Source organism: Trachurus japonicus, chromosome 12 (assembly GCF_045865225.1).
Source record: "Trachurus japonicus isolate A0001 chromosome 12, Traja_1.0".
NCBI lineage: Eukaryota > Metazoa > Chordata > Actinopteri > Carangiformes > Carangidae > Trachurus > Trachurus japonicus.
The window spans coordinates 18,141,009-18,262,693 of NC_140918.1; the positions used below are offsets into that span (position 1 = coordinate 18,141,009).

General features: G+C 40.9%; 4 protein-coding genes and 1 long non-coding RNA gene across 6 annotated transcripts; 3 read left to right on the forward strand and 2 right to left on the reverse strand.

The window, feature by feature from the left end:
- The first annotated feature begins 10,287 nt into the window (after nucleotides 1-10,287).
- slc2a11l (solute carrier family 2 member 11, like) lies at nucleotides 10,288-17,177 on the forward strand. Its single transcript, XM_085792428.1, has 12 exons — nucleotides 10,288-10,408; nucleotides 10,666-10,764; nucleotides 10,914-11,074; nucleotides 11,200-11,324; nucleotides 11,524-11,653; nucleotides 14,328-14,476; nucleotides 14,549-14,736; nucleotides 15,300-15,410; nucleotides 15,626-15,727; nucleotides 15,818-15,893; nucleotides 16,541-16,668; nucleotides 16,776-17,177. The coding sequence occupies exons 1-12, from the start codon at nucleotides 10,385-10,387 to the stop codon at nucleotides 16,989-16,991; spliced, it is 1,509 nt and encodes a 502-aa protein (XP_085648554.1). The 5' UTR covers nucleotides 10,288-10,384; the 3' UTR covers nucleotides 16,992-17,177.
- Nucleotides 17,178-18,412: 1,235 nt separating this feature from the next.
- Nucleotides 18,413-25,327, forward strand: LOC146977431 (cytosolic purine 5'-nucleotidase-like). Its single transcript, XM_085794324.1, has 11 exons — nucleotides 18,413-18,634; nucleotides 19,856-19,929; nucleotides 20,076-20,193; nucleotides 20,549-20,644; nucleotides 21,289-21,380; nucleotides 21,548-21,605; nucleotides 21,732-21,825; nucleotides 21,953-22,006; nucleotides 22,085-22,168; nucleotides 24,997-25,189; nucleotides 25,272-25,327. The coding sequence occupies exons 1-11, from the start codon at nucleotides 18,564-18,566 to the stop codon at nucleotides 25,325-25,327; spliced, it is 990 nt and encodes a 329-aa protein (XP_085650450.1). The 5' UTR covers nucleotides 18,413-18,563.
- A 22,522-nt stretch (nucleotides 25,328-47,849) lies between these two features.
- On the reverse strand, nucleotides 47,850-72,386 carry sppl3 (signal peptide peptidase 3). The gene is made up of 11 exons (XM_085793686.1): nucleotides 71,757-72,386; nucleotides 59,377-59,454; nucleotides 57,093-57,184; nucleotides 56,765-56,884; nucleotides 56,456-56,534; nucleotides 55,440-55,552; nucleotides 54,131-54,237; nucleotides 52,720-52,883; nucleotides 51,574-51,764; nucleotides 50,714-50,823; nucleotides 47,850-49,570 (listed from the first exon to the last, which is right to left on the reverse strand). The coding sequence occupies exons 1-11, from the start codon at nucleotides 71,780-71,782 to the stop codon at nucleotides 49,499-49,501; spliced, it is 1,152 nt and encodes a 383-aa protein (XP_085649812.1). The 5' UTR covers nucleotides 71,783-72,386; the 3' UTR covers nucleotides 47,850-49,498.
- A 4,774-nt stretch (nucleotides 72,387-77,160) lies between these two features.
- On the reverse strand, nucleotides 77,161-117,474 carry LOC146977433 (uncharacterized). Its single transcript, XR_015037204.1, has 2 exons — nucleotides 117,345-117,474; nucleotides 77,161-77,972 (listed from the first exon to the last, which is right to left on the reverse strand). It is a non-coding gene; the product is annotated as an uncharacterized LOC146977433 (long non-coding RNA).
- gnaz (guanine nucleotide binding protein (G protein), alpha z polypeptide) lies at nucleotides 80,229-107,615 on the forward strand. 2 transcript variants are annotated; one of them, XR_015037282.1, is made up of 4 exons: nucleotides 80,229-80,584; nucleotides 94,464-95,806; nucleotides 105,466-107,147; nucleotides 107,182-107,615. XR_015037282.1 is itself a non-coding variant. In XM_085793687.1 (3 exons), exons 2-3 carry the CDS (start codon nucleotides 95,084-95,086, stop codon nucleotides 105,808-105,810), a joined length of 1,068 nt encoding a protein of 355 aa, XP_085649813.1. In that variant the 5' UTR covers nucleotides 80,229-80,584; nucleotides 94,464-95,083; the 3' UTR covers nucleotides 105,811-107,615. The 2 variants fall into 2 exon arrangements, 1 of the variants encoding a protein (XP_085649813.1); XM_085793687.1 differs by having other exon boundaries at nucleotides 105,466-107,615.
- Nucleotides 117,475-121,685: the final 4,211 nt, after the last annotated feature.

The window sequence follows — 121,685 nt, forward strand, 5'->3', positions numbered from 1 at the left end:
GGATACTTGAGGATAAGTTGTAAAAACTTGGAGGTGTTTCATGTCTCATTGACTCATCTAACCTCCTGGACTCATTTTGTCCCTCAGAAACATTAATTACGTATATTCAGACAGTCTTGCACCTGCTCCTCATGTATTGTAGCGTTGAAAGTTATCTATATCTTTGCACCAATGCCTCCGTGACAAATTCTTGTACATTATTAGAAAAAAGTTGAAGTCATTTGAAGACCACTGATTGCCTCTGAATTCCCATGGTGGGAGGTGAGAAATTGGTTTTGTTATGGTATTGTTAGGTTATGGGCAGAGGTTTCATTTTGCTTGAGCACCAGTGCTTCTTTTTAATAACTTCAAGGCCTCCGATGACTCTGACAGCACAGTTGAGACTGTGGATGAGAAGATCAAAGCAATGAATGAGTTCAAGGCCATAAATGGTGCTAGGTGGCTGCAAGACTGCGAATGATTGCAAATGAAGGGTTTATCCATCATCTTATCCATAATACTTCAGCAGTTTGTACTATATGCACTTGTCTATTGAGATCAATATTTTTTCACTGCTTCTTTGACAATTGTCCAAAGCAGCAGGTAAATCATCCTCTTAAAAGTTTGTTCTACTCCTTTTGAAATGAGTGCATATTCTGTACAGCTGCCAGGCAATCAATAGACCCTTAAATGAACACCAAGACTATTTAAACTGTATGTTTGAGCAACATGAGATTAATGATATGGAAGTTCAGCAGTTAAGTGTGCATACTGTTGAAGTATCTAGTGGTACGACCTGTAAGTTAGCTGGGGGTGTGTTTATTCTGATGATTCATGTGGCGTTGCATAATGTTTTGCATGTTCTGGGAATCTGGCCCCTTTGCCCCTTTGCCCCTATCACCAATCATACATACATGACTAATCATGGCCCAACTGCATTCACTCCTAATTATACAACTATGTTAAAACACTGTGGAGCACAGTGTAAAACACCAGCACACTAGTAACAATGTGTGATTATACATTAAACTAGAGCAGCACTCAGACAGCAAAAACCTCCGGCAAGGCCAGTGTGGAAAAACATAAACCAGGGTACAGAGGGAAAAAAAAATTCAATTTCATAGTAAATGACCTGGATCTTCACCAAAATTTAATGGGTTCTTACTTGGGCAATGCCCCATCTCTCCAAGTCCGGTGCAAATTGGTCCAAATTGTTTGTTTTCTGGAAGACATAACCTCCGGATATAATGAGACTGTTCATAAATCTGCTTTTCTCTTACAAGCTGGGAGGTTTCCCTTTCACACCTTCCTACAGAATCATTTCATACAAGCCAAATACTTGTTCAGTGCAGCTCATTTAGAAAGAAATGATGATTTGATCATACCTTGAACCATAACTAACCCTAACTCTAATAAGAAAGCGATTATTACATAGATTTAGACTTGAAATGACAAAATACCTGGTAAAAGAAACTCTTAACCCCTAAATACATTACCACATCAAAGTATAGCCTACAAAGTGTGTTTTTAACAAATAGCCTACAATCTACACACGCTTAAATGAATGGTGAACTTTTTGAAGTAAAAGCTTTCTCTCTTTTTATGTTGCACTCACAATCACACATACGTCATCATTGGTGCCATGGTAATGTGTGTGTAACATGAACACATGAAGGGATTTATTGTGGCTTTTCAAGTGATAAAAACACAAATGAATGGCAAATAAAAACAGCAACACCATAAAGGTTTTCACATAGAAAACCACTGCATAAATAAGACAGAGGTGATGAAAGTAAACTTGCGAAGATAACTGAAAATACACAATATTGTCAAACGCCGTCTAAAGGCTGGGTGTAATTGATCCATCCTTCCCTGCAAGTTTCACCAAAAATCCAATGTCACCTGTCTCCATTGTGCTGGAAATTAATTGAACATGATTTATTTAGCTGTGAGTCATATGGACAGTGGATACCTGACTTGAGTGAGAAACTTGCCCTCAAGCAGCATTCTGCACCTGTTTTCACTCCAATTCCTCCTCTAATGTCCCTGATACCTGAATCCAGAGGGCTTTTAGCCGCGTCACACCTGACAGAAGAGCCATTTGTGTTGAGCTGGAGATTTACTGGCAATCTGGTTTAAGTGCCACGCTCAAGGGCATGATGGCACGATACACAATGCGGGATTTTGATTCTCAGGTTTCAAGTTTATTTCCATGAGATATACGGCCGCCGCGCTGGTTCATTTGCAAATTTGTCGTTTCTAACACCAAGCACGGGCAGGAACACACACAACATAATTGGTCTGTTTGTCGTGTTACCTTATAGGCTACACAAGTGTGTTCTGGCCAGATGCCTGGCAGAAGATGAATGTAACACACAAAGTAAGAAGTGTGTTTTCCAACCGGTGTTGGAAGAGGATTGTCTGGTTACTTCACAAAAGCATGTTTGACATTTCCGAACGTTATTATTATTAACATCAATACTTGCAAAATTCTTTTATTAAACTTGTTTTGTCTTCTGCTTTACCTCTCTGCTTCCTGCCAGTGGAGATTAGAAAACATATCCCTCATGACTGGCACTTTGAGGACAACTTTGACAAGCTCCGCATGTTTTTATCCTTGAATATTGTGTGTGTGTACATTTGCGTGTGCGCTACACAAAGAATTACTTGAATACCTGAGACTTTGACATTTTAGATGACTACAATCATACGTACTGAAATATAGCATTGCTCAGGTAGCCTACTGTATAATGACTTTATGCTTTGAGCAGAGCTACATGATGATGGTTTAGCCTAAAGTCTGACACCAGCTGCATCTTTCACCTCCACTTGGATCTCTTTTTATTCCGTAACACATTAGCCTATCACATCATATTGCAGCTGGATGCAGTTTAGTGAAGTAAGAAGATTATGTCTCTAACATCTGTCAAGAGACAGATAAAAATCATAATGTTAAAATAAGCTTTCCCAGGCCTCTCGCGTACAGAAGCACATAAAGTTCAGAGCTTTACAGTGAGACAAAAAAGGTTAAGAGTTTATAGTTCTACAGAGGCCCAAAGGGTGATGTAACCATGCCAACATAGCTACTGAGACAATGCTAAAAACGCTAATATCGTCAGATTGTTGACCATCTTGACCGTCTTTATTTAGCATGTTGGCATGCTAACATCTGCTAATTAGCACAAAAAATACAAAGAGCTGAGGCAATAGTTGCAAATAGGGATGTCACGATTATAGATTTTCTTGGTACGATTATTGTCAGAGAAATAATCACGGTGTTACGATTATCATGATTATAATGCATTAATTCGTTTTACAACACTATGAATGTGTAAAATCAAATATAATCAAAATATAATTATATTACTCATTGTTTACACAAAATATTTCAAGTATCTATTAATATATGACCAATTATTAATCCCCCAGGGGAAGTGTTTGAAATAAATTGTCATCTATACCAAATGTTTACGTTTATTTTAATCGTTTTTTGTTTTGTTTTGTTTTTTTTTAAATACAAATGACAGGTTAACATTTCAATTCCTACCAATTCAATGTTACGTTAGTTAAATGGACCAGTATCTGAGCATTTACCTTTATTTTGGTGCACATTTGCCGATATGGTTCAGACATAATCTTTTTTTGGAAGTGACGGTACTTAGGAATCTTTACGATTAATTAATTGTGGCTCTTAATACCACGGTTAATTGTGAAAACAAGTAATTGTGACATCCCTAGTTGCAAATAGTTGGTCATAATCCAACATACTGGACAAAGTCATATGATCTAAAGGTGGAACTCGAAGAAAGTTCAAAAGAATTCCACCTTTAAAAAAAAACGCAAATGTCAAACTGATGGTGATGTAGGCCTAAAGGGGAAAAGTTAAATTTCAATCCTCTTGATAGTTGAGGGCTTTCTATCTGGATCAAAGTGATTGACTGAGTAACTGATCAACTTTTCAATCCTTAATGCCATGCCGCTAATGTTTAAGGAGGGTCGGATATAAACACTAAAGCCACGTGGGTGGAAGCATGAATGCTACTGTCATGATCCGAACTGTCCCACCGACAGCAATGAATAGTGTCACACACCAAAGCTATTCTGCAAATAATTTCTTTCATTTTTTCCCCAACAATATGCTTGTTTTTACTGACTAGATTAACTACGATACTATCAGAGACCAGCTATACTGTTTCTTAATCATCATTGAAATGTTAATTGACTATGAAATGAGATTCTTTTTCAGTTCAAGTTGATAAATACAAGTATGGAGTTAAATGACCATTATATTCCTTCAGGATTGTTTGACAGATGGTAAAAAAAAAAAAGCATCAGAAGCTTCCTCACTTTACACCTTCAGATTTAGGGGGTCTGTGTCTAACTGCTTCAGTGACTATCTGATATCGACTTCACACCATGCACGGTTGGACAGCAGCACACGGCCTCAAGGTCTCGTTTTTCATTCATTAGACAACTATTTCTTTCACTTTTCATGTTAACGACTGACTGCAACACTATCACCCTCCAGGGTGAGGATTGTTGTGTGTGGCTTGTGTCTTCCTCTCACCTCTGAATAACACAACACTAAGAGGTTAGCTGTTTCCCCTCGCCTCCAGTTTTAATACTAAACATAGCTAACATCCTGCTGGCTGTAGTTTCATGATTAGGTTAGAGACATGAGAGGGATGTTGATCCTGGCATCTAACCCTGTAATTTCCCCAAAATACTTAAGTATTCCTTAAGGACATAAATTTCTGGTGCTCTAGTTCCAGCAGATCTGTTTTTTAGTATATAACTCTCACTGCGAAGTTTAACTGCATTTAAATGTCTGAGCGGAGTGTATTAACTTTCTGAAAATATTCAGCAGAGTCAGAAGTTGTGGAAACATCGGCTGGTATAAGTCACGCTGCCCAGACTGCAGCTCACCCACACATAATGAGAATATAGTGAGTATGTGTCTGAACCTGAAAAGCTCCTTGTAAAGTGAACCTGTGAGCCATCCATTATTCATCGTGATCAAGCGTTACCATGACTCTCTGTCTACTTGGGAGGACCTTACAAGTTTGGCACGACTCCTTGAGTGTCTGTTTCTGCTGCCAAGTGTTTCTCTGATGGCCTGAAACAACGAGCCCAGGCTGAGAGATACAGTACATACAGCGTTTTTCAGGCACACGTGCTGAGAATACCAGCTGTGCTACTGCCACCTCATGGCAGATTTCACCGGTGACAGAGGGATCATGTTGTTGGCAGGCTTGATTGATAATGTGCTGCATAGAAAAGTGACAGCAAAAAAAAATATTTTTTTTTTGGGGGGGGGGGGGTGTTTTAAGCAAAACTTCATCATACTTTACTCTAAAGCTTTTCACAGAAAGACAAAACCAACAAAACAAGTCATTTCGCCAAATATTGAAACATCAAATACAGCCTGACTGACACATTTCTAAGACGATGTTGAATATGGATATATATATATAGTCTGCTGTGGATAGAAAGTTTCCAGACACCGTGCATAAGTCAAGACTTTATGAAAACTTGGATAAATGCCATTGTGATAATTGTGATGGAAAAAATGAATAATGGCATCCATGAAAATGATTAAGTGACATTTAGTATTTGTCTTTCCTGTCTCTTGGAAGAAAGTTTTGAAACAGTTTAGCTGGCTGACTTCATTAAAGGCACACTCCACTGATTAATGTTGCACTTCCATTAAGCTGCATGGCTCAGTCTTCAGGCTCTCCGCTCCATCATTGGAAAAACAGTGTATAAGTAAAATGTACTACCATTAACATTATTGTTGTTTTTATGTTATTTTGGAGCTTTGAGCAAAATAGTTGCTAATGTCAGAGTGATTGTAATAATGTTAAGATGCTGGTATTTATCGAGCATGTTTACTATGTTCACCAACTTTGTGTAGAGGATGAGCATGCCCACATGAGCCAGTTAGCAGTAAACATAAAGTAGGTCATAAAGTACTGTACTCGTTTATGATAGAGGGGGACGTTAATGTCTGAATCAAATGTTGTGGTAATCCATCCAATAAACAGATATCAATTTCACCGTTCACAAACAGTGATGTGGTGGTGAAACACGGATGGCCCAGCTCCTAAAGCTGCAGGGTGCAGTGTTGCTTGCTCCAATTCAACCCCCTTACCTCAGGTATCAGATGCTCATGTAATTCACAGAAAAGCCCACATGTTTGACATAATATTAATTCTTAGCGACCTTCCTGTTCAGTTTGCTAAAGTGTCTTTGCTCTTGTAAGTTACACAGCCTTTGAATTTTACGAGCTGAATGAGATCATCCTGTTCCTGAAGGGGGTTTCACTGTCAAGCCTTTGTTGTCCATTGTGTCCTCTGTGACAGACTGCATGTGTTTTTTCACCGGGCTGGAGCCTCCGTACCCTCCTCCATTCAGGAGGGTGTCGAGAAAGTTCACACTGCTGCACATAGCTCAGGTTCTCATGTAATATACACAAGCATGTTTCCCTATCAGAAAAGTGTTGGATGTACGACCTCGTCATGCATCCAAGTGTTTTCCGTTGTCTGCACGACGGAAAAACAGACTTCCTTGATTCCTCTGGCAGCAACACATTTCTTGAGCAGGTTCTTTCGGGTGTGCACAAGGAATCTGTTTTGCATCCTGACTTCAGCTCGTATTACGCTCTGTTTCTTTCCCTATTGTTTCACAACTCACATTGTCTGTGGTGTAAAAGGCTGTCACATTGTCTTTGAATCCCTCTTGGATTCCCTCCTACTCACTTTCCTCACCTTTGGGTGAAACCAACTACTTATACTTCTTAAATTACTTTATTTCTGCAGCTTGTGCTTATTCACAGTTTTTTGTTACTGACTGTCTACATTTCTGACTCATACCTACTTTTTGAATGTGTTGCTGTGGGTCTCCAATCACCCTGTTTCTCCCTCCTATGCTTGTCATCAAAGGCTACACTGCTCTCTTCAGTGACTGAGCTACCATCTACTAATGGTGATACTGGACCAAGTTCAGGCGTAGTAGCAACGGGGTTGTACAGTTTCTGAGTTCAACCTTTCATTAGAAGAGTAACGATGTGATATTTCTTCCAAAGTAACATAGATTTAAGGCAGTGGTCTTCAGTTCTCAGAGAGGCATCCTCACAGCAGACAGAGAGAGTGAGAGAGAGAGAGTTGTGTTGGGCAGGTGGCTGAAGCTGCACTCACTGTTTTACAGGAAAGCTTTAAATGGAAGCGAACACACATCTCTGTGTTTTTCTCACAGTGGGCGGTCTGATAAATAGACTCATAGCTGCTCAAAATAACCTCTATCCAACAATAAAGCTGGAGATGTTCAGCTGCTTTTCAGTCGAACAGCTGGTCTTCCTGTACGTTTGCTGTTGCTGATGAGATCCAGACCCTTATAAAAATGTGCAGTATAAGGAGTTTGAGAGCAGTGGTGTAATTCTGCCCTAGATTAGCAGATTTATTCTGCCTCATCTAGGGACTGTTTTTGCTTTTCTAAAGTAGGACAGTGTAACTTGCGAGGTTTGTTTATGTTGTTACAATTTTAAGGCTTTGGCTTTGTTCTTTTGTGATCCAAGTAGTTCAGGCTTTTTTCATTTCCTCTCCACATTCTCAGTGGCTATAAAAGCAGCCATCCTCCTCCACTGCCTCTGTCAGGTGTTGCATATCCGCCAGGTCCCATTTGCAATCAGTAACTATTGTCACTTTTCCCTCCTCAAACACAGAAGTGCATCTCTAACTGAGCGCCCTAATTTCCTCTCCCTTTTATCTGTTGTTTTTGGCTGTGATGAAACAGGATGACTCTTTTGAGCTTGTTCACCAGGATGTCTTCCATGTGTTTTGTCACATGCCTGGGGGAATTAAACTAACTGAGCACTTTTAGCACAGTTTACACAGCAAATACAAGTCAGATTAGTTTGATCAACCATGGGTCTCTGAAATAAAAGACAATACACAATGGAGCCGCCTCTGACTAATTATAAATCATGAAAATGAGCAGTTACAGTCCACAATCTATTGTAGTTCTGTAGTTAGAGAATGGAAAGCTTTTGAAATGAGTTATTCATGCTTTTTTTTTCATGTATTATCCCCAGTGATTTCAATTGTACATCAAAACTAGGGGATTATAGGATTATATATATTGTGTTTAATTTAATAATTCATAAATAAATTCATTTTCGTTTAATCTATTTTAATCTCTGGAATGACTTTTCACTCATACATCAAAGAAGTCAAACTGTCACTTAACAGTAGATGCGTATGACTTGTTTTTCAGTCAGTCGAGGTCAGCAGTGATTCTTCTGTGGATCACTCATGATTGCGCTTTGTGTTTGTGCAGTGTCAGCCGCTTTAGGGTAACTGTGTATACAGTGACACTGAAGATATGTAGAGAAAGAAAAGCCCACTATGCTTCTGTTTTCACGCTGTGTCAGCCATTTATGCTCGTGTAGAGCAGCTGTAAATAGAGCCTCTCTGGCAGCTGCAGAGACTTTCATCTCCTGCAGGAAACAGTCCTCCTGACAGCTTTTTTAGAAGTTTCGGTCCCTCTCAGTGGTCTGTCTGCTGTGTGCTGTCACTCGAAGCTGCCACTGCCTCCCCCTCCTCCTCCTCTTCCTCCTCCTCCTCCTCCTCCTCCTTCACCTCCAGGAGACGAAGCAGGACAGCCGTCACCAGCTCTTTCCTGGAGGTCAGCTGTTTGACATCTGGCAGGGGTGTCTGCCTGATCCAGAGTGATAGCGCAGGACGATTCTGTTTTTAGCTCAGTGCAGGTCTCATCAGAATCAGAGGTTTGCATGAACTTGGTACAAGCACAAAATCCACAAAATCCATCCCTAAAGTTTCCAGCTAACAGTGACGATGTCAGATGAGACTCTCTGTATCATTTTGCTCTAAACTGCTGGTCATCTTAGCTTAGCGCACAGACAGAAAAAAACACTGAGCCTGACTCTGTCCAAAGGTATTAAAGCAACCCAGCAGCTCATTGATTAACATAAGTGTATCCAATTTGTTTAAAGATTACCAAAACACTCCAGTCTTTATACTAAGCTGAGCTAATCAGATGCTAATGGTGGTTTCATATTTACTGGACAGACGTGACAGTGGTTTTTTTCTTCTCTAATAAAGCAAATGATCATACTGTATATGCACTGGAATAAAACAACTCTAACTATTCTTTAAAGTGTCGGCCCATCAACTCCTGCCTTCTCACGCTTATGATTTCCATGAAATGGAACACTTTACAATAAGGGTCCCTTAATTAACGTTAGTTAGTACATTATTAAGCATTAATGTATAAACTAATGTGTTAATTAATGCTGAGTAATGCATTCATGATGATAACTAATTACATTATCCAACTTTTATTATTACTTAATAATTTATTAACTAACTTTGAGTAGTAAAACATTAATTAACTGCTTACTAATAGGCTACATTAAAGCAGAAGTAAGCGGAATGTTTGTGTTAATATAAGTCTTAAATAGTTATATCTTCCGACGGCAATCACTTATATAGAGTGTTTGGTCCGAAACACGGGTCTGTCAGTCACTCTGCTCTGCTGTAAGCCGAGGAGAAAACTTTCCTTGTATCCTACAACCTTTATCCAATGAGGAGAGAGAACGGCATAAAGGGGCGGTCCTCTCTGTGTGTGCAGCCAAGGGATGCGCGTGAATGTGGTGACGTAGGGACAAGGGCGGGGACTGCTAACGCCATCGGCTGACAGAAAGTTAGCCAAAACGCCCGGATCGCTTACTTCTGCTTTAATTAATGTGTTTCCTAAGTAATACATAATAATAATTGTTAATATATCTGTGAACAGTTAATTAATGCTTAATAATGTACTAACTAACGTTGATCAAGGGACCCTTATTGTAAAGAGTTACCAAATTTCTGATTTTTATCCATGATTCAAATGTGTAAACCGGAGGGATCAGCTAACCCAGGAAAGGCTGTTAGATTTTAAAGGCGGGGCGAGGGGGAAGGTTTCTTTTTAAGTAACTTGTGTTGAATGTTTTTGTTCATGCCCACGCCTCCACAACACGGTCACCATTACATATTGAGACTTTTCCAGGACGTTTTTAAGCCATTATATAGGATGCTGGACAATGAGTAACCGTCCTTTATAGGCTGGTTTGTCCCAGATCTTTCATCATCATCATCATCGCTGGGCAAAATCCTTCTGCAAACAGAAACCAAATCCATAAAGCTCATCTACCTGCACAAACATCACACAGACACGCACATACACACACTTACCAAATACGGTGGTTGCTTTGTCATTCTGCATTACATTTAGCCTGAGTTGAAAGTTAATGATTTCAGTGCAGAGTTCAAATGTCCGCAGCAGTCAGTTTAAAGAGTGAACACTTTGTAAAGACTGCAGACATGAAAGCGACCAGACTCCAGCCACCATGACACAGCACTTAACACTCCTGGTAGGTAAAATATATACATATCTATATATTATGAATTGTGTTTACCTCTCATTTATTCACTGAGAAAAAATAATTCAGATAGGCCTACTGTAACTTAAATGCTCTGAGTGATTGCAGCATGAAGGATTTAACACAGATGTGGACAACAGTAACCTCTGGGACATCTTTAATGGAAAAGCAGAATTTGTAATATTACATTAAACATACAGTAAATGTACTTTTATCCGTTAAACCATAAACATGCTTCATTTCTGCAGCTCAGTTGCCCTGTCGTGATCGCTGCTATTTTTATCTGTGGCATTGGAGGCACATTTCAATATGGATACTGCATATCTGTGATGACTTCTCCCTCTGAGGTAAGTAGAACTACAAATGTAGTGATATACAAGTAGATATAGAGAAAAATGCACTGCACCTCTTTTTGAAAAGAAAACCTGATGAATGTCATTTAATGCTGCTTCAGCTACAATGAAAATGAGACTAACGGCACGTGTGATACTTGCAGTATATAAAGGAGTTGGTGAACAGAACATGTCTGCAGAGATACAATGTCTCCTTGGAGCACTGGCAGCTCTCTCTCATCTGGTCCTTCACTGTGTCCATTTTCTGCATCGGTGGGTTACTTGGATCGTTAATAGCGGGTCCATTGATCTCGAGATACGGCAGGTTTGTGGACATCAACAGAAAAGACAAACAAAATTCAATTTTTAGCTCTGTTTTTTTTTCTTCTATGTTTTTATTAATGGCTTTATAGGCACATGCACAAAAGTCTCTGTCTCCCTGTCCAACAGAAAGCGATGCCTCCTGTCAAACAATTTAGTGGCTATATGTGGAGCTGTGTTGATGCTCCTGAGCCAGAAAGCCATGTCTTTTGAGATGATCATGGTGGGACGAGCCATCTATGGCATCAATGCAGGTGAATCTACGGCGCGGGGAAGCGAGTAAATCTCTTTTTTCTCCATCACTCTTGGCTTCCAACTTAATCCTACAGACAGTCGATTTCTATTTGTACTTGTGACTATTATATTTCTAAGCTCTCTGGGTCATTTTTCACCCGGTTATTGATCGTTATTGACTCCTCTGAGAATGTATGATTCCCTTGTGTACGCCTCCAGGAATCAGTCTCTCAGCTCAGACGATGTACCTCGTTGAATGCGCCCCCAAGAGGCTGCGAGGGATGGTGGGTGTGACCATTGCTACGTTCATCTCCTCGGGGAAGTTGTGCGGTCAGCTTCTGGGGATCAGGTGAGGAGTCCAGCATCACATATACTGAGGTCAGGTGGTGGTCGGCTCATATGACAGCCAACATGTGGGCCAGAGCTGTAGCCTCAGGACCCATGGTGTTTAATATCTTCAGTGTCATAAATATCATAGCACCACATATTAAACAATATACAGTATGTGGTGCTATGATATTTATAGTTTTATAATATTGTGCATTTTCTTGGAATTCACTTGATGCATCTTAACCTCCCTCTTGTGTTTGTGTCACCAGTGACCTGTTTTCAGGTTTTAAATGCATAAAAGTACCACATAAATTTGTTTATAGTATCAAGGCTTTTTGACTTTGTCAGGAACCTCTATTTAAACCAAACTATTTTTTCACAAATTTCTAAAATGCTCTGGTTAAAACTGAAATCATAAGTGCAAAACCAACCTTTTCATGGATAAGGAAGCCTAACAACATAACCAAGAGATGAGAAACAAATGGAATGATAAATAATTGTTTTTAGTGTGTTTTACAGTTGATTTAAGACTCGGGTCAAAACTGACCCTAACACAAGAGATGGTAGCAGAAAGCAAACACAAGACGAAGGTTAAATAAAAGCAGTGGCTGTTTTGGGTGATCTAGTCAAATAAGTGTAAAAAATCAATGCATTGTGGACTGGTGTCCATGAAGAGGCTCTGCCTGGGGACTTCATTGGGGGTGATGATGGAGAAACCTGGATGGATGTGATTGGGAGGAGCAGCCTCTCTGATGGTGCAGAGAGTGTTATTGGACTGTGCATAGTCTAGTTTCCTACTGTGCAAAAGTCTTATTAATCCAGTATTTGATATAAAAAATCTGGGGCTTGACACATTTTGTAAATCATTATATCACTGCAAAATGTCAAGGAGAAAGAGAAAAGCAGACATTTTGAACACTTATGGCTCTGGAAAAAAAGGACATTTCTTATTTTTAGCCACCTTCACTTTTATCAGGACTGAAATACCAGTTTTTTTTTATTAGATGTCCATGATCCTGCTGATTTTGGTGATCACCTGACCTTTCCTGTGGAACCACCATGAGGTTGACGGGCACTTGTGTTTTTGTGAAATGCTTAGTGTTGAACTTTTGTCTCCCCCCTCTGGGAGTGAGAGCAACGACACAAACGTTGTAGAGAACAAATTAATTCCCACATCATTCATTATTCAGGTAGAGTAAGTATAATAATTACATAGCCTACTCCAATTATTTTACAAATGCCAACCTGCCTAGAAGCAGTAATGTAACATCCGTGTCTGACCTCAGTCTCTTCTTTTAGCACTCTCCAATAACAAACGACACTCTAACTGCAATCGATGTTTGTCCTTGCTGTTGAAATCTTTCCTCTAAACACCAAGACTCTTTGTTTTCTGGAGCATCAGAAACATTTCTCTTGTGTTTCCCACCAAGGCCTCACCATGCTCCATCTGTCTCTGTCTATGGTTACTCCTTACACAATGTGTGTACATTGTAAACATATAGACTCAGCACAAGCACCTGATAAACTGTATGTTGTTTTTTTCATAAAAGCAGAAGTAAGCGATCCGGTCGTTTTGGCTAACTTCTTGTCAGCCGATGGAGTTAGCAGTCCCCGCCCTCGTCCCTACGTCACCACATTCACGCGCATCCCTTGGCTGCACACACAGCCCTGCATGCCGTTCTCTCTCCTCATTGGATAAAGGTTGTAGGATACAAGGAAAGTTTTCTCCTCGGCTTACAGCAGAGCAGAGTGACTGACAGACCCGTGTTTCAGACCAAACACTCTATAGAAGTGATTGCTGTCGGAAGATAGAACTATTTAAGACTTATATTCAATTTGTTTATTTCGGGCATGTCAATTTAAATCATCATCATCACACTTCATCATCAAATAATACAATACATGGCCGAAAGGGAAAAGCGGGAGAAGCAAAAGCTTATCTAGTCCGATATTAAAGCAGATATCATCGGCACGGCCGTTTCGGCTAATGCTGTGTTCAAGGCAGGCTTTTGAAACCGTAAGTTACAGCTTCAAGTCACAACTACGACTTGGTAGCGTTCCAGGTAACCCGTAGCTCGTGTTTTTACCGTCCTGTTGTCTGTGAAAGTTCCCTATAACGGCCACTCGTAACTTCCGACCCGTGAACTCGTACCAGATCGAACTGGTATGACTTCACAGGAAGGAAAAACACAAAGTACGAGTTTCCTTGAACGCACCATGAGTTAGCAGCCCCCGCCCTTGTCAGGCATCAATTGGTCCTCGTGCTACGTCACCACATTCACGCGCATCCCTTGGCTGCACACACAGCCCTTCATGCCGTTCTCTCCCCTCATTGGATAACACTTGTATCCCACAAGGAAAATTTTCTCCTCGGGTTACAGCAGAGCAGAGTGACGGAGAGACTCGTGTTTAGGCTGAAATACTTCATGTAAGTGATTGCTGACGGAAAATAGGACTATTTAGGACTTATATTAACAAAAACATTCCACTGATATCTGCTTTAACACAAATATTCCGCTTACCTCTGCTTTAAGTGTGGGCTACACCATGCAACACATGCACACTTCAGATATGTACATATAGACGACAGAGCAAGCTCTTCAGCACTGACAAAACACTTGAGCAGAGTGTGCAATGTGTAACAATGAATCTCTCTCTTGTTGAATGATGTGAAGCTGATGTTGCTCTTGCAGTGAGTTGCTTGGCACAGAGGAGCGGTGGCCTTGGCTGCTCGGATTCAATGGTTTCACTGCGCTGCTTCAGCTCGTCTCCCTGCCCTTCCTGCCCGAGTCGCCCAAGTTCCTGTTGCTGGACAGAGGAGACCGTGAGGCCTGCGACAAAGGTGTGAGAAAGCTTTTTTATTTATTTTTAAACTTATTTGTGATCTTAACACTTTTTTATGCCCCCCTCTCAGCTTTAAAGCAGTTATGGGGCGACGGTGACCACAGCGCAGAGGTGGAGGAGATGATGAAGGAGAAAGCCGCCCTGCAGAACGTCCACAACCACTCGGTGACGGAGCTGTTTCGCAACCGAAGCGTCCGCTGGCAGCTGATCACCGTCGTGGTCTGCTTCACCACGCTGCAGCTCTGTGGCATCAACGCGGTCAGTTACAGGAAACGCACTGAACACTTCTCTCCCAAATGTTGTCGCCTGCACTTTGAGATACTGACATTTCACCTCTTTATCTTAAGGTAATGTAGTGTACAGAACTAATGATCAGCTTCAGACCTCTACTTCCCAAAAACAAGGACTATTGATTTTGTCTGACTTTGTTTTCGTGTGAACAACAGTGAGGCTGATGTGCTCGACACTGGTCAAAAACCACTGGTGCACCTAAAGGAAAATTAGTAAAAATGTAGAAAAAAAAACATTTAACCTGGATCTGGATTCACTCTTTTGCACCTGATCTTAACCTGAATTGTTCCTGCTCCTATGAGGTCCTATAGTTTGCATTTTCTTTTCTGTATTTTGTTCTTTTTTTTGTTTAGTTTTAGTGACATTTGATAACAGTCAAACAAAAATGTTGCAAATGTTTACCTAGAAATAGAAAATAAGTGACATATTTCTCCCCTGAACTTAATCCTGCACTTCATGTTCCACCTAGACTCAAGAACGTGAACGTCTAAGTGTTTGAAAATCTTTTATTGTGGGGCTTTACTCTCCAGGTGTACTTTTATTCTTTTGATGTGTTTCGTGCGGCAGGAATCCGAGAACAGCAGTTACGTTACGCTGCTTTAGGAACAGGGCTGTGTGAGTTGGCCACCTCTCTCGCTTGTGTAAGTCTCATTTCGCTGTTTTTTGGTGTAATATCCTTTAAACCCTCACACAAATGTGTTTTTTGTACTTGTTTTACCAATTTCAGATGGCTCTACGCTCTTATATTTGTCTCCCAACATTCTCCTTTTATGTGAATCATCTGTGATGCCTGTCCTAATGTGTAGCTAGAGCTTCCCCATGTGGTTTACTGGTGAAACTGTTTTCATGTCGGCAGTTCATGGTTATTGAGAACATGGGGAAAAAGGTCCTGCTGTTCAGAGGGTACATGGGAATGTCTGCCACGCTGGTTCTCCTCACCATCACCGTGTACCTGCAAGTGAGTCACCACCACGTCAGCCAACGACTGATAGCAACTCATATCACTCATGAATGCAACTCATCCAACAGGTCTTTGTGTCTTCCTCAGGTTCAGGTCTCCTGGATGCCGTACTGTAGCATGGTCCTTATTTTCATGTTCATATTCTTTTTTTCCAGTGGACCAGGTATGTTTATCACATCAATTTTATTTATAGTCTTTTATCCAGTCTTTTATCTTTTTTTTTTAAGTATATTTTTTGGCTTTTTCGCCTTTATTTCATATAGCACATAGTGAGATAGACAAGAAATGGGGAGGCAGAGAGAGGGGGAATGACATGCAGGAAAGGTCAGCCCGGCGCAGGATTCGAACCGGGGACGCCTGCGTCGAGGACTGCAGCCTCTACATGGGGCGGCCGCCTTAACCACTGCGCCACGCACCGCCCCAGTCTTTTATCTTTTATACAGTTCTTATCATGCACTTACACTGTGATTTTATTCTATAGCTTCACTTCTACATTTGTTCATGCTCTTACACCGCACACTAGGCTTTGTAGTGTAGTGTACTGTACTGCCTCATTTGTGTTTATTTTAATAATTAATAAATAAATAAATTAGATTAATAAAGTATCTATCTATCTATCTATCTATCTATCTATCTATCTATCTATCTATCTATCTATCTATCTATCTATCTATCTATCTATCTATCTATCTATCTATCTATCTATCTATCTATCTATCTATCTATCTATCTATCTATCTATCTAGGATTTCCACATTGAATCAACTCCATGGTGTCTAAATAAACCCCTGCAATGTTCTTGCCCCTCAGCTGGAGTTACAGCTCCTCTTCCAGGGGAAATCTTCACCCAGTCATTTAAAACAGCTGGATACACGGTCGCCTGCTCCATAAACTGGACAGGCCTCTTTGTGCTGGGGATGCTGTTCCCTATCATAGTGGTGAGCACCGTGTTTAATCTTACTGAGAAAACATAATCAGGAGAGACTGGACAGATGTTTTGTGGTTAAATGCATCGCTCTCTGCTGACTCACTGTCTCCTCTCCAGGAGAATCTGCATCACTTCTGCTTCCTCATCTTCCTGGTCTTCTGCCTCACCTGCGGGCTCTATGTGTGGTTCAACGTCCCCGAGACCAAGAGTCGCACGGCGCTGGAGATCGCTGCTGAGTTTAATAAGATTCACTGCAAATCTGGGGAATCCAAGGAAGAATCCAAAAAGTCAGCAAAACTTAGCGAAGTCAAAACATATGATACCAAATTCTGATTCCACCGAGCTCAAACAATGTGCCAAAGCTGGAAGAAGACATTCATTTCTGATTGAGAAGATGTGCTATATATATATAGACCCACACACAAAGACAAAGTGTGAGGTAAAACTAACCATTACAGATCATGTGTCGCTGCAGCTGTGTGCTGTGAGATTAAAATGTGACTCTGCTGTCTTTCATGACTTGTCTTGTTTTCCTGTCCTCTAGAAACCTCACAATGTGCGTTTGTGTATCCTTAAGTTATTGGGTGAACTCCTATTATTGAACTTTAACATGTCCGGGACATGTTAAAGTTCAATAATGTATCTACTTTTGGGACATGATGTCCCAAAAGTAGATATTAGCACCAGTGGGCAGACAAGGCTTTTTTGTATTATCTTGAAACAAGGTTTGGTCATGGAGGTTATCAGTGGGGGCTGCGTGTTTAACCTCTGGCTACACTGATAGGCATCAGAACGTATAGAGTGACCGGTTGCATAAACTTCAAGCTCCCTGCAGCACAAATCGCCTCAAGTGAGGAGTGGTCACATTTGCATTGTGTAGGTTTATCCACGAGTCATGTGTGTTTAGCAACTGGAAAGTTTGAGGTACTTGAATACTTCACATTTTCCACAGCTATATACTTCTACTCCTTATTCATACTTATTTCGAATATAAATATTGTATTTCTTACCTCACTATATGGAAGCTGAAATAATATTTGTATACACAAATCAGCTTAATCCTATACATTACAAAAAAATACAGAACAGTAATTATAATTTTATCAGTCATTATAATTAATAACAATAATTATAACTGTAAGAATGACTATAATATTAACATTGACAGTGTTTCTGCCTGCAATAATAATGAATGATGTAATAATTAATATGTAGGCTTGTAAAGAACAAGTATGCAAATTAAAGGCCCAGGAGAAAGAACTGACAGCACAGACTTTTATTATCATGTAAAAAAGAAGAACTCATTGTTTATTCTGGACAAAGTGAAACTTTTATGGCACCATAAACCTCCACAACACTGTGGAGGTTTTTCCACGAGCCAGCATGTGGGTGTCAAAGTTGTTTTTTCTTCGGGACATGTCGCTGATAACATGTTTATGGTTGAGCTTTTTTGGTGCAACTAAAAACCTCATGAATCCTTTAAAGATCTGAAAGCTCTCTGCTTTGGTGGACTGACAGGCGTCGGGGAGGAAACTCCTACCAATTACGCAGACGTGCGGCCGCGGCACATGTGTGCGCCCCTGATAACGCAATCTGCACGTTCAAAGCTAACGTGTTGGACGACTTTACACTGGACGAATGCGGAGGACGAGAGGCTGGATGCGCGTAGTCAGCAGCCATTGACATCACCAGGCGGTGAGAAGAAGACACGGGGAGGAGTTTGTGCCTGCGCTGCAAAACTGAAAACAACACAGCGGTCCACGCCTTTAAAGTTTGTGTAATAGGTGGTCATTTAAATGCCCCCCTTCCCCTCCTCCTCCTCCTCCTCCTCCTCTTCTTCCTCTTATGACTGACCGCACAACAGTTGCATGTGAACATAACTGACAGGAGCAGGACAGCTGTGCAATGGATGCAATGGACACTGACCCCAGCAGCTCCCCTGATGGGCCCAAGTCGCAGAGAGTCTTTGATCAGAAGTGAGTGCTTTTCTTTTCAAGGCTATTTCTCACACATACACTCTGCACCAAGCTAACAGCCTTTCAGCTCTACATAAAAGTAGAAATTTGTAGAGTTTCGCTCATGAAAAAGCTTATTTCTATAGTTTAAACATCTGCAGATATTATTTTCTGTGATGTTACAGTAGCAAATCCAGTCTGGGAGATGATCTATAATCTCCACCGGTCTCTGCTGTCTGACATCCCTCCCCTGCTACTATCGCTTAAAGGGTTTGCACCATATCACTAAATATTTTAACCAGTAGATATTGAAACCCGCAGCCAGCCCCCCCCCCCCCCCTCCCTCCACTCCAACTGCCCCAGCATCAGATTCACTCGCTCCTGGCCAGCTTTTATTTGCTGGCTTGATCTCAGGAGAGAGATCCTTGATGCTCTGCAGCAACAAGCTCACTAAACAAGAGCTCGCAGGTAAATTATTTACAGCAACTCTATATGGATGAAGTGTCAGGCGGTGTTGAAATGGGGCCATCCACACTGGATGGGCTGCAGATAGGCCTCCCTGCCTCTGTCAGGGTGTCACTGATAAAGAGCAGCATCTGGGAGCGGGTGACACAGGAAACCACGTACAGTTACACCAGTGAACACAACAGTTCTGTAACGGACACATCAAGGGTCAGGTTTTTTTTTAAAATTCTAATTGGGAATCATTTGAAACAGTGGTGGAGATAATTGAGGGCAATGATAACATCTCAAGTCTCCACCCAGCTGTGGAGACTGGTGGGGGAGGTAAAAGCCAAAACCAGGTCAAAGGGTTTGAGTTTTGATTGGATTTTTTAATTGGTGGAGGTTTTGGCTTTCTTCCAAGTGAGGTGTGGACAGAGTTTATTGATTAAAGAAATACGTTTCTGTGATTGAAAATAGCTAGGCATCTAGTAAGCCACAATGAGGACAGCAGTGATGTCACAGAAGCACAACGGCAACAAACAGGGTCTCTTCACCTTACATGACTTTTGCCCGGGATGAGCAGCACGGCCTCTGGGAACAATTAAAGCAAACAGGCTGATAAGCAAAGACCCTGAGCGTGTGCTGCTGTAACACACTGAGACCTTAAGAAACCTCATCCAGACCAAACCCACCACAGACACAGATTGTGCAATTAACCCAAAACATGTCGTGGCTTGAGGTCGTGGGGTCACGTGTCTGTGGACTTTATCTGAGTTTGTGTTGTGCTCTTGATCACAGGGTGTTTGTCAACCGGAGCCTGACGCTGGAAAACATCAAATGTTACGGCTTTGACATGGATTACACTCTGGCAGGTATGTAAAGGCCGTCAAACACAAAGGTCTGGCTGTCACTGTTGAATTCTTCATTCTGGATTCACGATTGTCTCTTAAACAGGTCACATAACATTTACTGACTTCATGCAAATTGGTGTTTTCTTTGTACACGTGTTAATTTGCAGCATACAAGTCCCCTGACTACGAGAGCCTGGGCTTTGAGATGATAAGAGACAGAATGGTATCTATCGGATACCCACACGAGCTCCTACGCTACACATACGACCCCAGCTTCCCCACACGGTTTGTCCTTAAATCTGCCTCTCTAACTCAAGACTCAGGATACAGTGGAGTCATCCATTTATCTAATTATGCTGTGGAAACACAAAATGAAACTCAAACCAAAGTTCCCTGGATCAAACAAGGCCCTTCTGTTTATTGCTTTTTAATAAAGTTTTCTTTGTCTCTTGTCTGGGGAACTCAGATTTGGGAAGGAATAAATGATAATACTGCACCGTTGATAGATATGAACACACCATAATTAAAAAAAGCCAGAAGTTGGTTAAATAATGAGCACAAAACAAATGTCTAATCCTGTAATGTCTTGATGACCTTTCTCTCCTTTTCCTTTCTGCTCCATTGTCATTTCCACCTTTAGTGGTTTAGTGATTGACACCACATACGGGAACCTCCTGAAGGTCGACTCAAATGGGAACATTTTAGTCTGCAGTCACGGCTTCCGCTTCCTCAAAGGGTAAAGTTCAAACTTTTAAGCACACACACTCTCTTGTTCTCCTACTTTGTAATGAACCTTTACAGCTGTGAACTCCAGTAAGGTCAGACAGACACAGCGAGGAAGACAGAGAGAGAGGACAAAAATTAAAGTTAGAACACATTGAACAGACAGAACTGATCATAAAAAGGTTTAAAGTAAAAAGAAATATCAGTAGAAATATTTTTGTCTGGAGACGTGACATTGAAGATTGAGCAAATTTAGAACTAGGCATTATTATATAGAACATATTATATAACATCTGTATTAAGCAGAATTTAGAAGTCATTGTACCAGACTTGTGTAAATTCCCACTAATGCAGCTTATATACATACACATACTTTTACAGCACTAAAATTCATTGTACATTTTTCCTCTGGTACATTTATGTTGCTTTTGCAGTAGATGTATTATATGTATGTAAATCTTAAAACCACTGACTGCAGTGAGATGAACAGCTGAGACGAGTTCTCGGAGTGTGGTTTTCACTTGTGTTTCTGCTTGTGTGTCTAATTTCTATGCTCACAATAACAAGCCTTGCTTTTATAGCCCTGGGATTTAAATTCATTTTCTTGTCACTGGTGTGCATGCAGTTGTTATACTGACTTGTGTTTGTGTTTTACAGAGAAGACATTCACAACTACTACCCCAACAAATTCATTCAAAGAGACGACACCGACCGCTTTTACATCCTGAACACACTCTTCAATCTGTCAGGTGGAAAATGTACCTTTTGTTTATATGTGTAAAATTACAATCACCATATATTACTAGTTTATTTTCCTTCGTAATTACACAAACAAATTGATCATTTTATAGAAAATTTAAAAAAGCTATAATGTATATGCTGCCATCCAATGGAAAATGTTTCTCTGGGTTTGCAGAGACTTATCTGTACGCCTGCCTTGTGGACTTCTTCACCAGATGCAAAAGATACACAAAGTGAGTTTTACTACCCCCGTGAGTCTGACTGCTCCTTTCTGCTTCTGTTTACCTCTCAGCTCTGAACTATTATAAATCAACAGAGGAACCAACTGTTAAACAAACTTTCAACCGTCTGTTTTCCAGGCTGCTAAAAGGTTACCAGCACGGAGACCTGTTCATGTCCTACAGAAGCATGTTTCAGGATGTTAGAGATGCAATGGACTATATTCATGATACGGTAAATTAACAACATTTATATTGACACTCACACACAGAGTTTTTTTATTAGAGGAAATGCTATACAGTATATAATGTGTGTCTGTACTTTGTCTGTGTACTAAATGTGATATGTTTTTGCTGTGTAGGGAGTCCTGAAAGAACGAACTATAAAGAATTTGGAGAAATATGTGATGCAAGATGTGAGTTCACTGTCCTCATTAAGAACCAATTAGATTTTATTTCTGACAAAAATGAACAGATGAATGTTTTCTTTACAGGAAAGGCTTCCTGTGCTTTTGACTCGAATTAAAGAGGTGGCCAAAGTCTTTCTTGCCACCAACAGTGACTACAGCTACACTGAGGTGAGCGTAGAAATGTGTCTTCATTTAAAGGGATAGTTCACCCTAGAATGATATTTCGCTCATTATCTAAAATGTTGACTAAGGGCCATTCAAAATGTTCTAGTAACGTGTGTCCCTTCTCTGAGTTACAGGGGGTCTTGGAAATACCTGCTGGAAAGTAATGCTAAAGTAAGTCAACTGTCATTTCATTTAAGTTCTTGGACAATATCATAGCTCATGTGAGTGTAATGTTATTCTTCAATCTAGACTACAAGTCCAAAAAGGTCCTGGCGCACCTTCTTTGACCTGGTGGTCGTAGACACCAGGAAGCCTCGAAGCTCCTCTCTTTGCAGAATCTCGGGGACTTCGCTGAGACCGCACTGATAAAGAGTCCAGCGTGCTGTATACAGTATTTACACAGCGATGTTGGCACGGACCAGGAAGAGGAGCTTTTTAAAATAATATATGACTTATTTAATTTTTTGGACACAGGACACGAAAAGCTTGATCGGGCTTCAGCGACCTCCAGACGGGACAGTTACATACGAGCAACATGGAGGTATATTCAGAATATGTAGTTTTACTTTAGAAGCAGCGGTGTCTCCTTTTTTGTTGTTAGCTCTGCCCTTTGCAACCGTTATAAGGACATGCACTGCTACTCCAAGACCCCTGATACAATCAACACTGGGTGGAAAAGGAGAACAGTTTTCTTGAGGCGATTATTTGCACTATTTTGACCACGAGTCAAGGCTTTACAGATAACAGTGGAAAATGAGGCTCGACTCCCTCATAACATTTGGGGATTGGGAATTTCTACAAAATGTAATTAAACTCCAAAATGCATGCTCATGCTTCACAAGCCAAGAAAATCGTTGTGTATGTACAAACACATTTTTAAGTAACTAAATTTAAAGGGATAGTTCAACATTTTGGCAAATTGGCCCATTGCCATAATCTCTATAGTCATAGCAGTAGGTCCTGGCGTTACCTTCTTTGACCTGGGTGTAAGCTCAGTTCTTTAGAACAGTGGAGCGAAGCAGCTGGCTGCTCAGAGCTAACACGGTATGAAAAGGGAATTTCTTGGTTTCCCTCAGTAAACTCATCAAATACACAACCCAACAACTAATAAGGCTGCCGTGGACAAGTTGTGAGCTGCACAGGATCACAGGAAAGCTGAGATCGGGACATAACAGAACGTTACCAGCACAGAGTTGTTTTAGGAGGTAAATTCAGGCAAAACCGCTGATAGCGCGTTGCGTTCAGGGACAGTTATTTCAGCAGCAGACTCTTTTTTGTATTTACCTCGAAAACGGCTCCTTTTGGTAACGTTCCATATTAAACTCATAGGAGCTAAGATGGACTGCAGGTACAATAAACACAACTTGGAAAAGGAGAACAGTTTTCTTGAGGCGATTATTTGCACTATTTGATGAGGGAAACCAAGCTTTAGCCTCCATAAGCGTAGCCCTGAGCAGCCTGCCGACTCCGCTCATATCCGTTCTAGAAATAGCTTACTACAAAATGTAGCCTAATTAACGAACTCCTACTGCTATGCTATAAGCCGAAAATCGTTATGTATGTACAAACACATTTTTAAGTAACTAAATTTAAGGTTACCAATTTACAAAGTCACAAATATAGCACTGAAATATTTTGCTTTAAAATTCATATTAAAATTATGTATATAAAAAATCTAAACAAAACAAGCAACTTCACTATAGTCTTTATGTATTCTTAGTAATTGAAATCTTAATTGTCTGAGTTTGTACTGCAAATAGCCTACTTTAATATGTCAATACTGTCAATTACGTTTCGTGCAGTTTAAAATTGGAAAATGTTGATTTAAAACAAAAAAAATGGAAATACAAATGCAATCATTCATTCTTATTGATAAAAATGGTAACAAAATTGTAGGGGCGGTGTTTAGCTCAGTTGGTAGAGCACCCACCCCATGTGTTTTTTTTTGTTTGTTTTTTTTTGTTTTTTTTTAAAGTATATTTTTTGGCTTTTCATGCCTGCTCATGTGACAGGAAATGGGAGGCTGGAATGACATGCAGGATAGGGCCGTCCGACGCGGGACTCGAACCGGGGCCGCCTGCAGCGAGGACTATAGCCTCAACACATGGGGCGGGTGCTTTACAAACTGAGCTAAACACCGCCCCCACCCCATGTGTTAAGGCTATAGTCCTCATTGCAGGTGGCCCTGGTTCAAATCCCGTGTCGAGCGGTCCTATCCTTCACGTCATTCCCCCCCTCTCTGCTTCCCATTTCCTGTCTCTTTCTTGACTCTCCTGGCAAAAAGCCCCAAAAAATATACTCAAAAAAATATAGTTGTAATATAAATAGTTAATAATTTAAATATTTATTGTATGAATTTGAACTGCAAATACTTACAACAATAATACTTTATTATTATTAATTTAGTGCTGGTTTAGTTTCAGTTGCTCATAAAGTTGGAAGTTAAAGCAGAAGTAAGCGATCCGGTCGTTTTGGCTAACTTCCTGTCAGCCGATGGAGTTAGCAGTCCCCGCCCTCGTCCCTACGTCACCACATTCACGCGCATCCCTTGGCTGCACACACAGAGAGGACCGCCCCTTTATGCCGTTCTCTCTCCTCATTGGATAAAGGTTGTAGGATACAAGGAAAGTTTTCTCCTCGGCTTACAGCAGAGCAGAGTGACTGACAGACCCGTGTTTCAGACCAAGCACTCTATAGAAGTGATTGCTGTCGGAAGATAGAACTATTTAAGACTTAAATTAACACAAATATTCCGCTTACTTCTGCTTTAAAAATGATTATAACATTTCTTGGATTTCATAATATGCATGTGTGTACATGTGACGTGGATGTTTTATTTAATATTTCCTTCAGGTTCCTCCGACATTGTCTGTGATCTGCTGGACGTCAAAGGTAAGAACATCCTCTACGTTGGAGACCACATCTTTGGCGACATCCTCAAATCTAAGAAACGTCAGGGCTGGAAGACTTTTCTGGTCGTACCCGAGCTCACCAAGGAGCTGCAGGTGTGGGGGGAGAAGAAAAGTAAGAAAAAGTCAATAACTAGTTACTGTTGTGATTGTTGTGGTGGGATTCAAAGTTGTGATGACTTTTTCCTGGCTTTCAGATCTTTTTGAGGAGCTGAAACGTCTCGACATGTTCTTAGCTGAAATTTACAAGTGAGTTCATCACTACATTTCTCTTACTTAATTAATTAACTCTGGTTTATAAGCCTTTAATAAAAAATATGGTTCATTATGAATTAATAACAAGTAATGTGGAAATAATTAATATATAATACTGTATGATTTATTATCAATTATCTAACTAAGTATCTAATAATTTACATTATGTCATTCTTAAAGGGATGGTAGCATTTTTATAAAGTGGGGTTGTATGATCTACAAATACCCCCTAAGTACTTTAATTACAGTAGAAGACTCTCTGCACTCCTCCCGTTATCAACGCCAGCCCCAGAGATTTACAACATACATTGTTGTGAATGGACCCAAAGAAACGGCCTATTTTCGCGGCCTAAAAGAAAAATACACAGTTCCATTGTTCGCTATAATATAATTTTTTCCAGCCCTTCAAAGTGCAGGAAAAACGCAGTTTTTAGTTCTGGCAGCTAACCACTGTAACATGTCATCACCTGTGCAGATCAGATGGCTCAGCTAACCCGTGGCTGCCGGATTGGGGATACTGAGTTCAGGTTAGCGCGCTATTTAAACTGCTCTTATTCCTGCCGCCGCGAAAATAGCTGGCCGTTTCTTGCAACCCACCTCCACCCCAGCTAATGTTGGTTGCTCTGCTCTGTCTGGGTTTTCTTTGGGCTGGCGCTTATGCTAACGGGAGGAGTGCAGAGAGTCTTCTGCCTCAGGCTTTCCACGCAAGTACGTGTGAAAGGGGCTATTTGTCCCAGAACAGTACCAACCGCCAAATTAAACTGAAAAAATAAATATCCCTATTTTGACATAGTGGTCCTGACAGAATTTTTTTCAAACTTTTAGATATTCATATCAGTTGGTTAGCTCCAAAAAAAAATGCTTGTGTACTGCAAATTGAGGGGCTGAAAAAATGTAAGATTAAGGATCAATCCTTACTTAAGGAAGTTAAGGTTTGTTTTGTATTATGTATAACAGATAAGTCGTTCATTATCAGCTAATCAATCACTCTTTCCTCCAAAGTATTTGTTGGAATCATAAAACTTTGTTGATATTTGCACAGAGTCTTACTGCAAGTTAAAGGATAGTTCACCCAAAAAATGAAATTCGCTCATTTAGCATTTAGTTGACAAAGGGCTAGAAGAATTTCTCAGAGTCCACCGTAATTGTCCTCTGAAGTTTTGTGGTTTGGCGTAAGGCCGTGGAGTCCAGTTAACGTGCAAGGACACCAGAGCTCTATCCGTACATCACGCCATTCACAAACCCAAAACATCCAATTCACACTCACAAAGAGGCGCTACAGTAACAATAATTTTAAGCACTGACGCCGGCGCAAAAACTTCAGATGTCATGAGGACGACCAGGAAGAGGAGCTTCGAGAAGTTCCGCTACAAACTGCTGGGACATTTGTAACATCAGCTCCATTGAAACATTTGTTGTGATGATAATTTCAGAATGATTTATTGCAGCATAAAAGAGCAGAGTCTGTCACATACGAGCATCCTCGCAGGTATTTGGATGTTTTTTGTTGTGTTGTTTTTACGAAGAGCTCTGGTGTCCCAGGCTTTGCAACCTGTTTTATGCTACATGCACTGCTGACGCCAAGACCCCCTGGACATGTCCTACGGACAGACGGGCAGCCTCCTGCGCAGCGGCTCCAGACAGACGCTGTTCGCCAGCCAGCTGATGAGATATGCAGATCATTCTACTGAACTCCACCTTTAAAGTACCTGCTATTTGTAGATCACTACAACCCCACTTTCAATGCTATCTCTTCATGGTTATTTTTTCAAACTTTTAGATATTCATATCATGTTAAAAAAAATAGCTTGTGTACTAAATTACAAAAATGTAAGATTAAGGATCAATCCTTACTTAAGGAAGTTAAGGTTTGTTTTGTATTATGTATAATGCCCCATGAGGTTCATTATCAGCTAACAATCAGCTCTTTGACCCAAAGTATTTGTTGGAATCATAAAACTTTGTTGATATTTTTGAAATCTTGGTTTAAAGCACAAACTAAGGTTGTTATAACCAGAAGTCTAGTAACAATTCAGGCCGTGACTTTAGGATTTTGGTGGCCTCTGTATTTTTTGTTTGTGGCACCTGCACTCAAAATCCTGACATCAGCGCCAAACACCCACCAATTAAGGTAGACACTCACTGCATTTTAAGACATTACTTTATCCCCTCATGAGGTTTGAGGCCATTTTAATAGACTCTAGTTACATATTTTCATAAATTTGTAACATCAGCTCCATTGAAACATTTGTTGTGATGATAACAAACTCAATGATTTATTGTCAGCATAAATTAGAAGTCTCCGCATTAACACTGAGTGGCGTCTCAGTTTGTTTGCTGTATACAGAAATCCTTCCCAAATGCCCCTCCCCAGGAAATTTATTCCTGTTTGTTTGAAAAATGTCAAATCCCTTGTGAAAACACACCTTCAGACTGAGACATGTCCTAACTGTTTGGTGCTCCTGAAATAGGATATGAATACAGTAATAGATAAGTGTAAAAAACTAGTCTAAAATGAGTTTTGTACGATTACCTTTTTGAGCACAAATGTTGTCATTCTGCCGTTCTATTTTCACCAAATGTCTCAAATGTGAGATAAAAGAAGCTGAATATTGACTTCACATTACATATAAAGCTCATAGCGTGCACATGCAGACCTCAGGATGTTTAAATGACTTGATGAACCTGATACCTTTCTGATCATGTGGCCCCCCACCTAACGGCTGTGGCCCTAAACAACCGCATAGAGTGTTTATGCCAGTGGCCGGCCCTGATTAACATTTTACCTCACCTTTACTGTTTATAATTGAGGGTAGGCTAAAGGAATCAGTTGTTGAGACTTTTATTTCTTGCAGTGCTGCATGGGGAGAGTTGACTGAGACGAGACAGAGGAAGAAAACGTGAAGCGGGAATCTTCCGATGAGCTTCTACCTGTCACAGACACTTCTCACTCACTGATGACGGTGACTCTTTGCACCCGTGCATGCATGAAGGGTTTGTTGCAGCCATCTTGTGCCCACTTTGACAAAAAACAACGACAAAAAAACAAAAACAAAACATAATCTCTTGCTCCACCTGCTGGATATGAATTGCATTACACGTGCAGGAACGTTTACCAGCTAGTTTAAATTTTGTATTCAGAGCAAGAACTGACTCAGGGTTACTGTACATAGGAGTGCAAATTTGACTGAATTTGTTTTATATTTTCCTGTGGTGCATGTTGCACTTTTGTTCTGAGGTTTGTGTAATGGTTTTTAAGAAGCTACTTTATTTATTCGTTATTTGAACAATTTTTTAGTAAATTATCTGACATATATTGTTAACATAATGAGTTTTTACTGTCTAACAACTGAAACTAAACATGCAGTTGTATGTGCTGTGAGAGGATCTTGGTATTATTAACACTGAAGGACATGCTCATACAGTTGTTTTATACTGTGTTAGTGACTGTTGAGACAGTTCAGTTTCTTGCAGACAGTTTTCACCGGGATTATTTGTTTTGTAGAAAGTGGTTCCAGCGAAAACTTAACTGTGTTTTATGGATTATCTTGAATAACCGGGACACTTTTTTGTTCCGAGCACCACAACAAAAGTAAAAATAAATCCATACCTGTCTAATTTAGGTTAATAAAGCCAGAGCTTCAAATACTATAGAAGTTAAAAGCAGCAAATTAAATAATGTGTTTTTTTTTCTTGTTTGTGTGAACCCTCTCTTTAATCTATTTATTGTTGGTGTATATTTTTCTTCCCTGTCCTGTTTCCTTTTCCTGCCTTTTGCTTCTACATCTGTTGTCCACTGGATGGCAGTGAATCACCTCTGCAACAAACCTGCAGGTCCATCCCTGTGTGCACTGACTAAATGAAGCAAAATGATTCTTTACTCACAGCAAACAAGTTTGAGCTTCTACCTGATGAATCATTATTATTATTGCCTTTTTTTTTAATCTATTTTTTTTCTGTGAATCACTGCAGTACCAGTGAAATGTGTGTTCTCACAAACCTCTGCAGCAAATACAGCAGCTCCTCTCTTGGCTGACTTCAGATCAGTGCACGTTTCTGTATGTTTCCTCCTGGTAAAAAAAAACAACACAAAAACAAACTCTTGCTTATTTTGCTGCATGGCGTCGTCGCGGCGGCAGCAGGTGTAGGTGTCAGGAGGCTTCAGCAGCGTCTTCACTCACCAACAAAAGCAGTGAAATAGTCAAAATGTGATATGTGAGCTGCCTTTTAGCACACAACCCCACCCCCCCCAACTCCCCCACCCCCGTGTGCGCTCACACACACACACTGAAAGACACACAAACCTGTGAATTATTGTAATACACACAGTCTGTATTTACCTCTTCTCTTGTTCTGTGTTTGGTTCAGACAGTCCTGCTCCCACGAGAGCTGAGCCGTTATCAAGAGATAGCCGAGAGGAATTTGTTCTCTCTCTGTGTCTCTCACACACACACACACACAAGCACACACATGCTCACACACCGCGCTGCATGATACCAGTGCCCACATGTGATTATGTATGTTTTCTTTTTTCTCCACACACAGCACAGGAAATGGTACATTGTTCTTGCAGGGAGCAGTGTGAAGACTCTCGCAGTTCTTCCTGCACTGTTTGTTCACACAGCATCACATGAATTTCACTCTGCAGAAAATCTTTACAGTAACCATTTAGTGCTTGACTGTTATTGATCTTTGGTGTTGATATTGGAGGTCAGGGTATGAAAAGAAAAGCCAGTGGAAAAAGCTCCTTAAACTTTCAGCTTAAAGACATGGTTGGAAACAAAAGGAAACCATAAAAACATCATTCTAACTGCATTAACCGTGAATTCTGACTTTTACTAAATTGTATTCAACTGCATTTAAAATATATATATTTTATTTTTTTCAATCTATTTGTATTGTCACGATTCATTCATTACTCCCTGCCAGTGAAAGTCTCTGGATTTCATGACACTTGCTGCTGTATAGTCTTTCAAATAAAACAGGAGAGGAAAGTCCAAATTAGGAAACACCCACTGCATTTAATGGCACCTCCTCCTTCTACACACACACACACACAACCACACACACACATTTCCTAGATGATTTCATTTCCTGAATGAGAGCTATTTCGGTTTATTTGGATTTCCCTTGTCATTGTCTGCTTGTCACCTGGATTTATTGTTGTCGTCTGTTTTTTTTCTCATTTTATTCATTCCATTTGTCAGGGTTTTATTTTCTCACCTGCACTGATTACCTAACACGTCTCCTACGTTTTAAATGGCTCATCCACTCTGCCTCACCCATCTGCACATACACCAACAACCCCAGAGCTCTGTGACATTTGATGTTTGATGACACGCAGTAATGATCCCCATCTGTGTTTTGATACAATCTTCTTCATTTAAACTCTCATTATAGGCTACCATTTATTATTCATTGTACCAGTGAGCGATTATGTCGGCCAGATCTCCGACTCTGCACTACATCTCCTGTCCTTTGGATGGCATTAAACTGCCACTCTGCAGATTTGAATTTAAAATACCCAGAAACCAATGTGGAGCTGAATGATGTAGAGTGTGACACCAGACTAACAGCTGCCTTCATGTGTGAAGACAGACAGGACATTTTCATCTGAACTCATCATCTGGTTACAACAAACTGAAGGAGGAAATGGCACAAATACCACAGTGTTGGAGGTAATATGAGTAATATGTGATGTGTGTCGTGCTGCAAAAATTTTCAGCTCTTAGTCAAAAAAAAAGAAAAAACCAAAACCAAAACCATAACTTTTAGCCCTGAATGTAAAAACACTTTTATTTTTTAAATTTTTTTGTGTGACTTTATGTCTTCGTCTCCAGTGGGAGCTGAAGCCTTTGAACAAGCTATAACTGGCTTTTGGTCACACACACACACACGCACGCACGCACACACACACACACACACACACACCTTTTCTTACTCTGTGACCCCCCTCCCCCACCCCTTCCCACAACACAATACACACTGTGACTGTGTGAAAAGTATCAGTTTCTCTGCTCTGTTGTTTCTAGTTTCACCCATATGTCACTCTGCACAAATATCTGTTTACCCTCCACTAATAAAGAACCTAATAAAAGCTTTAATAGAGATTTGAACACAGAGGAGAAGGAGTGGGGACGGTGGCTGTTTGCTCCAGTGCTGACGACGACTCACTCCAATGTGATTTCAATTTGATTATAACACAAAACATGAGAACTTTTTTTTCCAAAGGACTTCCCAGAGGTTCAAAGTATAAATATTAATGTATGAGTCAAAAATATAAATCAAGTTATCAAGATATAGAAGGCGGCGAATCATCAAAGCACTTGGCATCTGCAGCACTTCATATTTCATTAAAATCCCTGCTGAAGCGTTTAGCCAGAGGCCTTCTCACCAACTCTCTGCCTGTGGTTTTCAGCATTATTAGCATTTTATGTCGTGGCTTTTTATTTACAATGTAAAATATTTTACTTATTCAAGTTCAAACATGACACTTCAACTTTTTTAGCTTGTGATTTTCTCTTTTAATGTCCCTACTGGGAAAATCTAGTAAAGGCATTAAGTGTTTCTGTTTTCTGTTGGTTTCTTCATATTTTTACAGATTTTAAACATGCATGTTTTTACAAGTTTCTCCAAAATTCAATCAGAGTATTTAGTGTCTTTGTGAATCACTTAGAATAAAGTTGTGTGTTCGAACAAACCCTTGCTTCACATTATATGAGTTTAAAAAGATACTTTATAATCAGAGGTAAAAAAGAAAAGAAAAAATATTTCGTGAGTGAGTCAGTTTTTCTTCTGAGTGGAAACTGATGTGACAAAACATTAACAAAACCAATGTTCTTTATCGTTACAGGCCTGAGAGTTTCATGTTCAGGTAAAAATCAAGATTTCTAAACGTTTTCACCGGAATATAAAGGTCTTTTTTTCCTCACTGTTGAGTTCATTTATTGTGGTTTTCTAGTTCTTACAGTCAGTCAAGGATAAAGGTGTTGGACTTGCTGTCTGATGCTTATGTCAGATTTTTTTTTTTCCCAGTTTGTAAAAAGAAGTGTAACAACTCAAAGCATGAATTTTTATCATCTTTATTCAGGGACAAAGTGACAGAGACAAATAGCAGCAGTTTCTTCCATCAGAAATGTTACATAAAGGGCTACAAATAAACCATGAAAAATAAATATGCATAGAAATGTGCTTAGCCAATTGTCAGCTTTTTCCCCTTAGACAAATTCTCTTACACTGATTTCATCTGTATAAAAAAAGGAAAACTTCATTATCATTAACAATGTAATGAAAACACATCAACTCACAAACAGCGGGTCCATAAACACATTACAAAAGGGGGAAAACAACAACATTTGTTTTATGTGAAACAGTTTGAGTGTGTGGTGTTTTCTGTATTTAATGAAATGCAGATGTCATTTTTCCTCATTAGCTTTTTACTCTGTGTTTTAATCTACAACTGTAGCTTCTCCCAATTCACAGTCAAAGCTGCTGCTCAAAAAAAAAAAAAAAAAAAAAAAAAAAAAAGAGGCAGCGCTGACATGTTGGGTTTCATTGCAGGATACTTGCTGCTCTGTGCAGTCAGATAACTGCAGAAGCACCACCGTCCCCCATTCCACACATTCCAGGATTTCCCAGCAAGCATTGCAAGCAAGCCTAAACAAGTCACGTTCTTTACTCAGGGAGAATTTCACACAGGCAAGTGACTGAGGTCTCCTTTTCACTGTGCAATCATTCAAATACACTTTAACACCTAGTAAAATTCAAAGCCGTTTCTTTGATGTAACAGGACTTTAGAGAAAGGGGCTTCACACAATCCCCACACAGTCCCAACAAATCTGTCTCCCACCTGAAACGTTTGCACTGCAGCACTAATTTCTCCAAATACTGGTTTCCCCTTTTTTCCTGTTTTTTTTTTTTTTTTTTTTTTTTTAAATAATTACTGGCGTCCTCCTTTGCAGCAGCTTGTAACAGCAACTGGACTGTGGTTAAACATTTCCACCCGGAGAGATCCGCCGACAGTCATCAAAACAAACAAACCTCTTTACTCTCTTACTTTAGGGTTCAAACACGAGGCACACACACAGGAGCAGTGACACCTAATCTCAACACAGAAAATAAAGAAGGAAAACACACGAAGGGGGGATAGAAAGAGAGAGGGAGAGAGAGAAAGAGGGAGAGAGAAAGAGAGAGAGGGCCTTGCTCCCTACATTCCTCCCAAACGTCCCCTCCCCCCATCGACCTGCTACCACTGAGGATGCTCAAAAACACACATCAACCTCTCCCCCACCCTTCTTTTCTTTCTTTTTTTTTTTTTACCCCCTCCTTCCCCCACCAGCTTATTTTACCATCACTGATACACACTGTCAGTGTTTGGTGTGACGACAAAAAAAATACAACATACAGGTGGAGTTTTAAAAAAAAATCCCCCACAAAGAACACACAAACACACACACAAAGTCACACAGAGCTCTATTGAAAAAACTGTGGATTTTAGAAATAATTATTTCACCATGAAAACAAGAATAGCTACAAAAAAAACTACTAGGTAACAAACAGGAACAGAATTTGTGTATTACAAGTTTTATATGTTTGTTTGCCAATTTTCTGCTTTCATTTACCTATTGATTTGATCCTTTCATGTCTAGTTTATTTATAGTTTTCTCTATATTTTCATGGGCAGTGATGTGAATTAAAAAGGTGGATAAATAATAATTGATTCTCAATGTCCCATCACAAAAGATGGATTAAAAAACTGTTATTATAGAGTTTTGGCAGAAAATAAAAACCATTGCAATTTGTTTTACTTCCTTAAAAACGACTAATTCCTAAATGTGCAACTGTACTTTACTACTTTAAATTTAGGTCATGGGTGCTTATGTCAGCCTGCATGAGGGTGTAAACTCTCTTCTGTAAATACAGCACTGGGTAAACAGTTTAGGAGGCTTTTGGTCTGCACCAACCACCTGCTATCAGTCATCAGTCCCCCACTTCTACACAAACTCATTTGAAACGAGCCCTTTAGCACCAGTTTAGTGTGAGCTGAGGCCAAATGCTATGACAATACTATTGCACTGCTAGAATGGATGGTACAGTAGTGCAACATTGTCAAAGCAGCTGACCTCAGCATGTGTCAGCACGTGGACATGGGGACAGCTATTCTTCACTGCCAAACTCCAATTACATTTAAATAAGCAACAATGCTGTTTGTCTAGATGGGTGATCGATAAAGAAAAGAAAAGAAAAAAGGAAGCTGCTGAAATGTTCATTGAAATTTGAATTTAGCTCATTTCTTTCATGTTAGTTGTGAAAATGTGTGATAAGTGAGAAGCTAGAAGCTGGATTAAAAGAAAAAAATTACAATCTGAATGCCTTGAAAATGAAGCACAATAACATAGGGGGAGATTGTTTTATAATGTAAAAAAACAAAACAAAAAAACAATCATAGTTTGTCACAGACACACATACACACGATCACATTCGAGTACACCCTCACAGCTCCATGTGTAGGTTACCAGTTAAGGCAGTAAAGGGAGGTGTGGGTCTCTGTTTCATCAGCCAATGCCCTTTTAATATTGCACTGCTCATCTCAATGTCCAGTAGTGCAACAGAAAAAGGGCAGTGGACAACAACATGGACACCATCAGCATCCACTGCACATACTGACTCAACTATCCACCTTCTTCTCCACCCACCCCCCAAAAAGAAAAAGAAAATCACTTCAAATTGACCCTATAGTCACTAATAAATACACCATACCACCCTGTGCTTTTATTAGTATTAGTTTTTAAACTTACTCACATTCAAAACTACAGATGGATGAAATAAAACAAATTAAAATAAAATAAAAAACAGAAAAGTTTGCAAACTGCTGAAAACACAAAAGCAATACTAAATGTGCCTAAAAGGAAACAAAAGTTAGAATATCACAGTTCAACAATACAACTTTTCAATAGCAGAGTTAAATGAACTTCCTAAATTAAACAGCATTGGTTACTCTCACCCTGGGAGAATGGGAATTTCCCAGCATGTGGGCCCATACTTCTCTCTCCTGTGAATGACATGCATTCTAATTTTGGGGGAGAAATGGGAGGTTGGAAACAGGGAGGGGGACACGGACACACACACACACACACACACACACACACACACACACACACACACACACACACACGGATAGCTTTCACAGAGCTCCAACCTCCATACCTAAACTATCAAATCCATTAAAATAAAAACAAAAAAACAGCCATTTCAGTGCTTTACTTCAGTCCTCTGGCTCGGAGTGGTCGCCTTGAATAAACACAGGAGGAATCCGACGAAATAAATTAATTGACTCCTTCAACCAAACCACTCAAACTTTTTTTTTTTTTGTTAGAAAAAGTTGCTTAGCTCAGTTACGGTGGAATTACTGCACGATAACCTGAAACGAGCCCTCGAGTAGAAGCGAACTAGGTCCCTGCAACTTTGCAACACAATTAGCCCAGTGCGTGGTTACACAACATACAGAATCTATACCATGAGGGGGGGGAAAGGGAGGCTGGAAATCTCTAGAACACGATGAAGCTTTCTCACAGCCGAGCCGTCTGCGTATTCCTCTAAAGCACATCAAGGTGTTCCTGTGGAGGTTGTTGCTTTTTTTTTTTTTTTTTTTTTTACCTGTTCTTCAAAGCTCTACGGTTTCTCCGCCATACCTCTCAGTGAGCGGCCTATACGCCTCCTTCACGTTTGGAAGCACTGGATCTGCTCTGTAAGCCATTCCTGCCAGCTCACAAGCCCCTCGGTACAATACTGACGACTTGTTAGATTGCACAACAGCCTCTATAGGCTGCACACGCGAGCCAGCGCCGTGAAAATGTCCCCCCTCGGAGACCCATTACGCCGCGATAACGGCCCCCAATAAGGCGCAGGGACGCGTTTATCTGTCCACAAGGCGTTAAATCGCGTCCTAATCAAGTTTTGAAGCGAGCTTCCAGATGCGCAGCGCGCAAAGGGGGTTGGATCAACTCTTATTGCCGCGTTCCTCCCTAAAGTCTCATAAATAAACACTTCATCTTCACATCGCGACCTTAGCAACTTCCAAGTTTGCGCGCAGCTCCTGACAATTTACGCACAAAAAAAAAATCGGCTACAACTCGCAGTGGACAACCTCACCCCCACCTTCCTCACCCTCCTCCTCCTCCTCCTCCTCCTTCCCCCACTCCTCCTCTCTCTCTCTCTCTCTCTCTCTCTCTCTCTCTCTCTCTCCACAACCACCACCTCCTCCAAAATCATGAATAGTATCTAGCCAAGGGAGGGACAATCCGTTATAGGGTAAAAGAAAAAAGAAAAAAAAAGAGGGAGAGAGAGAGAGGGAGAGGGAGAGAAGGAGGAAAAAAAAGTTGTCCATAAAACAAAGAAAAGCAACCCTCTCCACAAACCCACACTTCACGGTCCGCTGCTGTGAGGATTCACGGCGTCATTCCCACCGCGCGGGGTGCGGATCGAGATCGAAATCTGCGGAGCCCGAAGAGTCGGAAAAAAATGGCAAGTCTTCCACGCACAAGCACACGGCCTCGCAGATCCGGACTCCATCTTTGACTACTTGACATTCAGAGCCTGCCGGAGCAAATTCCTCGTTTGCATGCCTCCCACTGATTGGCCTCTTCTTGCGCTAGTCTTTGCTATATGATGAGCCATTGGTTTGGTTTCGGCGTGTTCAACATTTCCAGCCGGCTCCGGATTGGCTGCGCGCTGGGCAGCGTCACACCGCACAACGAATACCTGATTATTTGACTCCCCATTCACAAATTTCTCATCATCTCCGCTCACTCTATCTGGATACTTGATCACTAATTATTGCATTTACTTTTTTGGCGCAAAAGCCCTTTGTGCACTGACAAAAGAGGGGTCATAATTAGCCTTTTAATTGGCCTCCGGAGGACAGAAACGCTGCTCGTTACTTCAAATATGGAGGAAACGGGCGGCGGATGTTCTCACATGGGTGAGCGGGATCAGGCCTGCAATATTGATCGATTTAAAATAATCGATTTCGATATGAATATAAACATGTAGGTGTGAATTCGACGCGCAATTCCCAACATTATGTCTCCAATTGCGCACAAACCAAACTTTAGGGGAGGGTTGTAATTACAATTAAGGCAGGGAAATGATTTTAAAAGTTGCTCAGAGTTCCCGGGTTGAGTGGGGCCGTGGGGAACGAGCACGTATGATATAGTTTGTGGGGGATCAATGGTTGGATCAGACTCACACGGTGCTGGGGGCGGACCCAGTGGGCGCCTCGGCCCCTTGCGAAGCTTTGATTGACGCACAGAGAGGAGTAGCGGGCTGTGAAATTTGGCATTCCTGGCCAGAGGAGCTGAAATAATGGCATTATCCAGTGGGAGAGGGCCCACTTTTTACTCCCCACACACCCACCCGACTCCAGCCCACTCAGAAGGGATCTGATTGTGCAGCCAGTCGGCAAAAAAATGTTTGATGTAAGGCGGGGCATGATGGATCCGGTGAAGGTTTGGAGCAGTGATGCCCCCTCTGCCTCTCCACACACACACACACACACACAGCACACACAGGCTTTTTTTTTTTTTTTCCCTCGGTGACTCTCCTCTAACTGGACTGGAAAGTGTCCTGTCAACGTTCAGGACACAAAAGCAGCAGAGTTCACACGTGAAACTGAACTGGAGACATTTTGTTATTGATCTGATTATATTTGCTGATTTCATAACTGCAGCTGACACCACACTCCTGCACATTTCCCTCCTCTATCTCACAAACCATTAAAAACACACATTAAGGTAATTTGATGTGTCTATATAGAATCAGAGATACAAATGATGAACAGATAAAGAAACTAATGATGGTTATTTATAGAGAAAACCCAGGATGCTGCAGCTCACACTGTGACAAAGAGTGAATCCATATAACATGAAAATAAAAAGCTGCAGCTGCTCTGTACGTCAGATGAGACTCATTTCTGGGACACAACAATTTCAAATATCATTTAAATAAATGAAATCATTCATTGTTAGGTTGTGATTGGTCCTAATACATGAAATCTGATTTTAAATTAGTTAAAAATCAATCATAATCCACCAGAATAGCATCATCAATTTCACCACAAGCTTTCAAACTCTTTATGAAGCGTATTAAAATGTTTTTGATGATCACATAACTGGAGTTAGTTCAGTTGCTTTTCCCTTCTCCCTCCTCTCTACAGTGGCCGTAGCAGGAAACATCTCTAATGTTTGATATAAATAATTGATTTGTTCTCATGGTTGTTTGTTAATATGTTTTTTTGTGGCTTTAATAACTGAATAAACTTGGTGAAAGTTCATTCACTCATGTTGGTTTATGTAGTTTGGCAAAGAAAAATGAACAAACTTTAGGATCTATTCAAAGATACACTCTGATTTTTCACCACATTTATGTCCTTTAAATATCCAGTGAATTATTATGTTTATATTTTTTAATCCAATGTCATCAAGCAGAAGGAGACAAGGAGCTCATTTATTAATTTGTCAGTTTTTCCCTCACATTTACAGAGGTGTTCAAATCAGCTTTCGTTACTGTTGTTGTCCTGTGGTTTGTGTGTACGTGCCGGTGTGTTGAAGCTCAGTGCTCAGTTGTGTTTTATCAAAACTGAATGTTTTTAAATTCTTTAAAAAGCCACATCTCTCTGCCATCGAATAACAAGAATTTAAGCAGAATGAAAATTATTAATGATTAATTCTATAAAAAAAACAAAGTGCCTTTGTTTGGAAAAAATAAGAAACACAGGTTATGGAAAGACACTGAAACAATTTCAGACGTTGTGTGTTTTGAGATTTTAAGGCCACATTTGTCTCATTTTGATGAAGTTTCCCAAATGAAAACACACTTCACAACTCTAACATTTAAAAAATACATAGATAATTTACAAAGTAATTTCAAAGTAAAGGCAGTAAATATATTTCACTGCTGCTGGAAAAGCAACTTCCACTGAAAACAGGCCTACGATTTGAATAATAATTCATGTAGCTGTGAAACATCTTCCTCAGATATCTGAAGACCTTTGTCAGTTCACTTTCTATACGTCCCTGTAATATAAACAACTGATGTGATCCCATCAAATCTACACATAGGAACCAATGTATTTCTTTTAAAAAAGACACAATCGTGTTCGAAGAGTTTTAACAATTATATTTGTACAATTTCACAAATGTTTTCTTATTTGGTTGCATTTTTAGAAAGTTTTTGTAACAAGAATGTTAAAAAAAATAGAAATAAAAACAGTGAATTTGAGTATTTTAATATATTTATTCTTACAGGAAAATACACAAGGCGTGGAGGGTTTTCATGTGTAGCTGTAGCTGAAAGCAGATCAAGAGTGGAAAGGAAAGACCAAAAAAAAAAAGAAAAAAGAAAAATCAGCTTCATGTCTTGCAAAATGTTTCTTCTTAAAATGAGCCTGAGGGGAAAGTGCCACAAACTGCCACTCCCTGCTGAACGGCCTGACTTTAAAACTGCTGCCTGTGTGAGGTATCATGGGGGCTGAGAAAAGCCTTTTAAACATGGGAGTTATTGTTCCCTCTTTTTTTCCAGCCTCCCATCCTCCGAAAATGTACCTCCTTTCTTCCTCTGCCCTTTAACCTCTCCCAACCCCCATCCCTCCATCTCACGTCTCTCTCTCCACATTTCCCCTCTCCTCTCATCGGCCGAAGACCAAACAACCATGATGGATCGTCATTGATAATTTCCCACCCAAAAGGAAAAAAAAAAAGGTTAATGGAGTTTTTCTGAGGGGGGTTGGGAGGTGGGAAGTGAGTTTTGTGCTTCATCTTTTTAATGAAGTAGTGGTAGCAGAGGTAGCAGACCCCACCTCGAGCAGCGAGCACCCTGTGCACCCTGTCTCTTCCAAAGAGGGTTCCCCTCCACTCCCCCGTCCTCCCCCATCTCCTCCTCCTCCTCCCCCTCTGCCTCCCTCTTGAAACAGACTCTATGGACTGCATGCATGACATTCCAGCTGTGTGGGTGGCACAGCCTTTTACAGCGTCTCCAACAGTACACAGGGCTCCTAAAGCACAACAGCAGAGGAACCTCAACCCATGATCCATCTTCTCACACACACACATTCTCCCTCTCTTCACCCTGGAGCTCCACTTCCTCCATGATCCACCGTTTCACCTGGTGAGATCCAATCAGAAATCTTTGATGGTTTGTTATTTACAGACTACCAGAAGTTCACAGAGCAGGATGTGTAAAACAACACCTTTTTTCTCTCCTTTTTTTCTGTCTTACACCCCAACGTTGTGTGTGTGGGGATCCCAGACCCTCATGAACAGCTCCAAAAACATTCTCAGGATTGTTGTGTTTTCACTTCATGACTTCTCCTCAACAACAGAAGAAGCACTCAGACCTTTACTGAAGTACAAGTAGTAACGTAACTGTAAAAAAATACTCCACGCAGTCAAATTTTGGTTTCATAAAAGAACAGTTTAATCAGTGAAATGTTCTGATAGAATCAAAAGTAGAAGCACTAATTATGGCGGTTGGTCTATTGCGGTTTTCTAACAAATATTTATGAATGACATGCCATCGTTGATCCCTTTAGATAATTACCATGCTGTTGTTGTACTTCAATCTACAACAAATGCATCATATTTTGATAGTTCATCCCATGTTTTTTTAATCTAACATTTAAAAGTATCTAAATGTGCCTGGAAATTGTACTTAACTTCAGCACTTCAGTTTATGTTCTCATTTTTATTAAAATTGCTCAGAAACATGATTTTGGTTCAAAAGTCTTCAACGGAAAACAACACATTTCTTCTGTTTGGACCTGAGATGTGGTTAAAGACGCCCGGTGGATTTTCATCTGCTTTGTATCTGTGATTGATGAACTTTGCACACAGCACCAACCCTCACACATCTCCAATAGGCTACATACATTTTACATTTCTGTTATTTTAGTTTTATAACAGGAGAGGTCGAACAGGGAACAGAGTAACAACACTGTGTTGATTTTGTTTTATGAATGGAAGATGAGGTTTTTTTTTAACACGTCCATTTGACTCATAAAACAACAAATATCTCTGTAGTATCTGATGTAATAGCAACTCTCTGATCAGTTCTGTGTTTTGTCACCTTCATCAAACCCCAACACCTCAGCACCAGTCACCACATAGGAGTTAAATAAGGTCAGAAGAACAGGAACAAACATTAAAAGAAAAAGTTGTTTTCATTTCATAATCACAATCATAGTAATTATTTTTAACACAGCAGTGGAGGCTGACAAATGATTTGTAGTTAAATTAGTTTAAATCTGAACCTTTCTTCTTTTAATTATGTGAACACTGACAAATAGAAACATTTTTTCACATACTAAACTGTTGTTTGCATGTTTTCTGATTAGGATTTTCAAATATATACATTTTAGTGCTATATGTGAAAATCACACATCACAAACCTGCCTCAAAGGGCTTCATTCACAACATGCACCTCACACAACTCGCTTTATCCTTTAGAAATGTGAAAACTCCCCCCAAAATATGCCCTCTGACTTGATTATGTAACCGTGATAATTTAATTAATATCATAGCCATCACATCCCTCCACCGAGTGACTCGCAGAGGAAGCAACCAATGGAAGAACTAAACAAACTCCACTTCCTCAACGCCACGCACTTCCACCACCACCACAACACCCTCCATTAAATCAATTAGTCATGATCCCACAGGATTATTACAGAAGTTTCCCCGACGCTCCCAGATACTGCTGCTGCTGCTGGGGGTGGAGGAGGAGGAGGAGGAGGAGGAGGCTGATGATGATTTTCAACCACCAAACAATAAACAGCAGACTTCATCCAATAACTCACAGCCGCCCGATAAGTGTACATCGAGCTTGTTTTTCACCCTTTTCCACCGGGGCGAGTGCAGGAGCAGAGTCCAAAGGATGAAAAAGCTCAACCCCATTAACTGAACTTCAGAGGAATTCCTCACTTTACATACGGAATGCACTTTAGGTCAAAGGGCAAAGGGCCAGAGGGGAATCCACCCGCGCCCAGGCAGGCCTTATTTAAACAAGCCAGGAATGCCTGGTTGGAAGAGGGGAGAAGAAGAAGAAGAAGTAGAGGAAGAAGAGGAAGAAGAAGAAGAAGGGGAAGGAACCTCTGTGCCATTAACATGAGCAGGGGGCACCGCCAATAAATACCAGCACTTTTTAAATTACCTGCACTGGCTGACTTCATGTGCTACTGACTCTGAAATTTATTATGAGCCCTTTCCCAGTTATATACTTCACCCAGTTAGACTGGGAATAGATTTCTGCTGCTGTAGAATCACTGCATGTGTTTAATGTGTTAAACACATGCACATGCTGACACTTCCCTACCTTCTTCCCTCTCATGCAGCTTTAAAGTTCCTCAAATCCTCATCATACACATACACCCTGTCTGACCGTCTCACATTATATTCTGTTTTTTACCTTTTTGCAGCTCTTAATTGAAGCTGTAGGAGCTTTATAAGTAACATATTGAAACTCTGTATTTTATGGCTGCACCACACCATAAAATTGAAGTTATCTCTCTGTATTTTGGTTAATTTTATACAGATTTCCTCAAAGCTTAGCATAACATATTTGGTGTCCTTGGAAACTTTAGGATCTCTACTAGAAATGAAAATAAAGTTTTGTGAGTTTGAACGATGTTTGGCTGCACAGCACAGCTTTGTGATGACTGACCCATTCTTTAGAGATTTAAAAAAAGAAGAGGAAAAGCAACAGCAAAAAGGATTCATGCATATTTTATTGTTTATTTCACACAATTTCTGTCATTTGATACGAGCAAAATGTTCCTTAAATTCACACGATTCACTTGCAAATCAGAAGTCATCTGCAAAAACTGTCCATTTAAGGAGTTTCTGTCTCTCTAAATCACACCCACAGATGATTCCTGCACCAGCTCTCCACTAATTGGGGCTGTCCTATCACCTGCCCGTCTGTAAATTTCAGGATCAATAGGAGAAAGACCCTGCGAGCGCCTCTAAATACAAAACCCTGCATTCCAGGCGTGGGCCAACCTCTCCGTTTTTAGGACCATCTCGCCAAAATTTCTTACAAATGACATGCTACAATCCCCATGGCCGTGGTGGAATTCTGTCCACTTCAGGGCTTCAAAGCTGCACAGGACTCGTTGGGCGGTCTGGCCAATAGGTGAAGAGGGGTGGACCCTGCCTGCCTTGACCTCACCGACCTTCTCCAACCTCCCCCCACCCACCCATCCGACCCACCCCACCCTTCCCTTCCCTTCCCTACCCCACCCCACCCCAGCCTTCCCATCCACCCAGCGTCCTGCTCCTCATCCCCCCACCACCATCCACCTCTTCCAGTCAGTCAGTGGGTCAGGCTTGTCCGTGTGTCTCTCTCTCCTCGCACTGAATATTCAAATTCCCTCTGAGCGTTGAAACTTCACAGTCATCAAAATTAAGATCACTATTCATGACATCTTTTCATTTCATTAAATTGACTGTTCATGGGAGGATAAATGGATTTGCTCAGTGAGTGTAATCACATTTTCCAGAAAAGTGTCACTCTTTATGCTTCCCCTCATTCCTGACTCTGCTCATACACAACCATTTATCCCCCGTTTGTCATTTTAATACACCAATTCTCCACAGATCTGTAATCACCGAGCAGCTAAAGTGAATCAGACAGACGAGAAAAGGTTTTCTACGCACAACAGATACGAGTGCAGCTCAAACCCAACAGACAAGCATTCAGCCTTTCTGGATGTTATTCCTGTTCTGCAGCCTGTCTATAAATTCTTGACTCAGCGTCTTTGGTTTGTCATTGAGGCAGCCATTTTCCCTCCTATAGGCTCGCAAGATCTCCTCCCATAGTGCCCTGCAGAAATCAATTACCATACTTTGATGAGAACATACCTTTCATTTCACTTTAACTTCATGATCCAGGGATGATTTATTTCTTTTATTGTTCTGACTCTAGAGATATTCATGTCTCTCAAGAGGCTCACTGTGGAAATCTGAACCTCAAACCGCTGTGGTTTGTCTGTATTTTAGTTCATTCAGCTGAAAAGACTCAGTAATACTTCCTCAATATGTTTACACTGGAAGATGAGCTGATAAATTGGTTCTGATGTTCACATATTAGATGAAAAATAACAAATTGAGTATGGTGCGTTTGAGTACAAAAACTACATCAGGCCTGTCGTAAATCTCTCATAGTGTTTTTAGATTTTTGTGCTGTGTCGCCATCTGCTGGACAAGACTGAACATATGTTCATGTAAACTGTCATATATCATGGTGAGACCTTCAAATGCACATTAAGGCAGGAATCATGAGGTCCGGCATCTGCACATAGGCTACCTAAAAATGTAATGTTTCCTCCAAAAAGCTTCAGAAGAAAAACACTGATGCTTGTTTCAAAGTAGAATTCTTTAGCTCTGTATCTGTAATTGTCAATAAGATGTTCTCATGTCAAAAGAAAAGAAAATGCAAGCAACATATTTATATATTCATACAGCACATCTGTATATAGAAGAAGACATTTATATTATATATCATCTCCTTGCACTTATTGTATGTATGCTATTTATTATACTGCGTATGCACTCTGGTTGGATGCGATTTGCATGACAATAAATAGAATCAATCAATTAAGCAGATATTAATTTGAAAAAAGAAGAAAGAAAGAAAGAAAGAAAGAAAGAAAGAAAGAAAGAAAGAAAGAAAGAAAGAAAGAAAGAAAGAAAGAAAGAAAATCTTTCTGCCAGCAAAAGCCACTTGACACAATCAGAACCACAGAGATGATGCGACTTTGACGTGAAGCTGCGGGTGTGAGAGGACACATGGTGCTGAAGATACACCTGTCCTATAAATAACTCAACATGTGCTTAATTTATTATTTTTAGACCGGAGTTGTAGTTCTAAGTGGAAGAGGCACATTTCATGAGCTGTCACGGTAACACAACAATGATAACATGTCACCTGTCGTCACATTTGACCTCTCAAAAATGTTTTTGTCGAAACTAACTGAGGTTGAGCATGCACATTTTCAGAAACCACAGGTCTGGTGAGTTTTTTTTTAAGACAGAAAAAAACAACGTGGACACAGAGAGATCACACCTCCAGATTTTTGCTAAGAAACAATGTTCAAAATCATATTCAACTATCTGTGACAAGTTCCTCCACATCTCAGCTGCACGGCAGGTGTCTTACTGTAATTTAGCACAGGGGTTCTCAACTAGTCTCACTCTGGGATCCACATTTTCCCATGGTCATTAAGTCGCGACCCACTTTTATAGAATTCAAACCAAGATTTTTTTTTTTAAAGCCTTTAAAAACTCATTTAGCTCTTTATTGAGCAAAGTGCATTTCAGAGCACATGAATGAAACTGAGGAGGACCATGACAACTGCATGTACGGAAGTGAATAAAAAAATATCAAACTGCACAAAATAAAGACCCACAAAACAAAACAAGATTCACTGCATTCAGGCCACATTAATAAGAAACTGATATCTTTGCATTCAGAGCAAATGGAGCAAATAAGAAACTGAGGAGGACCATTACAACTGCATGTGTTCACGTGTCTCGTGTGCCTTTCAAAATAAGTTATTTTTCAAAATAAAAGACATGTCCAACATCAGATGTGCATTAAATATTATTTACTTTTTTGACCAGCTGTCCGCGACCCATCCAGAATGGGTCCGCGACCCACTTTTGGGTCCCGACCCACCAGTTGAGAACCACTGATTTAGCACATTCATGATAAAAAAAGACAAAATATGTTCACCTCGGTGTTTCTGATGAGAGGACTGTCCACGTTTCCCCAAAATAAACACAGGAAAAAGGTCAAAAGAGAAGTCCTGCCTTGTTGATTATTTTAATCTTATGAAATCCACAAGAAATTGTCTGTGTAGACATGTAACATGGTTTTCTTTTCAGAGGTTTACACAGGTACAGGGTCATCAGCAGAGTTTTTATATGATGCAAACAAGGCTTAATTCACCAGGAGAGTCAGACAATGAAAGAGACGCGCCGGTGTTACAGTTAGTCATGTTTATTTACAGCAGAATCCTGAACAAGGAGAGAAAGGGAGAGGGAGGGAGGGAAGAGGGAGGGGGGTTAAAAGGAGACAAAGTGTTTTTAGATCAAGCACTTCAGGATTCATGTTTCACTACACAGTTCTTAATTTATTTTATTCACCATTTTTCTATACAGAATCCATTCAGCCGTAATATCAATGCACCAACAGAGCTGAGTCCTCTGCTGGAGGGGAGAAGAGGTGGAAAGTAAAATAAAAAAACAAACTAAAGCACTAAAGAAAAAAAATCTTTACAAACAACGGGGTAAAAAGAAATTCCATTTTCTATAAAAAAAACTTTTTTTTGTCTCCATGATCGTCATCAGTTATTTATATATGTATATATACACACACATATATATATGTATATGTATATAAAGCTATATATTTTCTTTCCATGTCCATGAAGAGGTGATGGGGGTTCGTGGTTCCTTAATGTCCAGGCTGACAACTGCATTGAGCGGCAGGCGGGACGTCCCAACCTGACAGCATTCAGGTCATAATATTTAGTCTCTGTGAATCAGTCAGAGGAGGTCAGAGCTGACCAATCGCTGTCTTTTCTGACTTGCAGCCTTTCGTCCCACCCCACAAATTGCAAGCCCCCATAGGTCCAGTGCCTCGTTGTCTGCCAGCAGAGACTCACAACTGCAGTAGCCCTGTTAACGCAGTCTGAGAAATGATACACTGTACACTTCACATGCACGGCCAGATAGCATTAAAAAAGTAAAAAAAAAACAAAAAGCCAGCAAACTGCGTCGTCCGTACATCTCTGCCGTGCGCTCACTCTCACGCACTTTTTCCAGTATACATTAGATATTAACTGACAAGCACCACAAAACAGTGGAAGGACAAAAAAAAAAAAAAAGAAGGATGTAAGACTGTTGGGTACCAGATGGTCAAAGTAAAAACATCCTATGGGTTAGCTTTAATCTCTAATTCTCAGTTTTGATTTCTGAAGGGCACAACTGATTCTCTCTCCTCCCTATAGGTCCAAACAGACGTAATGATGTTATTTCATCAGGCCCACACACACATACACACACATATGCACACACACACACACTCATCTGTCCACCCAGAGAACCTTTTATCTGTAACTACACATGAATCCAACCACTGTGCGTCTCCATATCCCACTGGCCACTTCAACTCCAGGCTTCTAGTCCAAAATTTCACAATAGTCAGGTCTTCATCGACTGAGGTGAAACACTGACATTTACAAAGTTCAGATGAAATGTGCTTGTCTTTTGTCAAAATATAGAAAAAAAAAAAGAAAAAAGATTTGATATAATCGAGAGACTTGTGAAAGCCGACATAAGATGCTTTTAGTGTTACCCTGGCCGCAAAGATGTGTATATTCAGGATGTGCACAACAGAAAATTCAGTACAAAACCCAGCTTGGTGCATGTTGAGGTTTCATGATGAAAATATAGCATACTTTAAAATTAATTCAACATTCATTTATTTGAAAAAACAAAACACTGTTTACATTTCCACCTGTCTGCAGAAAGACTGATAAAAAAAGAAAAGAAAATTGACCCCTGTTGAGAATAGATTTTCAGTAAATTTTACAAGATGAAACACAAACTGCTTCCATTAGACACGTCGTGTGTTTGTGACAGTTTGACACCCAGCTCACTGGAAACCTGACTATTGTCACTGTTTTTTTTTTTTAAACAAGTTCATGATTTCAAATTAAAACCAAGTAAAACAAACATTCACTCATCTGTTTTTTTGCTCTCACGCATACACACACACGCACGCACGCACACACATACCACACACTTTAACACTAGAGCAGGAAACTAACTTTTCCATCAACCAGCCACTGATGAAGACGTTTTTTTTTTTCCTTTGTTTTTTTTTTTCTTCCAAAAATCCATCAGCTATGTTTCTATCACACAAGCCAACAAACTTTAGAAAACAACCTCAGAGTGATGGATGCTCACCGGCCGCCTTGGCGACCAAACTTCACCAAACCCAGGCTATTGGCTGGCGTCAGTTTCCCGCCCTATACAACATGCTCCCAAACACAAATACAAACTCAAGATACCGCAAATACATGTGTACACATATATACAAATAGAAGCGGCCCCTCAAACACTGGGGAGGGGGGGCAGCTTAACAATTTATAATGCATCATTTCTGTATATGCCAAGAATAAAACTTTTCTAAATAAAATACATAGTTATCTGTGAGGGTGGGGAATGGGGACAGCAGATGAACAGAGAGGAGGAGGGTGGAGCTCATCGCAGGGAGTGTCGGCAGAGGGCGGGAGCGCTGGGGAGAAACCGTCGTTGAGGGACGATGAAGAAGAGAACAGCTGAAGAAAGCGTGGGAGGGAAAGAGGGGAGGATGGGGGGGGCAGATGGAGGGGGAAGACTCTTCTCCTTCACTGTGTCGCTGCTCCAGAGCACTGTCCTGTGCCACCGCAGCACTCCGCCTCTTCAACGTTTGTTTCAATCGTTCCATAATAATAATAATAATAATAATAATAATAATAATATTAATTATAATAATAATAATGACCACGACAATGCTAAAAAAATATATATAAACCCCAGCCATGTCTCACAACTGTAAGTCCACAAAAAGGGGGAAGGGGGGAGGAGGTCTGGCCCTCAAGTTCATCTGAGTCGGTGGCGAGCAGATGCAGAGGAAATCAAAGATGTAGAGAAAGAGAGAGAAGAGGCCTGTCGAATGGAGCGGGCCACGGGAGGGAAGTGGCAAATGAGACCAGTATAGAAGAGCGGAAAAAAAGAGAGCAAGAGGAGGGGGGGGCGAGGGGCAGAACAAAAACAGCACAGGCAGGATGTGCTATAATGAGGAGGAAATAAACAAAACAAAAAAAAAGGAAAAGAGGAAGCGGAGATGAAACGGGGGAGGATGTGGGGACCAAAGATGAGTTGTGTTTGGGGGGCGTTGTGATCCACACACTGGTGTCCTTCTGAGGGTTTTTCACAGAAGATTGGCGGAAAGCATGAACAAGTGATGACAACATGGCCTCACTGTGAGTGCACCCTCTCTCCTTCCCTCTAATTAAAGGGAAAGGATCCGCAGTCCTCCCCGCGCTGGTCGGTTATCCCAGGGTGCATCATACCTCCAGGAAGCGGGAGCTGCTGGTCTTGGTGTGGAAGGGCTCCGACCACATGCGCCGCAAATCCCCCTGAGGACCACAAACACCAGTTCAGACACAAGTCATGAGGCTTCAATCTAATGTTTTCCCGATCCATCTTCTCAACTGAACGTCTGCCAAGAAAACATTGGTTCCTCTACCATTTATACTCCTGTGGCGCATTTTCTCTCATTCTATGTGGCTTTCTAAAACTGGCCTGAATAATTCTTTATCAGAAAATGGATCACTGATGATCAGCAGTTTAGTGACTCCACTGCCTGACTGAAAATAGATGAGATGTGTTTAATCAATTTCCTGTCCATGTACCAGCAAATCTAACCATAGTTATTGAAGAACTAGTTTAGAACATGAAAAAAGGAACAGATGCATCAGCGAAGTACAGACAGAAACAGTAGAGTTTTGGTACCAAACTACAGAAACTCTTATTTTTATGTGTCTATTTAAAGCAAACTATTATGTCATTCTTCCCAGAAATTACACAATTTAATTCCAACTCAGTTCAGAAATGTACGGCAAGTAATTATAAAATCACCCAATATGTCACCAGAGACTAAGGAATCATGTTAATTTGAAATACTGATAAATACTGATCTAGCTGACAACAATATGTTTATGTTTTGATTTTGTGTTTTGGCCTGTTGCTCTCTCCCAATCACAAAGTCAGTGACATCTGGGCAGCCAGGCTGACAGTTAGTGGTAAGCGTTGTGGATCATGTTTGACATTACTAACATTAAAAGACCTCGCTATGACTCTCAAAAACTAGCGACAAAAGCAGAAACAAAACCAGGATCGGCATAGGAGATGCGTTTGAAAGATGGAGACGACTGAAAGCAGGGAAGAATTTGAGGACAGATGCCGGTGTGGCCTAGTTTTCTTCTGGACACACTCCTAGCTTTTTGCGCACAGTTTCTCCCAGTTCATTTATACAGATTTAACTGGTTCTGGTTGCGTAGAGACTGTGTGAGTGAGTCTCGGGGTACCATAGCCACAAAGCTGGAGCAGGGCAGAAGTTACCGTGTGGCTATCTGGCAACCTCGAGTTTGGGTTGGAGGGGGAGGGGAAACAACACGCTGCAGTATTTTGAATTTAACTGCAGCAACAGTTTTGGCCACAGTCTCACATATACAGTAGCTCCTTTACAGACGGTTACTGCCCCAATCCAATCGTCTCACCTTCAGGTAGGCCATAGTGAGCAGAGGCAGCAGGGTGAAGGGCACCAGGTAAAGTAGAGCTGGCTGAGCAGCACGATGGATCCTGGAGGCCACAGTGGCAGTCAGCAGGCCTGAAGACAGAGGCACATGTCAGTCACATCTTCCTTATTTCATCTATCCTTTAAAGGGATAGTTCAACATTTTGGCAAATCGGCCCATTGTCATAATTCCTTTAGTTTTAGGAGCAGGTTCGTTACCTTTAATTGTCGGTGCAAGCTATTTTTTAGAACGGCGGAGCAGAGCTGTGAGCTGCTCAGAGGTACGAGTTGTTTTCGAGGTAAATTCATGCAAAAAAGCTGACGCGCGTTCTCATCGGGGGCTGTTTTTCAGCAAGCAGTCTGCATTTGCCTCGAAAACAACTCCGTCTCATAACGTTCTGTTATTATCTCATAGCGTGGTGAATGTGCAGGTCACAACTTGTCCACAAGAGCGTTTTGGAGTTGTTGGATTGTGTATTTGATGAGTTTGATGAGGGAAACCAAGAAATCCTATTAGCCTCCATAGTGTAGCAGCTCACGGCTCTGCTCCGCCGTTCTAAAAATAGCTTACACCGACAATTAATGGTACTGCACCTACTCCTAAAATTATAGGGATTATGGCAATGGGCCAATTTGCCAAAATGTTGAACTATCCCTTTAAGATCTTGAAAATGAAAAAGATGGGATAAGTGAGATCAAAGGTTCCTCCGTTCCCTTCTGAAAGATGTTTATGAAACACCAAAAATAATGGCAGCCAACATCTGAGACCATCGCCTCCAAACACTCTGAGACAATAACACCCTTGACCTTTTACATCCATCTGTTCATTGATTGTTTGCTTACCCACAAAGTATCCGATGAGAGTGCAGTGGAAATAGGAGACGCGCTGCATGCGTCCGGACATGTTACCAGGCCCTGGGACTTCCCCGTTTGCTTGCTTCTTATAGTTGTCATACCGCAAGACGAAACATAGCAGCAGCCCCGGCATCACAATGTCTCCTATTCCCAGCATTGAGAAGTGACTTCCTGTGGAGCTGCATGGATGGAAAAAGAAAGAGGGCAGAGATTGGTTTTACATGAGTAGAGCTGAGTGCATAAGCAGAAGGGTCATAGTGACTGAACAATGCAAGTACGCCTGAATCCCATGTGCATCATATGTTTCATCACTGCTACAACCAGCTGAGCCAGATACAAGTTTAGAGTCTAAGTATAAGTACGGTAGCTGCACCATGAGGCTGTAACGTTCCCTGCAACAGGAAACTATGTTTCTGAATGAAGGAAAGAAAAACCGACAGACTATTTAAGGATTCTTAGGATCTTACCACAAGTCACATAAAAAATGTTTGGCCTTGGGGTGGCGCCAAAGGAGAGACGATTTTGTGTTAGAAAGGGATTATCCATTATCAGTGTCCTAACATTGTCCTGCACTGTGTCATCCTCAGCTGTCGTATTTATCAGCTGTTCAGCCAACAATCCACAACTTCAGTATAGTCACTTTATTACCACAGACATCATCAAGACAAAGAAGCAAAAAAGAAAAAGAAAAAAAAGGTTGGCCTTTTTACCTTTTCTCTGAAATGATTTTATTTACTCAGGTCTATCATCAGCTACTGGGTGACATTTAGCAGGTAGCATGTAGAAGTATGTTACTATTTACCGTAACTAAAACTATTAAATACACTACTATAAAACTACTATAACTACTAGTCAGTGCCTTTTGAGGTGTCCTATGTTGGCCCTTCACAGATTCAGAATGGGGGTTAAACAAACTCTTTAGCAAGCATACATCCTCCTGGACACATCTTATTACATTTAATTATATTTTATCTGTTCTTCTATAATTTGTTTTCAAATTTCATTTGTTGATTTGTCCTTTTATATTTTTAGCTCATCAGTCAACCATGAAGCTGCACTAACCTGTATGAAACCTGTCATACAATTAAAGTTTGACATGCCAACAGTGGTTAAGATATGTTAGATCAGTCTTACCTGGGAAAGACCAGTTTGCCAGGTAGCGAGAGGCGGGGGACGTCGCGGCCCATCCCCGGCCCCAAGTGGAGCTTCCTGGACAGAACGTCTATTGGGTTTTCAGCAGGTTGGGTGGCAACTTTGACCATCACATTACTATTGAAGATGTAGGCTGAGAAGAACACCTGCAGGAGCAGTAAAGAGGCGATTTAGGCTTGCCACTTTGACAAACACTCACAACACCATCTTTACCGGAGCCCAAATGGCATTTTATTAGTATCTATTGTGTCGTACTAACTGCCATAAAACTCACAGATGCATGCACTCTCTGCAGATAATAAAGAGCCGAGATTCATCCATTTAATGAATCGAATTTTTGTCTATTCTGACATTATTGTGAACATAAATGATCATTGTCAGTGGGGAAATAACACTGTGCTGGCAGGTTGCTAGGAACCCAGTGTGCGAACGAGCAGGAGTAATCGCAGGAAACGTACTCGGTGGCAGAACATAACCACAAGTGTCTGAGTGTGAAAATGAGTTTTCCCTCTTTTAATGTTACATATCACACATTTATTAGTGAGGTAAGAGGGAAGTGCAGCACTTCTCTGTGGTGTAATGACATAACTATTATTACATGAATGAAATAGAAAATGCATCTGAAACTGCAATTTGTTGCTCTTGATCCCCATGAACTTAAATATGCTCATATCGATCTGTTATTTCAGCTGACTGCTAGGCTCAGTGGTTTCATTTTTAAAGCAACGCATAAACTCGTGAATTTCTACCTTAGTAGCTCACTAATCGACTGAAACACACTCATATTCAAATGATTATTCATCAGATACAACTTTTCCATGGCTGGAGGAATTTGCTACATTGGTACTGATGCATTTGCTGTTAAGTGGCCAATACTTTCTCTTTTTGTGCTCAGTGCAGGTGCCGATTCAAAGTAGCGGCAATTCAATAGCGGCTAATAAACTACGGCTAAATCAAACAATGCCAGAAAACATTTGAGGGTATTTCTCAAAAGTTGGCTCAAGAAGACATTTTTGTCCTTTACAACATTTTCACCCTCCTCTTTATGATTAATCTACTTCATTTCATTTCATGTATTTAGATCTCCATTAGATTTGGCAAAGGCCATGGCTATTCTTCCTGGAGTCTACCTTCACAGATTAACTATCTATTTATTTTCTAGTTTTATTGAGGTTGTGTAAGCAGCTCTCTTGTATTTGTTATGGTAAGCATTGCCATAACATTCTGCTCAAGGATTTTAAGAACAAAAATACAAAGGTGGAACTATTACTGCTTTGTAAAAATCTACTGATTGATACTATTGAGTGGTTTGCAGTATGCTTGCTGTAGCTCATGGCCGTGGCTCGTGTGTTTGCTGTGATGATGGGGAATTGAGACGGGAGCGTTTTCATACCCAGAACACATCATAAATGAGCAGTCCTGACAACAGCAGGCAAGACACCTTCAGGCTGGGAAGCCGCACGAAGGCTATCATGGCGACGCACAAGCCCATGGCTAAAGCTGCAGGAGAGAGAGAGAAACACACACAACACCACAGAGTTAAAAACAGAATCCGACCTTTTTTTATGAGAAATGAGCTGAAACAGTAACACAGGGAGTGATTTTATCACATTTATTTAAGTAACATTAATTACTGTGCACGCAGGCCTAATTAATTAGACAGATTATTCTGATGGAAACTCTCTGCTCGTGTCCTACTTCATTTTATGGTGCAGGTGGTGTGACCTGATAACACATGAGACGAGGAGGTCAATCACGGGGCATGTCAGGCTTTTCAAACACAGAATATAAGTCTTGATAAAACTCAGATATATGTTGTTTATGATGGCTGCATTTTGCATTATTCCAAACAGGTGTAATGACAACAGGAACTGGACTGAAACATCTTTATAAAAAGAAAAAAAAAAGTTTTTCTTTCTGCATCTTTCCGTCCAATTTTGAGTGTTGCAGTGACACATGACAGGAAAATAAAGTTCATGCAGACACTTTCACATGTTATTCTTCATGTCTGAACAATGTCCCAAATTGACTCATCAACGCAGCCAGTGATTCCATTTATGTGTGTGTATTTGTTTTTTGTTCTTTGGGGGGAGGGTTGGGTGTTGGAATTAATGAAGAAACGTTTCTGTCATGCTGCATTGTTCACATTACTGAAGAAGACTGCCAGGAATATGTTTGAAATTCTTGCAGTTACACGCCCACTCACTTTTTCTCTGCTTCGTCACCACCTTTGATCAAAACCAGTTCATTTAAATGTCACTTATGTTTTGTTTAGCAGCTGAGAAACATGTCTTCTTCCTGTGCTGGTACGCAGCGCACTGCAGCAAGAGCATGAACATCGTGCTGCTAAAATGGTCATGACCAGTTCCTTCCTCCACAGGAGATGATGAAAGTTGAATTCAAGTCAGGACCTTTGCTTTTATTGAAGATTTGGATGTTTCAATATAAATATATTTCCTGATAAAATCCAAGTTAACAGCTATGCTAATAGTTGGCTACTCAGGATGACTAAAAGACTCTTCTGTGCTGATTTTAACATTTCTCATTACTGCAACATCCGTTAATGTCGTTAATGTGAGCTACAAACTGCCCTGCAGCTCAGAGTAATGTGCCATGAGGATCTACAAAACACCACCTGCTGCACAGTGAATTGTCTTTAAACTTTAACACAACTTTCTGAGAGTCATGACAAGGCAACTCACCGTCCATAAGGAGCCAGTGTCCAGTCAGCACCCAGATGAGCACCAACATAACCGAGAGGGAGAAGGACAGGAGCTCGGCCAGAGTGAAACGCCCACAGCAGCCGAATGATATCCTGCAATAAAGGAGAAATACGCTCAAAATCAAAAGTGAAAGTGATATCAACAAACTTTAACAGGCTGATAGATTTTTCCTATTGAGAAGCATAGCATTGTCCACTCCCTTTTGAGTGAAGGAGGTTGACTTAGTGACTTAGTGAGAGCCTCTCAAAAGAGAGACCCACCTGTGTGTCTCAGGTGTATTACCACCACGCTCTGGGCTGGAGAGGGGCAGACCATGATTTTCATCTCTAATTTGGGTTATTGAGACACATATATGTGGGGTCCAAAAGGCAAAGACTTTCCTCTCATCTGGATTTTTATCTTAATACAGGATGAAATGGCCCCTGAGAAGCATAAAGATACAAAAACTACAGCCTGTGCAGCCTTTATTTAAGAGCAGGTCATGACAAACGAAATAATACCAAACTAAAGACTGCAGAAAATGGTTATTGGGTCTGTGAAGCAGACAAAGGTTGCCTGAAACTTGATCAGAGGCTCTGAATCTGTAACAAGAGAGGAGGTGTTCATATCAGGTATTGAGTAGGTGGGTTGTATTGTTGGTTTTACTGTTGCTTGACACTGAAAGAGCTGATACATCCAGATACCTGGGCTCAGAAGATATCAAAAATGTTTTTTTGTGCGCTCATTTGAAAATACAAATGTTAAAGGGCTGGTTAAATCAAACCACAAAATACATTTTTGACTTATAGCCACAAAGCCTCACAGGCAGTTCTATGAAAATAAGACATCAACACAATAAAGAGATTTGTTGCACAATTGAGGAGACATTGATACGCTGTCAAAGAGCTATATGGATATTTGTAAAAGACGTGTGATATACAAAACAGCATGGGAGAGTTTGTGCAACAGCAGAAAACTAAATTTTACAACACAAAGAATCCACATGGTTTCCTTACTTGTTCTGTGGGGAGCAGGGTCTGGTCAGATACTGGCACATTGGCAACAAGAGGAATGCAAACGCAATTGTTGCAAGAACTGAGGAGAAGAACAAACAACACAGCAGTTGAGACCAGAGGCCTCAGACGCCTCTACTACTCGTTCCAGTTGTTTTCTGTTAGTTTAATGGGGTGGCTAATGGTCTTTACAGTTTCAATAATCAGCACAGAGAAGAGGACTTCCCCTGAGCGCAACCACTGAACAGGAAATGTGAGGAGTTCATTCTACAGCTGTAGTGCTGTCGTGATGTGCTCGAGAGCCGCAGTTACCTGCAGTGCAGATGGTGAAGACCACCTGTACTGAGTCGAAGAAGAAGAACATGACTAGCAGAGACACGGAGGCTCCTATGGGCAGGAACAGGGCCTGTGTGGAGTCTATAGTCTGAATACCTGTGAAGCAACATGGACATAAAAGTGAGAAGAATTTTTTTTAAAATCACAAGAAACCAAGAAACACAGATACAGTATACACTGGCTTTCTGGCTTCGAGGATGTGGTCAAAAGCTGAACAGAGAACCGGTTATGAGTGATTACCGGCAAATCCAAGAAAACATGTTGTCTGTGTATTTCAGGCCTCAGCATGTATGTTAACACTCACTGTTGTTTGTGTTGCTGTTATTGAAAGACCCCGTTGTCGTGGGGTTACCGTCTTTATCCTTCTCCTGGTTCTCACAATCCATGTTTAATGACCTGCAGTGGAGAGGGAAAAGACAGCTTCAGTTACCAAAACCTCTAAAAAAAAGTGTGAGGACTGTTAATGTAAGGATACAGGCTGCTGAAGAGACGCTGACTGCTGATGACTCCTGCTGCATACAAATAACTCTGTCAGTGGAAGATGACAAAAGTTTTCTTTGGGGAAGTTTGACTTATATATACAAAAAACGTCTCCACCTCCTTTGTGTTGATTACTCAATGCAGAGTGTAAGTACAGAGTAAAGCCAAGTAAGGCAGAGAGGTCTGTGAACTTTAGGTGAACTCTGTCTCCTCGCTGAAAAGTAACAAAGCCCTTTCCTCACACCAGCCCAAAAAATATTCCCGTTTTGCGTTTTTTTTTTTTTGTGCTCCTGTTCACATCTGGTACTCCTGCACACAGTCATAACAAATGTCGTAACTATGAAAGACCCTTATGAGTGAGGTCAAAAATATTTTCTTCATTCTCCACGTCTATCTCTAATCTGCAGATGCAAACAACGTCAGCTCCGTTTACTGCTCTGTCACTGTCGCACTGGGACGCCCTGTCATTGTCATTGTTTGTGCTTTTCCTAACAAGTCACGTTTCTCATATGACAGGAAACTTCGCATTTACAGCGCAAAGTAAAGGACCTTGAGACATTACTATAATCGTGTGAGTGTTAGTGTGAGTTTTAAACTGAGTTTCCAGGAAAATTATCGGTAGAAAATGCAGATTAAAGGGGAACTATGCAAGTACGGACATTTTTCCTCTGTTTTGCCAACCCTCCTCTGGCCATGTGCATTTGTTTTCAATGAAGCCGACGAGAAGGCAATCCGTGGAGCGGTCGATTAAGTTATATATCATACATGTGTTATGATTCAGTCTAATCTGTCATAAACAAGAGATTACGGGTAACGCGTCGTGGTGCCGCCGAGAGGAGAGCTGGGGCACTGGGGCGGAGGTGCTGATCTTGCATGTTTGGTTTTCGGCCACGTGATGCTAGGTGAAAGGTGGAGAGCCTCCATTCTCCCAATAACAAGTCATTTAACCATCACAATTACTAGAAGCTGTTCAATAAATTCATAATTTTAATTTAATAGGGGTAAAAATCTTGCATAGTTCCTCTTTAATGCACATCTGACAACTGGTGGTGCTGATCTTCCAGTCTGGTGCAATCAAACCACGGAGGGAGGTGATGATGATATAATGAGACTGGAATAATTGACACCAAAGAAATATACAACATAAAACACTTGATGGAAACAGCACCTACGCCTGTCTCCTATTAAAGCCTGATATATCTCTTCCTTTTTTTTATTGCTTCGGTTCAAATTTGTCTTAGCCAAGCATAAAAACTTTTAAATGCAAAAATTGAAAATGCACTTAAAGCAGGTGGAAGGGAAAGCTCAGATTTTGCTCCGTGTAAGCAACGGCCCCAGACTAGAATGAGCTCAGTGAAACTTGATCTGTGCAGTTGTGACTCAAAAACAATAATTACAATCCTCCACCCAATGACCAGCATGTGTCCCAAAACTGATTTCTGTCCAGTGTGTCCCAGGTTTGAATCAGCAGCTCACCTGTTGCAGAAACGGTTTGTCTGAGACAAAGACCCCTGACTGATTTACATGTGGAGAGAAAAAGAAACACCTGCCTTCTATTCTGCCTATGAATCAAACTCTATGGAGCCATTTACCTGATAATACCGCTCCTCTAAAACAAATGTGTTTTGGCCAATATCCTAATGCAACTAAATCAATCAAAAGACCATTAGGTGCAGGATTGTAGATCGTTTTCGGTGCACATAATGCACCAAAATCATGTTACGCCAACTGTTTAGAGCATAAACTTGGACTGTGAGAGAGCTGAACGCTGCTGCAACAAGTGTTTTTTTTTTACATTAATCATATGATGTGCAGTGTAATTAGATTTACCTCAGGCCCACGAATCACCTGCACGGCAAATAAACGTAAGTCGCATTTTCACATATTTACTGGAACACTCAAACAAAAGATTTTTTCCCCCTATGAACACAAGGTTTATTAAAACACATCCATTCATAAAGGAAAAAGAAACTTTTAGAAGGGTACACTTTTTTAAGAAATTGTGCCTCCAGATATATTCAGTTTTGTTTATTTGGGAAAAACAAAGTGGCTCTCCAAGTCACTGTATCCTGACGGCTGAGGTGAACTGTTTATTTGCCGACACTCACCTGAAGCTGCCATAGACGATGAGAAGGATGGAGATGAGGAAGGTGGACACCTGGCTGGAGTCAACTAGGGAGTACGCCCTGAGGAGGAGAGAGAGAGAAACATCGATGTGAGATTCTGTTGTTCACTGATCTCAGCTTATGTTAAATGCCGAAGACAAACATACATAGTGTTTTAAACAATTTCTTCTTACTGACACTGCACTGATTAACAGCAACGCAACGACTAGAAGTGTTTACTTTCCTACTTGAACTAGGGCTGCCACAATCATGCAATTTTAGTTGATGATTAATTGCCATAGACATAATTGTGATTAACAATTTAATTGTCTTTTTCTGACGATTTCATGCAACTAACCCCAAGCATAGTTTAATAATGCACATACACCTTATGAAGAAAACAAGCCATTTATTGGCATTAAACATTGGAACATGAAAATAAAAACTGCATTTCTGTTTGCCTTTAGGCTTTACAACTAAATCTATGATAGATGCTCATCGAAACGAGGTGAAGCTAAGTGCCTTGAGATAAACAGTTTGTGGCGCTCCACTCATGTGCCATTAAACCACAGCAGAAGAAACGGGTGCAATGTGATGATGTCATTAAAAGAGGACCATTTAAACCTCTAAATGGTAAAAAAAAAAAAAAAAAAATTACGAGCAAATAGTGATGGAAGTATGACAGTTCTGTCCGTCTGCTCTTTCACCTAGCTGTTTTTATACAGATGAATGGAAACAATGTTAACAATTATGCAAAATATTGCAGTCAGCTCAAATAATGTAATGTAATAATTGTGACAGGCCTAACTAAAACACATAACAAATTAACATACTAATCTGAACAACTAGAAAGTCAACAAGCATTTTTATGAACAAATGGTATCCTCTAAAGACTCCAAACTTCAAGCTGATACAAAGCTTCCTCACTACTTTCTTCCTAAGTGTAAGAGCCACTTCTTTGACTGCTCCCACAACTGTTTAATTTTTGACCATAGTACAGATTCATTACATGGCGAGAAAGGGGGGGGTGTTTGAGTTCCTTTCATCCTTTAGACCAATCATAGTCTGATTTTTAATCAACAATGTAATATTTCATAAGCCTCTCTGGCCCACTGCCTCTATCCTCAAGGAATATTAGGTTATTTATGTGTTCTTTTCCTGCACACAATATTTCAGGTTTAACAAAACAAAACAAGTACAGTTATTAACTTGCCCCCTTTCAAAACACAAGCGTCAATGTTAACTTGAATAGTGAACTTGAAGAGCAGTAAACTACAGGGGCAGAACAAACTCCCCCTTGTAGCTGTTTAACTGTGGTGAATTGTGCAAGTGTCCCTTTCTCTTGAAATAAAGGTGGTTTTTCTTCTCTATTCTGCTCTATAATCAATTCAGCTGAGGAGTGCACACCCATATACACATACCAACCCTCAGCCTGACATCAGAATACATCCTGGTGGCAGACCTCTCTGCATATTTTTTTTATACCAACCATGCTGTGGAAAATAACAAAATTGGAGACAAGTATGCAACTGTAATTGTAGTCGATCGTTTCAAATTCTGTACTTTCACCATCTCACACTGGTTGTGGCAATTTTATCTGCAGCAGCTTCAATCTGTGCACACACAAGCCACATTTTCCCCTCTGAAATAGAAATGCAAAAAATATTCTGACAACTACAAATTTACATGTCGGGCAGAGAAACTGTTACAGCAGCTACGAACATAATGAAGTATATACATGTATGTTTATAAGAGCAAGTGTAAACTAACTGAGTGATAGTAGAGCCTGTGTATTGTCAATACAAGAGGAACTGGGTCATCAGAGTTCAATTTAACTGCTGGATCGTAATCACAGTAAATGTTTTAGTGACCATCTCGCGCAACGTGGAAACACGGCAAACATGTTGTATCGCTGCGCAACCAGCTTAATGCTGCGTGCTGCAAAAAAGTGCTGCTGTGTTACACTGAACCCAACGTACTCTGTTCCCCCGAGATCACTGGGCCCCGTAATTACACCCAACAGAGCAGCGAGGAACTGAGAGTGAGACAATTCGATGGCAAAATAAGAATTGCAAATTTTGTTGCAAGTTATTGATTATGAAAATCAATAAGGCAAATGGGATCCATACATTCCTAGGCAAATTGGAAACTGTCGACAAAGGAAGGAGGTCTAAGCTTACGACAGCAATAAGGTTGGGGTTTTTTAGGTTTCTTTTTCATTTACAATCAAGTCTTTATTTTTTGAAAAACAAATTGTTTTATGTCTTGTTTGTATTGTACTTCAACTTAGCCAATACCTTAAATGGAGACTTGTTATAAATCATAATCTGAATTAACCTTTTAAGACACAACATCCCGCCCTGGGGAAGCTTTGGCCTTGGTAGCTTTAACTTCTTATGCGCTCTGGTGTGTGTGCTGGACTTGAGCTGTACACAACCTTGATAAATCATACATTATTTGAAAGCTCTAACTCTCCTGATCCATCTGTACAGTTTGGATCCTCACTTCACTGCAACAGCTGTTCACAAAGAATTGGCTGAGACCTGTGGCCCTGATCCAAAATGTTTTCACCACAAAAAGGTCCTACGGGTTTCGTTTTTATGCTTTTTTTAAGAAGAAAAAAGAAAAAAGATAGGCAAGTCGTTTTGTGTGTTATTGAGCTTTGTGGGGCAGACTAGACAAAATAAAGATGACCTGATGAAGGACAACATAATGCATGTCCTCTGCTCAGGGTTGCTGTTAAAAGAGATTCCATACACTTCAGTTTGAAGACGGCTCGTATCTTTATTATGGTCTAGGGGAGATGAGCTCCACTGTCTCGAGTGAGGCTTTAAGATTTTCCCTCATCCAGCTCCTTTTTAGTCTGTTTATCAGTCAAACACAAACAGAGGTTCTGAGATTACACATCTAATTAATTACACATCTAATTAGTCTTCTAAATTCAGCATAAAGTAATCTCGCTGTTTTGTCAGACACTGTGTAAATAGGCTGCTAGTTTGCACACTGAAGCTGTGTGTAAGCACCAAATTGTTCCCATATCAATGATCTGCAGCTTTGACACAGCGCAGACTTGACACGCAACCTTATAATGCAGGGCTTTTTTTTCTGGGGCAAAGACAAGGCCGCCACTGTGAAGTGCTGACTTCAGGTGAGAGGTGCAGATTTGACCCTAATCCTGACCCGTCTGTCATAACTTGTCAGAATCACTGGCCAGGGGTGAGGCATCACGCAGGCATGGAGCTTTTTAAAAAAAAAAAAAAAAAAAAAGCAAACCTCTCCCCTGAATAATGTCATCATCACTGATCTAAAACCTCTATTGTACATCCATTGCAGCCATGTACACTATAGCAGCCAGCAATCCTGCAATGCAATGATTCACATGCAAAATTACACTCGTGTAACCCTACACCTATCATGATTGCAATAGTGGTTAGGTTTCAATCAATATAAGCTTGTAAATGTATCGCCGTAGATTAATATGTTGGTCGATAAGTGATAGTGGACTAGAAATGCCAAAGATATGTTTGAGTAGTTTTTCCCAACATAATGTTTGCTGAGAGTTTTTAGAGAAGAAGTGAGAGAGAAAGAGGGTCACAGCTTTCACATACAAAGGGTGACAAACTAGAAGAGAGGAAGTCTCAAAAAGCCTGATGACAGCTGCTCCACACAGTTAACCAGCACAGGAACAATAGTCACAAGTTGACTGCTGCCACAACCGATAACTGTGCTGAATTAACATCAATAAGTTAGTATTTTTGGGGTATTTTTCCTCCACCGTGTCACTCTGACATTTGTTTTTATTTTTTCATTGATCGGCTGTGGTTCATCTTTTCAAAGGCATAAATGTCTCCCCGTCTCCTCTGTCCTTAACTTTGTTATTATGAGGCAACACACTGACAATATGAATGGGTTTCCTCTGCAAACCCCTGTACCACGCAGGCCGCATACCAGAATGTGTTGCTAGCAAAGCTCGATCAGGTGCAATCCAAATTCACTGGAGTCTCTCTTTTTGTTTAATTGCATTGATAAGAGGTTTAATTGCCATTAATATAATCCATTATATTAAAGGGACTACGAGGACTTTCGGAAAGGTAAGTGTTTTCACACTACATATCCCATGAGCCTCCGCGCGCATGGTGAAATTCTTGGATCAGCACAAGACAAACGAAAGCGACAGCATTTGCCAAGAATGTTTTCATTAATCAAGAACGAAAGTCGGAGGTTCGAAGACGATCTGATACTGTCGTAGTTCTGACCATAAACGATGCCAACTAGCGATCTGGCGGCGTTATTCCCATGACCCGCCGGGCAGCGTCTGGGAAACCCAAACTAGGAAATGCTGGGCGAGTCGACCACTAAATAATAATATCAAAATAACTACAAAGACAAAACGATATTTATCGAAAAGGGACCTATTAACAAGTGCGGGTAATGTAGATTCATCCACATTAATATGAGACTCTTTTATAACCAAAAGCAAACTTCTCAGGGTCCTTTTAATGTTCTGTGTTTTCACTAATTGTAATATCTGACTTTTCAATAAAGTTTGCTTTAAAAAAAAAAACAAAGTCTATCGCAGCTCCAAAAAAAAAAAAAGGTTTAATTGCCAGCCTCATTAATTATACTGATAAGATATAAACCAACACCATAACCATATAGCTTGTCCTGGCCCCAGGGTATGACCATAAGGAATAACACAATAAAATACTGTCATCACAAGAACAGGTCTCATGAGATAACGTGTGCTTTGGTCAAAGAATTTGCAGAATAGCTACCAAGAAGTTGCTACAGAAAGTATTTGGCCACATGTGTAGACGTATCAGGCCCTGCTATTGAAATCTGTCCTTTTCTGCTGGCATGCAATGAATACCGTTTCAGTTCTGACTGTCGCTGGGCTGCAATAGTAGTTTTTCTTCAAACTACTGACATGGAAAACAGCCCTTGCATAAAAAGACTCAAAATCATTTTTCATTCTGGTGCGCATTTGGCACAGGAATTCATAGTTTTTTCATTTGGATGCTGGGGAATACGAAGCAAGAATCTCTTGTCTCTTTCATTCATTTACTAGTACAGGAATGACTACAGGGAGTCTTGCAAGGGGAGGGGTAACATGTAGTTCACTGTGGAAACAGGACACCAAGACAATGCTGCATCATGTAGCTCTGCCCAGGTCATGTTTGTCCAATACAGGTCACTACTTAATGAGAGAAAAACACACTCAGCAGGCATCACTTTTTAAGTCACGTCAAATTACAATGGGGCCGAGAATACTTGACCCAAGACCTACAGTGCTGTAATACACATCTAACAATGTAGTCGGTCCAAATATGACACCGTATTCAAGAAAATGCTCTCCTTTTGTCGGCTGTAACCTAAATGGGTTAAATGTCTTACCGACAGTTTGGCCCTCGAGCATTAAGAAAGTGATTAAGACACTGACCTTGTTCATCTACACACAGACTCTAATGATGTCACTGCCTCACTGTCAACACAGCGAGCACATAGACAGCAAGTTTAATCTACCACGGCCCTAATTCATATTCTAGTATCGAACGGGTTCGTCTGAATTCTGTGCACAGAAGCCTGTAGAACATGGGTGCGATAGATGAATGGAACATTTAAAAACAAAATACAATCCCGGACTGTTGAGGGCTGGATGGCAGCCCAAAGTGCCATAAGACGTCCTTGTTCGCTGACAGACTAGGTTTTTCAATAACACAATTCCAATACCGACCTCCATCAAGCCACTTGCATGCATGACTTGACCACTAAGGGCCAGGTCAACAGGCCACAATGAAGACTTTTGCAAACGCTGTCCCTGCGAGGAGGCGGCGTGGACATTCAGGGGCTGAGTGTCCAGAAACAATATCTTGCTCAGGTTTGTCTTGAAACACACATGTTGACACTATGTTCAGCTGAAAAACTGTGAGCTCCGAGCACTTATATAATTTTTTTCTTGTGTGGTTGTTTAGGTAAGCATGTGGTAACCGCTGGGTGGAGACGCTGTTGGACCTCCAGTGGGGAATCAACATTTATCGGCCTCCACTTTCTCCCCCACTTATGGATGTAATGGGCAACATCCTTCAGGAACAAGGATGTCATTTGTGATCAACTGTGACCTCATCACTCGCTGCATTGCAGCTCTGGTGTGCGTTCACATTCTTTTGTGGCATTAGTTTTGTTTTGTGAGGGGTTTAAAAGCATATAATATAGCATACAATGTCCTGGATTGGGTTTGTTCATGATGTTACAACTACAAAGTCCACACGTCAGCTCAGAGTCACAAGGATAGACATCAGTGTGACAGCCTCAGTGTGTATTAGGTAAAAGCTGAGGTCCAGATTTCATGATGTTAAAGGGATAGTTCAACATTTTGGCAAATTGGCCCATTGCCATAATCCCTATAGTCTTAGGAATGGGTTTGTTACCTTTAATTGTCGGTGTAGGATGTTTTTTTAACGGCGGAGGCGAGCCATGAGCTGCTCAGAGCTACGCTACAGAGGCTAATGGGATTTCTTGGTTTCCCTCATCAACTCATCAAATACACAATCCAACAACTCCAAAACACTCTTGTGGACAAGTTGTGACCTGCACATTCACCACGCTATGAGATAATAACGGAACGTTACAAGACAGAGTTGTTTTAGAGGTAAATTCATGCAAAACCACTGATGGGTGTTACCGTCTGGGGCAGTTTTTCGACAAGCCGTCACTGCATTTGCCTCGAAAACAACTGTGCAGTTCTAAAAACATTTTATAACAACAATTAATGGTAACGAACCTACTCCTAAGACTATAGGGATTATGGCAAATTTGCCAAAATGTTGAACTATCCCTTTAATGTTCTTTGAGCAGCCAAAACCACAGCCTCATCATTTTAGATGAGTTTGTCTACTGTGTCCCCAAATTAAAACTACTTAGGTTCTTTACGTTCTGAAGAATAATCATTAGTGCTGCTTCTGTTGTTTAGGAGGCAACAGGTGTCTCAGTAATCCTTCAGGGTCAAACAGGTCAACGTGCTCTAAGCTGCCATCTTGGTCGATGTGTGTCTATTCAATTGTAACATCCAATGACATGAGACCTAAAAGTGTTTGTTGTCCATTTTTGAGGAAGCACAGCTTCCATATATAAAAGGACTACAAAAGCCTCTTAAGACCAGATAGCACTGTTCATGATGTATAGTCTTACTTTAAATGTGCAGAAGTCAACATTTTCACCATTACCTACTTAATGAGTTGTGTGAATGATTAGTCGGTGTCTAAAAAGGCCGAGCTTGAATTAGATTGTACTGTGAATGGTCTTGATAATAGGATTGTAGGATTAGTTTCCTGAGGAAGGATGTTTTTCTCTTGAATTCATTAATAAAAGGCCAAAGAAAGAAAAAATATACTATTGGACTGCTACTTAGAGGATACTGTCAACACAGACCTCATCCAACATTTCTGAATGAAGCCATATCATCTGATACAATTTTTAAATAGAACATTTAAGATTAATTTTCTAATAAGCCTCAATCAAATTGGTGTGACGAGTTTGTGAACCGAAGAACAGTCATCTTTAAACCGTCCCTACTCTACTACAGGTTTATTTGCTGAAAAGAAAGTCAGTTGTGGAAAATGACAAATATATTGGCACGTTAGTTAATTACCATTTATGTATAACCTGATATAACTTAAAGAATCGAACATGATCTTTATTGAAACAATGTACAGTGCACCCTCCACCACACCTGTAAGAGGACCCATACATTTCTAAAACCATCTTCACAGGAAGTAGAAACAAGCTGACGAGATGATTTTAGCAGGCAGCCACAATAAGATGAGGCGAGGAGGAAACTGAACCAATGTGGCATCATTCTTGGTGTTTATTTTGTAAGGATCTGTGTAGCAACATCGATGAATCAATCTAGATTTGCTAAAACAATCAATTTATTTATCCAGTGATGGAAAATTCATTACAAAAACTAAATGATGGTAATCTTGATCGACAACCAAGTATGTGGATAATTTAACAAGTGCCACAGAATCTGTGGTTATAGGTATTTGTTATTACCTGCAGCAGTTTGTAAAAACTTAAATGTGTCTTTGCAGCTTTTCTCCACTCAAGCATAACCTAGAGTAAGAAAGGGAAATACTTCACATACTACTAAGCATAATCTTCCACCTTTACTCTAATAGGGGTGGGTGCTGCAGATTGCACATTGGAGACTCAACATGGCAGACTGTAATTGTAAAGAGGTTTAACTATATGATCGCATTTTTTAATCAAAGGACCAAGGAGTGTCAGACCCATACTGAGTGCTTGCTTTGTCATGATGCCGTTGTCCATCCATGTGTTACAAGGTATTTCTAATGCTACAACACTTACAGCCTGCAGCATTAGGACTGTACTGAAAGTAGTTACACTGAAACAATCCCAGTGCTGTAACTCCATGTAATCAGTCTTTGTCAATATATCGCCTCTTGTAAACAGAGGTGACAACAGAAACATCCCGATGAGACTCAGTAAAACATTTACAGCACAGCAGCACTTGCTCCAGAGGATCACATCATATTTATCTATCACTGTTGACATGATCGCCATGCCTACCTTCTCTCTTCCCCTTCACATCACAAAAGTCCTGCCTTTCTCAGTCCTATTGTAAATCTTACTGGGGCATCGTTGTGTGCACTTGCCAGCCACATAATCACACTTGACCAACCAAGCCTGAAGATAACAAAGATTGAACCATTGGGCTGTCAAGCAGTGAGATGCTAAACCAAAGCAAAGGCACAGTGATTCGGCTGAAAACAAATATTTTACAATCGTGATACTGGACATCCCTGGAGTAACTTTTTTTGTTTTAAGTTCTAATAAACACAGTAAAAGTTTCCACAAGATGGCATCAACAAGTGCAGCAAACGATCAGATTTACCTGAGCAAAATACAGAGGGAAGAGAGCAGCAAATTTTTCCTGGGAAGTAAATTGAAATACTAATTGGCCTGCTCGTTCCTATGACTGTTTAATTGCTATGTGCCCTTTTCATCTATAAGGATGTTAGGACTGATAAGGTCGAATTCAACCACATGCAAAAGGCTCAAAACTGAAAGTAAGGAAGTGAAAGTAGGTGAAAACTTGCTCCTTTCGCCATCGCTTATATTTTACCAGTGTGGTGGTAAAAGCTTCTCACATATTGTTGGGAATCAAACAAGCTGCGAAGCTACCTGCTGCTGCTGCGAAGGCAGTTCAAAGAAGCCTCAAACTACAACTTGCCAGCTTTCATATGAGAAATCTTAAGAACCGTACATTAGCCTGTAGGTTACCACCAGGAGGCTAAATAAGGGTTGCTGTGGTTTACTTATTAGTAAATTTCTCCAGGCAGCAATACAGTAGCTATAAAACTAATTGTGCACAGAACTTGTAAATGCTGCCGAGTGCAGCACCCTAACCAAGCATCTTTATGCACACTTTCATTACTGACCTATCTTTTAATACTTCCTTTAGCCAAATACCACTTATATCACCAAATGCATGATCTGTGTCTGTGGTTACTTATCTGTATCTTAAATTAAAAACTCACCGCAGCTTTATTCATTATTGTGAAGTGCCAATATCACAAGTGTTTGTACATTATAAAATATAGAAAATGGAGCAGATAATCAAGTGTAATGGTTGTTGAGACCCATGAAGACCTCATTTACTACACAAGTGATCTTCACAAAAAATATGGAGTTAATGGAGCTTGATGATATGGCACAATTAACTGAGCAGGTGCACCACCATCAGTATTTCTTGACCAAAATCACAATCACTCTGAATACAACATTACAGGTATTTTCCTGATTTGAACATTGTCAGCTGCAGCTCTGTTTAACGGGCCGCAATTTTATGTTTCTACTGACCTGATTCAAATTAAAAAAGGACATACGTAGGAAAGCAACTAGTCATTTGACACTGTTGTATAACTGCAGTAGGCTACTGCAGATGGCTGTATTTTGAAGAACAGTGTGAAAAGCTGTGCAATATTTTTAACAGTTTGGTTGCAAAGCAAAGATGATGACAGTGTGAACGTTCCAGCATCGATTTAGTGTCAATGGTAACACTGCCTTTACTCATTATTCATCTCTGAGGCTCCTCTGTGACATTTAGGTTATTTCTGGCACAATTCATGGTCACTGTCCTTAATAATATTTTTCTGCTTAGCTTGCACATTGACCCAAACAACCACACACTCAAGCCCCATTCTGACAGGATTTATTTCTCCAGGGGAGGTTAAGGTGATTTTATACAAACACACCGACCTAAGACCTTCATCCATGTTGTCTTCATTATTAGATGAAACGGTCTACCTTGTATAGAGCTGCAATTAGACAATTACTTCAGCAACCTATACTCATAATTGTTTCAGTCATTTACATTGAATCAAAAATGTCAAATATTTAGCCTACCATTTGTACTTTCTTAAAGATGAAGATTATGTTTTCATTTTACACACAGCTCAGAATATCTTTGGATTCTGAACTATTGGTTGGACAAAACGAGACATTTTAATGATTAATGATGAAACTAATCATTGTTTGCAATCAGAAAACTTAATTTAACATCAGTACACTGCGTGCAATGAATGGCGTAAGACATGTTTAGCCGAGCTGAAAACCTTAACCAACACACATGTATACAAGTCAATTTTGAAGCTGCTGCAAACTTTTCCAATAAAAATTTGAACTATCAAATAACTATTAGCTATATCAGCTCTGTTTTAGGAGTTTCAGACAAAGCCATACAGCATCCTAACACCGTAGAAGCATCTGTTATTGGCTAGAAACTAGTGCACTTCACTCAGTCTTCAAAATTCTTTTGTATTTTGTCAGTGTCTCTGTGGCAGTCACGTGTTAACACTGACTAAGTCAAACAATACACGGAACCTCTCCAAAAAGAAATACAAAATGAAAACTAAACATCACCCAAACATGACTGAATAAACACTGGAGAAGAACTCTGGGGAGCAAAAACTGAACCTAGCAGATGGATTTTTTAAGCAATGGCTGTCAGCTTCAATTCCCTTATAAAACAACTGGTGTTTCCTGCACGCTGAATATTGATAGTTAAAATGGATGTGATAAAAGCTGCCCTCTAACCTTAGCAGGATGCAGGTCAAACACATCATTAATAGAGCTGTATCAACACACCAGATGACGGACATGGTAGATTATTAGTTCATAAATGTGATGTGCCTGTGTTGATGAGAAGTCTTTGACCTAATCCTACATCAAAGTGGACTTTTTTTTTTGCAGTGGCTGAGCTTCATCTATCTCCCTGTCAGCAGTTTCTCGCAATATATATAATACAATTGATGAAAGAGAAAAGTCACCCAAAACGCTGACATTAAACCCTATGAGATCAACACGCTGCATCCCTGTGGACCCCCACCATTCAATGACTCTTCTCTGGTCTGGGGGAGTCTTTTGGTTTAGACTATATTCACAGAGACACAAGAGGATGTTGTTATACAAACGATCGTTACAAACACTGAACCCGTGGAGTAAACAGGAACAATTCAGCCTTCATTAATTAGCAAGGCCTCAGCAAGAAGTCAGGTCCTTTTCATTCATGGGGACACAACGCAATTCAGTGATCACATCATCTCTGTCTGTCTTTGCCAAGCGCTAAAATTCAGCTATAATGTTAATCTGGCTTTAGGTGTATGTGTGTACCCCCACAGTTTAGTAAAGACGATTTCTAACAACCTGTCGTGTGTCACTATGTCTAGCTCAGCCCTTAAACTGGCATTTTATTTTCATGACTGCGATGCAAGTTAGCTCAGCCTAGCTCTACGGCAGGACCTTTGTTATTGTGAGCAGCGGGTCGACGACGAAGAAAGCCATTAGCCATTTAATCAGCTAACGCTAATTTGCTGGCATAGCTGGCGTCCACTAATCTGCCCCCCCACCACACACACACCGCCTCCGTGCAACACTGAGCTTATTAAACAAAAAAATACATTTTTTTAGGAGCTAACCACCATTAGTAGTCATTCACCAACTTGCTAACACGCCAGTGAGCTTATCAGACCATTAGCCAGGCAGCTAGCTCCGGAGCTAACACTCACAACAGCACCAAAGCCGTTAGCTTTAGCATAAGCTAAGTTAGCTATTAGCAACATCAGACCCAGCAGTTGGAAAAAAAATTACAAAAATTCAGTGTCATTTGGTTCTCTGTATGGTGATAAATGTGTCTAATAGTGTCGACGTGAAGAGCCAAGCCTTTGTATGAATTGTCAGATTTATAATTCATTGGTTTAGTGACCTATATCTATCAACCGGGGCTTGGCAGCTGTAGCAGCTTTAGCTTTAGCGTTAGCCCCCGCTGCTAATCGGTAGCTGCTGTGCCTGTGCGCACTCACCAAGATGAGTAGCCCTGCTCCGCCATATCGCCGAAAACAGTGGGCTCTGCGACTGTGGCTAACACACAGATTCAGGTCCCGGTGACAACCCGTGGGGACCTCGGCGTGGTTTTTCTGCTTTTCCCTTCACAATCCGACGTCCTTTAGTAGTTACTTTTAGGTGACAACATGATGATGATGATACATCCCGGCGGCGGCAGCAGCTAGTGATCACTAGCTGGATATCTTGCGATTGAAAACGGGAATGATGATGGTTTGCTATCGTTAGGTGGACAAGACAAAGCACCCCGAGAAAAAAAACACACTGATGTTATTTTCGTCGGTTTCGCTAATGTCCTGCCGTCACCCCAGCCAAGAAGGCTCGGTCTCCAACGATGCTACACCCACTGTAAATCCATATTCAGCTTGATGTATCCAGAATAAATTCGGATATTCCTCAAGTCTGCACCCCTAGCTGTTATGGAAGACGTTCAGCTTTGTTTTCTATGGCGAGAGTCACGGGAACGCGCAAAATCGCCCTGCTGTAGAGGTTTACAAGTAGGACGTGCACTGAAATGTTTTTGTGCACTGAAAATGCTTGCAATGGTTTCCCTTCAGCTGCCAGCATTGCAGCCTATCACACACACGTCTACAACTGAAGCCGTGAGCATTACGTCGATCATAAAATGTAATTTATGGTTATTGATTATGATTATTTTAATTGACAAAATTCTGGAAAAAACTGACCACCCTTAAATAATATTGGGAAATGGGTCATGCAAAATCATATTTTGTGGACAAATTATATCCTAAGTGAATCCTTTGGTTTATATATATTTTTAAAAAGAATAACTGTAAATAACACATGGAAAATATTATTTTGCAAATAAGTAATGAATGTGGCCTGGGCTCAGAGTCACAAATATGGTTTTATAGAAATACCGGTAGCTATGCTATTTGAATCAGTCCACAACAGAGGGTTAGAAGACCTCTAGTGAAATGCCAGATCATACAGCCTGCAATACTCAACAAAATACACTAACTACCATACAACAATTAACCTAAAACACAGCAGTGTGTTGTAGTGAGCCAGTCAATTAAAAATACAGCAAATATGTTAGGCTTTACAATCAATCAACTCAATTGCAGTCACGATTTTACAGATGATGTAGGACTATTGACAGGTAAACAAGCACTGCAATGGCATCATTAGTTCAGTAGAGTAGAGCCCTCATTAGTCTTGTAATCCCAAAATTCACTGATTGCAGAATTTGCAAGAATGAGCAAGAAGACACATTTTGTCTGGTACATTCAGATGTGTCTCTGTTCTTCCTCAATTATTACTGGATAAACCAGTTTTAGTTTTGTAGTATTTAATTTGTAAAGCTGTTTAAGATGATTGAACTTTAGAGTGAGAGCTCTTGTAGAAAATTACATGCCAGTCTGTACATACTGTACATGTAGGCTACTGAGGTAAAAGGAAATTAGGCCTACTTATTGTTGACATGTCTTAATCAGACCATTATAAAAAATATTGTGATTCCCTACTTCGGCTAACTGGATCGAGCCCCACTAGCACGCCCAACTGCACCCCCCAGTGAAAAAGTGTTGGATGGAGCAAACAACATACAATTTTTATTAGCCACATTAGCAGCATGGCTCTAGGGATAGCAATGCAAGTCAAACTTTGGTTCAGATGAAAATATTTCACCAGCAACTTGTTGGATTTTGTACAATTTGTGATTTTCAGAGGATGAAGTCTACTGACTTCGGTGACCTCCTGATGTTTCCTCAGGCATCTATGATGTTGACCTGGTGTGCTTGTTGTTGTGAAATGTCTCTAAAACTATGCAATGAATATCCTGGTCAGTTTATGAGATATAGACCATATGTGTTCAAAGTCAACATTATCCTCTGGCTGGCATACATTAAATATGCTCAGTGCATCCAGTGGCTATCTGCCCATTCATCTGTGACATCTTCAAGTGGATACTTTGACACAGATGGTAAACTGTAAGGAAAGGTCAGCGGGGGTCACCCAATACATTTAGATTTTGAACTGTGAAAGTCTACAGAAAATGTCAACCAGATTTTGCAATTACTTTTCTAATGATGTGTTTAAAACTAACATTTTGACCTTGAGGTTGAATGTCACAAACATAAATGATATGCCCCCATGGGCCCATGAATGTTATCTGTAATTTTGCTGGAAATCTGCCCATTAGATTTCTTAAGGTCAAGTGGTGGTCAATGTTAGTTTGATAGTGTAACTAGAAAAACGACCAGGCAATCAAATACATGACTCACTCTCCACAGCAAATCTCTATGTTTTAGAGATAATTTATTGCGGATTAAAGGATTCAGTGTGGTAAATTCTGGGTCTAGTGTCATTAGACAAAAGATCATGGGTGTCAATGAAATCTTTTTGAATTATCTACTTTACACCTTGTAAAGAGTCTGAGAAAAGAATACATACGAGTCATGAACGAGGTCAAGACCCAACCTGACAAGACATTTGTGAGTGTGAAATGCACCAAGATTTCACAATGTGTCACTCAGACTCATGAATGCGAAATTTCATGTTAATGTGGAAAGATCTGCCTTTGGATATGCAGATGCAGATCTGAGAGCATCTAAAAAAACACAGCCATATCAAAAACACAAGATGCAATTACACATTTAAAATCTGGTTACACATTTACAAATTTGTGCACGCAATCGCATATCAATTCAAATGATCGCAAATCTCAGCACTCATCTTCAAATCAAGGTACAAACTCACAAATCACACAAAGTGTAGGTTTATCGTTATCTCTATGTGCAGTGTAAAATAGGCTAATTTAAGTGCTTATGTGTAATTTCTCTGCCTTATAGCCCTGTTCAGTCTGATATTCTCATCACCAGTAAAACAAAATACACTCTCATTTGGGTTTGTTTAAGCCCATGTGAACGCTGCAAATTGTCAACATACAGGCCTGTGGGTATAATAATGCAAAGCTTTTAATTTCCCATCCTGATTAAGTCAAAACCACAAAGAAAAGTGCAGCAATGCTTTGTTTTCCCTTTCCACTATTGCTGCAGTTAAATATGTGTATTGATCTGAGCTAAGTTTTACACACTGTTTTAAGTCCAGTGGAATGAATGATTGTGCTGGATAATAGAAAACTTTCCTATTAGGGCTTAGTGATGCCAGACGAGACAGTGCCTTTCCTGTAGATAAAGATGGCATTAGGGTTTAGAAAGGGGTCAGTGGGATTCCCACTAACCAAAGAGTGTGGGGATTACCAAAGTCTGCAAAGAGCTGCTTTTCTTACAGATTATGTACAATCTGTTCTCAACAACAGAGCCTCATATTCTCAAGATACAGGAGCAGCATTAACCAGAAACCTTATTAATTTTAGTTTTAGAGCAACTAAGGTTTTAGAGCAGCATCCATCCACCTGCTCTCAGATACTTTTTGAGACTGAACTTTGTACTTGAGGGTTATTAGAGACAGTTGAACCTTTCACTATGTATAAAAAAAATAAATATTTAGTCTGTACTTTTCATTCCTGTCGTTTATTCTGCATGCTTCAGGGTCAGTTTGAAAACACTCCATGCCCCATCAAGTTGTTGGGAGACACAAAGAGACAAAGTAACACTGACTAGAAACCAGAGGGGTGGGCACATACCTCTGCCAAGGCCTATGCCAAACACACATACATCAGACATAATGATTGCAAATTCATAGTAAATGATCCAGAGCTGCCCTTAAAATTGAATGGGCTTTTCACCAGTCCATGCCCCATCACCCCACTGTGTCTGGAAAAAATCTTTCAGCGCCTGTTGTGTTTTTCATTAGACAAATGAACAAACCAAAAAAAAAAAACTGACAATGGTGCACACATAATAATCCTGTGGATTGTATTAGTCACCTGCAGCTGGAGTGTCAATCACTCCTAGCAGACATAAGCAGCAGCTAACCTGCCATCAGCAACACTTACTCAGTGTTCAAGGCATCCAGCCAATGAAGAGCTAAATGTTCTGTGATTTTGAGGGGAAGTGTTATAATAATGAGTGTCATGATACTCACAGTAACATCAGAAATAATGAAAATTACCCAGTTTAGTGCAGAAGATAATCATGTTGTAGTGGATGCTTGATGAACTTGGAGCCTCCGAGAAGCACACTGGTCTCTATATCAAACGCTCCAGGAGGGAGCATTACGTAAAGACTGTGAATCAAGACATTTTAGCCTCAAGTGGATGACATTCATTTTAAAAACTCAGTTTATTGTGCACTGATCCTATTGATGTCCGCTACATAACAGCAAGGCATCACTCATGTAGGAGTACATAAAACAGCGGTAAAAACGAAACTAGATAAGAGTATACTAGCTGCATTGTTGTGTGTTAAGTGCACTAAGATAAGTAGAGGGGTGCAGCCGTCATTGAGTACACAACTGAGCAACAAGTTATCTGATATCCTGTCATATGGTATTTCTACAAAAAATATACCAATAAGCAGAAGTCTCTCACTTTTACATTAAATTGAAATTCCATCATTTAATGTTGAACTGATACAGATTTTGTATTAAAAAGAAAATTTTCAAGTTACAAGTTACACAATTTTCTTTAAAATATTTTTTGTACTTAAAACAAAAGCATAATATACACTAGCATGAAATAAACCACAAAATATTGTAGCACACACACATGTCCACTAGATGTCAGTGTTCACTTTAATAATAGTAGTTGAAGCTCTACACATGTTGACTACCAGTCATAAAACGGTAGTGAGTCCTACAGAAAGAGGTCTAAGATATGATATATATTATCAGATTATTAAGGTATTTCCACTTAAAAACATCCAGAGTCCAGTGCCACTTGCCACATTTCTTATTTCATATTTGCTCCATTGTTTGGTGCAATTACTGATGCTCAGATACCTCACCACACGTCATCATCATCATCATCATGTGGGGCCTATTTGCTTGATTTACACCTCACTTTAAAGTGTTATAAAACAGGATAACAACAAAAGTGTCATGTTTTCCCTATGCCATCTTCAGTTGAAGAATAGAGCTCATTATAACAGGTGGTCACATATCAGATGTTGCACATCCGGCAGACTGGCTCAGCTAAATGCTTCATTTCTCTGGCTGATTTAAAGCACCTGATTACACATCCGAACTGATTAAATGGGGAGACTGAGTACACTGTCAGTATTGTTGTATATCTGTGTGAGAGCTCCAACCTCCAGGTCATGTGGCTGTGAGAAGGGAAAACCTTTATGTACAATTTCTGTTGCTTCATTGTACGTGTTGTACACTGTGCGAATTACTCGAGGACATAATCCTAATCTATAGGATAATCTTCCCACATCTGCATACAGAGACAAGCAATTACTAAAAGAGTGCAGTGATTTATTTATTTTTTTCTAAAAAAAAAAAAAAGAAAAGGTTGCACCCTTCAATCATTAACCTCACGTGAAAGCAGCATGTTTGAGTTATTCTATTACAGAGAGGGTGTTCAAAACATATCCTCAGGGTTGGACAAAAACATGAGCACAAAGCAGTGGTTGCTTTTAGTGCAATTCAGTTTGTGTATTTTGTTTCCCTATGCCTGACCTTTAATGATGCATTTGTGGCACAAGATCACCAGGTGCTTGGTGACAGGCCTCCCACTCAGACAGGTATTATCCCCCGGCTGTGGATCACAATACAGAAACCCCAGTGACACAGATCCCATGCTTGCTGTCATGGACACCATTGACAAAAGCAGAAATGACTTTCACATATTTGTACTGTGCACCGCTCTCAGCTGCAAGTGGGTTTACACCGTCGGCTGCTGATCTCCATTCACACAGCAAGTTTGGTGAAATGGGTGTTAGGTGTTATCACAGATAAGTGGTTGCAAATTATGATGCAACCACTTGAGCAGCAATTTTTTTTTGTGTGTGTGTGGCTGAATTAAAAAGAAAAAAAAAAGAGGAGACTGATGTCAGAGTTTGTGGCTGGCAGTTGAAACAGGAACTCTGCAGCCTCCCTTTCCCCTTCCTCTCAAGCAGAGTCGGGGGGTGAACGCCTGCGTTTGAAGCTCTCCCCCTAGGCTCCAGGGTTCTGTGGGATCCGGGGGTGCTGACACTGTTAGCACGCCTGATATGAGAGCCTGATCAAAGCTGGCTCATTCTGCCTGACCGATTTCCACAGGATTAAGGATTAGGGAGACAGGAAGCTGGGAGAGGCACAGAGACAATCTGGGAGAGACAAAAAGGGATAGTGAGGTTTATGGGGAGTGAAGGGGATGGAGGAACGGTGAAGGAGAAAGAAGGGTCATAAGGCACTGGCAGAGAAACAAAAGAGCACAAGAGCACAAGGGCATGTCAGTACAGCAAGTAAATTACCACACTACACATAAAAACTGCATTAGAGAGAACACGATAAATGTTGTGGTGATTCTACAGATCTTGCAGCTTCAATTTTTCCTGGCTGTGCGGTGCGGAGCTCAGTCTCCTTCTGTTACCAACCAAGTTTTCCCAGTGGACCGGGCTGTGCTGCAGCTCATGAAGTGTTAAGTCTGATATGTAGCCGAGAGACAAACCCTGCTGGGCATTACTAGTGAAATCAATTCTAAAACTAAAAGGCAACCAGCACAGAGCTACTTAACAAGGGTGTGGTGGTGGTGGTGTGATCTTTTGTTCTTCATTTGTGCCATGATTTTGCAACCGGAGGAGGAACTCTGGCAAGAATTACATAAGCAAATACAGTAGAGTCTTAATTGTGTGTAACTATGTTATTCAAGACTGGGAAACTTTTTGAAAGCCTTTCAAAAGGGAAGCAATGTGGTATGTTTATCACCACCTATTATCTTCAGTGATGTGTCGGAAAGACTTCCGACTCTCTGAAACTTTTTTGACATCAAACGTGTGATTTTTCTACCACACCTGAGAAGTATCTGCTTTGTGACAATGTCGCATAGGTCGTCACATGTTTGACATTTTCAGATTAAGTGTCAACAACTATTGAGCCTAAGTGGAAACACTGACCTAATTTAGAGCCAACGCTGTGGAGCAGTGACGTTTTGTCCGAACAGATGTTAGGTTTGCATTTTGTCATCTATGAGCCAAAGCGGGGCCTTGAAAATGGCGTAACGGCGCTCTGTTGACTGTCAGCTGTGTTTAAATACAAGCGATGCAGACAGAGATATTTCAGTGTGGGTTTTTTTTTTTTTTGGTGGCATGTACGTATGTGCTTACGGTACACTGTGTTATTCCACGGTTGTTTGTAGTTTCTGTTACTCATTTTTGAGAAGTTCAGACGCTGCACTTCGGCTGAAACTGAAACATTTCTGCAGTATTAAACGGCTGCTTAAAGAGGAAGTGACTCTGTGTTAAGGTTGAGCGTCCGTTTCAGGTAATTAATGATATGCTCTGCATTGAATGGTGTAACAGAGATTAAGAGACGTAGTGAGAGGGAGAGAGTGACAGGGAGAAAGATCGGGGACAATGCACCACCTGCCTGCCAGACCAGATTAAAAGGCCCGGATGAAAGGTCAGGGAGAGGCAAAGTTGTTCACCCCCCACCAGATGTGCACTTGCGCTGGCCTATAGCCAATTAATTATCTCACAGTTCATGACACCAGGCTCGGTGTCCAGGCAATTACATTACACCACACACCCTGAGCAACCTGATCTGGGGGATTTTTTCCTGCTGGACAGTGTGTGTTTATGTTTGAGTGTGTCAAGAAGAAGGGAGGAGTCTTTTTACACACTGGTGGCATCCATAATGACAATGCAATAATTCGCATCATACCCCAACACTGTGATCATTGTGTTTTTGTGTGTTCATGCATGTGTTCTCTGTAGCTGTAGTCAAGCAAAGCACATTCTTTTTTTTCCTCTTTTTTTAATGTTCCCAGAGATTAACAAGAAGTGGAAGAAACACATGAACAGAACCACCCATTCGCACCCCATGGCATACTGCCTCATTTGCCCAAGCCTCCATCAATTCTTGGTTATAGCCAATAGCAATAAAGGAAGTGGTCCCACTGTCACAGAAACAGTTGGCACGGAAACAGCACATTACACCATCGTCCAATCCCCCTCCCATTCCTTTGTCGTCATTTCTCCCCTCCCCTCCCTTCCTCTCTTCTCCTCTCCTCTCCTCTTCTCGCTGGTCCCCTTCTCTTGCTCTCTCCCTATCTTGTATGTTTTTTTCAGTCATCAATGAAATCAAAACCAATCCTGCTGCTAGCCTGTCATCAAGCATATAATACCTCAAGAAACACGTCTCCTCACTGTCTCAGCTGCTTTCCAGCCAGCAGGGCTCGGGTTCCTTAATGGCCAATGTATATTTTATCATTATAGCATGAAATAAAGATACGCTGGATGTTGTAGCTACCCCATCAAAGCCTGTTTTCCCTCCCTCTCTCTCTCTCTCTGTTACTCTCATGATTTAATCCTGACCATTTCCCCCTTCGCTCTCTATCCCTGCTGACTCCTCCCTCCATCTCTGTCCTGCACTCCCTCTCTCTGCCTCTCTGTCTCTGACACACTCAAACACACGCACACATATATACACGCCCTCCACCCCCATCGCTGCAGTGTCTCAACTGCCTTGGAGCAAACAAGCGAGGACATAGAACACAGACGTTAATAAGACAGAGAAAGAGGGGCGCTGAAAGAGAGAGAGAGAGAGAGAAAGAGAGAGAGATGTACATGTGTGCGTGTGTGTGCGAGACTCTGTGAATATGAGGAAGATATGAAGATGAAGCAGCAGGACTAAAGGTGGATTGCACACAGCCTTTCTCTCTCCCTGCAAGGGCTTGTCTGCAGTATCCTTTGTAAATGGATGCTGGCTTGTGAACACGGTAAGCTTGACTTCTCTCACACAGCTTTCTTTTTTTTCCTCTGTTTTTTCTTTTTCTTTTTTTATAATCACTGCAAGGCTGCCTGCTTTGGACAACACAGATGAGAGGGGGCGGGGGGGGGATGATAGTTCATTATAGCGATCTTGTAGCAGGGAAGAGTGTTTTCCTGATAAAATGGGGAAGGTGATGTTCAGAGATGGCACCAAGGCAGGCAGCCTGTCCAGTCCCCTCCTCCACCCTGCTAGCTCTGTGCCAACGGACGCTGCTATCTCTTGCTTGCAATTTGACTCATCATCTCCCCAGAGCATCCTTGATTCTTATAGAATGCTTTTATGTGAATGCAGTGCTTGGTTCATGTAATTAATGTATGTAGGACAAAGTAACGGATGCATCAAAGATGTGTGTGTGTGTGTGTGTGTGTGTGTGCGTGCGTGCGTGCGCGTGTTTGCCTGAACGCTGCGCTCTGTCCATAATCTATCAAATAGAATGAGGGGAAATGAGAGCGTAAAAAAAAAAACACCATCACACACAATCAGGTGTTCAGTACTTACAACTGGCTTTACGAGACACTGAATGTGAATGTGCAGTGGGAGGTGTACAAATCCCACAGAGCCAGGCTCTGCAGGCACTGTGATAAGCGGGCAAATTGTGGCCCGACAGCGGCACAGGAACGTTGTGGGATTTGCCACTGGAGCTTTGCTGTCTGCAGCTCGACAGGAGGAAATTTACATCGACATTGATTAATAATCTGGAGCCGGGGTTTGTTTGGCTCATTTGTGTCCAGCTGTTTGTGTCTGTTTATGGATGTATATCTTAACAGTGAGAGGGGGAAAGAGAGGAGAGAGCAGAGTGTGGTCATTACTCAGCAGGCAAAGAGGATGAATTGTGACATTTTCTGTCTCAAAAATCTTTCTAATTTTTAACAGAGCGTTATCAATTTTTAAAAAAAAATGTTCCCAGTGGGGGTTGGTATGGGTTGTGTAGCATCAGGAGAGCATGTGTATTTGTGTGTACTGTATGTGTGTTTGTGTTACATGCTTGGGAGAGAGAGCGAGAGAGCGAGAGAACCAGTGCAGGGAGGGGTCGAGGGGCTGGGGGGTTTTAACAGTAGGGAGGCAGATGGGGCAGAGGGGCGGAGGTTGATGCAGCAGAGAGCAAGAGAGAGGAAGAAGGCGAGAGAAGATTTGGAACAGATTGGATGAAAGAGAGGGGTGGGGGGTCGGGGGGGGGGGGGACCGTGATAATTTCACGGTGGTGGAAAGACAGCAATTTTGTGAGCATGTGACACAGAAAGAATGCTGGATGTGTCTGTGATAGTTCCACCGGCAGCTGCTCACACCGAGGCCCTCCGACATCTGTGAATCAAGGCAAAGATGGTGGATGAATTCCTCCTTGCCTTTATCTCCTGAGCACCCACTGATATCAGAAAAGGAGGAAAAACAAAATCAGCGATATTAGATTGGTACTGCTGCTGAACCCTCCATTGGAGTTGGTGAGAAAAAGCAAAAGACATTGGTGAGAATATTTAGCTGAGAGATTGGGAGAAGCCTTTCAAGTTAAAATGCTGTTCCTACTCAATGATTTTGTTAGATATTCATATTCAGATAAAGCGGCTTTTGCATACACACATACTGTACATAATTATATATGGGCTACATATTGTATATTTTCCTTTCTCATCAGATATCAGATCTGAAATGAGCTTTGTCCATGAATATCTACATATTTTCCAAGAAGCAGGTGACTGAAAACACTGCAAAACTTAAATATATTAGCGTCCGTACAGTCAAGGTAATATTGCTATCAGAGCATGTCAGTTTGTGGTGGAAAAAACACGTGTGGCCTATGACACGGCGGACAGAATCAGACACACAGCAGAAGCTGTGGATGCGAACAACGGACGAGATTGTCTGTGCTCTGCACCCACAATTCTCCTCGTCCACCCCTCAGTGTCAGCCACACTACAGCCTCAGCCACTGGTTGATAACCATTGCGAGACGAACTGAGGTCACATCCACTGTGACAAAAGCTCTAATCATCCCTGCGAGCTGCACTAACATCTGATCCATCTTTTTCATTTCAGCTGTAAAACGTTCGGTTTTCCTCTGCGACGTGTCACATCTCAGAGGTCACCGACGACCTTGGCTTTAAAATGATGGACGACGAGGTTTTCCAGTGTGAAATATAAAAGGTTAATCACATGCTTGCATGAGGGGCCTTCACCAAGTTTCACACACAAACATCCACATACGCAAACACCTAGGAAAGAAATGTCATCGCACCCTTGTAAAGACGGTTTGAACGTACACATAAGATAGCTTTGATTTTGATCAAGTGGCTTCATGAGCCCAAATACCATCAATCAGTAGACCAGGCCTCATGTGAAGCCACTACTAATGTTTGTAGTGTGTTCCCACTCAGCCAACATGTATGCATATAAAAACCAGTGCAATAGTGTGACAAAACCTATGCTGAACTGACCTCCTTCCACCTCTTTTGTTACTTGCTCCATCCACTCTACTGGGTGACATAATGGCAGGGGACAGCAGGGACAGACTTGGTTTTAAAGTGACAGTGGCTGTTGAGGTAGCAGCTCTCGCGCCGAGGCGGGCCGACGTAGTGAGGCCTCGTTCCCTCTGCAGCCTACTTAATGAAATGATTAATCCAAGATGTCATTTACTTCCTGGAAATAAATAAGCGGCGGAATTATCACATAATTCTCCGCATGAAAAATGGATCTTTAACATTGTGCAGCTGCAACTTGAAGATCCTATAAAAGCCACAGAGGAAATTTTGCCTCCCTAAAGCCCATGTCTATCGGCTGCTTTGTCACTGTGTGTTAAGACAGGGGCATTGCTCCGATTCAGCTAACTCAGCACTTGTGTTTGTTTTGGGTCTTTAATCCTCGCCAGGTACTGGGACAAAGTGTCATCTCCACACAAACGGCTGACTCTTTCTGGCAGCCATTTATTCTAGACAGGCGCTGATGCAGAGAGGGCTAATAAATTACTTAACAACCGTTAACTCACAAGCATCGGCGAGGACGGCTGTCAGTGGGATCGAACTGAATCTTAGGGCGGGGCTGTGTGAATGAGCGCAGATTAAGTTATCTTTCAGTGTTACATAAAACAACATCAGCTCAATTCATCCCTGTCTTTCTCTTTGCCCTCCTTTCTAATCTGTGCTGGTAGTCACATACAGGGGCCTGTCTGTTTGCCTCCGGCCGGTGAGTGAGAGGGCCTTACTTCCAGCACTCAAATCTGAGAGGGCAGAGCAGAGGGGACTAACAGAGCAACTTTGTGTTCCACTGCACACATATAACAGCGGTCATATGACAACAAGGAGGTGGTGGAGAGGGAGGACGAGGGAGGGAGATGGAGGAAGGGAGGGAGGGGGTGCTATGTAGCCTACTACCCACTGATGAGGGATGTTGGTCTTCTCCTTCTGTGATAAATATGAGCTTAGATGTCTGTTTTGATGAAGGTGTGCGAGATCTGCAGAATGAAGGCAAATTTCATTGGGGGGAGGGGGAGGTTTATTAACACAGAATATGATAGTGTTAGTGCTACGGTCTGGTGGAGAAGTCGGTTCTTATTTCCAGTGTTTAACTTGCAGTATAATTCCCTTTCCCTGTTTGAACAGGTGACAATTTCTCATATCTCATTTCTCTAATATCTCTTCCCTCCACACACACTCATTATAAATACAAACAGTAAAACTGTGGCGCCACTTGTTTTCTTTTGGGGGCCTTGGCAACACGGCAAAGGTTTATTTATCATTTGATTAAAAGATAGATTTGGTTTTGTAGGAGGTGATTTCATCATTTGCTGTAGATGTTGCTAAGCCTCTGCAGAAGCAACCATCCCTATGCAACATGTCAGAGCCCTCACTAGTCTTTATTGGTTTATGCCACACAGAATTGTCTTAAAGTGCTCAGTGGGTTTGTTTGTTAATGGCTCTTACTGCTGTTGCATCTGCTGCAGTTTGACATATTTTCCTTTTCCTGTTCTAGTTATCAAATCGATAACTGCTGATAATGTCTGTGGGTTTTGTGAAGCCTGAAAGTGTCCGTTAGCCACAATTTCCTTCTGTTGCATACTCTGTTGTGACCTAAATGAATATCATGTTGGAGTGAATGTTGCTGAATGTGGATTTAGATGCTTGTGGCACTAACCTGGATTGTTTTGTAGTGTATTGTACAATATGCACTAAAGTGAGAGGAAATCTTTCTCTGTAAAAGTAGAGAAACGTGTCTGGATGCTCACACGTGTATACTCACATTTGCATGTACACCATAGTGCACGCGCGCACGCACACACACGCGAGACTCTAGTGTCCACCTTGTGCCATCTTATCCCCTCACATCAGACAGCCTACCCATAGCTCAGCCTGTGCACAAACATGCCATTGTCATTGCTGGTTGGCCTTGTGACTCAGTGTGACCCGCTGGATTGGAGAAGGGGGAACACAGCCATCGAGACCAGGAACGTTAAACAGAGCATTATCACGAAAAAGCATCTAGCATACAGAGCCTTCAACTCCCTCCGCCAACCCCCACCCCCCCCCCACCCCGACAACAACCACCCACCAACCCCACCACCCCATCTCCACCCTCTAAACAGCCCACTGTTTTGGGGGGGTGGGGTGGTTAGAAAGGAGAACACTGCCCATCATTGTTTTCCATAATGAATGAGTAGTGTCCTCACATGTGCGCAGTATACAGGCATCTTTCTCTGAAGTCCGCATTCAGGGCAGCTTGTCAGTAAGTGAAGACACATAATGTTGAACAAACAATTGTGAGAGCCAAATGAAGAGATAGCGACAGCTAAGTACGAGCATTGTATTACATATAGAACTTTTTGTTAAAGGGACTGATAGGAAATTCAGTTGAACAGATTATATTGGATTTAGTTTAAACTCCTAGACAGATCTGTCATTTTAATACTAATACTTGGCTTTTCTTCTTCCTCTGTTTCTTCCTACCATTTTAATGCTAGGCTTTTCTTCGCCTTTTCTTTTTACTTCTTGCTGCCTATGAGTGGTGATGGGAGCAGCTGAAGGCTCAACCATACACTGAATGTAGAGGCTGCAGAACCAAAACGATTAACAATTCAATATAAAGCTCTGTACAGCTGAAAGGGAGCGTGATAATTTCCATGATTTCAACACTACAAGTGACCACTTTTCCATTACACACAGTGATACACATCAGAAGCATTGTTAGACACAGGCTGTAAATGTTTTTTTGCATTTACATGCACACAACTGGGTGCAGCAGATTCTGAGCTTTACAGCCATTTTCTGAGCACAAACAACCCTCTGATGGCCTCAGACCGTAATGACAATATAAATTGTGACAAGCATCCTGGGTAATCCATTAGATACAATGTCAGCTGACATGTAATTTTAAAGCAAAGGTGCTATCTGCCATTAGAGGCTCTCAGACGTCTCCCTCAGGGGGTTTTGTTGCAGAGAAATCCCAGACACACAGTTACTGACAGGCTCATTCTTGAGACTCTTTGACAGCCCCGTTTAAATGTGTCTTCACTGTACGGATATATTTAACCAGCGATCCTTTTAAGGCCTAAATGACAAGGCCGAATGCCGGTTCAATTTCTGCTCTGTAGTCAAACCTTCTCTCAGGCCCAGATCAGATACGATGGACTGCTTTATTAGAGGAAAACGAGGGCTTGTCCGGCATTTCTTACGCCGCTTTTTTTCAGATCATGTGGTTGATCTTGCATAAAGTGGTGAAAACTGTTGAATGGTGCTGCAGATCACTCTGCCTGCGACCTATATCTCATATGATTCTGATGCAGGCTGGCGCGACCACAAAGCTCTGACTCATCACACAGAAGCAGGCCTTCTAGGTTGGAATACTTGGTTTTATCCCCTCTCTGCTCAGATATGCACTACAAAGCGTGCATTTTTGGTTATTACTCGCAACAAAGCACAACATATTTTTCAGGAGCATCACATGACACAGTGTTATCTACAGGATCTGTGTTAGTAACTGTCACTGGGGGTGACATTGATCTATCATTCTGCTGCTAGAAGCATGAAATTGACTGCTTTTTGTCCCAGATTCCACAACATTATACAGTTACAGCATATCCACTGTGCGAATTGCACACAAAAACCACTCAGTGTATCACCCTGCACATCACCCACCTATAATTTAAAGCTTCCTTTTGTGCTGTTGCAAATCCGAAATCTCTCTGTAATCATAAACTGATTTGCGGGGCTGGATTTCTGCCGTGCGTGTACTGCTTCTCTTTACATTCGGCTCAACACTGATTACAGTAAAGAGGAAACTGTCAATTCAAATCAATCCCAGTTTCTGTCTATTGAAGCTGAAAAATAAAAACATCCACCCTGTTTGTGTCAATTTCCTATCGGTTTTAAATGCCATTAACCCATCACTGATACAGTGAATATGATGTGGTAAAAAAAAAAAAACCCACCAGGGACATTGGAAGGAGTTCAATCACAGCAGCCCCATTTTCAAAAAATGAATCCACGGTTCCTCATTCAGGCTAGTAGAAAAGGATTTTCAGATTAAGAGTATAATCGCTGAAGTAGCCAGCCTCATCTTATCAGAAACTCCTATCATGTACAGTATTAGCCGCTTGATGTAGGAATTCCTGGAAACTGTGCCAGACTGGTCGCATCTCCAGTGTGACTTTCCAGTAGCTGTAACAAAAATGATTTAAGATTCCTCTCGGCCCCACTCTGAGGAAGACGGCCTGAACACAACGCAGTTAGGATAAACGAGAGCACACAAATAAGAGAGTGTGATTTACTCTCAAACACTCTTATTAGATTGGGTTATATAACTGTGTAGCGCTCCTAGCTAATTTGTCAGTTTTGCCGTCTGTGAAACCATTTTTCTTTTTTTTTTTAACAAGGCCTATCTCGGAATAATTTCAATTTAAGATTCTCACCTTAAAGATATGATTGTATTATCGTTTTTTTTTTAATGGTAATTCTGTAGCTGCTCGTAGCTGCAGTTGTTCACAGAGCTGCTACACTGAATGATCTTAAGTTGACACAAAAGTATTTGCCGACCTTTCAGTCTCAGTCAAATTTGAAAATAGTAAACTTCAAACCAATTAATTTTCTTTCTATTTAACAATCTTCATCAGTTATCAGTCTGAGTCACCAGCTTATAAGGTTTACTTATACTTAATGCAGTATCCCTGCAATAAATCTGTCCTTTATCAACAAGTCAGAGGAGTGTTGATATAACTCTGGGTTTACATTTTGAGGCGGTACTTGTGCACAGACCTACTACTGTAGTAGCCTATATGAGAATATCAGAAACTTTAAATAAGGTGTCTCCATTAGTACACCTTTAAATATGACATTTGTGTGAGTTGAGCTCATTTTGATACAAAATGTGTAAGATAATACATGTAGGTCAATGGTAATAAATCTGTAACTATGTAGAACAAATGGCCATATAATGTCCCCATGCAAACTACAACCACATATAACTAACCCATATATCTAACCCTGTTATCAGAGCAAGTATTTTCTGACTTACTTAAATGGATGTCTAGCCCACTCAAAAACACTCCGGGAAATCTCAAGTCAGAAGAAGCTAAAAGTGAGTTTGAGCTTTAAATACTTGATCTGAGTCATGTGTAACCCATCAACCACAAAGATGGTGTGGTCCACAATGTTTAGCATAGTACTGCAAAGATTGAAACCTCATGTCTTCAATCCAAAATTGATTGAGTTTTTCTTTAAAATAAAGATAAAATCCAATATTTCTACCTAATATAAGGCTTGTCCTTTTACATTAAGCTATGTAAAGGTTGTACTCTCTTGCTTAATATTAACTGACCACGCCCCCCCCCCCCCACCCCTTTTAGCTCCATTTATGAAAGATGGCTTATTGTTTTCCTAGAAGAATTTAATCTTATTACATTGTCACACTATTCATTTGGAAAAGATAAAAATACCAAAAAATCAGTTTATGCAAGCTGTAAAATTGTTTGCATGTGAATCTAATATTAATTCAATTTCTTCACAAAGCTATAAAGAATACTTTTGTATTTCTTTCAAAATGTGCAAATTGAAAACTGGACCTATTGGGGCATATTTACCTCTGCAGAGCTCTATTGAAAAAACGGGAGCTGCAAGAACATGTCTGCTCCTGATTAAATATTTAAAAACCTCCAATGACTACAGCCTCGAGACTAAGATTGCTTTGTCAATGACCAACCAAGCACTGCCAATGCACTGCATATATCACATGCAACATTTTACCCTCCCACAAAAATGACTTTGTGCTTCTGTTTTGTAGGTGGCACACCGCTCTCTCAAAAGCAGCGCTGTTCTTCTGTTTACAGTTTTTGCAGCGGCAGATGAGATTCTCATAGCGTATGTTTCAACTGTCAACAATTGTCATTACCACAGTTTAAGCTCCTCAGCCCCCTTCAAAGAAATGCTAACATCCGTGGAAATTTCACTCAACCCCTCTGCAGGTGTGCAGTGCCATGACTCCACTGCAGCCTATTACCATCAACACAGCTCCATAGGATCTGCACAAACTTGACCTTCCCCCACCGGGTCAACGGCAGCCTCATGCATATGCGCAGAACCGCCTCGGTGCTTTATTTAAAAGCTCCTCTATTTTATTTCATCATGATGTAAAACTACAGTCAGCCAGTGCCTCCCTGGCGTATTTCAAATCACTGCCCTGTGTGGAAAAAATGCCAACAATTATGTCTATGTGAAAGAGGATTAGTTGGCCTGAACATCCGTTTACCAGATTTTCTGTTATATATGCCTTCATTTGAGAATTAACGCTTTCCATGTATTCCTCTTTTTTTGACCCCCTTTCAACTAAATCATAAACTGTTGCTTAAATGCCTTTGCTGACTTCTGTCCGTAGCTCCAGTCTTATCTGTGACCTTGTGGTGGCAGTAAAAGCTGTTGAAGACAGCAGCAGCTGAGGACAAGCGCGCCTATTGATCACCTCAGATTTGCTCGCTAATGCATCGCTTATTCACTGCCTGTGTGGCATCACATAAATTAATAACGTCTCTTCAGCCGTCTTGCTTAGAGGCCCTCTCTGCTCGGCTGGCCAGCTCTCTGTCCCAGGAGTCTTACACTGCTACGTCCCCCCACCTTCCCTCCCTGCCTCTTTTTTTCACCTCAGCATATTTCTATCTGTTGATGTCTATACAACTCTTTGCCTATTACAGCAGGACAGTTTGTATTTCTTCCAGAGCATTTGAGCTCTCATACAGTCGTGAAAACAAACACTGTGAATACAGAAGTGGAAAAAAAACAAAAACCAACGGCTGGTCTCGACAGCCACCTAAGAGCTCATAAATCTGCAATACGGCCCAAAGGTTTGATCACGGTTTCACTCTAACTGCTTAATCTTGACACAATAGCAGGACTTAATACAGATCTGGGGATTAGCTACTGTTCCACTCCCGGGGTTTCAGATATTATTGTCAAAATCACTGTGCTAGATTCCAGTAAGACTCTGACACTGTATATGGACACTGACCAGACAGCCTTAAGTCTTTCACTAACCTCTTTTTGTCAGGCAGCCAGGGGAAAACTAGTCAGAAGCAGGAAGCAACCTTCCAGCCACCGAAACAGCTGCCTGTGGAAGAAGAAAGCATAAGCATTGTGCAGCTGATCGTAAGGCATGTGAGCGGTTACATCCTCTGTGTGCATGTACTGTATGTTAGTTCGCTGGAGGGAGGAATGCTACTTTAACCATCACCGACATCCATCAGTATGACTGAGATAACATAGCACTTTCTGTTAGTACTTATAATAACATGTTTATTACACAATGCAAGGCCCAGTGTATGCCCCTCTCTCTGTTTGAAAACTCTTTATCATCCAATAAGGGGGGACGAGGGCCCATGTAGGCAGGTCCCTATCCCTGCAGCCTTCCCCCAGGCCCTGATGCATGAATGACTGCGACACACAGGGTTCAATGGGCCTGTTAACCCACCGGTTATATGGATATGAATTACTGTACAGTCATCGAGGAGTCACGTTTCCCTCGTATCATGTTGGTCTGAAGAGTCACAGTTAAATTGGTCTGCATGTGTCTTTCCATTCAACCCTAATAACAAATACTCAGCAGTGTTTTCTTCCACTTTAACAACGCAGGTGCCAGTCCCCAGGTCGCTGTTCAAAAAAATCGTTGGCCTGTTTATTTGTGATAAATGGGCTATTTTCTTACTTTAGTTAGTTTTGATGTAAATCGGTGCTACTGAAATGGGAAACATGATTGCTCTGTGGTCCCCCATTGAAGACGACAGTTATTTATGACTGAGTAGCAGATGTTTTGAGGTGCAGTGTTCTTACTGCCGCCGGTCCACCACCAGGTTTATTCTAGCGGGAGCGCCTCATCCGATACCTCTTGAAATGCAAGCCTGCTGACCACAGCGCTGACAAACACACCTGCACACCTCATTCATAAACCATTACAAGGTGACTAAAAGCACACCTGTGCCTTTCACCCCTTCTTTGAACATTGCACACTTTTGCTTTCCATTCACAAAAATAATGCACCTTCCGCATTTGTTCTTCCTCATCTCCGACACACCTGAGCACAGGCAGGATTTTCCCTTCTCGGTAAATCCCATCATTACACATTCAGCTGTGCCACACTGTCATCTCCATATGCCCCATTCTTTAGGCATCATAGGTGGATTGATTTAATTTGATTTAAATCACGTTGCCAGTGGCACAATGGGATTCGTTCCACACCAACACACGCTTGTGTACTGTAGCTGCTATTATTCACAACTGCAGCGTCTATATATGTTTTACAGTGGCTGTACTGACCTGGAACAATAGGTTAGGTGTTAACTGTGTGAAAGCCCACTGAGCTTTCATTTCCTCTTTTTGAAAGTTATGTTTTTGGTTGTTTGGGTAGAATCACAATGGCACAGTGTGACTAACTTCCCAAATAGCTTATCACTTTATCTCCTCAGGTGTAAAGTGGTAAAAAATCTAGAAAAATACACACACTATTCAAACACTCAGGTACTTCATTTGTGTGTTTAATCATCAGTAGACTTAATACTTTATACTTTAACATAGAAATTTTTGTGTCTGAGCAATAACATCCAGCCTTTGATGGATTAAAATCACCACTCAATCTAATGTGATTGACCCTAATTTTAATAGCGTTTTTGTGGGCTCGGCAACCGCAGCAGGGAAATTAGAGAGCGTTATACAACAGAGACTCACTGTGACTACATGTACTCATCTCTAATAAAGAGCGTGATTGTAATTATTTGCAGCATGGTGAATTAATAATAGGTGGTAAGCACCTGGGAGAGTAATGGAGGCCACGTGCAGCAGAGGCTGTGGAGGAGAAGGCAGGAGAGTGACCAGGCTCGGCCTCATCTTGGCTATCACATTACCTCAGCCCTCATGATACATGGAGATGCTGGCCTCTCTCCGTGGCCCCCATTGATCTGCCTCCACTCATTTACTCTTAAAGTGACACGTCTCTTCTTCGTACCAGAGCCAACTGCGTGACAGTGCACATGTCCACTTTTTTGGAAGATGACATTTATGAGGACAGATAAAAGAGTGAAAGTAAAGACGATGACACTGAAGGCATCATGTGAAGGCCTGCCTTACGGATGGGATTTGGTTGGATTTACACAGTTAATTGTAGTTCCTCACATTCACTCATATTGCAAATCTAAATTAGCCTATGTGTGTTACAAGAACAAGGATGCTGTGGGCTCCTTCTTAATTAATTTTATGTATTTTTAGTTATAAATTTCAAAGTTCACAGCTATATTCCCGCTGAGTTATGTACCAGCTAGGGTTTTCCTATCATGGCATGGCTAATATGATGAATAAGAATTTAACATGATAATAATATGTACATAATTTGCAGTGGTGGCACATGGCTTCACAGCTTAGCTATTATCTAAAGTGGTATAACTTCAGAAACGCATGTGCTGCATGTTTCTGAAACTAGAAACTAGAAAAGACTTCATATGCGGCTTTAATGTGTTTCGTAGGCTCTCGGAAATCAGTGATGTGCATTAACCGGTTTGGCTGGCTATGCCATTTTGAGAGGGTAGTCAGGTGCCTGAAGCCAGGAAACAATGCTCTCCACTCTGTTTGTGTTGTGATGCTTTGTTATGGCTTTGTTCTGCTCTGTTTGTCCCCTCAGTCTTTTGAAGAGTCGACCTCACTCAGTCACTGAGAAATGCTATCTATCTATCTATCTATCTATCTATCTATCTATCTATCTATCTATCTATCTATCTATCTATCTATCTATCTATCTATCTATCTATCTATCTATCTATCTATCTATCTATCTATCTATCTATCTATCATATAGAGTATAGTTTAACAAACAAAACTAGGCCACAGTATGAATTCACATTCGTTACTCATCCAATAGCATGCAGCCTGTTTCAATGTGCATCTATTTATCACAGAATCCCAGAGGCATTCTCTGCTCCAGATTGGTTTTTGCTTTAAATTTATCACGTAGTACAAGGCAGCGCTTTATTCGATTTCATGTCCCCAAAATGATTAGCATTCAATATTTGTTCTATCAGAGTAAAAGTGCAGCCTCCTGGAAAGCTGACATATCAAAGCGAGAGCAGAATGAAACCAAATATTCTCCGAATATTTCTTATTCTTTTTCTGATCACAGTGTGAATCTGAAGGAATCTGAAGGATAACAACACAGATGTCTGGGCAAGGAGACAGGGCTTTGCAGCGGTATGAAAGAATGAGAGGCACCTGCTGGTTTGAGCCTGTTATTTTCCATTGTGATAGTAAATAAGCATTTCACCTGATGTCGACCAGACAGAGGGCAGCGAGAGGCAGCGAGCTGAATAGCAGAAGATGCTAGCGATCACAAGGAAGTACATTCATCTTGCTTATCCTAAATCAGTTTCCTTCCGAAGAGTGGAGTTTGTTTTTCTCTGCCTCTTTCTGAGCGTATGTTTGACCTTGATTGTGAACATAATGAGTCTCTGTGTGTGTAGTGGTGTTAAATGAATAGGCGTGGTCAGAGATCTACTTTGGCTCAGAGTCTATGGTAACACAGAACTGCAGATTGAGTAAGATGGGGTGTGTGACTGGAGCAGAAATCTGAAGAGGCAGTGTACACAGACTACAGCGTGGCATGGCAGTGGCTGAATGGGAAGTGTACGCATAGGCCACGCATGTGACTGGTGATGCTTTCCTTCGGATTATCAATGATCATTACTGTAATGATTTTTGGATGATTCATTTCCATTTGTTGAAGAAAGGTGAAGTATTTCTGTTTCTGCTGTTTTAATGATAACAAATAGGTTAATGATTGAAATGTGTTTTCTTTTCCAAGTGTGGGATAAGAGGATTGATATCACTGTTACATGTGTGTTTTAAGCGTGGAGCTAAAACCAGGAGGCGATTAGCCACCGTTTGCATAAAGACTGGAAGGAGCGATACAAGCATTCAGCCTAGCTCTCTCAAAAGATTTTGGTAAACCATTGTCAGTTTTACATGTTTATTCAGGGTTTGAACAAACAAGAAATGTCGTCTTTATCAAACTTCAGAAATGTTTGTTGCTTTTTTTTTATTTAACAGAGAGTCAGACTATTTTTTCCCCCTGCGTCTACTCTATGATACAATAGCTTAACTAAGCTGTGCCTCCAGCTACATACACATACATATAACAGTGGTTTCAATCCTCACATGTCCCTCTCACACAAATGTGTTTATTTGTGCAAGAGTGAGCTACTCCTTAAGCACATGCACATCACACGTTATTAATAAGACGCAAAGTAATGAAACTGGTCTTATGTGGTCTTATCTGATCTTAAACTTGCTATTCATGTCTCTTCTCTGTCTTATGTGTTGGCAGACTCAGAGGCCTTAAGTTCTCGGGGAGATACCACACCGCAGAAGAAGCAGAAAGGATTTTATCTGGAGGATAGAGCGGAACAGGCCAAATATCGAACTGAAGTTGATGGTTGCAGAAGCCAAACAAGGGCAACGCACCGCAAGAGCCATGTGGGAGGAGAGTGAGGGGGTTTTGCAATCCACACACATCAAGTCCAAACACTTTGTCTACTGACAAACACTGAACGCTCCCCAGCCCTCCTCCAGAGTTGTTCCTCAGGGGGAGCCCCTGCTATGAACCCCAGCTCCCTTGGCTTCAGCAGGCAGTCCAACCTCAGTGCCAGGCGCTGTGTGGGCATCCCACAAGTCTGGGTTCTGCCCACACAGGACTCACAGACTGCCCCTGAACAAAAAGAATGAAATACTCCTGAGTCACTCCTCTGTGTGGTGGCTCTCCTGTCTAGTGTTAAATTGGTCCGCTGTGAAGTCTCGTCTCGCCTCTTCCCCAGCAACCTCCTACCTGTAGTGAAAACCCTCTCCAACTCTTCCACAAGCACCTTTTTAGCCACCGCTTCGTTATAATTTGCTATCACATCGAGCAGCAGCACGAGTTCCTTTGTGCTCACCACGTGGTGGAGGACCATGGGATGCCGTCAGAGTTCGGAGGAGAAGGAAGCCGCGCGGCGCTCGCGGCGGATCGACCGCCACTTGCGCTCCGAGAGTCAACGGCAGCGGCGTGAGATCAAGCTGCTACTGCTGGGCACCAGCAACTCGGGCAAGAGCACCATCGTCAAGCAGATGAAGATCATCCACAGTGGTGGCTTCAACCTGGAAGCATGCAAGGAGTACAAGCCCCTCATCCTGTACAATGCCATCGACTCCCTCACCCGCATCATCCGGGCCCTCACCACCCTCAAGATCGACTTTCACAATCCTGACCGCGCCTACGACGCCGTGCAGCTCTTTGCCCTCACGGGGCCGGCTGAAAGCAAGGGGGAGATCACTCCAGAGTTACAGGGGGTGATGAAACGTCTGTGGGCCGACTCAGGGGTCCAGGAGTGCTTTCAGCGATCCAACGAGTACCACTTAGAGGACAACACTGCCTACTACCTGAATGACCTGGACCGCATCTCTGCAGCTGAGTTCATCCCCACCGTGGAGGACATCCTGCGATCCCGCGACATGACCACCGGCATTGTGGAGAACAAGTTCACCTTCAAGGAGCTCACCTTCAAGATGGTCGATGTGGGCGGACAACGTTCGGAGAGAAAGAAGTGGATCCACTGTTTTGAGGGCGTGACTGCAATCATTTTCTGTGTCGAGCTAAGTGGCTACGACCTCAAACTCTACGAGGACAACCAGACGGTAAGAAAATTTTGTTTTAAAAGGGTCGACATTTGTGCATTTAAACTTACTGTATGTATGAGTAAAAGTCACTTACATGCAGCTGCGTGACACATCAGCACTAACAGTGGCTCGAAGAGGTCCAAGGCCCTCACCACCCAATTAGCACGAATTATACAAATATTCTCTCCAGTTAAGTTTTTACACCATTTGTGAGAAGAGGTGGAACATTCATTTCTCACCACAGGATTACATAACTCAAATGGCAGGGATACATCACTTCTGTGAGACAGATAGTACTTATCTGATTTACTGCAAAGATTTCTCAGATATCGATGCCAAATGAGAAATATTTGTATCAAATGGTTTTACAGTTCTGAGAAGCAAAGGGAGCGCAGGCCTGTTCTGCTGTGTCACTTCCTCTCTGTACACCCCCGTCTAAAACACAGCAGCCGTGCTTTGGCTGCACTGATAGAGGGAGCGCATTCTTGCTCCTTTTATCTTTTCTTTGCGACAGCACTTTTATAGGGACGATCTGAGATGAAAAGGGGTTATTTTCAAAATCATCTTTGCAAACCGCGCTGTTTGGTTATTACTTTCAATTAAAGCAATACTTAAAAAAAAAAAAGGAGAGCTCGAAACAGCGGATTTCAGTTGCAATAATTAATGCCATGATTGTATAACAGAAGACTTACTCCCTTCATTTTATCAGTCAACAACATCATATCTGCCTTTTTCTGTTTAACTCTCTTACACTTACTCTGGTCTCTTTTAAACCACGTCATGTCACAGTGATAGCACCTTGCTCAACACACTGATGCACTGATAACGTCAAATGGAGACAACTTGCTGGGAACAAATGCACACAGTGTTTAGCTCGCTGAAAGAGTTTGAAACCGCAAAACTGCAGAGCAGCTTATCATTTTAAGTAGGTAAACAAACATGCATGAGTTCACTCTACTAAGCTGACTTTGACTTGAACAGATCTTCACTATATGATGCAGCTTTGTACTGCTTTAAGTCTAAGCAGAAATAACTTGTTTACCCAATTTTGGGGGGCCAGAAGTTGCATGAATGATCTTTTCTGTAGAGAGAACTGATTTAGAGGTTGGCCACAGAAAAAAAAAGCTCTACTTTACTACAGAATATACCCAACATATTTTCATAATTTATTCCTCCATGTTTTTAAGACCAAATTGCTGAGGGTAGTTCCTCTAATAACCTCACATGAAAAACATGACCACTGTATCCACTGGACCTAAATGATCCTGTACAGCCCATTCAGTTTTGTCTAATAAAACAATTAGGAAATCCTTATCCAGATTTTATGGTCCTTATCCAACGTCTTTGACTAGGGGCATGAGTGGGCTAATTTTGTAGAAATGGGTGAAATGCATTCGCAATTAAAGCCATTTTAAATCTGATTGAAGAGAGTGGCCAGTGTTTGTTATCTTCCTTTTCACGGCTGTGGAATTTGAACAATTTCCTATCCACAGCCTATCCATCCTCTTATCTGAGTGTTTTGGAATAGCTGAGTAGTTATTGCTTGTTTAACTGCTTTTTTTGATAATGGAAGGTCAACAACGGATAGTATTCTACCTTTTTATGACTAGGTCAACTATGAGGGGTCAGCTATTTTCTCTTTCTTCACAGGGATGATTACATTTTTTTCCCAGAAGACGTTCCAGTATCCAGGTTCACCTTGGTGTCTTATACAGTCTCCACTAGAAATAGCAGCGTGGAGTACACAGGAAACTTCGTCATCTCTGTAACTGAACTGGCCTGATAATTCGTGGGTTACCCGGATAAAACAGGGTGTACATTGTGCAAGGTTGGAACATGAAATCAATTAGTTTTATAGGTTAAAAATAAAGTCTGAGGAGAAGAATGCAGTGTGGTGTTAATTGAGTTCACAGAATAAAGTGTGAGGCTGTACCTGTGAGAATTAGCAGATTGTGAAGGCACTGTGTAGCAATGGGAGTTCACAGGTACTCAGGAAAAAAAACAACTTTTATTATTGCAAGAAGAAACCCAGGGATCAGAAGCACCAAGAAGAAAGACATCCTGAAACTGGAGCAGCCATCCTGTTACAGAGCCTGCTGAACATATACATTACCAAAAAAAAAAAAAAAAGTATCTACTGACATTTAGCCTTATCTGATTCAAGTGAAACCCTTTAGCAAATGACTTGTTTTTGTCTTTTGTCTATCGACTGCTTCAGCTTGCAGTCCACCTGGTACATTCTGTCTGTTTTTAGATGTATTTGGAGGTATTTTTTAGGTCGGCCATTGCTGTCTGTGATGAGCATGCATGCATAGCATTATCCCTCATTACAAGATGTGCTATTCACATGCGGTCATACGCTTTTCTTGTGTGAGGATGAAAAAAAAAACTCCTTAAATGATTATTCATGCATTTTAGAAACCACTTAATCTATTCCGGGTGAGAAGTTAGGGCTTATCCCAGCATGTAATTAGTTATAAGTGGGGTACATGCTGAAAAAGTTGTCAGTCTGTCGTCTAACTGTCTTGCTGTGAGGCAACAGCACTAACCACTGAACCGCATCCCATAGTTGTTCTTGTCAAAATTATTGATGAGAGCATGGAACAGAAAGAACGCCGCAAATTAATCTAGTGATGATCAGGCTTCTTCTAAACCGTTTTCTCGCATGTGTGTGGCAAGGGCGTTAGCCGCTTTCAAGATACTGCAACTTTACTGTAAGAAAGACCAAAAGCAGGAAAACCAGTGGCTCCACAGTGCACACTGACAATGCCCTTCAGATAAATAACTTTTCCAGGGTTGGCTTTAATTCAACATTTGTCACAATAAGCGGATGCAAACATCCTTAACATACTGTTTTATTAGTAATGAGCAGTTAATTAAGTTTAAACAAATGTCAATGGCAAATGTAAAATCAATCAATCAGTGAGTACAGATACTGATGGAAATAGTGCGTTAATTAAAATCCAATATTCATGACTTTCAAGGGCATTAAAACAAATATGTGGGTGGTTAAATTATGAACAAATCCAGAAATTAACATTTTGTAGGGTGTATGTCAAGATGTAATTAGCAGGCTATAACTTCATTACATAGGTGGTCCTATCGCGGACACACAACTTCATATCCTTATTTTATTGTTCATATTTCATCAGAAGTATCATTGCAGCTCTATACAATATTCAAAGGATGAATAAGTGTATCGGTGCAAGTCAAAGCATGACCAAAAGAGATGATTTACTCACACATAAAGTGATTACACTGAACCAAATGAATATTGCATAGTGCATGGAGGATGTGTTTAGTTTGATGCAATCACACCACAATAATGCTGACTACATTTGTAGATTTGAGCCAGTCAGAGATAAAGTACTTAAACAGCAACATAAATTCAGAGTTGATGCTGCTGTCATTTGTGATATAATACAGGCTGGTCAATTATACAAAAGCCCCAGTGGAGATTCATAAAAGCAGTGCTGCACTAGCATACAAATGGAGGCCACAGAGGACATCTGGCCACACCCTCATAAATCTACAGGATGATCACACAGACAGCATATTGCAGCAGAGAATCTAAATGCCATAGTCACTCTACACCTAATGCCAATGCTACCAGGACTGAGTGCAGGTACTTTATCGCTGCTGTTGTAACTTCAACATCTACAGAAGGCTCCGAAGTGAATTCCTGCATCTTGGAGCTGCCTGCTTCCATAACCACTGTCAGCTGACACAACACTGCTGAACAGCTGTTACCTAACACATAGTCTAGCCTCTACATGCTCAATATGATCTGCAGTTTGAGAAAGAGATGAGTGTTTGTGTCTGTAAATCTGTTTTACATGGCTTACCATATATAGGGGAATATATTTGCAATTAAACACAGTTTGGCTTCTGTTTAAGTTGGTTAAGGTTAAGTACGGTATGACTGAAGATAAGGAGTGGCCTGTTAAGCTAACCCCGATTCACAAAAAAGATTCACGAGCTACTGTAGTACAGAAAATGAAAGAAACATACAAGAGAATAAAAAATATAGAGGCAACAAAAAACCATAATACAAAACTTACAACAACAAAAAAACATTTACAGAAAGCAGAAAGCAGATCTTGATGATTGGCTAAAAAGCCTCTCATTAACAACAGATTGTTAACGCAGATTGATCTCAGAGGAAATGAGTAGATATTTCTAAGAAAATGTTTTCCACCCATTAATTCAGCCTGCACAAGAGATGACTCAGTTTTTACATGAAGACAAATAATACTAATCGAGAGAGAAGGTCAGATAAGCTAGAGCAAGATGATTCTTGATTAACAGTCAACACACGAACATAACCTGAACTCAACCATAAAAAAATGCACTAGAGCGAAAAAGCAGAGGAAAAGTAGTGCTAATGTATTAGTTTAAACCTCCCTTGTATATATTGATAACTAATTAATGTGTCTTTTGCAATTAAATTAGCAAAGTGTTATAATTACAATTTGTGCATTGATAAGACGAGCTGCTGCTTTAATTAACTGCCTTAGCAGTCGAGCTTGTTTCCCTCCAGCATCAGCGATATTTACTCTTTGACTCAATAAAAACACTGACCCCGTGACTCCATGTCAGCAGAATATGAACGTGGAAATCTATGGCACAACCACTAGTGAGCAGATGAGCACAACTGAACACAGGCATGAAAAACTGTTAATTAATGGACTTGACATAAATCTTTGAAATGAAACAATCCTTTAGTGCGACAAAGTCACAGTCATAGGTGACTCATCAATTTCTGTTCAAGTGCACCTCTGACTCATCTTTTTCTTAGCCTTATTTGCAAGTACTGCAAATCTGTGAACCCTAGTGGCACTACGCCTTGTTGATGAGGATGTTTGAATAGGGGCTCCATGAATCCTCTTATCTTACGGAAAACAACAGAGCACTACTGATGATGGAAACTTGATGGGTTAGCCAGAAGGAGCACAACTTTGTGTTTCTTTTTCTTTTTTTAAAAAAATCAGCCACTTCTACCACTGTCATCAGTTTGTTGGTCTGTGTGCGGCGCCTTGGTTTGGTTTGGATGATTGCTGCTCAGTATCTCCAGAAAACTGCATCTGTGTATATGTGCATGAACTGTTTGAGTAGCTTTGAGCGCCCTCATTAGAGGGAGAGGTGTCATTTTAGTAATGGTAGCTTGTTGTGATCGTCTTAGTGATCTTAACCTTCAAAGCTTCCTACAATGTCACACCGGCAGAAAACAAACTCCTTCCATCCAGAGCGACGACGACGGTTGAGTTTCGATGCACCGCAGGAACGAAAATACACCATAATAATTACAGTACAACATTTACCCATTCCCTGATACATTTTCCCTGTCCCATCCCTGTCTTCATAATGAATCGGTTGCCATGGTTACTGTTGCTTAGCAACAGGCCAGTCAAATGCTCCTAATCCTGCGCTGTTGACAGTGAGCTGTGACTAGGGAAGGCAGGATGAGGAGGGGAGAGAGGGAGGAGGAGGAGGGGGAGGAGGAGGAGGAGGAGGCTGTACAACAAACAGCAGCGCTGGAGAGAATAGATATGAGGTGTATATGTGCATGCATCTACTGTATTGTGCGCCTGTGTGTGTGCGATTGTGAATGTGTTGTGCAGGTTTATGTGCATTAGTTGAGGCTGAGCATTGAGCACTGCAGTGTGTGTGTGTGTGTGTGTGTGTGTGTGTGTGTGTGTGTGTGTGTTTGTGTGTGTGTGTGTTTGTGTGCGTGTGCGTGTGGTAAAAATGAAAAGATGAGATATGAGGTTAGTGGTTGTTTAAGCCAAACATCAAGGCTGACACTGACTGCAGTGTCAGCTCTGTTGCTATTGTCTCAATGAATTCTGTAATTCCATCATGTGTGCTTTTCCTTTCACACTGCAGCAAGCACATGAACTGATCTGAATATTAAACAACAGTTTCCCTGATCAGAGACTCATACATCACATCGACTATTGTTCACAAGCGCGCACACAGACCTGCGTCTCAAAATGTATCCAGCAAAATCCTCCTTCCCTCTGTCACAGCATTAATGCTCTATCAAAGGAATCACTGTCATATAATTGATTTGCTCTATATGACACATTGGTGTTTTAAAAATGAGCTTTCCAGGAAGTGGAATGACACCACTCAGAGAAAGTGAAGAGATCATGTCATGCTTTTTTTTTTTAACCCACTCCTTAAAAGACAGTGCTTACTCACATATACTACTGTAGGTCTCAATGCCTCTGCTGTGTTATCTGGGTTTAGCATTTCAAAATGGGGACAGCATTAACAAAGAAACAGCTTATCGTTTTCCTTCCAGACACATCTTGTCTAAAAAGTTGTTGAAATACTCAACAATGGCCTCCGGTCTGAAGGATGCTACTACAGCTACTCAGGTGATATGTAGAATCAAGTTAGCTCACCCATACTACTATCTCCCTTCCCTTCATCCCTATTAGTATAATAAAGCAATCATTAGTTATAATTTACAGGACAGACTCTGATACATCCTACTCAAACTCATATGAATAACAAGTAATGATACAGCATGCGAGGATAATGGATATTTTCCACAACATAATATTATGTACAAATGCAATGGGTGTGTTTGTTTGTTTCGTGTCTGAGTGCAGCAGTGTGACTGCCCACAGTAGCAGAGTTTTTTAGTAATTAAACAGCGAGGGGGAAGCAGAGAGGGAGCGGCCTGAATAATGCAACTCTCAGGTGCAGCAGGAAAAAAACATGGTGACATAAAAAAAAAATAAAAAATAAAAAATAAACTCATCTCACTCTGTAGATAAGAGCAGATTGTAAAGCTGTGACATTTAAGATGAACCGTAATGAATTAGGATGGGGTGACTGGCTGCACACTTAGCTGGTTTTTATTTATGGGAAACAAAGCAATGACACTGGGATGAACTTCCTCATTAATACTTAAGCTTAATTAAGGCCTGTGCCTCTGGAGTACTCTGACAGGAGGAGGTGAGGGGGGAAAGCAGTGTGTGTGTGTGTGTGTGTGTGTGTGTGTGTGTGTGTGTGTGTGCGCATGCATCTGTATCAGTGGGTGTTTCAAGCAAAGGAAGGAGGTCTGCATGCTTTAGTACCCCTGGGTGCTGTTCTCCCCCATCCTCCCACTCCCCATTAAGAAACTCTCACTGTACAAGCAGCACAGTGGCCAGGTAAAGACACTAGAGACCCCCCATCCTCCCACCCCCCCAGCCAACACCCCCCCGGGCGCAGCTGGCTGTCTCCTGCCATACTCTCTTAACAGCTGGGCTCTTGTTTTGACACCCGGGGAGGAGGAGGAGTGAGGTCAAACAGTCTGACATGACTTTGTGCAGTGTACAATGTTTAGGGACCAGCCTCGGTCCCAGAGGACATATTCTTCCACAGAAAGGAGGGCTTATGTTTCAATCTCATCTGGTAGCAACATGTGAGGGAACGGGAGCAAAAAGAAAGACATATGGATAAACAAAGAGCAGTGTTAACACGTCAGTGCGGAGCTGTGGTCCGACAGATTCTTGCAAACACATGCTTATGCAATTTGTTTTCAACAAAACCTCAATTTATTACCTTCCTCCTACAGTGTCTCACTTCAGTGTTTTAAAAATGCTCTCTTTTTTAGAGGACAAAAAATCTTTCTGGAGACACTGAATGCAGTATATCCAGTTTACAGTTTGCAATACTTCAGCAGACCTCAAGTACTGTTCATTGTGTTTGTGGAACACTGGTAATGGTCATGTATTTTTAAACCTCCATTAGCTGCTGTTAAGACAAGTTTGGGGCCGTGTGTGAGGGTTACCTACAACTTTAGCTTCTCATAACTGTAGCCTTTTCATCATTATCCAAAAATAGTGCACTTACACCACTGAATAATCAGGGTTTACTTTGAATCTGCACTATGATTGTCTAATCCTTAGCTATTCGCCTCAGTATCTTCTCTTTTTTTTTCACGCTGTGCAGATCTTGTGATTTGCTCAGAGCATCATGTTGTTTCTGTAACCTTTTAAACAGCAGTCTTCCATCTGACAACCTCCCAGTCACAAGCTACTGGCCAGTCGCCACATGCCAGCAGCTGCCATGAACAGATCAACTTTTTTTCCCCCTTTTTCTTTCTCTTTTCTCTTATACATTCAACGTCACATGAGCACCGAGTGTAAGGAAACACATGGATTGATGCACACACACACACACACACATTCACAAACTGACACACATACACATACACACAGAGACTTTTTCCTCTGCACCAAAAACTGCATATTTTATCATTCTGCAAATCTAGTGAGATTTGAACATAGATTATCATACGTAGATATCTAGTGGAAATATTTTGGAAATATCTGGTGGAATCAAATGTAGAAAAAAAAGATAAATAATCATAAAAAAGGGGGAATTAACACATCTCTCTTGTCAGTTGCTGCCATTAAAGCATTCTATCAGTGAAGCTGACCTTTGGTCACAGTGACCTTGACCTTTGACCATCAAAACTTGATCAGTGCGTTTCATCTAAGTGGATTTTTCTATCAGATGTGATAAAGTTCACACAACACGTTCCTCCTTTCACGAGAATAAGACAGACGGACAAACCAAAAAAAACACATAATAACATTTTAATTACAGCTGAGTGTCTACACTGTGTTTTAATGCAGATACCAGTCACATTGTTCATATTTCTGTTCTCGTTGAAGACTCTGAGTCCTCCCCTTCCTGTGTCTTCTAACTAACTCATTTGTCTCACATGAAAGACATTAGTGTTTTCCATAATAAACTTCTCAAATAAATCTTAGATTTCTTCTTAACTTTGAAGGGGGGGGGGCACCTAATGTGATCCTACAAGCTAGAGATGATAATGCACCAATGTCTGGAGGAGTTCAGACATTTATTGAGGAGATGAAATGCTGAGGAAGAAACCTTAGTGCTGGAGCAGTAATGGTGCACTAGAAAAAAAAAACAAAGAATAAATTAGATTTTGAGCATTTAAATGAACTCTGAAAGTGCAGTGGGAGAAGCTAAAGAGGTAGAAGTCAGTGTTGTTCTTATTGTCCGTCTGTAAGCTTTTAGAAGTCCCAGTGGCTGAGTGATTCTGTAACGACAAACTGTATAAGGTCAGACCAGTGTGTCCTCAGTGTAAACAGCCTGTCTGTCAACAGCCTCTGTCCCTGTCGCCACTGGGCACGTTCACATTTCCATATAAAACAATCGCTGCATTTTTAAACAGCTATTCTTCACAGTGGAGTGAGATATTTCCCTAGCTAACAGAATAAAGATTCATCTCATCTACTCTGACTGATCGAGTCACCATTTTAGACTTGGAGAAAGTGAGTGGTGGTAAAAGAAGGAATCTGCTGCTTCACAGGAGAATGGGAGTTCAGAAGCAGGTGTTCATCTGTCTGTCTGTCTGGAGTCTCTGTTGACATAACAGAGGAGCGTACCTTTGGCCAATCGAGTGGATACGAAATGTGCTGGATGACTTTAGACCTCCTCTTATATTGTCTTCAATTTCCATCCTGGAATCCTGACTAATTTTCTCTCTTAGGTTTTTGCTACATCATATGACTCTGATTGTGTGAGACATTTGATAGTGGGATATGTTGAGCAGATCTGGGTTGTTGGAAAAACACATTTCTTAGCAGTTAAAATGTCTCCTAATGGTCTGATTTTCTTTCTTTCTGTTTTTTGTCTTACAGAGCCGTATGGCCGAGAGTTTGCGCCTATTCGACTCCATCTGCAACAACAACTGGTTCACCAACACGTCGCTCATCCTCTTCCTCAACAAGAAGGACCTGTTGGCTGAGAAGATCAAACGCATTCCTCTGACAGTGTGCTTCCCTGACTACAAAGGTCAAAACACCTACGAGGAGGCAGCCGTCTATGTGCAACGGCAGTTTGAGGACCTCAACCGCAACAAGGAGACCAAGGAGATCTATTCGCACTTCACCTGTGCCACTGACACCAGCAACATCCAGTTTGTGTTCGACGCTGTCACGGACGTGATCATCCAGAACAATCTCAAGTACATTGGGCTGTGCTAGGACCTGACGCTGGGCGTGGGGGCGGGAGGGTGGGTGAAGCGGGCTGCTTGGCAGCGGTTGGCCCGCCATCAGGCTGGATAAACAAAAGGCATGTGAGTGTGCCTGGCGGTTTATCTCTTTGAAGAGGTGCAACAGACAACTGCAAAGGAAATGAGGTAGTGAGGTGGTCAGGGAGAGACGATTCTGTAGATTAAACTGTTGCAGTTGAAACAACAGAGCTGATGGGCCATGGCCAAGATGGGATTTTTACCCAATGTGTTTGCACTGAATATGAGTATGCAGAGACACCCAAACACACACACACATGCACACAGACGCACACACACACACACTGACACACAACACAACCTTATGTTTGCTCACACACAAGATCTTTGGATCAACAGTCAAGCACTTGTTTGTGCAAGGCAACACTGGAAATTTTAGACAGCTACCCCTCCCTGCCTGCCAGACCTGGGACTGAGTAGTAGGTCTGCGCCGGTGGTTTTCGGTGACTTTTGTCTCCTTTATTTTATTTGCCTGAGTCAGTTAATGCTGCTTTACAAGATGAATTTTGACAGAATCAATGTTCTCTTTTTTGGATTTTCACCCTAACAATGGTAACCAGTGATCGCACCTGAAGAAATGTAGAGAGAGCCTGTATTTCTGGGGGAAAAAAAAAAAAATTGTCAGTAGACATGATGTCACAGGGTTTCTGCCTAAAAGAGGAAACTGCCACAGTCTAAAGCTGAAGTGAAATACGTTTTCTACACACCGTTTCTGTTTTCCCCTCTGGTCGACTCTCTAATGTTGTTCTGTTTCCCACTTTCTTTTATCTTTTTTTGTGCTTTAAAAAAAAGAAGAATATGTCTCTCAAACCTGCCTTTTATAGCAGGTCACTGACTTACGATACCAGGAGTGTTACACTCGGTAGAGTAAGAAGTATTCTTTATGACCATTCCAGTTTCCAGCAAGAGACAACAAAACCAGTGCCAAGATCAGTTTGTAAATAAACCAGATCCCATCCATTACGTTCATTTTTTTCTGTTTTGTTTTGTTTTGTTTTTATGGACAAATACATTAAAACATGCATGATTTTGTTACTTTGGGATACTAATATATTTTCTTTTGGATTATGTTCCTCTTTTATTAGGTTTAAATAATATATTCCCAAAAATATATATAAAAGTCAAACACTGTGTACGATTGTACAGTTGTCAGAGAGGAATCTATTGAAAAGAGTTATATCAATATAATGTGATTATGTTATGATGATGATGATGATGATGATGATGATGATGATGATGATGATGATGATGATGATGATGATGATGATGATGATGATGATGATGATAGCAGTGATGATGACAAGGAAAACTACAAACTACAAAGTTAGCATGAGAGGAGAAAAGAGGATCAAAGGAGAACAAGAACTCTAGAAAAATATGAAAAACGGAAAAGCAAACCACGAAAGTTCAATCTTCCTCGCATTACCTAAGTGGAAATTGTTAAACAGTCAGTCAGTATGATGTGTAAATATACTGTAAGGTACACTCTTTGTTCAAACAAATGAAAATAAAGGTTGAGTTGGGATACTGTAAGTGAGATAAAGAGAGAGCGAGAGAAAGAGACGGAGGAAAACCCCACTCCACTCCTCCTCTTACCCTTTCTTTTCATTTCAGAGGGTGATGTGCAAACAACTCAGCAAAGGGCTTCAGGCTTGACTTTATGGGATGTCCACTTCAACAAAAGACAAAACATTTAAAAAAAAAAAAAAGAAATATAAAAAGAACAACAACTATGAATAAAACAACTTATGCAAATTTTCATGGTGTAGTATATGTGTCTTTGGGTGGTGGTTTGGTGCTTTCAGTGTGCCCGTCTCATCTTTCTTATTCTTTCATAATAATGATTTGCAACCTGGAAAAGAGCGTATCGTCCCATATCCCTGCTTCCATCCTCGGTGTCCAGAAATCATGACATAAGAAGTGTTTGTCCTGTCCATACAATGTAGCCGCTGGGGCAAGAATAATTTGGACATTAAGTATGCAATTAAATTAGTCCTGAATGAACTTGGCCTATGTGATGGGGTGACAGCATGCACTGCCATTCAGATTCCACTCTAATTAGTGTATAGACCCCAGCTGACCCAACGTGTCTGCCAGCGGGTTTGCTGACGTCCCCAAATATATGTTTTTGTTCTCTCATTTTTAAGTCTTCAAAGAGTTAACTCTCACACAAATTAGATTTTATTTACTGTGACAGGATATTTACGCGGCAAACCTCAACCACTGCATTAAAAAACTGAAGAATGGTGTAATGTAGAACACTGCACATGCTCTAAATAAAGGATGATGTTTTTAACCAGCAGGCTACCATGTTACCTCTCTGTTATAGTCATGGTATTTTTCATGTTTTAACCTCATCGCAGTACTGATAAAGGCTTTGGGTGGGTTCATACATAAAACATCATAGTGCTGTGTGGCTGATTGTTTTAAAAACGTTTTTTTTTAATGATTATTATTTTTTATACATCTGATTTTTTAAAGCTTAATTTACATCCCTGTGAGGAAAAACGTCCTCAGGTCATGGGGATGTTCTTTTGTGGATTGATTTAAGCAACAGTGGGAATTTGTTTGAGAGATGAACATAAATAAAATCCACTGCTGAGAAGAGAGCGTTCCGCTGAAATCATGCCTTGTGACTGTCATGTGGTAAGAGTTGGTGCCAACAATAAAAATGACTTGAGTTACAGAGCAGCAGGAGGATAGATGCTCAAAAAGAAAAAAAAAACACATCAAAAGGAGGTGTAGACATGTTCTCTGTCTGTTCATTCAAATGCATAGGGGACTAAGTGAAATTTTTAAGCACAAGTTGTAATTTGGTGGGACTGGTTTTCTGAGGACTGTTTGTCACAAGGTGGTGCTAAGCAGCTGACATTGAGCTAATAGACTGATCTACATTAGTCTGAGGGGAATTAGCACAAGCAGTGATACTAAATACATGCTGCATCTTCTGTGGGGTTGTCTCACAAATTGAAGCTTGGCTAAATTAAAGCTCAGCAGCTACTGTATAAGAAAGAGGAACTAAAGGAAAGTAAACACCGTCTGTCACACATCGTAAGAGCAATGATAATATAATTTATAACACCTCAGAGGCAAAGTGTGCACTGCAGAGGGTGCTATACAAACTAATATACAAATACAGGTAGAACATATGCAAAAGGTGAACAAATAACAGGGACGATAAAGGAGACGTGAAGGAGTCAAGTTTTCTGATGGAGCTATGACGATATTTATAGTAACACTATAACATAAGGGGGTAATATTATGTTAAACACGGGTCACGGGTGACGGGTGAGACAATCAAACAAATGAGATGTGATAAGATACAGTATGGAAGAATTGGATGAAAAGGAGGTAAGAGACAAGATGTGTGTGCCGATATGAAATCCAGGTCCCAGGAATACACCATTCTACAATTAGATGGTAGGTATCAATAAATTAGGAGTCTATCCATCTTAATGCGCATTCACTTACATCACAAGCTCGGACAGGTTGCTGCGACGTTTAGGGAACCCTGGTCAGAAATAGCACTGTCCCTAACTCTTAGATCTTGGAAACCGTCGAAGTGAGATTTAAGATGGGGCCAGGCCAGACTCAGATTTGTCATCAGCATTGAGACATCCGATATCTAATAAGGAGAAGGGATTGAGGCCATTTCTAAAAATGTAAGTCGTTCAAAAACAACCATGGGCACAAATAGAAATTCTTGGCCCTATGATGACAGTTCTGAAACAATAAATATCTATAATCCCCGGCATGTTCGACGGCCCTGTCTATTTCTAGAACTCCTGAATCATTCTGACATTTTCTAGAAGAAAAAAAGAGAGAGTAAGGCAGAAGGCTCTTGCCGCCGGTAGCCTCACTTGACCCTCCGTGTGCTGTTGACCGGCACTTAGATCCTTCTCCATTCACCTCTATGAGAACCCATCATTAACACTGGGTATATGATTGTGATTTCCCTGGTTCCTCTTGTCTTCAGCTTCCATTCTTAACTCTCTCTGGCTGTCTCGTGTCTCCTCAATGACCTCAACGTTTATACCTGCCCTCTTGTCCCAACAGGACCTTTCTCCCGTTTTCCTCTAAAGCCGTCCTGTTTGCTCCCACCTGCTCCTCGGCTGTAAAGCGCCCGGTGAATCCAGTGGACAAGCCTTCAGGCAGCTGTTAGAAATTCCGCAAATCTGGTTTTCTTGGAAGAGTTTTAGTAGTATCTCATCTCCCACTTTCTTCGCCTTTATCTGCTGGCAAATCTCCCATTTACCACTTTAAATCCAGTTCCCTGTTGTCTCATCTCGACGTTACTCCCTCTCTCTGCTCTGTTCAGTGATGACAGCCGAGGATCATCCTCCATGCTACCCTCTGGTCACTGTCTCCTCCTCTGACCCCTCCAACATGAGCTTAGTGTGCCTCGACCCATCCTAAATGAAGTCCTTAAAAAACATTCCCATGAGCAGACTTAACTTCTGCCCTTTTCAACCCACTCCCATCTCCCCCTCCCAGACCATCACCGCTGATCTGCTCTACTTCCTGACTGACATCATCAACTCTTCCCTGACATCTGGCTGTGAGCCATCTGTCTTTGAGTCAGTCCCTGTTCTCCCCAGAAACCTTCTCTTGATCCATCTGACACCTATTACAGACCGCTGTCAAGCCTTTCTTCCATACTCATGTAACCCCCTTTTTCCCTTAGTGTTTATAAACTACACTGTGGTCACACCCAATAAAATAAAACAGGTCCTAGGTTCTCAGCTAAAGATGGTGAATTCGCTGTGGTCCTTATTTAAACAAGGGAATTTAATCATTAGAGTGGGAAAAAGGAAATAACTAGCGCGGTGCCTCCACTGAAAATTTACTATGCTAGGTGTTAGCAAAAATGTATGTAAGCCCTCAGAAATACAAATTACTCTTAAAAGAATGTTAAACCACAATATGTAAAGGTAAGACACAGACATTTATTTTATTAAACCCTCTTAGATTTTCTTTGGAATTATACCTTTAAATTTAGCAAGGCTTCAGCAAATAGAAAATAACAAACAAAAACACCTGTACCCTTTAAATCAATACAGTAATACCTGAAGCCTCAAAATGCTTTCTTTTTACCCTTTTTATATCAAAAGAACAGTTTTTAGTTTATTTCAACCAACCAATAATTTTTAATCACCAGATAGGCTATATCTAAGTTTTAATCAAAAGAGTTTTTAACCCTTTCAGTTACCTCACATCAATGAATTTTCCAATATTACAGGTAATTTCAAAATGTGATGGTCTTGATTTGTGGCTTTTTAAAAGGCAGCTATTAAAACCTGTGCTAAAAAACAAAACAAACACAGCAAGCGCCCAGTGAGCCACTGCCAACAGGTTTTCTGAATGGCATTTACTCAACCTAGGCTAAAACCTAACAAGTCTTATCGTTTCATATTTGTCAGAAAATACTTCAGAGTATGTGGCAGGTGGCTCTGCAAGGCCACATCAGTGCTTTGAGCTAAATGCTAACAAGCAAACAATATTATCATGCTGATACAAAGCAGGTAGAAGTACAGTACGAATTTGGAAATCAGTCGTATCAAGTTGTTGCATTTCATCCTGAGTGTGCATGCTGAGTTTCATTTAGCCCCTAAACTAGTTTGTGGGTAAATCAAAACCACAAATGTGAACCTCATGGTGGCGCTAATCATCTGAGACCCATTAATGTGTGAACCAAATTCCACGGCAACTCATTCAATAGCTATTTAAATCTGGATCAAAGCAATGGACAGATTAACCAGCCAATCATCTGCCACAGTGCCATCAATAAAGGTGAAATTAGGTGAAAAAAAGATTCCTAACAATCCACAGCAAAGCGACCATCAGTCATTTTCTGAGGACAAACACCTAACATTAACAGCCACTGTCGTCTGCTGGTCTAAATGAATATTATAATCCTAGCAGTATGAATATAAAAGAAATATGTCCTGTTCTGAAGTCATTTCCTTTTATCCTCAGCCAATCTGCACTCCCTGCTGAAGTCTGGATGTACTGAACAGTATCCAACCCTTTCCAGGCCTTTGACGACACCTTAAGTCTTGATCATGTCCATTAAGGCTTACAGTTTCTTTTTTGTATCAGATAAAGATGCCAGCCAACAGGGACAAGGGTTATAAAACATGACTAATACTTAACTCAGCAGTAGAGGTTGGACACAACGACACATGGCTGGCCAATAAAGTCTGTATTATATGAATCAGGCAGAGGGGAAGAGCTCAGTCACACCTGCGTTGGCAACACATGAATGATGAGCATTCAGCTTCTTTCAGTATTGAAAATGTAAGTTTGTGCCATGAAGATTTTCACTGATATCAATACAATTAACTGACATTTTGTGACTTGAATCCAGTATGGACACCTTAAAAAACACTTTAAAAAACTGTAAGGAGGTCGTTTAGCTCATTGAGTAGAGCAGGCGCCCCCCTTTGCTGCATGTCATCCCCCCTCTCTCTATCTCTCCATTCTCTGTCTCTCTGCTGATTTCCTATCAATTAAAGGTATAAAAAATACTTGGGGAAAAAAAAGTAGGGAAATGTATGCCAATTAGCATTAAAAAACAAATTCAATACCACTAGTAAACCTGTCAAGTTCAACCTCAGTGCAGTGTGAGACTATAAACTTGGCTCCAAGTGTCCTCATAGTTGCAACAGGACCAAGGGGGCAGTTGTCGGTCTGAGAAGTGAAGCTCACTTCCACGTTCAAAAAACTGCAATCCCCCCGGCTTCCTCTGGGGGCTGGCTCCAGAAGGGAGCAACTCCAATCGAGCCCCATGTTAAAATAGCCGATTTTACAGCTTAAAAAAACATATTTACAGCCTGGTACATTTTATTTTTTTGGTCTCAACGGATAGTTTCTACCCCCGCACACACTCTGAGGGGGGTGAATTTTTTTTAAACTCTACTGTTTTACTATTATTAGGTTTAAAGTTCTGGCCAATTAGGGCGCAGAACCGTTGAGTGACAGGTCCGGAGACCGCTGCTTCGAGGCCAGTGGGCGGGCTCTCGGCCGGCTAACGGCCGCACCGCTCCAGATATGGCAAGTAGAATCCAACATGGCGCGGTTCAAACCCCCGTTGTAGCGGCACAAAACAGACTCCCCCAAACCAATGGGTGACGTCACGGGTGCTACGTCCATTCTTTTTACAGTCTATGAACAGGACCTGATCACTGGAATATGAGAAGTTCAACTGTTTTTCTCTCTTATCCCATAATACAATACTCCATGAGCTTCTCATTTCGCACCTTTGTTGCTGACTTGTAGTTATCTGATCACAAAGAATGACTGAAAATCCACTAAGCAGCATCTTTGCAATGTCCTACAGAAAACACACAACATTACACAGTCACTGTCATGAAATCATGGATTTTGAAATATAATGTACTGAGTTGTAGTACATCTTCTGTTGTTGTAGCGGTTAAGCTCTGGTCTGGTTATCTGCCAATCATGCGTTCAGGACAGTGTGATTTGTGGTTGGCAGCTGTTTTAGGATGAGTTGCGGGCTGTTTTTTTTGTTGTTGTTGTTTTTTTCTGTTTTTTTTTCACTGGACAAATGAAAAGCACCCAACTTCCACAGGGTATACCACATCTCTCCAACCTCACTGTGCCTCTGCTTTTAGTCGGAGTCTATGCCTTTGTTAAGCAAGGGGCTGCAAAAAGCCCAGTCTTGGCACAGTGGTTTTATGAACAGCTTGCTCTGTATTGAACTGCAATACTTCTCCAGCTCTTAGAACTGTGGAGGAACAATGTGTTGTCTGTTCACATTTCCTAAATGCTAGCTTCCCCTAATTGCCATAATTTGTGGCTTGTGTGTAGCAATTACTGCATCTCCTAACACTTTTTAGGTGTTTGAATGTTGGCTAATGGCCTGTAGGTATTATTAGGGTGGGTAAAAATATACTGACTTTAGCAACTCCATCCGTCATTTGCTGTACTGCCTGCTGCACACAGACACACACTGTGTTTCGCTTATTGACGGACTGACTGGAAGTGAACTGGTGCGCCACTTTTCCATGACCGTGACCCTGATCGGCTACGGTCCTCCAGTAAACCATTTTCATGGCTGACTGACATATCGATGTGCATGTTCATAAAGTCATATCGCTGGTCTGCTCTTGTTGTGCTAATGCAGCTCAGGGAGGGGTGGCGTTGTCCTGTGTCAATCACATGTTCCCTAGTCAAAGTTATGGCACTTAGTTGTTGCCTTATTAGACACCCCGCCGGCCAACAAGATGAAGACCTGTCCCTGACCCGACTCATCCCAAGACTGGATTCATCCTCATTCTTCTTGATCTAATTCTACTACTGCTTCTTGTTTGGTTCACTTTGCCTCATAGCAACTGGAAACAACTGAGTGGAGGCATCACTCCTACCAGCTGACGGGCTAATGCATTTATGTCATTTAATCATATTTTCACGTTTTTTGTTTGTTTGTTTGTTTTTTTGCAACAATTGCAGACCATTAAAGACCTACTTTTACATTTTACGAAAAAACAGTAACTATGGCTATTAATTACCTAATTTTTGTTGAATGTCTCATGAAACATATTATCCAAGCTATTTCAATTTAAACACAGCCAGTCTGATAATAAAAGTCTCTCAATTTTTCTTGTTTTCAACTAACAATGTGTCCAATTAAATACATTTTCTGATGCCCCTGCCTTGTCTGTTGGCACTGTCTGGCCACTGAATTATTGAAAGAGCACTGCTTTACCAATAAGTATGTGCAAAAAGTGTTTTTGTCTTGAGGAACACGGTATACAAGCCCTAGCTCTATACTAGCCCTAGCAACAAGTTTTGAACTCCTCTCTGGTCAAATATTTAATATTTCACATTCATGTATTAATGTAAGATGGCAAAACCTCTTATGCTCTCTGCTGAACATGAGGAGTACCAGAGTAAAAAAAAATCCTCTGTCCAGGCCAATATGATACATGACATTATGATTCATATCTCTCTGATAATAAACGGCTAACTCTAATATGTTCAATCCTAATTTTCATCCACTCGAAGAACACAGCTGCAACCGTTTCCCAATTTATCTTCTGTTTATCTCTATTTCCATGGTGACCCAAAATTTCGCCCTGACCCCACTTTAAGACGTTACATTTTCGGCCTCTGTAAATCCTTTCATTGTCATATGTTCCATTACTTCACAAAGATCACAAAGATACAATTTCAGAGAAGCAATCCACCTATAATTAACAGGCTTACTGGCTTCCACATTCTGGGCAGTCTGCCTTCCTGCCATAGTTTATTACACTAGTCTAAAAATGCCGCTAATGCTTTATCACTAACATGATCTAACCTATAACTTTTTGATCATTTTAGTCTTGATTTATCCTCTTCTAATAATAATAAAAAATGTATTTATTACTGACTCCCACTCAAAACTGTTTTCCCTTGTTGCTTCTTATTCATTTCTTTTTTCCATTGAATGCTTGGGAGTGAAAGCTAAAAAATAAAAAAAAAATAAAAAGTGTGTTTTCCAGACATAACTTTCAACTTTAAAATAAGACAAGTAGTTTATATAGACCCAAAAACTAATATTTTGTTCTCACAGTACACTGCTTCAAGTTCTGACGCATTAATTATTAGCATATGGTAAAATGGAGATTGTATCAAATAGATGAGTGTATAAGTGTTTGTTTATATAACTGAAAATTTCCTTTAACAACAACCAGATAAGAGTTAACCTCCAGCTAAGCAAAAAAAAAAAAAATCTTGGCCACTTAACCATCACCAATTGTTTTTTTTTCTTCATCTGTATTTATCTCACTACAATTTAAGGAACTTATCTTGTTTATTTCCATTTTGTGGAAGCTCACCACTACACCCATCCACCCACCCACTCTCTACACTGCTTTTCCTGTTCAGGGTTGGTCGTGGAGAGTTGGGGTCTTTCCCAGCACACATAACAGCGGGGTACACCCCGGACTTAGTCACCACTTTCCTCTGCAGACCTTGTCTGAGCTATCGTCTCTATTGTTACGCATGTTTAATTATGTCCTCTTCTCAACACAGTCAAATCATCCAAACATCGATCCACAGCCAGGTCAGAGATCAGTTTATGCTCAAAATAAAACAATCCAGTTCGGCTTTGTTCGGTTCAAGTATTTACTTTCTGTGCCTTCCACTGAGTGTATGACACGCTACGCTACTCTCCAAGGTCAACAAGTTACCTGTGAAGACCAGTCAGTCTAGTCGATGTGTTCTTCCTGGTATCACAAGTCAAAACATCAGCTATGAAGAGATGTATTTGTCTTTGAATGCAATAGCTGAACTGAAAAAGCACTGGCCTACAAATGGCTTCTGGCTGCATTATCTTTTTATATTGTGTTTAATCCATAGGCCAACCAATATTGGATGTTTGAAGCACAGCCTGAATCCATTATAATGTAATTTGCTATATGATCCGATTGTTAGGACTTAAGTAAAAAATGTAAATAATCATCATAAAGATGCCTCAGATTTTCAGATCAGTCTCACTCTTGAGTAATTGTGTGATCAAATGATGCATGTTCCTAAATAATTGTGTGCATAATAAAATTGCCACACATTAATTGATGCATGGCAGAACTTGGGGTGAGGCAGGAGTGCTGATTAGAGGTACTGATTGGTTTGTTGGGTATTGGAAAAAATGATAATGATGCCAGTTTTCTGTTTCTACTGACAGGCATTTAATGGCAACAGGATAAACGCAAAATACATGACAAAAGAGTGGCCAAAAGAGTGCCACTCTAATTTGTAGACAAATTGATATCAGTGTACATGTGTTGTATGTCTTGTCCAATGAGAATTGCTATGAAAGCTTTTTTGTGCCTACAGACTTTGCAGGCAAACATGCAGGTTTGATTTAGAAATGATGTCTACAAGAGAAAAATCCGTTTTTTTTGTGTTATATTCATTTAGTCTGTGGTTATCTCATTTATACAGGTTTGCCCCACACACACCACTGTAAGACTGACGAGGGCTTGTGAAAAGAAAGTGTGTTATTATCATTCATTATGCCTCAAACCTTTCTGTAGTTATCTTTTATATGTTCATTCATTTATATTATTAATTTTTCCAAAGTTTACTGCAGTGTAGATGTCATTAAAGTTATCTATAGGCCTAGTTTAAGGCCATTAAACTAAGCCCCCCATTACCCTTAAATTAAGGGTAATGGGGGTTGTGCCTCGGAGACAACATTTTTACTCCCTAATATCAATTTGTGAATCACTGCACTAGGCCTAGTTCATATTAACTGCACATCAAGCAGCTTGAATCATGTAGGCCTAACCTGTAAAATTAGATGAATGAATTTTTACGTGTGGATACTCTGAGGACATTTTTGCTGTGAATGCTTGTGCAGTTTTACATGAAAATCTAGTTTGTTTGTTTTTCACACACAGTGCTTTAATGGCGAACCGTTTTGTTGGTCTGGTTGGTTGTGTAGTGTGACACAACATTAGACTAAATAGTAATGCTCACCTTCCCGTAGCGTTGTCCCATGTTGCAAACGGCAGGTAGCACACCTGGATTCACCTTCTCGTTTCTGCTTCAGGCTGTTTCCTAGGTGACACTCATTCGCAAGTCTTCCGGTTAGTTTGTCACGTGGAGCTGGAAGTTGGACAGTTTGTGTTAGCGTCACAGCTGACACTCAGCTAAACTCTGCAGATTTAATAAAAAAAATAATAATAAAAAAGCCTCCCACTCCTCCCAATGTACTACAAACTGGTTTCTTAGCAATAAAGGAGAAGAAGCTAAAACTGAGAGTGAGGCTGCACGGATAGAAACTGTGGCCTGGCAACCCGCTCTCTAAAAGTAGCTATCTGTTTTTTCTCTCTCACTCCTTCTGTTCACGCTCTCAAACAAACACAACGACCGTTTCTTTAAGGCAAGATAGAAACACAGTTTTGTTTAAAGGACAAAAGAAATGTGTCACCGCATTTGTTTTCACAGCACAGTATGGTGTGAGAAATGGACAACCCACATAGTCCGTGAAGGCATCACACCGATGGCGGTGATGCACAAGGAACCAGCGTGCACGGTGCACCTGCAGTAAAAAGAGAAAGAAAAAAGGTTGAAGATATGAGGTTATCATCTGGGCTTCATTCAGTGGGTACAGTGACTTACTTACTGCACTTCTACTGATGCTGAATTTGTGCCAACCAGTGCATCAGCCGAGAATCAGCCCCTGACCTGTCATTTAATAAGGCGCTGTAGAACACGGACTGGAGCAACATTTTGATCAAAATATACTCCAGACTTCTTCTGAGGGTAGGCTGTCATTGTATGTCAGGCTTTTTTGTGGCACCAGACCTCCTTTCAGTTAACACTCCCCTCACGTCACAGTGATGCATCATTTTTTTTGCAGAGCTGTGCTGCTGTGCCACCTTGTGGCCAAAATAGCGCAAAGAAAAGCAGTAGGCTATACAGCCTGTAAAGGGAAAAAAAGATTCATGAGTGGTCTTATATATATATATATATATATTTCTGTTTGAATGAATCATGCTAAAATCAAATCACTTTGGGTGAGTCAGTCAGATTCATATAGGGTGACATCAGGTAAATTGGGCCATCAGGTAAAATGAGCCAGTTAAGGTTTGAGCCTCCTAGCTTTTTAAGTTTTAACAGGCAATGGCTGTAAATGATTTCAAATTGTTGCTACAACTGTACTTGAAAAAAAACAATTGATTTGAGTGGTCTCTGGTTGTTGTTGTGGGTGGGACAATGCTTTATATCCAGCCTGCTGAGGAGAAGTGTGCGAAAAGTGGCCTGGCAAACAAATTTCACTTGAAACTGATAAGGTTGATAACTCCGTAAAAAAACAGATCTACAATAAAAAATGTGATTTATAATACACATTGTGATTCCCCCCATTGGATAGAATGCAAAATTCTTGCTAAGCTTACTTATTTTTAATTTAAATGCATTTTTTGTGGGTGGCTCAATTTACCTTAATGCATCATGGTAAATTGAGCCATGCATTTCAGCTAAAATGGGCCACATACAAAACACAGTCTTACACTGAAGTTACACAGAAATTGAGGGTGCAAAACATGTTCAAAGTTAGATATATATCCAAGGTTGGTCAGTGCCACTCATGGTGCCATTAGCACTGTGGGGGAAAAAATGGCATCTATAATGCCACACACACACATACACACACAGTAAAAGAGCCTATAACATAGTCAGTTAACAAAGAGCATAGCAACAACATGATCATGTAATTTTAAAATGCATTTTAAGATTAAAAAATGTCTTCAACCTCTTATGTTTTTACTGTTAATGTTAAGTTTAGTGTTGTAGTTTAGTAGTAGTGTCAATTAATTATTAAAATTTTAATGATTTCTGCTAAAATTACTGTGTTGTTCTCTCTTGGCCCAATTTAACTGAACGGCTGGCCCATTTTACCTGAACCTTCATCGTACCTCGAGAAGGAATATCCCGATACTTTAACTCTCATAATTCCAAAATAATTATACTTTTTAATTTTTTTTTCACACAGAAACATTTAAGAGACCTATGTCGATTTTTAAAAATATCAATGGATTTCATGCATAGTGTTTTTGATGGTCTTATTAGTCGTTTACCAAAAAGTGGCCCATTTTACCTGACTTCACCCTAGGATTTTTTTTTTTTTTTTTTTTTTACTGCATTGACAGTTGTACTTGCCATGGCATGAAAAGCCTGTGGTTTGGATCCAACAATAACAGTTGACAATGCTACTTAGAAGACTTGTGTTTAGTAGTCAGTCCACATTTTCCTAATGTGTTCCTGGACTGCCTCCAGGTTTGGCTACCTCCCTCTCTGTTATCCTGTTGAAGAAGAGTAGCTGTTAGTTGATGAAGGATCTGGGGCTCAGACGATGCCACTGTGAACTGAATGCATTAGATGCTCGGTGACATCTGCTGAGCACCAGCTCCCATGTTTCTTTTAATGTGTATCCCCGGTGTGATCATAAGGAGGCAGGCTGCGTACCGGGGAGCCTCACCTCTAATGACTGCTTTAGGGGCCATGTGAAAGTTCCAGCTGATCACCTTAAAGCGCTCCCTTCGCCCGTATCTACTACCATGCATGTCGTCAACAGCACCCTGTGTGAAAATCCCTCAGTCTTTGTCCTGACTTGTGGTTACAATGCCCCTCTGTTACAGAAGATGGAACTGTGCCCAGAGATAGTGTTGTGATTACAACTCCTGAACTACTGCACATGAAATATGCTGACCCACAACTGAACTCTGACACAATCTCCTTTACGGTTCACTGACTGCACCATGCAAATCCAATAATTTAATCAAACTATTGATAAATAGTCTATCTCCTGCATTGGAAATGAGCTTTCTTAATTCAGTATGTGAACGATAAGATCTATCAATAATTACTTCTTCAGCCCTGCTACTCTGCATTTTCTTTTTCTTTTTTCCATTTGTGTGTCAAAGATTTATCAGAAAATGGTGAAATCCTTACCAGGGTTTGATTGGCAGAGCACATTTACATCCAAGAAATACTTCATTTGCAGCCAGAATTATACTGATTTTCAGGAATTTTAGGATTGAATGGCCAAAGTTTGGACAAAAATGACTAAATACCCTTGCTGCCTGCTGTAGGCTACAGGAAATAATATTAAAGAAGAACTGCATGCTGCAGTAGCATTCGCAATAGACTCCAAATTATCACAGCTTATCACGGGTGTCACTAAAATCAAGAGAAATATAGAAATAATTTGAAGACATTCACACATTAGACCCTGCTAACACACTGACACTGGTGTCTTTCAATTAACCTCCTAAAAAATGTTAACGTATGCAATATTCTGTTTGTATTCTATGATAAAAGGGCTCTCACTGATACACTCTGACCACGCTTTCATTTAAATAATTACTAAGCTCATCAGCTACAGCTGCTATGAATCTTTGATCTTTGAAAGGTGCATTATTAAACTTAAGGTGTTGTGATAGTGATGTATTATCATTATCTGTTGCACTTTGTAGTTTGGCATTGGTGTTTCGCACTCTGACTGCGTTTCCACAGATCCACCGGAGCTCCATCTCTCTGCACCAGCCGCCTGCATCGCCCCCTTCCCCCCATTTCCCCCCTTTTCCCCTGCTGTTAAACTGACCTGCCCTTCCTGCCCATGAACCAGTCTGCCATCCACTATTCCCATTGAGCTGGCCGTCTCTCCCTGCCTTCCCTCCCACCAGAAGCTGCCTTTGTCAACTCTTGTTAACATTTCCATGTTTTGCATATTATGTGCTATAAAACTGTTTTCTTGTCTGTAACAACATCTATTGCCGGTCCTGGGTGAGGGATCCCTCCTCTGTTTTTCCCTCTTAAAAGGGGTTTCTGGGAGTTTTTCCTCAGTCGATGTGAGGGTCTGAGGGCAGAGGATGTTGTTATGATGCCATGTGAAGCCCTTTGAGACAAACTGTTTGTCAAAATGGGCTATACAAATAAAATTGCCTGCCTTGCCTTGATGTGATGAGCTTACACCCGTGCAACCACAAGTTGCAAATGTTTCGGGAAAATCAAACAAACATAGTTGGTGTTTTTAAAAAAAAATGATATAGTGAATTTAGTGGCTTTGTGCTCAGATTTTACTACTGTCCATAATTCTGTCTCCTGTGGCCTGGCCTGTGGGTTTGTTTGTCTGGTTCAGCCTATGGGCCTCACTGCCAGAGAGCCCTGAATCATACATACATGTACGCAGGGAGAGGAGGAGTTCAGAAGACACAAATGTGTCTGTGTTGACCACAGGACACTCAATCTCCGCTCTGTGTGCCAAAGGCAACAACAGTATTTCCCCACATTTTTATATAGACTTCCTTCCAT

Coding starts and splice junctions, on each gene's coding strand:
- slc2a11l (XM_085792428.1), top strand. CDS start 10,385: ATGACACAGCACTTAACACTCCTG. Junction 10,409..10,665: donor CACAGCACTTAACACTCCTG/GTAGGTAAAATA, acceptor TCATTTCTGCAG/CTCAGTTGCCCTGTCGTGAT. Junction 14,737..15,299: donor AGCTCTGTGGCATCAACGCG/GTCAGTTACAGG, acceptor TTTACTCTCCAG/GTGTACTTTTATTCTTTTGA.
- LOC146977431 (XM_085794324.1), top strand. CDS start 18,564: ATGGATGCAATGGACACTGACCCCAGCAGCTCCCCTGATGGGCCCAAG. Junction 20,194..20,548: donor GACCCCAGCTTCCCCACACG/GTTTGTCCTTAA, acceptor TTCCACCTTTAG/TGGTTTAGTGATTGACACCA. Junction 21,381..21,547: donor CACACTCTTCAATCTGTCAG/GTGGAAAATGTA, acceptor CTGGGTTTGCAG/AGACTTATCTGTACGCCTGC.
- sppl3 (XM_085793686.1), bottom strand. CDS start 71,782: ATGGCGGAGCAGGGCTACTCATCTTG. Junction 52,884..54,130: donor TCATTTATGATGTGTTCTGG/GTATGAAAACGC, acceptor CTGCTCCTGCAG/GTGTTCTTCTCAGCCTACAT. Junction 50,824..51,573: donor TCTCATCGGATACTTTGTGG/GTAAGCAAACAA, acceptor CTCTGTCTTCAG/GCCTGCTGACTGCCACTGTG.
- gnaz (XM_085793687.1), top strand. CDS start 95,084: ATGGGATGCCGTCAGAGTTCGGAGGAGAAGGAAGCCGCGCGGCGCTCG. Junction 95,807..105,465: donor TCTACGAGGACAACCAGACG/GTAAGAAAATTT, acceptor TTTGTCTTACAG/AGCCGTATGGCCGAGAGTTT.